Source organism: Antechinus flavipes, chromosome 2, assembly GCF_016432865.1.
Source record: "Antechinus flavipes isolate AdamAnt ecotype Samford, QLD, Australia chromosome 2, AdamAnt_v2, whole genome shotgun sequence".
Classification (NCBI taxonomy): domain Eukaryota; kingdom Metazoa; phylum Chordata; class Mammalia; order Dasyuromorphia; family Dasyuridae; genus Antechinus; species Antechinus flavipes.
Window position 1 is genome coordinate 642,473,667 of NC_067399.1, and position 144,179 is coordinate 642,617,845.

The 144,179-nt window shown below is 40.5% G+C and overlaps 1 protein-coding gene and 1 long non-coding RNA gene across 2 annotated transcripts; one reads left to right on the forward strand and one right to left on the reverse strand.

The window, feature by feature from the left end:
- Window positions 1-34,802: 34,802 nt before the first annotated feature.
- On the reverse strand, window positions 34,803-54,796 carry TBC1D21 (TBC1 domain family member 21). Its single transcript, XM_051973992.1, has 11 exons — window positions 54,599-54,796; window positions 51,654-51,761; window positions 51,271-51,374; window positions 49,011-49,105; window positions 47,988-48,098; window positions 47,725-47,825; window positions 39,519-39,615; window positions 38,977-39,077; window positions 37,174-37,290; window positions 35,926-36,009; window positions 34,803-34,941 (listed from the first exon to the last, which is right to left on the reverse strand). The coding sequence occupies exons 1-11, from the start codon at window positions 54,656-54,658 to the stop codon at window positions 34,909-34,911; spliced, it is 1,011 nt and encodes a 336-aa protein (XP_051829952.1). The 5' UTR covers window positions 54,659-54,796; the 3' UTR covers window positions 34,803-34,908.
- A 67-nt stretch (window positions 54,797-54,863) lies between these two features.
- On the forward strand, window positions 54,864-94,582 carry LOC127547176 (uncharacterized). Its single transcript, XR_007950085.1, has 2 exons — window positions 54,864-54,959; window positions 94,409-94,582. It is a non-coding gene; the product is annotated as an uncharacterized LOC127547176 (long non-coding RNA).
- Window positions 94,583-144,179: the final 49,597 nt, after the last annotated feature.

Consider the following 144,179-nt stretch of genomic DNA (forward strand, 5'->3'; position numbering starts at 1 on the left):
TCTTAGTCCAGTTTTACGTTTTCTTAGTTTCTAAGTATTAAAATTGCACTAAGACATTTGAGGTGACCTATATAAATACTCACACACATATTTAGTATATTATGCAATTATTTTATGTATGTATATGTATTTTGCATATATTTATATATACATATATGTATATATGTGTGTATGTGTGTATAATCTCCCCTAAAGAGCATAATTATTTAATGGCAGAGACTGTTTCATTATTTTTTTTAATGTATCCAGCACTTGATACACAGTAGGTACTGAATAAGTGCTTCTTGATTGGTTTTAAAACCACTAATGACAGCGTCATCATCATCATCACAAACACCATTTATATAGCTCTTAGTATGTGTTGGGCAGTGTACTGGGTGCCAAGTTATACAAAGAAAGCTCCCTAAAGAGCTCACCTTCTGTAGCTCCAGATACAGTGCTTTTTTCACCTGGCGAGGCCGTACAGTTACCTTACCTGGTACCCTATTTCCAAGGCTACAAGCTTTGCCACAGAGTACCACAGAGATGTGGGAACAAAGAGACAGGATCGCTCCTGGCCAGCCGAGAAGAGAAACACTAAGGATCCTACTAAAATCAGGGATATCCAAAGAGACTAAGTGCATCCATTTAAATAAGCACAAGGAGAGCCTGGGACACAGGAAAATAACAGGCAGGTGCCAGGTAAAATAGAGACAAAAGGAACCCAGACCACTACCAGTCTTTTTTCATGGTTCCAAGACCACAGTGATTTTCATTTTTTTTTTACACTTTAATTCAGCTCTTAAACTTAAGCTTCTAAACTCTTTTTTAGGCATAACATATTTATACACTTGCTGCACAAGAAAAATCAGATTTAAAAAATGAGAAATAAAATGCAAGCAAACAACAACAAAAGAAATGAAAATGCTATGTTGTGATCCACACTCAGTTCCCACAATCCTCTCTCTGGGTATAGATGGTTCTCTCATCACAAGATCATTGGACAGGCCTGAATCATCTCGATGTTGGAAAGAGTCACATTCATTGAATTGATCATCGTATAATCTTGTTGCCATGTACAATGATCTTCTGGTCCTGCTCATTTCACTCAGCATTAGTTCATGTAAGTCTCTCCAGGCCTCTCTGAAATCATCTTGCTGGTCATTTCTTATAGAACAATAATATTCCTTAACATTCATATACCAGAACTTAGTCATTCTCCAACTGCACTATGAGTCTTCAAACCCCAATGGTGACTTCAATAAAGCAAGGCCAGACTCAGGCAAAGATCCATTAAAGATTCAGTTTGAGAAGATCCTTCTCCCTACAAACAGCTCAGCCCAAGATCTAGTGCATCTTGGGAGAGAGAGGATCTCTTTAATTCGGTTATGGAAAAGAGACTGTTCAGATCCTTTTGTCTTGTTAATAAATCTGTCTTTTGAAATATTTAAGGCAGCATGCTTGAAGGTGGCAATTGATCAGCCTTTTTTGGGTTTGCTGGAAAGAGATTTTCTCAGGTTTCTAGATGGACACTTGAGAGAAGGAAAATGTCTTCCCAAGCCATCTTTAGATACACATGCAAGGTGGGTTATATTGTCTTAAATTGGAATGAATTTGTGAGGGTACTTATGAGGCTAAACCATCCCTCTCTTGTAACTACTTCTTCTCCAGGGCCATTTTCCTGAGGCCTCAGGTCCTATCTCTTTCTGAATCAAGCACTGATGGTTTTTGCTACCAAGATACTTAGTCTCTTTTCCTGTGCCCTGAGATGCCAGGGAAGTTGACTATATAGAGTTGTTTGTAGGCTGTCTCCCCTGTTAGAATGGAGGTTCCTTCAAGGCAGGGTCTTGCTTGATGTCCTCAGCAATTAGCACAGCACCTGGTACCTAGTAAACACTTAATAAACGCTTATTTATTGACTGACCTCAGATTCCATCCTATGGAATCTACTGAGTTTCCACGGACTCACTAGATATCAGATCCTTGGGCTGAAGAAGTAGCTTTCCCAAGCCTTAGCTTCTCCCTCTAGGTTAGATTCACAGAAATGGCTTCTTAGAAAAATGATAGGACATTTTTTTCCCAAGACATGATTTTCTTTTTTTAATTAAAACTTTTTATTTTGAAACATATGCATGGATAATTTTTCCCCATTAACCCTTGTAAAACTTTGTGTTCCAATTTCCCCCTTCCCCCACCCTCTTCCCTAGATGGCTAGTAATATATTAAACATGGTAGAAATATAAAAATCTGATTTTCTCATCAATCAATCAGTCAAAAAGCATGTGAGTGCCTGTGATGTGCCAGATACTGCATTTAGCCCTGGAAGTGCAAATACAAGGAATGAAACAATCTCTCCCCTCAGAGAGTGTATATCCTATCAAGCACAATAAAAAGAATCCAGAATAAATCCAAGGAAGTTGGGCAGGGAACTGAGGAGAAGAACAAAGCCTTCGTGTACAAGTTGCTACTTGAAGAGTGTCTATGAGGAGGAAGTGAGGAGGGTGGGGAACAGCTGACACTAATCACAGCATAATCACAATTTATAATCATTGTTCCCTGGTCATGGAGGGGATGGCCGACTGGATTTTCCCCTTATTACCAATAGACCAGAGACCAACTCAATTTCATAGAATAAGCGAGTGGTGTTAAGTTGGCTAGAATTAGGACCAAACACGACCCCAGTGACAAAAGGGAGGGATGACTATGACAAATTTCCTCAATCCCAGCATGTCTAGACTGAAAATTCTGATCCCTGTCCCAGCCACTCCCTCCTCCTCAGTTGAAGTCACCATTCCCATGTAATGCAGAGTGAATCATCTTACTTATTTGGGCACCCATTCATCATATGTTGTCCAATTGTCTGCATATTCATTATGTGTCCAGCCCTATCAGCCTCATCTCCTACCGGGAGCTCTCAGCAGGAAGGGACCACGGCTGGGTTATTCTTTACAGAAGGCAGCCCCAGCCGAGCACTTAGAGAAGACTTTTTATTGATAATAGGGATGTCGGTGTCAGCGGTGACCATGATAACCACGATGATAATGGCAATGATGAAAGCTAATGCTATCTTGGGCTGCATTAAGAGGCCCCAGCTCCCACAAAAGGAGGTGTTAATCCTTATGTACTTTGCTCTCCACTGGACAAATACAGGGGATGGTGTTCAGCCTTGGATAATGTAGTTTAGGAAGGACCCCGATGGACCAGAGAGCATTCAGAGGAAGAAAGGATGAGGATAGCCCTAGAGCCTGTGCCTTATGAGGATCATTTGAAGGAACTGGGGTTGTTTAGTCTTGAGAAGAGAAGACTCAGAGAAGAAGGTCTTCCAAGGTCTGCAGGGCTGTCAGTCTTGTTCTATTTGGAGCTAGAAGTCAAAATCAGGAGCCACAGGTGAAAGGTACAGATGCAACTGAGGGCTCGGGCTCAGGGTGGGATGGGCTCCCTGGGGAGGTGGTGACTGATCCTACAATGAAGTCTTCAGACAGAGACTGGAAGGTCAGCTGCCAAGCATGTCATAGCTGAGATTCCTCTCACCAATCTACGTGTGAGAACTATGGCCCTCGAGGTCCCTGGGACTCAAATTTTGTGATATTTTTGACAATGATGTATGAATGCATAGTATGACTCCTACTGCTTGCCGGTCTATAACATTCCTTGGAGCTCCACCCAAGTCCTCAGAAACTGGCATTTCTCCCTCATGTTGGTGCAAATAAGGTGGACGTAGAAGATGGAGTCTTGGGAATAAATATTTTTTTATATATAGCTTTTTATTTACAAATATATGCATAGATAATTTTTCAGCATTAACAGTTGCAAATCCTTTTGTTCCAACTTTTTCCCTCCTTTCCCCCACCCTCTCCCCCTGATGGCAGGTTGACCAATACATGTTAAATATGTTAAAGTATAAGTTAAATGCAATATATGTATACATGTCCAGTTATTTTGCTGTATAAAAAAAGTCGAACTCTGAAATAGTAAACAATTAATCTGTGAAGGAAATCAAAAATGCAGGTGGGCAAAAATATAGGGAAGGGGAATTCTATGTAATGGTTCTTAGTCACTCCCAGAGTTCTTTTTGGGAATAGATTAATCAATTAACCTGTATTTATTAAGCACCTACTATATGCCAAATCCTGGGCTTCCTGCTGAGGAATTATAGACAAAAATGAAACATTCCTTGCCCTCACGATGCTTATACTCTACTGGGGGAAACAGCACATATAAACATAAGTAGAAACTGAATTATAAAAAATATAAGGAGATACCGAGCTATGCAAAATAAATATAGGGTAATTTGGGAAACTGGCAGTTGGCAATAGCGGGCAGTTCTTACATAAACAGTGATGCATGAGCTTTTCTTTGAATAAATGAGCAAAGCATTTGTTGAAAGTTTACTATGTGCAAGGCACTGTGCTAACTGTTGGGAACAAAGGTAGAAATACAAGACAGTCCCGGCTGCCAAGGAGCTCACAGTGTCACGGGGGAGACAACACATAGAGAAGGCTGCAGTTGCAATTCAGATGGAGGGGTCCTGTGGTCATTTGGGTGCAGAAACAAAGCAGATGGCGATGTCTTTTCTCTAGTGCCATTTCCACTGATAAAATCTGATCAGTTCTGATGTCAAACCATTGAAGAGCATCAAAGACTTTGGTAGAAAGAACTTTCCTCTCTGGGCCTTCAGTGGTTGTGGGTATAATGCCTATAGGAGCCACAGTCAGGTGCATCTCCATGGGGCTTGTTTCCTAGGATGATAACTCAGGGTACCAGGCTGCAAGCACGACTATTCCTAAGGTTCTTGGGTTCAGAGAGTCTCCATCAGGGACTTAAGGAAGATGGCTGTCAAGATGGTGGTTAGACATGGCTGACACTTCTTGAACTTGAACTTGGACTTGCCTTCTGTTTCTGCCAAGGAATGCCTTCCTGCTTCAGCTAGGCTGGCTTGTCTCTCATGTGGATGCCAGTTGGCTACTGTTTGCTGGGAACGGCTGCCGTTTTCTCCACAAGAGTTGTTTCACAGTGAATGGACTTGAAGGAGAATTGGGCTGGAGGTAGAAATGGCGGTGGTGGCAAAACTCCCAGGGCTCCTGGGCCCATCTCCCTGTTGGCGACAATTGGACAGCAATTATTGCACATGGGAACGAGGAAGGTAAGCCCGGTTAGGAGTAGTATTAAAGAGGCAAATATAAGATACAAAGAAGTCATTGCAAGAAGAAATTGTGTGCCAGGACTGAGAAATAGCCTGTGTGAAAAATGGGAAGTGAAACAGTGTGTGTGGGAATATTCTGAATGGTGTCCAGATGTTGCCATTATTGTAATTATCTATGGTCCGGAAGGGTCAGGGAACCATGATTTCTGACTGCCAAAGCCTTGGGATCCTTAACTAGTGGTTTCAGAATGTGGGTGGGCCTAGTATTCCCCCTGAGCATGTCTAGTGCGTGATCTATGTACTTCTATGCCCTCAACAGTTATGGCCAAGAGAATAAGGAAAGGATCAATAAGTTCTCTGTGTCCAAGTTTTGGGGTGCTTTCCAGAACAGTTTGCTATACAATCAGGAAATTCAAACACAGACACATAGGAAATTTCTCACTTTAGATACCTCCTTGTGTCAATCTCCAAGCAGGAGCACTATGAAAAAGTTTTCTCCAGCTCTCTCCCTCTCTCCCTCCTTTCTTCCTTGCTTCCCTCCCTCCTTCCTCCATTCCTCCCTTTCTCTCCCTCCTTATCCCTCTCCATCCATCTGTCCTTTTCTCCCTTAATCTCTCTGTCTCTCTTCCCTCCTCTCTCTCCCTCTTTTCCCTCTCTGGGTCTCTCTCGGTCTTTGTTTCTTCGTCTCTGTGTCTCTGTGTCTCTGTCTGTCTCTGTTTATCTCTTTCTGTCTTTGTCTCTATCTCTGTCTCTTTTTGTCTCTGTGTCTCTGTGTCTTTCTCTGTCTCTCCATCTCTTTGTCTCTATCTTTTTCTGTCTTTGTTTCTCTCTGTATATCTATCTATGTGTTTCTTTCTATTTCTCTATCTCTATTTCTGTCTCTCTCTGTGTCTCTCTCTATCTTTGTTTCTCTGTATGTCTCTGTCTCTCCCTCCCTCCCTTCCCTTCTCTTTCTCTTTCTAATGGACAGAAAATTTCTTCAAGACTCAGGTCTAGCATACCAGCTATTCTGCCTCTTTCTGTTTGTACACTATCTCAGAAAAGGAAAGAGATCGCTCCAGTCTTCAGGATTATTTCCAGGAACTGCTGCTTGCTGACTTCAAACTCACTTGCCCTGGCACACAAATATAATTGTAGAATCTCCCTTCTAAAGCATCCCTATTTTGGAAAGAAGTTGGGAGGAGTGACCCTGATTTTTTGCATTGCCCTGATGTGGAGGGGATGGAGGGCAGGAGATGCTTTCCACCCTGGGCTGTCAATGCTCAGCTGCCTTCTCCTGGACCAGGAGACAGAAAATCCATATAAGTGAAAGTCTTTCCGTTACCTCTCAAGACGTCCCTGTGTTGCATTCTGAACCTGCTCTTGGCAGCTCTCCCTTTTCCCCCAAATGGCTGGCTGTGTTAAAGGTCACTCCCTTCACCTTCCTTGTATCTTTGAGAGCAATAGATCCGAAGACTTCTTAAAAGTCTTCTTAGTATCTCTCTCATAGGATTATTATAAGCATAAATGAGCTACAGTACAGGAAATATTTGGTGAGCTTTATTATACATATCAGCAAGAAGCTGGAGACTTCCAAGGCTGGAGCACTGTCTGAAACTTCAACCTGGGTGAGAATCCTGTTGGCCTGTACTATTGGACCAAGCGATCCGGGCCCCCCACTCTGAAAATAAGGGTCATGGAAGGATGGATCCCTGAGCCCTTAGTTCTATGCTTGACCTCTATTGACCGAGCTCCCCTCTTGCCTTCCAAAAAGAGCTCTTTTGTTCTTTCAATGACCCTCCAACTACAAGAGTTCAGAATTTGGGTTTTTTAGTTTTCCACCTATAATTTTTGGATCCAAGTGCTTTTCTTCTTCTAGATTTCTAGATTATTATTCAACTGAATGAATATGTTCATCAGAACCTCCACAATGATGCTACATCAAGACTAGAAGACTTGGTCATTCCCTAATTGATAAGTGGTCAAAGAATATAAACAGAATTTTCAGAAGGTCATCTATAGTCATAGGAAAAATATTCTGAATCACTATTAATTAGAGAAATGCATATTAGAACAACTCTGAGGTATCAATTCACATCTATCAGATTGACTAAGATGACAGGAAAAGTTAATGATAAATGTTGAAAGGGGTCACTAATGCATTGTTAGTAAAATTATGAACTGACCCAGCCATTCTGAAGAGTAATTTGGAACTCTGCTATAAAACTCTGTGTGTCCTTTGATCTAGCAGTGTCTCTACTGAGTCTGTATTCCAGCTTCATTTACTCATCTATAAACTAAGATGTTTGGATCATGAGAAAGTTTTTAATTTGCTTGGGGTCCAGCTTCCTCATCTATAAAATGAGATGGGTGAGACTTGCTGAGATCTAAGGATCATTCCACTCTACATGCCATGTTCTTATCATCCTATATAGTTATGGGGATCAAGAAAACTGCCACCTCTCCTCTCATCCCTAGGAGAACAAGAGAGGAGGGACCATCATTGGGAAGGATTAAAGGATGGGCCATCCCCCAGGGGAAGTCACATTTTATATCTAGAGATAGAACTTATGTAGAATCAAGAAACTGAATATAAAAGGGCACTTTTTAACAATAGACTGATGCTCCAAAGGGCACAGTAGATCAAGCCTAGAGACGGATACAGTGAGATATGGTTGAGAATGGGATCAATTTTAAAATCATGGATTTAGCATTGGGAAAGACCTTCATCAGTAAGATGAAAAAACTAAGGTCAAAGGAGGTTGAGGGCCTTGTCATGGTCACATAGACAGCAATTAGCAGAGCTGGAGTTTGATCTCAAGTTCTCTGGAGACCAGTATAATTTCTAGTGCAGCATGAAGGTCGTTTCTCCCGAGGGCAGCGGTTATGAATGACAGAAATGAAAGATACAGGCTGAGTGGCAAGCAGGAGGGAAGGAAGGAGTACTGAGAAACCAGAGTCACTCAGTGGAGAAACTTGTAGAATTCATCAATCTAAGCATTCATTTATAACAGGTCTGATGATTCCTCTACGAAGCATGGGTCCCAAAGGAATGACTTCAAGATTAAGATGAGCCCCACTGAGTCTTCCTCTGTCACAGAGTCAGCATTTTCTTGGAAAAAAAAAAGATGGGGGTCAGATCCCTGAAATTGCAAGACCAGGTGGTTGCCATGGTCAAGAAAATTTTCATTTTCTTTCTTTCTTTTTTATATTTTTGGGTGTCAAGCTTGAGAAGGACTCTCCCTGTCCTCTAGGGAAGGCTTTAGTTTGAGGGTAAGGACAGAGAAGAAGCAGGGAATCTGAGGAAGAGAAAACTTAGACAGCCTCTGAGGTCCCTTATTTCAAACGATGATCCTGTTATATCATTGCTGTCATCCCATATTTTAAGGATTAACATGAGGAAGGGAGATTGGCTGTGTTCTGCTTTGCTCCTAAGGATGGAATTGAAAGTACAGGGATTCCCTCAGGTATATCTTATGTGTTTGAGTCATCTGTGACTAAGCACTTCAATATCTGGAGCATGGAGAGCACTCAAAGAGAATTGAATTGGGTGGTAATTACTACCACCCAACAATAATAACTAGCACATATCGTGCTTTAAGATTTGCAAATTTACTTTATATATGTACACATATATGTATGCATATTTTAAACTACATATGTATATATACACATATACCTAGCTGTGTCTATAGGTATGTGTATTTATATATTCTAACAATTCTGTGAACTAGGGGCTATTATTATCCCCATTTTACAGATTAGAAAAATGCTATGTGTTTTTCCCTGGTTCTTACACTTAATGTCTGTCGCAGTTTTAAAACTCACAATTTCCTGACTCCAAGTCCAACATGCTAGCCTCCAGGCCACTTAATTGCTAAACTGAGGAATCAATGAAAGGTTGGCAAAAGCCTAATTTTCTGGAGTCGGCTCTGAGTAATTCTCCATTCATCCATTCAGGTGTGTGAGAAGGAGCCTGTCATGCCATAGTTTAGTAGAATCTGAGAGGTTGAAGAGACTGGAGAGAAGGCTATACCTGACTGGGCTGCTTGGTGGTACAGTTAACAGAGCTGTGGCTAGAACTTGTCTTTCCAGGTTCAAATCCAGCCTCACTCACTTAGTAGCTGCATGACTCTGGGCAAGTCACTTCACCCTGTTTACCTCAATTTCCTCATCTGTAAAAGGAGTAGGAATAGGAAATGGTGAATCCCTCTGGTATCTTTGTCAAGAAAAACCCCAAATGGGATCATGAAGACTTGGACATGAATGATAACAATTGAATACAACAGTCATTAAACAACAAATACCTGACTGAGAATCCCTAACAAGTAGGGGAGAGAGTACAAAAGTAGCATAGACTCACCATATTTTGAGAGTCAAGAGGCCCCTCCAGGGCCATCCAAGTCATCTCTTCCAAAACCATTCCTAGTAGACCTAACGAGGAACATTCTGCTGCTGCTGCTGTCAGTCACTAATGCTCGGGAGCCCACTAATTCTTGAGGCAGCCCATTCCTCACTAATTGTTAGAGTTTTTCCTCATATCCAGCAAAAATCTGCCTCTCTTGCGCTTTCATCCATTCATTGCTCTTTGCTCTATACTCCGGGATGGAGCTGAGCACAGCTCATTATCTTCCATTTGTCAGTGCAAGACAAGCACATTGCCAGGTGCCAAAAGACAGCTGTAATGACATAGGATCAATGACTCCTAGTGGCAAAGGAGCTCAGAGGTATTCTCAGAGTCCTTTCTTCTCTGGGCTCAGCATTCCCATTTTGTGACTGATCTTTTGTGTGGCATCAGCTTTAGTCCTTTTGGCATCCTCACACTGCCCTTTTCTGGATCTGATTCAATTTGCCCGTGACTTTCCTAAAACAGGACATCTATACCTGAATCTTATCCCTGGACGTGATACCCTTGGGATGGAGACCGGCTGAATTGGGAGCAGGCTATCAGTTTGCTTGTTTCTCTGAAAAATCAAGAAAGGGAAGGAGAAGGTTTACCTGACATGGGGAACCCTCAAGGCAAATGTGGAATTCTGAGTGTCAAGGAAGGAAATGATGTGGACCTAGCTTTGAGGAAGATCAGTCTTTCCTGGAGGTAGTCTGGTTCTTGGAGTACCCAGATGACTAGAAAGGCCTTCCCCAACTATCTGTCCTGAGTAGATGAAATGATATGTTTAAAGACTTCAACCCCCTTCCCCCCCAAAGGACTTCAACCCTTTAGGGTCTTAGGAAATATTAACTGGATAGGCTTCCAGACAACCTTTGTAGCCATCATATAGGGAAGCAACTCCTGTGGAGAAGAGGAATAACTCCCATTGGCCAGCCATTCCCACCAACTCTAGACCAATAGGCTCAAACTACCATTACTGCCACTATTATCTTAACCACACTTTTCCTCTGACCCTTATGGAAGTAACTAAGGATACTGACCTTAAGAGCCCTAGAAACTATAGCATCCCCTCCCAGACCTCTCAGCTTCCAAAGTTATTATCCTGGAAGAAGCAACCTCTGTGGAGATTGGGGGTGCAACCAGACCACTGTATGGTCCCCATTTCCTCAGCAACTGCAGCTGCTAAAGAAAAGAATATCGTCACCACTAAAGTCCTTAGAACAGTCAATGGTTCAACATAGAAACTAATATGATCTTATGAGTGAAAATGACACTAAAGAAGACATATTATCATTTCCTTTGCCATGACCCCCCAAGGACTATGGGAACTTTTCCATCTGATTTGGCAGCTGAAACCCCATTAGAATGTGAATATTTTGAAAGCTGGGACTACCTAATTTTGTTATTTGTGTTTGTATTATTCAGTGGTTCACAGTAAGAGCTTACTCAATGCTTTATTTCTTTCACTCTTTGATGCTCTATCCTGAAGACCTGCCCAGAATCAACTCTAAGCTCCTCACCTATATAGTCAATCATCAGTTTGCTAATTTTCATTTGTTTGTTTGATTGAGACTGGATCTCCCTATCTCACCCGGGCTGGAAATGCGATCACCACCCATTGTCCTTATCCCAGTATTGATCAGTCAGGAAAATTTAACCTGTTCTGTTTTCCTGACATGGACTGGTTTTCCCCTTCTTAGGCATTCTGGTGGCCAGACTTTTTATAGACCCATTGTATGCTCTAGTTCTATTACAATTCAGAACTCCTGAGCTCAAGAGATGTACCTACTCAGGGTCTCCAGCAGCAAAGATTACAAGCGTGTACCATCTGCCATTGAGTGCTAATGGATAGATTGCTAAGTAGATCCATCAACTCATTAATCAATCCATTGATGATCCTCCTTGTGGGGAAGTCTAGGGAAAGAGAAGGCCTGGTTAGTGCTCTCAGACAGTTGTCTCGACTCCCTGGCGAGCCAGCACTCACATAATGGACGGATAAGAACAAAATGAAAACTGATGATGAAATTCTGGACTATGTAATGCAGCTGTGAAAGGGGGATGGGAGCTCTGAGAAAGGATATCAGTGCTGGTCAGAATAGTTAGCAAATACAAGGCTGAAAACAGGTTTTAAAACTGGTAGGTTTGGGTAAGTGGAGGAAACTCAAGAAACTCTTCCTCTCCTTAAAGGACATGATTATGCCTCCTTTGAGACTGTCCCTACTTCTGGAAGTATCCTGTGGGATACTTCTTCTGGTCTGCTTTTAGCCTTTCAGAGATAGGAACAGAGAAGGACTTGTGATTTCCTTGGCAATAAGGAATCTGCTACCAATGCAGACTGGGGACTTTTCTGCAACTTTGTCTTAGAGAATCACATATAGCACTTCAAGGTTAAGTGATTTGCTTTGGAGTACTTAGCCAGGATAACCTGATTTGAACCCAGATTTTCCTGGTTTTGAGACTGTGTTTCTCTTCTGTGTTGGTTTGCATAATATGGTTCGACTCTCTTTCCAGGATGATTTGTGCATTCCTCCCATTCTTACAGTCTCTGTTCTAGTCTCAGTGGCCTGCCCCCTCTCCTCCAAACATGGTTCTCCATCCATCCCCTGCCTCTTTGACTTTGCACAAGCTATTTCCCATGCAGGGACTGGACTCCTTTTCCCCTCCTCTCCCAGAATCCCTCATTTCCTTCAAATTATAGCTCAGTCAACACCTCCCTCCCTGGTGTCTCTTGATTTTCTTTATTAGCACTCTCTCTCTCTTTAAATTACTTTGTATTTACTTATCTATTGACATTTCATTTCTAACCAGTCAAATGTAAGGTCCCTGAGGCCAAGAACTGTTTTTCATTTTTATGTTTGGATCCATGAATAGTTTGTATTTTGTGGTTGTAGCACGGTGGCTAACAAATGGTGGGCACTTAATAACAAATATGGAATTAAATTGCGACTTGGAGAGCCATAGGGAAGAAAATACCGCTAATGGTTCCCTCCTCATCCTGACATCTAGCCTCTACCTGCCTTGCTTGCCTAGGGTGCGCGTAATCATGTAGTCATGTTGGTCTTAGCTGTGCAGACTCTTGCTCATGTTATTGTACTGAGACTGACACACAACCCAAGGGTGCCTCAGACAGCCCCTAAGCCATCAGTGCAAACTAGTTTCTAGCTCTAGCCCAGACTTATCCCTAATTCAGGGCACAGATTGACTTTTGACTCAGGAAGCTATTACACAAATACCACAGAATGTAGAGGGAATCTCAGTGAAAATGAGCCTGGTTCAGAGCAGCCCCTCCCCACTGCTGCTGCTGGGTCAGAAGTGGTATATGTTTTACCAGAAGTAGTTGACAATGATAGGAAACTGTTTAGTTTCCAAAGAGGAGACTCTATGTTATACAATGGGGTTTTAACTCTTTCAAGTGTGGGATAAATAAAAGCCCCAAGGGAGCTGTTATTGATCTGGATCTGTCTTCCAATTCTATGTCTGCAAGCATCAATATCTTTACCAAAAAGGAGCCTTTCCCCTGACCCAGTCAAACGTGACTATCTCTATAACATATCCTCCCCCAGTTCAGTAAGGGAGGGAGAAGGGAAAGCAGGAGAGAGCCTGCCGAGAGGCAGAAACCAAGTGATATCCATCCACAGAAGCAGAAAGACAAAAAGAAGGAGAGATACAAAGATGGAGAGAGAGAGAGAGCTGAAGTAATGTGTGCACAGTAACTGCATAAGACACAGAGAGAGAGATATTGAGATAGAAACAGAGGGAAGCAGTGATGGGGAGATAGAGGGTGTGTGTGTGTGCGTGTGTGTGTGTGTGTGTGTGTGCGTGCGTGTAAAGAAAGAGAGGCTCTAGTGATGGATAGAGCCCTGCGAGGAGATGCAGACAAATGACTAGGATACAGACACATGGGTGACAGACACTGAGAAAGTGATCAATGGAGCTGATGTGAAAATAAGACCGAGGGGGATGGGGGTGGGGAGTGATACGGGGCTGGGCTGTTCTGAGGACTGTGATCATGAGGGGCTGAGGTGCCATTCTTTCCCTGCAAAGAGGTTTCAAACAATTCATGTCCGAGAAAGCCAACCATCTGAGCACAGAGCTGGGACTCATTTCGGGAAAATAGCAGGGCGGTGAATAGTGCCGGGAATTGGGAAGGCGTGGGTTTGAGAATCAACCCATGTTGGACTGTTTCTCCAACACCAGAGAAGGCTGTCTCTCTGACCCCAGCAGTAGGCGGAAATTGTCCCTCCCAATCATTAGAAATATCTTAAGCCAAATCAAGTGGTCTTTTCTCAGTCTTCATCTTTCTTGATATTTCTGCTTCCATTGATGCTTGTCTAGCTTCTCAAGCTCTGGATGCTCTCTCCTCTCTGGATTTTCCTGACATTGCTCCCTCCTGGTTCTTCTCTCACCTGTCTTACTGCTTTTTTTTTTTATTCCCTTTTGCTGTTCTTCATCAAGATCATGTTCTCTAACAATGGCAATTCTTCCCAGCTTTTTCCCAGGTCCCCTCCACTTTCACTTTTGGTGATCTCATCAACTGTCATGGATTTAATGATCATCCCTATGCAGAGATTTGTATCTGCAGCCTCTAAGCTTTGGCTTATTTGACAACCATTAATTGTCATCAAGAAATGTCCTAGTGGTAGAAACAGCATTATTAGACAAGTGGCAAATCTATGGTTACAAATCTGGGAAGTGGCAGAACAGTGTTGCTTTTAAAAGAAATGGGAGTTAGGAAGAGGAATGAGTTTGTAGAAAAGATGAGTTCAGTTGTAGATGTATTGCATTTAAGATCTCTCTAGGAAGTCCATTTTTGGTGGTATTCTGTTGTGTGAGACTGAAGCTCAGGGGAGATACTTTGTATTTATTTTCCTGCTGTTTACTCTGTATATGTTTCTTATATATGTGATTATTTTCTCTCTCTCTCTTAGAATGTAAACTTATTACATGTAACAATTGTTTCATTGTTTGGCTCTGCAATGCCTGGCACAGTTGTACCTGGCACATTGTAGTTTCTTTTCTTTCTTTCTCTGCAAAGAATTACAATTCTTTCTTTCTCTGCAAAGAATTACAATTTTTTCTTTCTTTCTTTCTCTGCAAAGAATTACAATTCTTTCTTTCTCTGTAAAGAATTACAATTCTTTCTTTCCCTTCCTTCTTCCTCCTCCTCCCCCTCCCTTCCTCCTTCTCTCTCTCTCTCTCTCTCTCTCTCTCTCTCTCTCTCTCTCTCTCTCTCTCACACACACACACACACACACACAACACTTCTTTCTTTCTCTTTCTCTCTTTCTTTTTTATTTGCCCAGGATCACACAACTGGGAAGTGTTAAGTGTCTGACACCATATTTGAACTCATGTCCTCCTGACTTCAGGGCTGGTGCTCTATCCACTGAGCCCCCTAGCTGCTCCTCATTGTAGGTTTTCTATAATGTTTATTCTTCCTTGCTTGATTGATGTTTAATCAATTGCTCAATCAATCAAGTGCTTGCTTAATTGATTGCCAAATCATTCCCCTCAGAGGAAGACGCTGATACTATTCAGCACAGAACAACGGGAGTCTAGAAAATCTCACTAAATCATGAGAACTATAGTTTCTAAGGTGGTTGGTTTTAAGGTTTTCAAAGCAGTGTTCCTTTGTTACACTTTTTCGAGCCTCATGATAATCCTGTATTGTTATCCCCATTTTATAGATGAAGAAACTGAGGTTCATACAAGTTCAGGAGCGTGTCCACGGTTACATTAGTAAGTATCAGAGGCAAATTTCAAACCTGGGTCCTCCAGTTGCAGGTGCAACACTATATTTAGGCTCTATTCCATATGGCTACCAAGCATGGCCAGCGCAGTTCTGGTTGGAGGAGAGTGCGCTTTGCAGGGATTCAGAACAAGGATGCCAGGTCCAAACCGGGTCAGAATTTCAATCATTCAACAAATATTTGAGATTCTCTTCCTCGTGAGTGCTTGGCTACCACTTTGGGCCAGGTTTTTATTATCTCCTGTTGGGATTATTACAATTCTCTCTGCTTCTGTGTGACCAGATTAATCTTTGTAAGAAAAGTGTCAGATCAACCTCACAGTACTCTATAAATGTGAGTTTTTAAAGCCACTTTCATCAGATCACTCCTTTGCTCAGGAATCCATAATGGTTCCCCACTGGCTACAAGATGAAGTTCAAACCTCTCAGCCTAGGAGTCAATGTTTTAAAATAATAGGTCATATATTATAATGTTCTATGGAAAACCCTCCTACCTCTGGAGTAGTTTTTTCTTATGGGGGTGTGTGTATTGATATGTATTATTGGAGGTGAAGAAAGATTCCAAGCTTTATATTCAAGGCTTTGTCACTGAATACCAGCTCCACAATAAATACACATAGTGAATAGCAAAGAATATTCACCAAAATTGGAGAAATGGAAATTTGAGAAGGTGTACATAGGAGAATATATACCAGACTATACAGACTGAAGGTGTCCTCCCAGTGGGAATGAGGTAACCAAGAGAGAAGAACCTAGATCTTCCCTAAGGAGAAACTCCCCAAAGTCTGTGGAATAATAATCAATCTCTCTCTATCTCTTTCTCTCTCTCCCTCCCTCCTTCTTTCCCTCTCTCTCTCTCTCTCCCTCTTTCTTTCTCTCTCTCCCTCCCTCCTTCTTTCCCTCTCTCTCTCTCTCTCCCTCTTTCTTTCTCTCTCTTCCTCCCTCCCTCCTCTCTCTCTCTTCTCTTTTTTTCCTGTTTTTCTCTCTGTCTCTCCCTCCTTCCCTTCCTCCCTCTCTTTCCCTCTCAATATTTTTATTTCTCTTCCTCTCCCTCTCTCTCTTCCTCTCCCTCTCTCCTCCCTTCCTCCTCCTTCTCTCTCTCTCTCTCTCTCTCTCTCTCTCTCTCTCTCTCTCTCTCTCTCTCTCACACACACACACACACACACACACACACACACACACACTGTCTCTGTCTCTGTCTCTCTCTCTCTGTCTCTCTCTGTTTTTTTTCCAGGCCTTCACATAGAAATGAAACATTAATATCCATCAATAAGGGGAGAGGATCATGTTAATGAGCTTCAGGACTGAAGTTACATTTTCTCTATTTAATGCCTCTTGTCTTTAGATCCTGGACTGGATCAGACTTTGGGTCCAACTTCTCGGCCTAGACTTCTTCCTAGGATCTACATAGAGCACTTTAGAGTTTGCAAAACCCTTAATGTGTGATTATTTCATTTGATTTTCACAACAACTGTGGGAGGTTGAAGCTATGATTATCCCCATTTTACAGATGAGGGGAAACTAAGGATGAAAGATATTAAATGACTCATAGAGGACACACAGTAGTTACTAAGTGTTTGAAGGAAAATTTGAACTCTAGTCTTTCTGATTCCCAATCCAGAACACTAATATACTTCTTAGCTACCCCATGGGAGAAGTTCACAAGGTGAGTCCTAACTCAGTTTTCCTGATTTTTGATCATATATCTCATTCTAAAAGGCAGTTGGTTTAACGTAGTGGGATTTGATTCCAGGAAACTCCTGGGTTTAAATCCTATGTCTAGCAATTACTTGCTGTGTGACCATAAGCAAGTCTCTGAATTTTTCTAATTTTTTTTGTAGGATCTTTGTAGGGTTCTTGTGAAGACCAAATGGAATGATCCTCGGAAAGTCCTTGGGGCAGTCTTCAAACTCCAGATCAGCATCAGCTGTTGTTATTTTGGGTGCATTTGAGTTTTCTTTGCACTGTGCTGGTACATAGAAAATACTTAGTGTCTGTTGACTTGACTCGTCCATTAAATAAGAGAATAGTGAGGTGATAAAGAAGGTTTTGGGGATCTGACCTGGGGACCCTTTCCCAGAGGAAGGGAGTAGAAGGGCCTCTATACTAGGGCCCATTGCCTTGTCCTCTTGGGTATGGAACCAAATGATTGAGAAAGAGAATATTCTTCTGCCTTTGAGTGTCTATATCTGCATTAGGAAAAGAGGTAGGTGAAGAATAGATTTTTGCATTTAAATTTTCCATCTATGATACTAGTGCACAAGCAGTGAGCTGATCCCCAGGAAGGATGAGACCAAAGAGATTTAACTAGATCCTCTATGTTCAGGCAGGAGCTTCATTCTGGGAGAATGAAATGTCTATTCAATGGTCCCACCAAGTGCCTTTACTTTAGGGAAGAATATGAGAATGATAAAAATTATAGTTTTATATTATTTACTTCTTTGAATTTATTAGTCTTTTGTGTTTTAAGTATTTTTTGTAATGAAAGAAATGACAATACTAGCTCTCATTTGCATGGTACTTGGAAGTGTGTATAACAAATATTATCTCCTTTTATTCTCACAACAACCCTGGGAAATAGACGTTATTCTTTTTCCTCATTTAACACATAAGGAAACTGAGGCAGTCAGGGATGAAGTGGTCTGTCCAGAGCCACATAATACTAGCCATGCCTGAGCAAAACAGAGGTTTTTCTGACTCTAGATCCAGAGCTCTACCCAGAGTGCCAATTAATTCCCATATTGTACCTGATACCTGTTTTAGATATTGTCTTTTCGATAAAGGAAGCTCTAGAAGTTCTCCACGTGAGACATAAATTTTGTTTCAGAGATTTTACCAGGAACTCTATGGGGGTTGAGACACAAGTCAGGAAAATGAGAAAAACCTGTCCCTCTCCCTTGCCATCTAGAGTCCTGTTCCCTCTGGAGCTGAGCCTTATCTATGTGAGTCCAAAGCCCATTGTGGGAAGGGGAGCTCCTTCCATCAAAAGCGATTTACATAGATATGTGTTACCCATGCCTAGGAGAATGTAAACCCCTTGAGGTCAGGAAGTGTTCCATTTCTGAATTTGTATCATAGGCATCAAGGACTGTTATAGGCACATAGTTGGCGCTTAATAAATACTTGCTTATTGTGCCTCTGGCACTTTTATTTGTTTTGGAGCATGATAATCAAGTTGATTATAGACATATATGTGTATGCGAGACACACACACACACAGATGCAGAGACAGAGACAGAGAGAGAAACAGAGGAAGAGACAGAGACAGAGACAGAGACAGAAACAGAGACAGAGAGATAGAGACAGAGACAGAGAGAGACAGAGACAGAGAGACACACAGAGAGACAGACAGAGACACAGAGACAGACAGACAGACGGACAGACAGAGAGAAGTGACCTGAGGTGGCCAATACTTCCTCCAGCCTACCCATTTGCATCTGCCTCTTGCCATAACACTTGTTGATTCCAGTCCAGGTTGGCGTCAACAGAAAAACCCAATTCCCTCCTCCCACTGATTTAGTATTTAAAAAAACACACCCAAGATAACGTGTCTGGAAATTAAAGTGTGGCCCGCAACCAGCAACACACGGAAGAAGTCATCTTGTTAAGAATCTCAGCAGGGATGTAGGTAATTAATACTAACGCGTCTTCTCCAAGCGATCCCTCCATCACCTCTGCGTGCTCCAGCAGCTGTCACACATCTCATTCCATCATCACAGGCCTGAATTCCCTGAAAAGGAGACAGCGAAGGAAAAATGATGCTCAATTATGTCTCCCGTCATATTTACCGTGTACAATGCATAATTGTCGGAGAAGTCGACTAAGCATAATGGAATGTGCTATTGGTCCCTCGGCCTCCAGCTACTAATGTGCTAGGCTGCCTGGGGGAAATGGCAAGTTGGTGCTGGTGGCCGGCAGACTATGGGGTGCTGGGAGCAGAGTTGTGAGACGAATGGGTTGAGTTTTAACAGACACCTCAGAAAGCTGAAATTAGTGCCTACATGGCTCTGAGAGCCTTTTCCCTCCTTGAATGAGTTTAGAAGAGCTTTCCCCCGCAGGCTGGCCCATTTAACTAGGTAGTAAGGTAGAGACAAGCCCTGGAAGAATTTTATGAGCTTGGACAAGTCACCCTCAGCCTCAGTTTCCTTATCTATAAAACGGTGATACTACTTACTTCAGAGTGTGGTTGTGAAGATTATATAAGAGCACATTAAGACACTTTGCAAACCTTGAAGCTCTCTATACGTATTAGCTAGTATATTGTTATTCCTGATTCACAGCTTACTGGCTCTTTAAAAGGCAAGAGAGTCTATGATCATGGCATATTTTGGTTTTATGTGAAATTTTTTAACTTATTTTTTCAAATTACTATAAAAACAATATCTAACTTGGACTTTTAAAAATTTTGACCTCCAAAATTTTCTCTCTCCTAGATATTGATTATAAATGTGCAGCCATACAAAACTATTTCCATATTAGCCATGTTGCAATAGAAAAGAGACCAAAAATACTCTAAATAAAGAGATTTTTTAAAAAAAAAATGCTTCAGTCTGCATTCATCTATATCCCATCAGTTCTTTCTCTGGAGGTGGATAGCATGTTTCATCACGAGTCCTTTGAAATTGTCTTGGATCATTGTATTGCTGAAAATAGCTAGATCATTTCCTGTTGACCACCATACACTATTGCTATCACTGTGTACAATATTATTGATTTTATTTCCCCATGCTCTCTCAAACCTTGGGCGTAGCTGATCTCTTCTTCTGGTCCCAGGTTTTGTTTTGGTCATTGATTCTTTGGCTTGTTTCATCAATAACATTATTCTTGGCTTCCCTTCTCTGCCCTCTGGCTGGGATTGGTCTTCTCAGTACTGTGTTCTTGGTTACTCCATCAGCTTTGGCATTCTCCACACGTTTCCTTTCATATTTTAAATAATCAAATATTTTGACCTAATCATGGTTCTTGAGTCATCAGTTTCCTTCCTTTGTATCACCAAGTCTTGCCCTATCCAGTTTTTTAGTCTAGATGCTGAAATTTTTCCTTAACTTTTGACTTTCATTCATCTATCACTTCTCATAGGGACTCAGATATAGTGAAAGGAACAAAGATAAAGGAAGGAGACTCCATCCAACCATGAACAATGAAGTCAAGGAATGGCTAAGACATTTTCCAAAGAATGGAAAGTCTTTGGAGAATGACTTACAAATTGGCCAAAATAATCTTAAGGAAAGTAACATTGTAAGACTTAAGAATTCTCTTCAATACACTGATCCACTGTGATTAAAGGAAAGATCCTCCTCACTCCACCACCTCACATCAAGAGAGTACATGGATCATAATTTGTCAGACATGGCCAATCCATGAAGTGCTTTGTTGTAGTATGTATTTTTTGTTCTTTTAAGAGGAAGATTAAGAAGTTACTGATAAGTAATAGATAAATGAGATATGATAAGTAGGTGATAGATAATTGATAAATGATAGAAAGAATAAGCATATATATACACATACATACAATTTTTTAAAAAAAAGCATTAGTAAAACTTTTAAAAGCCCCCAAAAGGATTCATTTCTGGTATTATTTCTACACTGGGTTTGCCCTCTCCATCACTCTCTTCCCCCTTTACTTGCAGTTGCCCTGTTTCTTATTCTCATTGAGCTGTGAGGATAATGGGTGGTGTGGTATACTGGACAGAATGTTGGAGCCCTAGGTTCATGTCCAGTTCTATTATGAGTGTGTCACTTATTCTTGCTAAGGCTCAATTTCCTCATTAGTATAAAGAGGGAGGCCATTGAATGATCTTTAGTTTCCCTTATAGCCCTAAACCCAATAGGCAATTTGAGATGGTCTCTCCATAATACTCCCCAGCATCATGTGTATTTTTGTGAGGACAAGTTCTTAAAACAAAATAATATGGATTTAACTGTAGAATTTCAAGCATCATCATAGGCCTGTGAAGAAAATGGTTTTAGGCAGATGATTTTCACTCTGATCCCTTTATATCGTATGTCTCAGAGTAGCTTTAAGATTAACCTTCTGAACGGTTTATCTTCATGCTAGCTCAGAAAAAAAATATTGTTTTATCACAGTATCATAGAACTGAAGCGTTCTGGGATAGGAGGGGGCAAAAGACATCAGGTATCGCTGAGAACATTCTCCTGCCTCCATGCAGAGGGAACCTTCATTTCACGAGGTTAAGCTTTGGAAGATCTCTGTTGACAAGAAGATGACCGTGGGGTGGAGAGTTATTGAATTTGTTGAATTAAGCTGCTTTATCATCTTTGTATTCCCGGAACAGTTCTTGGAACATAGTCAGCATGTAAGAAATGCTGGTTGGATGAATGAATGAGTTGTTCCCACCTCTACGTGAGTTTGTTAGCTCCTTCCTAGAGGGATGCTAAGTTGAGAGCAGATTTCAAAGGAATGGAATTGGGAAAGAAAATGTGAAAATACCAAAGGCCACAGGGTAGGGAAAGGACAAGAAAGGATAAATGAAAGGCTATTGAATCGACCTGATTCCCCCTTATGTTTTTGCCTCCCTACTGTTCTAGATCTAGAGATGTTCCAGTAAATATTTAATAACCAGGTTTCCAGGAAACAAACACATGCATGACACACTTTTAAGTCTAATCTGTATTAGCAACATTTTCTGGAACCCTTTTTTATTTAAACAATCAACAAAACAATTCATCAAATCTTGATTTGTAGTATTTAAAAAATTCCAAGGTGTAAAAGGCTCATACTGGAAATTTAACAATGGACTCTACCAAGACTGGCGGAGCTGACTCTGGTACACCCCTGCCTGAGTTCCAGCAATTTCTGGGTCTTGCTGTTCATTCTGTAGCTTGGAGTTCTCCTTTCATTCTTTCTTATCCTTTCATTATATCCGAGCACCTGTCAAAAGGAAGATGTATGATTGAGTAGCTCCCCTGTTATTTTAATTTGCAAAACCTGTCATCCGTCTTCAGAGCCCCTGGCTGGGGTGGGGGCAGCACTAGGATCCATGTTATTGTTCCAGGCACAGGGAATGAATTCATCTTTCCCTTGCTTTGATTATATTGCTTGATGGATCCCAAGTTTCACGTATTGGCTGTCCTGCCAAGAGAAGAATATAATACAAATTGGGTAGAGATGGGGAGGGGGGAGCGGGGAAGGAAAAGACGCTTCTTCTCCTTTATCATCACTCAAAAAGAGATGATGGGATTTTTGTCAAACTTTCAAAAATAAGAAGAAAAAAATCCCTGGAAAGAATGAAAAGATTTATTGGCTGAGATCTGTCCTGAAGAGTACCAACTGAAAAGGAGGCTATTGTCAAGGTCTCGAAAGGGAAGATTTAGCTACAGTGAAGGTGCCTGAGGATCTCTGCTTATGGTCCGAACAGGTGACAGTGGGAGCCCAGAAGCCATCACTGGGGGCCTTGGGGGCCCTTCTGCCATTGAATTTCACTCCATCTTCTCTGCTTCTGCTTTTCCTTCTTTTCTTTTTCTTCCTCCTCTATATTTGGCTTCTTTTATTCCTTCTTCTTGCTCCTTATTTCCCTCCCTTTTTCTTCCTTCCTTATTTCCTCCTCTTTATTTGCTTTCTTCTGCTTCTGCCAAGTCCTTATTTTGAGGGGAAGAATTTGAGGTTTTGTCCCAAATCACACATTTAGTAAACTGGAAAAGGATGGAAAACTAATTCTTGGGACTTCAAATGCAGCCCCTTTTCCCAGTGTATCTCTCTCTCTCCTTTTCTCTGTTTCTCTCTCTGTGTCTCTGTCTCTGTCTCTCTGTCTCTCTCTCTGTCTCTCTCTCTCTGTCTCTCTCTCTCTCTGTCTCTCTCTCTCTGTCTCTGTCTCTCTCTGTCTCTCTCTGTCTTTTTGTTTCTGTCTCTTGTCCCCCTGTCTCTATCTCTGTCTTTCTTTTTTCTCTCTTCTCTTTGTCTCTTTCTGTCTCTCTCTGTTTCTCTCTGTCTCTGTCTTTCTCTCTGTGTCGCTCTCATTTTCCCCCCAGAATTCTTCATTGACTGTCAAATAAAGTTCAAATTTTCCACTTGGACGCTTATGCTTTCTATAAGTGCCCCCTCCCCTCCACCCTTCTCTCCCACTCTTCTCTACATGTGTCCTCTCCCAGTCTTCCTTCAGTCCCCCAACACCTCCAGCTCCACCCAAGGCTCATTTCTATGCCTGATTCTTTGCTCATGCAGTTCCTCATGAATCCCATTCCTCTCCTCTTCAGCATCCCTCCAGAGCCAGCCTTTAAATCTCAGGTTAAGTTACAGCTCCTTCCCAAACCCCTCCCAGAGAATCCTGGGCTTGGGCTTCTCTCGCTCCTCAGCCTGCCTTCAGCCCACATCCTGTCCCACTCTGCTGGTGTGACTCATGGCTCCCAGATACAGGAGCCTTCAGAGACCCCTGACCCTTTTTAAAGCAGGAACAGAATCTGGAGCTACCATGATGTCCACCCAGAGATGTCCCAGCAGCCTTCAACCCAACTTGTTTCCGCTATGAATCCTCCTTATAATACGGGTGGCTAACAGGACTGGTCTGGCTTCAGAGCTGCAGGGATAGGGATGGGGTCATTTCCGCGGCCCCCCGTGTCACTCTATTCACCCCACAGTGGGATTGAACAAGGGCAAGGACTGAAAAAACTGATGGAAGAAAGTAATGAGCGGAATTAAAAAACAAACAGAGTCCTGGGCAGGCCCGGAGGAAGCGCCTTACGGCTCCTGAGGTCCAGAGTTTCCAAAGCTGTTCTTTCATGCTGGGAAGCCTAACGGCCCCCGGCTCCTGCCACTCTTTAAAGGGCTCTCTTCTTGCCAGCGACCTGAGAGGGCAGGACATACAGAGCCGGCGAAGGGGCAGCTGCCCCAGACATCACCTCTGCTGTAATGAGCTTATTTAACCAGACGGAGGACAGGACAGCAGCTCCGGCAAGCTGTTAATGAGCTGTGTGGGTTGACCTGAGGTGAGAAGGGGCTAGAAGGCTTGGACCTGAATTATTCAAGAAGGTAAAAGGCTGCTCACAGAGCTCCCTGGCCTTTCCACTCCTCTGCCCTTTCAGGGCTGCTCCAGACTGCTGCAGACATTTGTTTGCTAACCTCCATCCCTTCCTCTTTTTTGGGGGGTGATGAAGACTGAGACCATCCATTGAGATCTGCCGTGCTCCCGCCACCCCTGCCATGGGGGATTCTATTCATGCTCAGGGAAATCATGGTGGGAGGGTACCAAGAAAGCCCCTCTAACCCCAAGGTGTCTTCTCCAGTCCTGCCATGTGCCTGAAACTCCCCCATTAGTGCTCTCTCCCTTTGGGTTTCTGTGATTCTAAAACATAAATCCTTCTTGGGAGGGGAAACTTATACCACAGCTTTGCCTCAGTGGGTCTAAGTCTATAAAGGTTTCTGCTGGGGTAGATGTGTGTGTGGAGAGGGGGACAGCGAGAAAAGGGGAAGGGGAGAGTGTATGAGAGGAAGAAGAGTGCCGATTCTGCGGGGTGGAAGTGGGGATTGTCTGGAGAAAGATTCAGAAGCTTCTCCAAATGCTCCCAGAGGGGAGTCCCAGGTCCTGGATCTCCCCTCTCTAGGACAGCCCCTTTCCCCTCACCCTCCTGTTCCTCCGTCCGTGGCTCCCCAGGTCAGCTTCCAAACCGTCTAGTCCAACTTCTAGGAGACTCACTTCCTGGAATAGTGAGAATCCTTCAACCCAACATGTCATTGGATCATAAGTAGACTGGTTGCTAGAAGGACCCTCAGAGGCCCCTCGTCAAAGCTTCTTAAACTATAGGTCACGATCCCATATGGGACCTCATGGGTGAATTATGATTTATTACGAGTAAATGCTCGATTTGTGTAACTATTTTATGTGACCATATACCTGGGGCTACATAAAAGTTTCTTGTTGAAAAGGAGGCTCAAATAGAAAAAGTTTAAGAAGCCCCGATCTCGTCCAGCCCTCTCATTTTCCCGACGAGGAAACCGAGGACTGGAGAGATGAAGGCCTTGTCTAAATGACAGAGACAGGTATCCACCTGGTCTTGCACTGAGTAAAGATAGAGCTGAGCACCTTCTTTAGGAAGCACAAACCACTAACACATTTTATCCAGGGTGGTCGGACCCTTTCCTCCAGAGATAATGGGTTTTCTTTTGAACACTTCCAGTGACAGGACACTCACTACCTCCAAGGGAGCTTGTTTTGTTGTCAGACTTTTTAAACAACGGCCTATGAGTGAATCTGATTTTAACGAGACGCGGTTATTAGCTGAGGTCCCAACGTGTCTCTCTGCCAGCTTCCATCAGCTCAGTAGTAACCCGTAGGCCACAATGGCATGAAGGTCGGCAATTTTGCATCTCACAAGTGCTAATCCTGCCAAATTCCCTTCAAACCACAGAGATGGACTTTTCCTATTCCCACGTTGAAGAAAACGGGGCAGAATCCTCCAATGTAGTTAAGCCATAACTGGGAGCAAAAGGGGTTCGGGTGGGGATGGGAATGATGAGGAAAGCAAAGGAAGAATAAAGTATTTTGATTTTCTTTGAAGGATAAACAAACCAATCAGATGAGAGGAGAGGAGCTCATGTTTTTATGCTAGATAGATCGATAGAGCAATAGATAGTGTTATATGCATACATATATATGAATAAATGTGCATATGTATATATACACACTCATATACATGTAAATGTACATAATATATACTGTGAATCCACACATTTATACACACATGCTTTAATACATGCATGCACTCACAAAACAGCCATGTGCATATACATGCATTATTTTTGAATTAATATATGCACAAACACATGCACCCATACCTATACATACACATATATACATGTATGCATATGAGCACATATGTATAAACACACGGGATGTGTAGAATACAACCACATGTACACATGTGTGTATATGAGCACATATGTAGAAACATACGGGATGTGTAGCCATACAAACACACGTACACATGTGTATTCGTGTGTGTGTGTGTGTGTGTATGTGCGCGCATGCCTTGGAGACTGCGTGATTAATTTCTGCCAAATATTAAGCAGCAAATTTGACATAATAATGGTCCTTCAATTAAAAGAAAAAAAATTCTTCCTTCCCCTGGCTTTACGTCTCTCTCCCTCCTCCTTAATTCCTCAATTCAGTTCAGTGAAAACAGATAGTAAGTACCTCCTGTGAGCATCATACGGTGCTGGTGACCGGGAGAGATACTCAGTTTAAATGAATTCCAGCGTCTGATCTGGGAGATTTTACAATCTGGATTTTATGGACACATACACAGATAGCTATAATATCTAATAACACACGACAAGCACATAATGGAGAATCGAAGGGATATATGAGGTCAGAGAGGGAAGGTCATTACCAGCAGAACAGATTCAGAGAGAAGAGGGCAAGAAGGCTGGCTTGCAAAGGACAGGTGGGCTCCGGGAGGTAGGGAAGGGTAAGGAGGAAGACATTTCAACCTTAGAACAAACAACTATGAGATAGGATGCAGGACGATTTGGGGGAGGTGGAGGTCTAGACTTGTAATTTTACAGGTTTGGGGACCTCTCCCAAAGGACCTCTCTACCAAGGTAAGTCAGCACTTTCTCGGCTGATTTTCTGTGGCACTTAGTGAATGGAGCACGGACTCTAGAGTTAGGAGGACCCAAGTTCAGATCCAGCCTCAGTTACTTCCGTGGTGTGTGACCCTGGACAAGTCACTTAATCCTGATTTCTTCCAAAATGTTTCTGAGGACATCATATAACTTTCCTACACAGCATCACAAGAGGAACTTGAAACTAACCCTTTAAGCATCATATCAACCTGCGTCACGCAGAGTATATTAGAGAGCTATAAAAGAATAATGAAGGAAAGTATATGAGAAAAAGCAGGAAAAGTAAGGAGGGCATGAGGGCTATGCTGACACACACTGAATAACTGGCTCTCCCCAAAAAAGTCTATGACATTCTTTTAAATTTAAATCACCTTATTCACATTTTATCTATCACCTTCTTACATTTAAATAATCAGCAAAACAATAAATCAAGCCCTGCAGGATTTGTAACATTTACTTATATAAATGTTCAGACAGAAAACTTAACAATTGTCTATCTTAAGCCAGTTTGAGCTGGTTCCAGTCTACTCTGGATAGAATCCAATTGTGTAAGGTCTTAAATGCCAGGTAGCGAAATTTGAGCTTTTTTTCTGGAAGGTATTAAGAGGGCCCTGAAGTGTTTTAGTCAGGGCCAGATCTATTCACATGGAACTTTAATCTGACTGGCAATTGTGTAGAAGGTAAATTGGAGAGGGCAGAGGGTAGAGCCGGGAAGAATTGGTCAAAAGCCCCATGTCTTAATTTAGGAAGATGTCAAGGAAATCGCCTAGCACATTATTGGGGATATAAGAAGAGAATATTGATGTGATGGAAAGAATTATTAACCATGATTAATCAATTAAGTATTATATAAAGGCTATCTATTAATAGTCTTTATATAGTACTTAACAAATCTTTATAAAATGTTTTAAGATCTGCAAAGCACGTTATAAATATAATCTCATTTGATGCTTTTAGTAACCCTGAGGGAGGGGGGTTCTATTATTGCCATTTTACAGATAAGGAAACTAAGGCAGAGGTCACACAGCTAGTAAGTGAAATCCAAGGATAATGCTCCATCTGCTGTACCACACAACCAGAGTGAGAATCTATAGAATATTGGTCACTGGATGAAGAAGGAAAGAGTCAAAGGTTACACTGAGGCTATGGAAATGGTATAATGGCTGAACTGGGATGTCATCAAAAGAAATAGAAAAATCGGCAAATCAATTAACGAACAATATTTATTAATCACCTACTTTTTCCTTGACATAGGAGGAACAGACTTAATACATATCAAGTTTAGGTGATAATAGGATATCTAGGTGGATTGCTCTGTAGGCAGTTGGGAATATACATTTTGGGAGTTTGAGTTGAGAGTTTGGGACAGAGGTTAAGATTAGAGAGATAACTTCTTCCCTCCTCTCAGTAATACACTTCTGACTCATCCCCTGATGCTCTCCCTAGATTTTGTGATGAAGGGAAAACCTCCTTCACACTTCAGTCTACAAGATGATCTATCTAAATAAGCCCATGAGATCTTGAGGGAAATAGGGAGCCAGGAAGAAAATACAAATGTTGGGGAGGGGAAGTGGTGAAGGGGGAGGAGAATTGGCAATGACAAGGAAGAGCAAGGCAAAATCAAGTAGCTGAAGTGGATTCTAATCAGGGAGGACTCCTCCTCAGCCTTGATCTGACAGTCTATTAAGAGCTTTTGTAGCCAAACTCAATGCTGGTTCACTGATCCAGCTATTTATCTCCATTTTAGGATAAGTATTATACTGTAACATACCTCTTGAATGCTATACGAAGCAGGAATATCTGTGCTTCTCTATTAGTATCATTCTGTTTGTGTTACTTCTGCAGAGCTTGTTCATTTGGTTCCAGGTTCCAGGAATTGGATGTTTTAAAATAGTATTTTATTTTTCCAAATATATGCAAAGATAGTTTTTAACATTTAACCTTTGCAAAACCTTGTGTTCCGAGTTTTTCTCCCTCTCTCCTTTTCTCCCTCCCTAAAGACAGCAGGCTAAATGTGTATATGCTTCTAAATATTCATCCATGCTACACAAGAAAAATCAGATTATAGAGGGAAAACATAAAAAACAAGCAAAGAAAATAAAGATCAAAATATTCTTTAATCCACATTAAGATTCCATAGTTCTTTCTCTAGAAGCGGATGACATTTTACATCCAAACTTTGTTGGATTTCCCTTGGATCACTGAATTGCTGAGGTGTGCCAAATGTATAGATGATCACCACACAATCTTGTTATTGCTGTGTACAATGTTTTCCTGGTTCTGCTCACTTCACTTAGGATCAGTTCATGTAAGTCTTTCCAGGCTTTTCTGAAATCCTCCTGCTGCTCATTTCTTACAGAACACTAATATTCCATAACGTTCATATACCACAATTTATTCAGCTGTTCTGGGCATCCATTCTGTTTCCTGTTTCTTGCCACTACAAAAAGGGCTGCTACATTTTTGCACATGTGGGTCCTTTCCCCTTTTTAATGATCTGTTAGGGATACAGACCCAGGAAAGACACTGCTGGGTCAAAGGGAGTGCACACTTTGATAGCCCATTGGGCAGAGTTCCAAATTGCTCCAGGAGGGAGATTTTACCTCTATATTCTCTAAAAGAGGAAAGATTTTCAACCAAGACCTCATGTGTCTTTGTGGTTAGGCAGGGAACGTGGTGCACCTAGGAAGAATAGGGAGAATAGAGCACTGGGTCTGAAGTCAGAAAGACCATCTTTTTGAGTTCAAATCTGGCCTCAAATACTTTCCAGCTGTGCTAGCCTGGGTAAGTCACATAACATTGCTTGCCTCAGTTTCTCTATCTGTAAAATATCAAATCATTCCAGTATCTTTGTCCAGAAAATCCCAAGGTGAAAACAACTGAACAACAACAAAAGAGGGATTTGGGAACGAGGCTTTTTAAGTTAGATTGTAGTGTAATGGACAGAGGCCCAGCTGGCTTCTGATTTGAAATGGCTGTGAAATCTCGGGAAAATCCCTTAATCTCTTAATGTTGGGGCAGTTCTCTAAGACTTAAGTGTCAAGATGGCGTTAATGTGCCTGGGTAGCAGGAGTTTTCTTCCAGGAGAGTTCCCAACACTGACATGCTGTCCATGACATTCCCAAATGCTCCCAAACCAGATTTTGATGAAATTCCTGATTTTGAATATGTTCATGTGTTAAAAAAAATAAACACATGTGGATTTCTAAGTCCACAGGGATCCTTATGGTTTAGTGACCCTCTTTTTTATAATTTGAATTTGACCTCCCCGTCCTGATCCTCTCATTTCAACTGGTCTCTCTCCTTCCTTTTCATTCCTCCTTTTCTTCCCACCTGAGTCCTACCCTTTACCCATAACCCTCGTTTCCTCTTTCCCTTCCTCCTTGAGTGCTTCTTTATAGGGTTTCAAGCACATCCATTCTGCCCTTGGTGCCATGCGGGGATCGGATTCTCTGTCCACAATTCGCCATGTATCAGCAGAAGGGCTTGAGTTGCCATGAGGAGGCAATAGCTGGCAGGTCAGGGAAGGTGAGTCTCCACATTAATATCTGTGGGATAGCTCCCTCTTCTCACGGAGATCAGAGCTTTGGACTAGGACATCATCTAGTTATCATCTTTGGTTTAGCCTGAGCAAGGATCGCTGATGGTAAAGCCCTCATTGTCCCTGTCGCCATTGTTCTTGGAGCTTGGAAACTGGTTTCTGTCCCCACAAAAGAGCTAATTCTGTCTTTTATCTCTTTCTTGGACTGTTAAACCAACCTCAGTTTCCTCATCTGTAAAATGGGAGCAATAATGGCACCTACTTCACAAGAAATGTATGAGGAGCAAATGAGATAATTGCAAAAGCAGTTATTTTTAACCTATTTAGAGTAACGATCTGGGAGTGACTTAATTGGGTTTTGCCTCTCTTCATATCCCGGCCACTTAGCACAATAAATGACATGTAATAAAAGTTTAATAAATGCTTGTGACTGGTTGACATTTTATACTTCCACACATTTTAGGAGGAAGGATTGTTTCACTCTTTACCCTGTCAACAATATCGTGGGGACCCAAAGCAGGAAAACAACTTGAGCTGCCAACTCCCACTCAAATCTAAAGGAGACTTTTAACATCCCCATATGATTATTTTGAGACAATTTAAACACCTGGGAGGCAGATCTATTGCCCACACACCGAATACATGCTCATTCCGTAACATGGTTTATAGTCCCCCTTCTCCCCATATCTGCAGCCAAATGGAGTATGTGCTGAGTGCCTAATTACAGAGCTTGATTGGGAATCTCTCCTCTGCCACTTCCTAGCCAGTAGAGCAAGTCATTCAATCATTGTGGGTCCTCAGCTTCCTGATCTGTAAAATGGGCTTGACCTCTAAAGGTCCTGCCCAGCTCTAAAGCTCTGCTCCTGTGATCTGCCCACATTTAGACTTCTGTGCACTGAGTCTCTCTGTGGAATAGCCCCTAAAAATGTCTGAGCTTCTACCCCCTCAGAGGCTCAGGCTTTGTTTTTAAACCATTCAAAGCTTAAAGTTCTAATGTCAGAACCATTCTTCATCACAATTACTTGTGACTAAATCTAGACTTACAATATATTTTGGAGACTGGGCTTCCCTATTTCATCCAGACTGAAAGTGCTACTGTTAGTTATAACTTCTGGAAGCTTTAACCTGTTTTGTGAACCAGGCCAGTTCACCCATCATGAAGCAGTCTGATGGCCTCTTCCTGGTCCACAGGCTTCACCATATTGGAGAGAGACTTAAGTATGGACACTCATTTGGGCCTAGCCAGCTTAAGTGACTCATCAGCCTCAACTTCCTTAGCAGGAGGAACTCAAGACCCCTGTGTTCAGACCAACTAATTGTTCTTCAAGGCTTGAGTGTTCTTCCTTTCCCCCTCCTTTAATAGTTTTTATTTTTCCAAATACTTCAAAGATAGTTTTCAACATTCACCTTTGCAAAATCTTATGTTCCAAATTTTTTCTCCCTTCCCCACCCAATGGCAAGCAATCTGTATAGGTTAAACATACTCAATTCTTCTAAACATATTTCCATATTCATTATGCTGTGCAAGAAAAATCAGGTCCAGAGGAGGAAAAAACATAAAAAACAAAACTATATTATGCTTTGATCCATATTCAGTATCCATAGTTTTCTCTAGATGCAGGTGGCTCTTTCCATCCTAAGTGTATTGGAATTGCCATGAATCACCTCATTCTGAAAAGAACCAAGTCCATCACAGTTGATCATCACATCTTGTTAGTGTGTACAATGTTCTCTTAGTTCTGCTCCTTTCACTTAGCATCCAGTTCGTGTCAGTCTTTCTGATCAGTCAGGCTTTTCTGATATCAGCCTGCTGATAGAATAATATTCCATAATGTTCATATACCATAACTTATTCAGCCATTCCCCAACATATTAGCATCCACTCAATTTCTAGTTCCTTGCCAGTACAAAAAGGGCTGTTACATTTTTGTACGTGGGTCCTTTCTCCCTTTTTATGATCTTTTTGGGATACAATAGACACACTCTAGATCAAATCGTGTGCAGTGTTTTATAACTCTTTGGGAATAGTACAGATAGCTCTCCAGAATGTTGGATCATTTCACAACTCCATCAAGAAGGCTTGAGTTTTCCCAAAGAAATTCCTCCTGGAGTATCCAGCTGAAAAGCCAGAGACTTCTTTAATGACTCCATTCTGATCATCATAAACATCCAATAAGTGAGTCCACTTCCTCCCTTCTCCTAGATGAAATTGTTTACCCAGAGACTCCAGCTCTTTCACCTGCTGCCTTCAGGAAGTCTCCAAGAAGAAGAGATGCTATTGCAGCATCTGCTGCGGCAGCAACTTCTGCCTTCCTGTCCCCTTAGTTCACAGCCCTGTCTCCCTGTGAGAGGTAACACTCTGATGTGGATGAGAATAAGACGTAGCAAAATCAAATATAACTTACTGACCTAATCCAGACCCTTACAAGGATCAAAAACCAGGAGGGAATTTTCCAAGACAATAGAGGAAGAATAAGCTGTAAACTCACCCAGTCAAACCAACATAACCGGGAAGGGACAATGGTCATAACCAGAGCCTTTCTTCAAGGAAACAATTTGCTTTGGCAATAAAAGGTTAAACAAAAGCATAGTATGTGTTCTTCCTTCACTGTGGCTACCAGGGGAAGTAAGATCCTTCATTTACTTCCATATTTAATTTTTATCTCCTTGTTCAAATAAATAATTTGCCCTGGGAATAAATGGTTAAACCGAGGCATAGTATATTTGCCAAGAGTTCTTCCTTCATTGGTTATCAGGTAAAGTAAGATATTTAATTTACTTCCACATTTAGCCTTGGTCTTCTTAGAAGCAATGTTTCCAAAGCACCTTAGATTGTTACCGGGAGAAACTGTTCATCCCGAGCCACTTGCAGCCTCCAAACTCATTTCTATCCATCCCTCTTCCTTGTGGATGGGAGTAGTTCATTTCAGAAGACGATTTGCAAAGACAATGGGGAGCCATGGGTCAGGTGGAAGGACCTGGGGGTGTTTTATAGATCATATATGGACCCTAGGTTGCCCCCTACATGGAGCAGCTTATACCCCCCCAGGCTGTCACATGGAGAGACTGGGGCTAAGACTCAGGACCCCATTTCCCTCTCTCATTCTGCATATATACAGAGGGAGGGGCTCAGCGTGGCCCCAGGCACTGAGGTGGGAAATGATCAGTGACCTGGGGTGGAAGGGAGTCTCGGAGAGTGACAGAAGTGGCCCAGAGGATAAGTGCCCTCGAAAGCTGCTGGCCAATAGATCCTGCAGCCTGCCTCACGGTGGGTCCAGGGTGGAGCCCCTCGGCCGCCTCCCGGGATATGAGGATTGAGATTATCTAAAAAGCTAATATATATTAATCTCCTCTGATGAGGTTGAGATCAATGCTCTCTGCAGCTGTATGAAATCCTGGGCAAGGAAACAGCCCAGACCTTTGCATTATGAAATTCTGGCAGCTTCAGGTTAGGTCTGGGAGAGGTTTTGCAGCCTTAGAAGAGATCAGAGTCCAGGCTCACTCTGAGGCGAGATCTCCGTGCTCTGTTGGGGAAATAGTGGCAGACATGATCCAGGATCCGGACCATGGAATTCAGTCCCCTGTGTCTCTGACAGCCAGAGGAAACAGAGCTCCGAGATTGTAATTCCAGCCCAGGGAGGAATTCTGTGCTGGTTGGAACAGGCAGTGGCCCTCCCTCAGCTTGGGGTTCCCATCACTTGGGGTGACCCCTAAGATTGGAGGAGGGGCTGATCCTGGAGACCCAGCTGCTGGTCCTGTGCCTAGCCCATTCAGAGTGGGGCTTATTCTGGCAGCTTGATAAAAATCTTTGTGAAACTTAGTTGAACCTACTTTTAGCAGTGATTTTTTTTTTTTAACACAGAATACACAGCTGCCTTTTAAATAGTTACTAACCTGCATAATTTCTTCCCAGAATTGTGCAATCTCTCTTCAACCCACACAATCTCGTTCCATCCCTCACGTCTTTTCTCAGCCCTTGCAGCCCCTTTCCTGCCTGCAAATGCTCTTCCCAGCCCAAGGCAGTAGAAATATTATTTGACTTGGAATGAGAAGACTTGACCTCTGACACTATTAACTGTGTTGCCCCAGGAAAATCACAGAGTTTCCATTTTCCTTATTGATGAAATGGAATGATGCTATTTTCACCACTGGCCTCACTGGGATATTGTGAGGAAAGTGCTTTAGAAATGGTAACATGCTATATAAATTCAAGTCATCATCATCATCATTATTATTATTCCCAGTGCACATCATCTCTTCTTGACCCTGAGGCCCTTTTCCCAGCTTTCCCATCACTTACCGTTTTTATTAAACCCTCACCAATCTCTTCCCAGGTGGCCATTCTCTCCTAGCCCACCCAACGCTAAGAGGCAGCCCAGTAACGGTTGGCGCTGCTGCTCTATTCTCCTGGCCCTAGAAATGGTCACTCTCCCAACGCAATGGTTATTTCCAGTGGTGCTGTATTATTCCCTCATCCTAATTCCTTGTTCTTGACATTACTGCCCAGGTAACTATGTCTGTCCAACTTGAGCATGGTATGCTTGTCTCCTTACTGGAAAAATTGTTTTAAAGGTTCTGGAGGCTAAGGAGACAAAAGGAGAGAGCCCTAAGGTCAGTAGGGGTCCAAAATCGTTCACTTATTCTTTCAGTTACTGAATTTATTCCTTCCTTCCTTCATTCATTGATTTACTCATTCACTCATTTGTTCCCCTATTTATTTATTCATTTAATTTACTCATTTCTTGACTCATTCACTGATTCATCTCTTGGCTCTTTCATTCCTTCCTTCCTTTACTCATCCCTTCACTTATTATTTTACACATGTATTCATTTATTTTTCACTCACTCATTCCATAGTTAATTCATTCACTTATTCATTCATTTACTCATTCACTAATGTACTTTTGGACTCATTTATTCACATTCATTCATTCATTCACTCTTTTTAATTCACTCATTCATTTGTTCTTTCATTATTCAGTTATTATTCACTCATTCTTTCCTTGAGATTTTATTTATTCACTGGCATGCCTTCATTTCTTCACTTTTTTGTACTTTTATGTATATTCATTCACTCACTGATTCATTCACTCATTTATTTTCTCACTCATTACTTCAGTTATTCATTCATTTATTTCTTCACTCATTCAACCCATTTAGTCATTCATTCACTTATTCCTGAATTTGATCATTATTCACTCATTTACTTCTTCACCCATTCATTCACTCCATTCTGCCATTCATTCACTTTTTCCTGAACTTACTCATGAGTTATTCAATCATTTACTTCTTCATTCATCCACTCCATTCTGTCATTCATTCATTTATTCCTGCATTAGCTTGTGCTTTCATTCATTTAGAGCCGATATTTATCTATATACTCAGTCCCATGTTGGTTATGTTGTGGGGAAAGGCAGAGGAAAAAGTTCATCCTTTGGGTTCACATTCTGGTTGAGAATCAGTGTAATAATTTGGCACCAAGTGTTCTCTCAAGCACAGAGAGAATGCAAAGGAATGCCAGTGAAGGAAGGCTGTTCTAAAGGACCTGGAAGTTCTGAATACTCACATCTCTTTGCATTAGTTCAGCATAGACCAAGCAGGCAGAAGAGATAAGCTCATCAGCATCAAGGTCAATAAGATTATTGCAGGCCTGTGGAGGAGAAGGAGGAATTGTGATTGATCTGGACCTGTGGGGGGAATGTATCCCCTGAGAACCAGGCTCGACCAGAGGGAGGCGAACACCTAGGGAATGTGAGGTGAGCAGCTCTGGGAAGGCTGGGAGCCTTCGATGTCCCCTCCTCTTACCTCAGTCCCTGAAATTCTACCCACCTAAAGCTTTTTCCCCAGATAAAAGCCAGTATTAGTTATTAACACTTAAGAATGGATAAATCCATCAGATCTTTTCTTTGGGGATAGTTTCCTGAGAGCAAGTTTTGTTAAGGGGAAATGAAGGGAAAAAATAAATTCAGGAGGGACCAATGATGGGATAAACATATTAAGAGCTGATGCCTCTATGATGCTTTTACACTCATCATAAAAGATGCTTTAGCCTAAGAGCATCATAGAAATATTACCACTTATTATTTTATCCCAGCAGTGGTCCCCCCCTTTAAAAAATACATGGGAGGTGTTATACATTGCACAAGATTCTGGTCTTTTCCCATTGTAGTAATTGGTTGTGTTGACACTGATTCCGTGAATCTCTGTTTCTGTCACTGTTTCTCTCTATCTCTCTGTCCCTGTCTGTCTCTGTCATCATTGGTCCCTCCCTTAAAAAGTACCTGGGAAATATTATACATCACACATGATTCTGGTCTTTTCCCCATGTTTTGATTATTTGTGTCGATTTTTTGATTTTTTTCCTCTATCTTTTTTTTTTTTTGTCTTTAAAAATTACCATTTGTATTTTGTATTGGGAGGAAGAAAGAAATATTGGGAATAACTGTGATGTAAAATATAAAAGAGCAATATTTTAGAAAATAAAAATAAATCAAAAGTACTTGAGAGGGGACTTATTTTGGCCAATAAGAGATCTCAGGCTAAACATCATTGATCATTGTTTGTGGGCCCTGAGTAACTCAGAGTGAATGCAAATAGCAACTGTTTCTGTTTTGTCCGGAAACCTTGAGGGTCTTCCTCTTTCAGTTATATATATATATATATATATATATATATATATATATATGCATACATATATATGTATATTTGACTTGGGGGTGGAGCAGGAAGCAGGTTGAAGGAGGGAGGAGAAAAAGAAAAATTGTGCCCACTTCTCTCAAAGATTCTAAGCCAGAGCAGCCTGTGGGTCCCTCACCATGACGATATTTTCACCATTCATACTCTCCAGAAGGATTTGCTCTTTCACCATCTGCAGCATGCTGTAGGCCACCATCACCTGGAAATTCCTGCAGGGTTTCCCCGTTAGCAAGACCTGTGGAAGAGACGGACCAGAGTCGGGTTGTACTGAGGGTGGGATAACTTGTGCGTTCAGGATGACCTTCACAATCGCACATCTGGTCCTGTGCTAAACCGCATTTGCATTTGTTTTGAATATGTCTTGTGTTTATTTACCTGTGATTGTGTGCTGTATCCTTGCCTTCTCCCTCTGTTCTTTAAAGACAGGGATTGTCTCATTTTTGTATTTCCAGTTTGTATAATATTTCTCTAACAAATAGTGGTTTAATTAATGCTTATTTGATTGAGTAGGGGAGATAAGAGGAAGGGAAGCCATGGTCCCTGCCCTCAGAGAGGGTTATGGTTTCCATATCTATAGGAACTATGAGAGGAACAAGACTAAGAAGAAAAGAGAGGGCCATAGACTGTCCTTGGTGATACAGGGTGGTTCATGATAAGCTAGCCCAGAGAATGGGTGGGTACCACGTGGTTGGATGGGCAGGATCTCTGGACTTCAGGGATGATTTTTGAGGGACTCTGTCTTTCAAGAGGCCTTAAGAGATCCTCTAGCCCATCTAATCTTGCCTTAATTTATTTTTCCAATCTTATTTCTTACGGCTCTGCTCTAAGCATCCCGTATTCTCGCCAAACTGAACTAATCTAGTTTTATCCTCCTCTCTCTTCCCTTCATTCATTTATATCCTCAATTTTCTACTTGTTGAAATTCTTTCCTTTCAAAGTCCAGCTTAAGTGTCACCGCGTCCTGACCTCCCCAGAACAACACAATCTTTCGCTTAGATTTCTTAGAGCATCTTTTCTCCAGGTCTGCTATATCTCGTCATGTTCTATCTGGGATCATGCTCCTTCAGGTCTATGTCATGTTCTACCCTGTTGAACCGAAGGCTTCTTGAGAGCAGAAACTGTGTACATTTCCATCTTTGTAACCCTAGCAGTGAATTCAGTACCATGCACATAGTAGGTGCTTTAACAATGTTAAAATAAATGAAATCTCTCTGCTTTAATTCTGAGATTGTACCCAGATTCCTTTTTTTCTAGGTTTTCTTTCCCAGGAGAGAGACTATATGAGGACTGCTTTGGGGGAGAAGAGCAAATTCTGACCAGAAGAGATCAGAAACTAGATGATTATTGCAACGGGCTTATCTGGGGTTCCCAGGTCACTTGGGACATAGCCAGACATCCTGTAGAATCTTAATCATTTGTCAAATATCCAGGTCACTGGCTACCATCAATGTGTAAGTTGCAAACTAAGGGGAAAATCCAGATCTCTTCCTGCCATCTAAAAGAAAGATTTCCAGAGTGATTTGATGTGTCACTGATGCTGCAATGAAAAAAAAATCTGGATTTTCCTCTGCAGAGGAGAGCACCCTACCTCCTCAAGGGACAACTTGAACAACTAAGATTTTAGTAAAAGATCTCTGGAGATCCAACCAAGCAGAGGCAAGGGAAGTTCCTGCCCTGCACCTAAATGCTAGATTCCATTAGCCTGGTTTTCAGGTACACTGATGTAGACAGATTTAGGTAAGTCAGAGGCCCACAAAGGAGCTGACTCAGGTGGATTTGGTTCCTGTCCTGAGTCTTCTGGGAAAATGAACCTGGATGTTTCAAGCATCATAAAATAAATAAGTGGATGAGGAAGGAAATACTATGGGGTGAAGGGTGCGAACTTGTCCAGATTCATCTACCAACCCCCCAAGTTCCTCACCTCCCAGAGTCTCCAGACATCATCGAATGACTTGAATGCCCTTTGGAAGAGGAGGCAGAACCAGGGGAAGAGGGCTTGTATAGCTCCTGCGCCTTTCCCTTCTGTGGGGGAAGAAAAAGAAACCCAACCAGTGACCCAGCCATCATCCTTCTTTGTCCCCAGTTCTCTAACCATCCCCACAGACCCTCCTGCCCAGTCTCCAGAATGGGCTCTCCTCCTAGGGGCAGAATGACAGGTCGTGAAATGACAGGTGAATCCTAAAAGCCAGGACTATCTCGACAATCAGGGAGCATCTTTGACTAGGTGCCTAAAACCCAGGATCCCATTAGAAGTTGTCCCATCCAGCTTCCTCAGTTTGCAGAAGAGGAAACTGAGACTGGAGTGACTAAGGGACTTGTCCAAAATCACAGAAGGGCTGGTAGCAGAGTGGAATCGGAGCTCGAGTTCTTTCCCTTGGACCATGCAATTGAATTCTTTGCTGACCAGGGTCCCTGGCAGGGATGGAGCAGCTGAAGGAGGGAGATAGATAAAGGTCAACTCACTCAAATGCTCGGCAAAGGTGGGATCCAGGAAAGAAATCAGGGAGCTGAGAATTTCCAGGTTCTTCGCCACCCCGATATTAATAACACAGCTATGTTCCTGGGGAGATGGAAGATGACAAGTGGGAGAAAAAGGGGAAGGGGAGGAGAGAGAAAGGAAAGGGGGAGCAGGAAGGAAGTGGAACAAGTGGAGAGCAAGTCACTTGTGGTTCTCAAGAATGCCCTTCCAACCCCAGGGAGACTTCTGGGGCTAGGGTCCTCCTCATGTAGTCACACATAGCAGCTGACTCATTTAGGGCCAGGTCTCAGGGTTTTCAGGGTTTTCAGGGTTCGAAGAAGTTTGATGTATCCCATGACCTAGGCAGGATGCCTCTCATCAGACTCTCCGGAGAGCTAAGAGCAGAAAATCACGGGAACGGAGCCCTTTCTTATTTGGCTCTGCAAGTTGTATCAGCTCAAAGAATGGCCAGCTTGGTCTGAGGACAGACATCTCAAATGTGGATCCAGGGATCAGGGAAGAAGTGAGTTGCTAGGAAGCTGGATAGCTGGAGGATTGACTCCTAGTATAATTGTGGCTGGGGGAAGGAAACTGCTACCCCAGTCCTGCTTTGCTGCTTGGAGGTGGGCTCAATGACAACAAGAACATAGATTTAGACCTAGAAAGGATCTTATTGGTCGCAGGGTCAAAATCTCTCATTTTATAGATGAGGAAGCCGAGTCCTAGAAAGATAAAGCATTCAAAGTGGCAGCGACTATAACCATGATGTCCAGATCTATAAATTAACTTTAGAATAATTTTCTGGCAACAGCCCAATTTGCTATCTGAATAACAGCTGACCTAGAAACTAAGAAACTCATGTTTAAATAGGTTGACCACTAGCAATTACTCCTTCAACTATAGCAGCCCATGCTTCTAAGAAAAACACAAAATGGGACTGTATGAGCCCCTTGCACTTAGATTTAAAATTTTAAATTAATATCTTTTTATATCATTTTCATTTCCAAACATCTCTTTTCTTCATGAGAGAATCATTTTTACAGCAAAAAATAAATAGAATAAAAAGTAGTCAGAGGAAGCTGAATCCTAGAGAGATGAAATATTCAAAGTGGCAGTAACTATGACCATAATGTCCAGATCCATAAATTAATTTTAGAATAATTTTCTAGCAACAGCCTAATTTACTACCTGAAGACCAGCTGACCTAAAAGCTAAGAAACTCCTGTTTAAATAGATACCACTAGCAATTACTCCTTCGGCTATAATGGTCTTTGGTTCTAAGAAAAATACAAAATGGCACTGTGTGAGCCCCTTGCACTTAGATTTAAAATTTTAAATTAATATCTTTTTATATCAATTTCATTTCCTAACTTCTCCTTTTTTCTTCATGAGAGAATCATCTCTTATTGCAAAAAATAAATAGATAAAAAGTAGTTCAATGAAACCAACCAACATTTTTGATAGTCTGATATTATATTCAATATTCCACACTGATAAGCTCTCAAGGAAGTGTTTCTTCTTCTCTCTGATTTAGCCATATATAGACCTTTCACTTTCAAAATGGCAGTGGCAAAGTGCTCTTGTCTGTGACTTTTTGATGATCTAACATTGATTTAAACTGTTGGTGATCTTCACATGATTTTTGTCCAATAACCAATTGATTGCCATATTTTTTGAATATTGGAATCACATCAAAACTGATCATATTTTGAGAAAGCCAGAAGACATAAAAAGTTGTAGTTTTATGAAAAGATGGCTCTTGGGCACTTTTTGGAGGAACAAATCAAGGAGCTTGTGAAGATTATTTCATTATGTGTCCGAAGGCAATAAAAAATAATTCATCAGTTCAGTTATTTCACTTTCAGTGCTCAATGGGCAAAACAAAAACAAAGCTCTAAACAAAACCAAAACCAAACAAAAACCCAACACACTGTGATTTGAATTGCATCTTATGTATCTACGCCTCTTTGTAATGTTAGAGCAATTCTACAAAGAGCTTGACAAGATCCTCCAAAATCAACACAGATTTTAATCTTTTGATTGTTGCCAAGGTTGTCACAGGTGAGTATAAAAATATGTTGGAAAAATATGCTTAAGGATTAAGAAAGAAGTCAATGGCTGTTGTACTACTCAGAAGCTCCATGTTTGTAAAACATAAATATCTCCATTCAGAAGTGTCTGAACAAAGTAAGAACCAAATATCATTCTCCAAAATGAAATCAATTATATCTTAACACTTAGGAAATGAGTAGGTTCAGATTGTGTGAATCAATTCAGAAATAGTTATCTATGTTCAGTAAGAAAATTAATTAGTTAGAATAATGGTCACAGTTAAAAGCAAATTAGAAGAAAAAGAAGAGAAGATATTTTGTGAAACTATAACCATTGTAATCTAACCTGTTAGAATAAATTATGGATGTTGGAAAAATAAATATGAATAAGGGAAAAGACAACTACTCTTCGATCACCAACTTCTACTATTTTACTAATGTAAAACAATCACTGTACAAGGAGACCAAAACAGCCCAGAAAATTCTTCAGCCAATACATTGGATCTCCAGAGGACCTGAATTTTGAAAGTTAATATAACTACTTACTGCTTCCATGATCTTGAGCAAGTCACTTAAGTTTTCTGGGCTAGAATTATTTTGTGATTATGGAATAAACATGCTTTATTTAGTAATAATTTAGTGATAGATGATGAAAATTTGATTACTAATCTGAAAACTAAGTGAGCTCTATATCAGAGAGAATTCAATTGATAATTATATATAAGTAGAGGTAAGAAAATATTGAAGCAAAATAATAGATTTCAGAGCTGGGCCAGAGAAGCCATGACTTCCTCTCTGAACTGTCACTTCTTTTGCCAGGCAAATTTATTTAACTCAAAAAAGATTTAGGTTTTCTTTCTACTACTGCTACCTGTGGCTGAAATAGAGAAGCTATTTTTGTTCTTTACTATAATCCACTGCCAAGGAGGAAGAGGAAAAGAAGGAGGAGAACAAAAAGAGAAGGAAAATTAAGGACAAGGAGAAAAAGAATGAGAAATTTATTTGTATCATCATCTGTTTTTTTGTTGGGAGGTGGAGAAGAAGAATCCTTCAAAGATCCTGAATTGTAGAGACGTTTGCCAAATTTAGGATAAGGGTTACTGCCTTTTCCTAAGAGAACACAACATTAATTCATTTGAAAGCATCACCTAAGCCTGAAACTGGAAGTGACAGATACTACAGTTGCTGTCAGGGAGCAAGCTCACTTGAGGAGAAAAGCAGCTTAGGAACAGACCACAAGAGAAGCAGTACAAATAAACTAAGTCATCCAGCTGAGACACCATGCCCAATGAAGTGTCATCCACCACAGTGTGGATCAGCACAGCTTAGCAGTGGAAGTATTTGTTCAACACAGAAACTAGACTCATCGAGGAATATTTATGGGCAATTCCTGAGACAGAGTAGACACCAAAGTCTGCAGTTCTAGTGTTATGAGTTGCTCCAGCCATATATATTCTCCAAGTATGCCTTAGTATCCTGGGACTATCCTGTAAATCCCTTCTTTGTACAGACTCTATGTGAATTAGTGGGAGAGTGCAATTCAAATTTACAGGTCTCATATTCTGAAAATGTTACGTATTTGATTTACATTTTCATTAAATGCTTTTGGCTAAGGTTAATTGAGTGACTGACTTCCAAATAGACTTTTCTAGGCTAGGTGAGTACTCATGAGCGCCAGTGTTAGTAGAAAGAGTCATTCACAAGCATCACCCCTAGAGCCAGGAGAGTAGTAAATGGTGGAAGTCATCTTTCTTCTGGGGAAACTCCAACTTGCCACCGTGGAAGCAAATGGCGTGAAGTATAAAAGGAGAAATCTTTCTAACAATCAGAGCTATCCTAAAGTGGAATAGGCGGTTTAGACAATAGCAGCCTTTGCTACAGGTCTTCAAGGAAAGGATGGGTAATTTTATTCATATATATATATATAGTTTATATATATATATATATATATCCTTATAATTTATATATATATCCTTGTTCCAGGCATTCACAACTGTGTCCAATGAAGTAGGAAGGGCAGGAGTGTCTAAAGAGTCCACAAGGAACACAAAAAGCTTTTTAAAGGGTTCAGATAAGAGACGGAATAGATCACAGATAACTAAGGATGAATATAAAAGAATTACACATCCCTTCATATCCAGTGTCAGGAGAGTGAAAGCTCAGACTGAGCAGAGACAAATGATAAAAACTAAGGACAATAAAAAAAGAAAAACAAAACAAAACTCTTTTAGCTATGTGGGAGGAGGAAGTTCACCCTGCTGTGGGTGAATGGAAAGGTTGACCAACTCAACTGCCATTTTGCTCTTATGTTTTCTGCCATGGAGAAGGACCTTTGGTTTGAGAAGGATAGAACAAAAATGATTAAGAGGGAATTGGAACCCAAGAGAAACGAGAAGATGAAAGAGCCTTTAGCTGTCCTTGAGAGGTGTTTCTAGATGAATTCTGACCCAGAGAATGGAAATAGCTTTTGGATGCCACTGTTAAGCTTTCATTGTTGATTATGAGAATTATAAAAGGGGTCGGGAGTGGCAATAGGTAGATGTTTTCCTAATTTTTCAAAAGGAAAGGATAGAGTCTTTGAACTATATAAGAGTGAGTTACTACCAATATGAGGAGGAATATTAATGGGGAGATCTGTAAGCAGTGAGAACCAGCATTGATTCATAAAGACACATTCATAGACACATCAGACTAACTTCATTTCTTGTTGTTGAGGGTATTTGAATAGTAAGTCAAGTGAATATTAGAACATAAGATAATTGGATTCTGGCAAAGAATTTGACAATGTCTCTTGTGAAAAAGAAAAGAGATATGAATGGGGTGACTAACTCAAACCAAATGCAGTAAGAGTTAGATGTCAATCTGTCAGGAAATCTCTAGTAGGAGCCCCATCTTTTGTCTCATTCTCCTCAAAATTTTCATGAATGATATGAATAAAGGCACAGATAGTAAATGTGTCAAATTTTCAAATGACAGCTGGGAGGGGTACCCAGCACAGTGAGAAATGGGATTCAAAAAGATCTTAAAGTACATAAAAGTACCTGAAACTAACATCATAAACTCATTAATGATGTAAGCAAAGTGTTATAGTTGGATTCCTTGCACATGTATAGGATATAGAATGAAGTTCATATAAAAAAAGACCTGAGAGTCCAGGGAACTAAAATCTTGATATGACCCAACAGTATAATATAGCAGCTAATGGGACCTTTGTTTTTCCATCAAGAATAGCTGTAAGATTTGTCAGAATGAGGACTGAATTAATTTGCCCAGCCAAGGAGTGCCAGTCAGAGGTAAGATTTGAAACCAGGTCTTTCCCTGTCTCCAAAGTCACTTCTCCATCAATCTGGACAAAACACTTTCTCTCTCATGATCTCTAATGTGATCTTAATCATATTAGTGATACTATGTGATCCAGAAGGAAGGGAATGGTGATCCTGCTATATTCTGTCCTGATTAGAGCACATCTGGGTTATAGGATCCAATTCTGAGAGCCATGTTTTAGAAAAAATCTTAACAAGTTGGAGTGTGTTCTGAGGAAGAAACAGGATGCTGAAGGAATTAAAAGCTATTCTGCAAGACAAGGTAAACTCAAGGCATTTAGCCTACAGAAGGGAAGACAGAGAAAACATGAGAGTGGTTTGGTTATGGTTAAAAGGTTGTCATGGGGAGCTAGTTCTATTTGACCCCAGAGGTGGACTATCCAAGGGATAGATGGCAGATGTCATCCCAACTTAAGGAAAACAGGGGATATCAAAAGGTGGAGTGGGCTTCCTTCCCGTCACTCAAGTTTTTAGGGGCATGCTGGATGGCCGCTTGGAGGTGGGAGTTGTTCTTTGGGTAGGGGTGAGATTTTTTTCAGTTTTGCATTTCTGATTCTCTGAATGAGAAGCACAGTGATATGGCAGATATCCTAGATATCTACATAGACATCTACATCTAAGTAGATATCCCTAGATAACTCTCTAGGATTATATAAATTATAAGGCAGTTGTTGAATCTCATCAAGGAAGGGATTTTTCACATCGATATTGTGAAGAAAGTTTGCTTCAAGATACAAGGTCAATATCTCTCAAAAAGCATAAAAATGCAAATGGAAAGATAGCCCAATCTAACTTAGGCTAACATAATTTAATAATAATACCTCTAATAACTCACATTTATATTGTTCATTACCACTTACAAAATAATATCACAACAACTTTTTGGGGAAAGTTGTGTAGGGCTCCCCTTTTACAAATTGGCCTAGAATTCTTTGACCAGCATCATTCAGCTAGAATGAGAACCCATGTCTCCTGACTCCAAATCTTGATACTCTTCATTAAGAGAGGCAACATGGCCCAGTGGTTAAAACACTAATGTTGGAGTTGGGAAAATGGGTTCAAACATTGTTCTGTTGTTTAAGTGACTCTGTGCGTGGCATCCAACTTCAGTTTATGTCTTTATGCAAACCCTCCAGAACTTTCTAAGAACCAGTTATTATTATTGTTATTATTGTTATAATACCTCATTCTCATGTCTTTTTTTTTTTTTAGATTTCATTTAGACTAGGGCCAATTGTTATCCACACAGTCAACAAACATTTATATTAAGTGCTACTATTTTCCAGGCATTCTGCTAAGCCCTGAGAATATAAAGGAAGTGATCGTGGTAAAAGTAAGTGATCATGGTAGTAGTGGTACTAATAATAGTAGAAGTAGTAGTAATGGTAGTAATATTGCAGTAGTAGTAGTAATGGTAGTAGTAATGTAGTAGTAGTAGTTATAGTAGTAGTAATGGTAGTGATAATGTAGTAGTAGTAGTAGTAATGGTAGTGATATTGTAGTAGTAGTAGTAGTATGGTAGTGATAATGTAGTAGTAGTAGTAGTAGTAGTAGTAGTAGTAGTAGTAATGGTCATGATATTGTAGTAGTAGTAGTAGTAGTAGTAGTAGTAGTGATAATGTTGTAGTAATAGTAATAGTAGTAGTAGTAATGGTAGTGATAATGTAGTAGTAGTAATGGTAGTGATATTGTAGTAGTAATAGTAATAGTAGTGATAATGTAGTAGTAGTAGTAATGGTCATGATATTGTAGTAGTAGTAGTAGTAGTAGTAGTAGTAGTAGTAGTAGTAGTAGTAATAGTGATAACATTGTAGTAATAGTAGTAGTAATGGTAGTGATAATGTAGTAGTAGTAGTAGTAATAGTAATGGTAGTGATAATGTAGTAATAGTAGTAGTAATAATGGTAGTGATATCATAGTAGTAGTAGTAGTGGTGGTGGTGGTGGTGATGGTGGTGGTGTAATAGTAATGGTAGTAGTTGTCATTGTTGTAATGATAGTAGAGTTAGTAATGTGGTACTAGTAGTGGTGATGGTAATAATAATGTTATTGTAGTAATAGTACTACTAGTAGTAGTGGTGGTGTAGTGATCATGGTGGTAGTAGTAGCAGTTGTAGTGGTACTAATAGTGATGATGGTGTAGTAGTGATCATAATAGTAGTGGTAATAGTAATGATACTGGTAGTAGTGGTAGTGGTGATGGTTGTAGTAGTAACAGTAGTAGTTACACAGTTGCAGTAGTAGTAATAATAGTAGTGACAATGGTAGTAATAATAATAGTAGTACTAGTAGTGATAGTGGTAGTAGTTAGTAGTAGTAGTGGTGGAGTAATATTAGTAGTGATGGTAGTGGTAATTGTGTAATAGTTATAGCAGCAGGAGAAGTGGCAGCAGTCATAGTAATATTTAAGATACCACTGTAACTTTCTCTGACACGGGGCAGCTGGTAGCTCAGTGGGTAGAGGGCTGGGTCTGTAGTAGAAGACCTAAGTTCGAATCCAACCTCAGACCCATAATATCTGCATGACCTTGGGTGAGTCACTTAACCCTGTCTGCTGGAGAAGGAAAGGGCAAACTGCTCCTGGTCTCTCTGATCTGACCCCATAAACAACAGAATCCATTTAAAATGTGCACCATCTCTGACCCAGCCCCCCTGACCCTGGGGGTCTCTCCCTCATTCCCTCACACAATACAAGAAGAATGCTCATTCTTTGGTGGGGCTGGAGCTGGGAGCTGAGTGGGGCAGACCCTGGCCCTCTGTCCGGCATGTGGGGTGGGGAGGATGGGGAGGGGAGACCCCCTTTTGATTGGGGTGGTAGGGTTTGCTTGGGCCACTCACGATCTTCTGCAGAAAGAACTGGAAAAGCCAAAAGGTCTCATGGTCATTTTCTACCATCAGCTGGAAGAGCATCATCATCTCATGGAAGCCCTGCTGGTATTCTGGCAGAGATATAGCAGAGCTGGGGTGGGGAGGGGTGGAAGAGAAGGCAGGGGGAGGGGAGGGGCTGAGGGGAGTCGAGGGTCAGGGGCCGGAGGAGGGGAAAGCCAGGGCTCGGGAGGCGGCTTGGGCGGTCCAGAGCAGGTTCCCCTGGGGCAGCTCACCCGTGTCTGTGTTGCACACATAACTCAGCAGCAAGATCTTCTCCAGGCGTTTCTTGTCTATGACCACGTTGCCCATTGGATCCTTGTCATAGAGCCTCTGGATGTCATAGGCTTCAGGAAATTAGGGAGACAAGCACAGAACCCACCCCCAGGGCCTGTGAGAACCCCCTGAGCCAGCAGACAAAGCTGTGGGAGTGCCCATGGCTGGATATTCAGGGCTCTGAGTTGTCGCCCCTTGAGGGTCTGGGAGCACATTTCCCTTGGGTTGTGCCTTTCTCTCAGGGACATTTTTGCAGAGTCTGGGACAACTTGCCTTAGAACTTGGGCTTGGAGAACATAAATAGGAATAGGTAATGTGGAAGGAAGAGCTGTGTCCTTGATAGAACCTTCCGATCTAGCACCCCATTTTTTAAATACAGGTTAGTGTCCAGACTCTTGCAGCATCAGGGAGGAAGACAGGAGTTTATCCCTGACCCAAGATGGAGCAGCAGGGGTAGGTGGGATTGGGACTTGAGAATTTTTTAATCTTCAATAGGTCCCTTCCAGGCTAATCAAGCTGATCTCAGTTTGCCCACAGATCTATTCATCCCTCCTTGATCAAGGCGTTCCCCCTTCTTTCTATCCGCCACTATTTCTTCTCCCTTCTCCCTCCCACCAGCACAACCAACTTTGTCCCGTTGGAGGCCCATCTCCATCCTATTTCTTTCAGGAAATTTCCTGCGTCTGTTCCAGTCAACACTGACAGTCCCAGTCTATGGCCTAGATTAATTACCTTGTATTATCTAGGTCTCTTCAGCCATAAAATCTACCTTTAACCCTATCACAGTATGCACCAGGGCAGGTACTTTCCCAGCACCTAGCCCGAGAGGCTCAGCAAAGACTTAATTGTTGATTCATTGGCCAGCAAGTGGCTACAAAAAGCTTGAAAGCATCCAAAGCCAATTGTATAAAGCCTAGGGGGTTCCCTTCCTTGGAAGGGTTTGAGGGAGGGGCTCCTGGGGGGGTCTGTTCAGTTCTGCTCACAGATGTTGTTTCGTGTCTCGATGAAATTCCGGTGCAGATTTTCCAGGAGTGGTTGGATTTTTTCATACATTTCACATAAAGCTTCATAGTTTTTCCTGCAAGGACACAAAGGGGATGTCTTTAGGGGCCCAGCGATGAAAACTTCTGTGACTCAGAGCTAAGGGCCAGTGAAAACAAGAAATCCCTGATCTGCCTGGGGCTATCAAGCATAAATGAAACACACTGTCTCTGGTTGGTGGGTAAGAGCTAATACCGTTCTATTTTCATACCAACCTTAGACAAACTGAACAGGAAGAACAATGGACTTCAGATCTCTTCCAGATATATTCCCAAGGCAGAGAGGGATTCACAGCAGATCTCTGGGGATTCTCTGCTTTCTAACCTTCTTTCTCTATGCCCCTACCATCATAACAAGGCCTGAAGAAGGGTCTCATCTATGTCAGGACACAAGATCCTGTTTGGGGGAAAATGCCCCCCATGGAAGGAAAATGGGGTTCCTAAGAAGGCCTCGGTGAGGATCAGCTGGACGATACCATCACTTGGGAGGCAACTGGGAGAAGGAACAAGACAGGGCTGAGCGGGAAAAGCTCCCTGAATGTGTGAGAAAAGCTCAGGATCCTACTGGCCCCATTTGCCTCTATCTCCTGCTTCATCTTCTATAAAAGATACAAAAAGGGTTTCTCAGCTCAGTGACACCGGACATCCAGTTATTCTGAGAGAAGGTGTGACTTGTCCCCCAAGAAGTCCAGCTTAGGCCATAAATGCATGGCTGTGGTCTCACTACCCCAATACCTGGGAGCCGGGAGCAGGGCAAGAGGATGCAGTGAAGTCCATCCTGGCCACTCTAGCCCACACTGAACTCTATGCTCTCACCCTCAGAGCCCTTTGAATCAAAATCATTCCTTTTAGAACCAGATTTTATACTAATTGTCTCACATAGGGGAGTAATTATGGGAATAGGATGGAGTCTTCCCACCTGGGAACTTGCCCCAAACAATAAACATTTTTATTCCTCTCCCCCTAAAGTTGAACTGAATGTATGGTTGAGCACATAGGAAGGACTAGAAAATAAAACAAAAAATTAAAATTAAAACAATGGAATTGAAAGGAAAGGTTGTGAAGGCTTTAGACTCCGAAAACCACATATTAACATTATCTTTGTTCTATTGTATTTTCGTTTGCTTTGCTAAATTTTCCCCAGTTTCAATTGGATTCAGGCTGTACTCTGGAGAGTTGTGGCAGAAATGCCCTGGGTGTTTGACATCTCTGGCTTAGACCACTATGATGATACTTCTAATAAGGCAAAAAGCAAAGCCCTGGATTTGGAGAGAGAAGAGTGAGTTCCAAACTGAGCTCTATTCTATCTTTTGCAGGATGCTTTCCTGATCCTCCCATTCCTCTTCTGTTTAATTAAGGTGGATGCTATTAATAAAAATTATGATAATTATGGTGGTGGTGATGATGATGATGGGAATGGGATGGGGATGATGATAATGAAGATAATGTTCATGATAATGCTGCTGATAATGATGATGATGATGTTGAAAACAAAGTGCCTTCCCTCTGAAATGGACTTCCATTGTCTTAATACGAATTGGCCATATGACAAGTGAATTTCATCTTGATCTCTTCAAATTGAAGCTCCTTGAGGGCAGGGAACATTTTGCTTTTTTTCTTTATCTCTCCATCACTTAATATATTGTCTGGTACAGAGCAAACAGCAAGGTTTGTTGACTAATAAAACACAACTTCCATGAGCCTCATTTTGCTGGTTTGTAAAATGAAAACTTATGGGTTTATGATATCTAAGGTCACTTCCACATTAAAATGATAGAATTTCAATCCCAATAATAAATCATGGGATTTATGATCCTACTAATAGCCTCATTTATACAGAGGTGTAATATCTCATTTGATTCTTACAAGGTGAGGAAAAGATGGTTCTCAGGAAATTTAGTTTGAGCAAAGAGGAGAGATGCTTCTTCCTTTGAGACCAGAAGAGTTGATGATAAGAGTAACTCTATTTACACAACACTCCAAGCTTTACTAAGATCTTTCCTTACAATTGCCACTTGATCTGGGGTTTCCCAGTCTGGAAAAAGGTTTCAGAGAAGTAATAAATACAAGTGTTAAGGTTTCCATTGGATAAATGAGAGAACAAGCCTGAGAAACTCATGATTCAGATCTCTGTTCTAGTCTAACCCATATTTTCCTCCATCCTATTCCCATACTATTACAGATCTATAGCGACCCAACATACTTCCGGGTGCTGTCCACCATCAGACGCTCGTCCTTGGAGCTCCTCCATGAGTAGTAGCCTGTGAGGAACTTCCATGCCTCTGTCCTTACAAAGGGGTGCAGACCCTGTGAGAAGAGTGGGCAAGGGGCCAAAGCCCAAGGTTACATGAAAGCAGAGCAACAAAAGAATTCTGAGTCTCGCTGAGTTTTTCTTCTCCAAACCATTCCCTCCTCCCCCTCTCCTGCCCTCTCCTCCTCAGGCCTCCCGGTCCCCCAAGTCTATAAGGATACAGGTGAGATCATGGTGTAATCATTTTTCTCCTTCCCCCAATTCTCCAGGGGTATTAATGGGACCCTGACGGTAACCACTTTTTTCCTTTTCCCCAAATAAGTGAGAGAACTTACCCTCTCCAGGATATTGAGGCAAATAAAGTCTCGGGATTTGGCTAAGTGACCATTCTCATCAAAGTAGCTATCCCATTCTGTCTTGTCAATTGGTGGTTTCCTCTTCACCTGGTGTGGGTGAACCAATTTAGCACTGTTTTAAAATCTTGTTCAATTTTCTGTTCAAATATTGTCTTAAAATGATGTGTCCTAGAACAGACACTGGTCATTTTAGAAAATAGTTTCTGTAAGAGCTGAGATATTTTTGTAAATCTAAACTGTAGCACTGGCAAATTGTAAAATGGTGGTTGGATGAATATTGCTAGTGAACACCACAGGTAGCAAATAGGCTGTTAGAAAAAGTAATGGTTCCTTCTTACCTCTGAGAAGGGAATACTAATCTGTCTGGTTTGATTGGGGGAAAAGAGTCTTAAGTTTTCTTACTACTTGTTTAGGGATGTACTACATGATTCTGTAACTTCTTTTTCTGCTATAGGAAAAAAGGAAGCAAATGGGAAATAGGAATGATGGAAAAGCAAATTAAAGTCTTTTTTATAATTAGAAGATGTAGTATGTTCATTGCAAGAACTGTTGCTAGATATAAAAAGTGTTCCGAGTGGGCTTTTGATGGGAAGTTGACTTGAAGTTCTAAAGCAACAGAACTACAGTATAATAAAAACTTTTGACAGTAGAATGAGCTAAGGACAGAAATTTCTATAAGTGAAGTCTGGGCTACACCTAGGATTGGAATGAACCACAGTGGCTAAAGCTCAGGAGAAAAGGAATGATAATGTACCTGGATTATCAACAAGTGTAATGATGGGCATTTACCTTATTTTTAAAGGTTTATTCAAACATGTAAAGTAAGTACTTTAAGTAAAATTGAATTTTCTGTTATGGAACCTTACTGTCTCCTGACTATTGCTCCCGTGCTCTTTTGCTAGTCTTATGACATCTGACTTTTTCTTATTCTTATGATTGTTCTGCATTGCTAATCAGAGGATAGCCCTTGTTCAGACCAGGTACAACATAAGAGATAACACTGTCACATACTTCAATACTGTACAGTCCCTAAAGGGGAAAAAGAGTTTGAATCTCTAAAATCCTAAGCTCAGAAAATGATTTCTAAAATACTTCTAGGAAAAAAAGGTTCACGAGAGATAAGAGACTAGGGTGAAAAGGGAACATGGAGCTTGTCGTCTTCTTGGTGGGGCCTTAGAAGGTAAGAAAGAAGGGGAGGGATCAACCTACCCTCCAGCTTCATTTAGCTTATTTTCAAGAGGAAAAAATGCATCCAGCTCAAAATTAAGGTGGATGCTATTAATAAAAATGATGATAATTATAGTGGCGGTGATGATGATGATGATGATGGGAATGGGGATGGGACTGGTGATGATGATAATGAAGATAATGCTCATGATAATGCTGTTGATAATGATGATGATGATGATGATGATGATGAAAACAAAAATAACCAACTCCTGGGGGCAGCTAGGTGGTGCAGTGGATACAGCACCAGCTCTGAAGTCAGGAGAACCTGAGTTCAAATCTGCCCTCAGACACTTAACACTTCCTAGCTGTGTGACCCTGGGCAAGTCACATAGCCCCAAATGTCTTAGCAAAAAAAAATAATAATAACCAATTCCTGTAGGATGAAATCATCTCCATCTTGTGGACAGATTTTTTCTTTGAAAGCTTTCATTGATGTACCCCTCTCTAAACCTCACCTCCTGGTGTATAGTATTCTTCTGCTGACCTCATTCAAACCTATCCTCCCTAGCAGCATACTATGTTCTAAGTCTATATTTCTCCTCTTCTCATTTCATGTAGTATACTGGATGTCATTCTGGACTTGAAATCAAGAAAAGGGTATGTTATTTAAGTTATATTAAATGATATTAAGTTATTTAAGTTATATTAAGAGTTTCTCTTTTTTCATCTACAATGTAGGGATGATAATAATAGCACTTTTATATTGCTTTAAGATGCTCCAAGTGCTTTATAAATATCTCAGTTGATCATCACAACAACTCAGTAAGGTAAGTGTCTTGATTATCCCCATTTTATAGAGGAAGAAACTGAGGAAGACAGAGGTTAAATGATGTGCACACAACTAAGAGCTATAAGAGACTGTATTTAAACTCAGGTCTTCCTGAGCTCATATTCAGCACTTGATCCACTGCATGTCCCTTAGTTGCCTAATGATGAGATTTGTGAGATTTACCTCATGAGATTGTTGTTAGGATCAAGTAAAAGGCATGTAAAATGCTTTGTAAATTTTACTATGCTATAGTAATGTTTGTTATTATTTCCATCCAAGTATCTCCTTGGAGACAATCTAGCTAATTCACATTGAGGTTGATGACTTTTGATTGTCTTCCCTCCAGGAGACTTGTATTTTAAGAAGGGATCATGTCAAAACCCAAGGGAACATGGGGTTTCACTTCAGTCAACTTGGCAGATCAGTGGAGGGGCTCTCCTATTGCATCAAGCTGGTAACTGTCTGCTCCATCTCCATTCAGAGATGGCTCTGGATGGGATAGAGAAAGCTGGTTTCACTGATGAGAAAGAAACGCTCTTTCCCACTTGGAGCTCTCCTGCCCTCAGCCCTGAATGTTACACCTTTGCCTTCCCATCCTTCATCTCACCACAGACCTGACTCTTGTCTGAAATGGAGTGAACAGTACCACACACCAAGAAAGTTGAGACTCAGGGATCATAAAATACGAACAGAGGAAGAATCATAAGTAAGTGAGAAGGTGGAAGAGTCCTTCTGTGCAGTACTTAAGGCTTTTGCAGGAATAAGAATTAGTGACTTGCTGAGCCAACTAAGACTTTATGATCACCATGGTGAATGAAGCAAAAATCTCCAAGTAAAATATATTTGCAGGAGGCAGAAGGCTTCTCTGAGGGAAGGGGAGAGATGGAGATCGGAGAAGCCAGTCCAGACCATAGCAACCACTCACCAGGATAAAAGAAGCTGACTTCATGGCAGAGAAGCTGTTTTCTGGAGAGAGGGTGGTCATAGTCTCCTGTTAGCTATCTTCAAAGCAACCTTTGAGTTAGAAATTTCCCAGAGTCTTGAGGTTTCCAAATAAGTAAAGAAAGTCTAGGGCCTCTACTATGATTCCTTGATGAAAAGACTCTGGGTTGCTTACTTACTAACAAGATAAACTATGAAGGGGAGATGTCCCTCTCTCTGGTTTCTTCCACGAGACTGAATAGGATATGATGACATCACAAACACTCTAGGAGAGCCATCACAATGACGTAAGAACTTTGTGAAGCCTCGAGACCTTCTAATACAAGATGTGAACACCCTCAAAGGTAAGTGATAACTGGCATGTGGTTAGTGCACAGGTAGGAGCTGCTATAGGGCAGAGGAAGGGGCATTCACCCAGGAACGCTTCCTGGAGAAGGTGGTGTATTAGGCTAGTCTTGAAGAACAAGTAAGAGGCTCATGAGTAATAAGAATGAAGGAGAAGGCATTCTGGTCCTCATCTCACCTATTCCCTTCTTCAGAAGGTTTCTCTTCTGGCCAAACCATGGAACAAAAGCACTTCTCTCTTCTTTGCCCATTAATAAGAGATGGAGCTATTTAAGGTTCATCCTCCTCCCTGACACAACAGCAGCAAGAAATCAAACAAACTCACACAAATATTGCAATTTGTGATTTACTGAGTTTTTTCTTCCCAGTAATCTTGGGAAATAGTGTACATATAATCACACCCATTTTGCAGATGAGGAAAACTGAAAAATGGAGAAATTAAATGGCTCACCAAAGATCACATAGCCAATAAATGGCTTGAACACAGGCCTGGTGCTTTTTTTTTTTTACTATGCTAGGCTGAAGTGAGACTAGACTGCTCACTTCTAAACCTTTCAGTGAGGGTAGCTGTCACAGGAAATATGACTAGCACCCAGTATCTCTGTTCATCACCTCTAAACAAGTTTCTAAATGTGGTTTTATATTGTAAATGCCATTTGGCTCCCAAGCTTCTTTAACCATTAGGAGGCAAGTATGAGAAAAGGTGATTTGGAAGCAAGAGTTTAAACAACCTCTCCATTGCGGATGGTGCTTTCTTCTCTGAGCCAAGATTTCTTTAACCATGAAACAACAACATAAAATACAGCTCCCCGCCTCTTGCTTTCAATTTCTTATTAACATAATTAAGCAGAGTCCCTAATAACACTATTCATTATCTCTTCAGCTGCAAGCAGCCGAGCCCCTTTAAATCAAAACACGTTACCTCTTCCCCATCCCTGCAGTCCCAACCTTGGGCAGAACTCACTCAGTTCAGCTTAGGTTGGTGTGTCAGCTCAGTCTTAGAGATGATACCTTCAGGAGCTTTGTCTAGAGGCAGCCTTCTTGGAGCAGAGAACATGGGTCAAGGGATGCTGAGGGAACTGGGCAACCCATCCTAAATCAGGGAAATTGCATTTTATTTGAGGCAAGACTTCCAAAGCCATTATTCTCTCTATCCTTCTTCTTTATGCCTAAGAATCATAGGGATATAATCAGAGTTTCCTATATAGTGAGATGAAAGGGACTTTTAGAGTCACTTCAAAGTCACACATTCATTTTGAAGATAAGGAACACTGGACCCAGAGATATTATAATGACCAAAGTCAGCAAATGGTGAGTGTCAGAGCTCAGATTCAAAGTCAGGTCTTCTGACTGACACAGGGTCTTTTCTACTCTGTCACCCATCAGGTAAGAGAAAAATTAAATTCACAATAAGAAAATGTAATTTTTTAGGTTTACTCTTCTTTTGAAACAACTCCGAGGGGCAATTTCCCATCATTAAGATATTTTGGATTGAATTTTAACCCGAGGTACAAAGCGGGATAGCAGAGATATCCAATCAGAAACAAAATATTGCATGAAATTTCATGGCTTCTGTGAGTTTAGCAATGAGAAAGTACCTTACTCTAATTACCTGCTGACAGAAAACTGATGGAGTCACAGAAGTGTCCATTCTATTACAGCCAATCAGAAGGAAGGAGTACATCAAAACACTTTCTACCCCAACCATGCTCTAATACCTTAAGATTTTTTAACATCCTAGAGACAGTGTTTCATCTCCCTAATAGGGGTTAGCAGGTAAAGTCTTGGTGAGACAAGACAGCTGTAAGATCTCTTTCAGCTCTCGGATTCAGTTACATACCTGTTTTAGTAGAACCTTGCCTCTCAGTCTTACATTTGTATGCATTCGTATATTCATCTGTTCAGCCTTCTCAGGATATTGCTGCAGGATTTGGGGGGCCCTTTAGAATAATGTAAAATAAAGATCTCAGATGATTTCAAAGTAAGTTAGTAGAAAGACAATAGAGTGATCCATGAGTCTAAATTAACATCAGCTTATCAACAGAGACTTGGATGCAGCAAATGGAGTAAAAGATATATAGAAGAGACTTAAAAGAAACTTATAACCTGAATTTGCTAGTTGAATTCAACTCAACTAAATAGACATTTGTTAAATATCTATGAGGGGCCATAAAAGGCATCATGGGAGAGTAGATAGAAAGCTGTCCTTGGAGCTGGAAGACCTGCAATTGAGTTCTGCTTCTGCCCTACACTGGTTATATGACCAACTGGTCCTATATCAACAACTGGTTGTATGAACAAATAAATCCCTTAATGCCTCAGGAAAGTCTCTTAAGTTGCAGAGTAGGGACTGATCTGCATCTGGAGAAGAAGTTCTTCACCAGGGGTTCCCTCTACATATGGAATCACAAGGGGGGAGGGGAGGAGGGAGATAGGCGGCATTAACCTGACAAGATAAAACCATCCCAGCTCTCAGGGAGCTTCCATTCCACCAAAGGAGCGTCACTCCCCAAATACTCCAGGGAGCATTTGCCAACAAGCTGACTTCCTCGGAGTCTTTTAATGCTTCTTGGATACCAGGGCAACCTTCATCCAACTCAATATAAAAATGTTAACTAGCACAGGGTCGAGCAGTACCTGGAGCATTCCAAGAGACCCTCTTCTTGTTGGTATTCTTTTCACACTTCCATCTAGTCATTTAGAACTACTCTTTGCTGTATTCATTCATTCAATCATTAACTATAGAATTGGCTAGCTCAAAGATATCAAATTCACCATATCTGCCAGAATCAGATTAAAATATAATTGGGAAATGTTTTATAAAATAAATAAAAAACTAACAAATATTGGATTACATGCCATCTAGGGAAGGGGGTGGAGGAAGGGGCGGGGGGAAATTGGAACACAAGGTTTTGCAAGGACTAATGTCGAATTATCTATGCATATGTTTTGAAAAATAAAAAGCTTTAATAAAAATGAAAACAACATGGATTATATTAACTTGTGGTTTTTTAAAGTCAATATGCAGACATCAGGGATCTATTTTTATTTGACACCATTGATCTAGTCCACTTTTCTTCATATTGCCCAAAGAAAAGTGTTGAAAGACTGTCAAATTCTTTGCTAAATTATATCTACAGCATTGATTTGAACAGCTACTCCTCTAAGTAGCTCTATTAGAAAAGAAAATTGGACTAATCTGCCATTGTCTAAATGACATCATACTGGCCCTTAGCGATAACCACTTCCTTTTTTCTAAATGTTCACTATGAATGCCTTTAAAATGTTCAAGAATTTTGCCAGAAATTGAGTCACTGGCTTATAGTTTTCAGATTGCTGTGTTTTCTTTTGTTTTTAGAAACGGGATATTTGCCCTTCTCCAATCTTAAAGCACTTCTTTCCCACTTTCCATATCTCTCAAAGACCATTTATCATGACTCACCAAGCACATCTGCTAGTCTTTTCAGTATTTTGGAACATCATTCATCTGGGGCCTGGTAACTTGAACTCAACAAAGATAACTATTCACTCCCTATCTATACCCTTTTATCTTAGGTTTCATTTTTTTCTTCTCTAATCTGAATGTGGCTATCACGGGGAGATAAAACAAGCAATGTTGTGCATTATCTTCATTCTCTCCACCCTAAGCAAGAGTTCTGTTTTTTCTTTTACCCTACTCTTTCCCCAACATAACTAACAGTCCTTTGAATCATTAGCATTCATCACCACTTTCAGCTCATTTTGAGCTTTGACATTCAACTCTCTTGTAGGAGTAGGCCATCCAGTTGCATTCAACCTACATTACCTGCTCTTGTTTACCATCTTCTGTGCATATCTTTTGTTTATTTAAATTGGTTAATAAGTTTTCTGCATTTCCACATCATTCTCTTCAGACAGCATCCATATTTTTCTCCTCACTGGAATTGTTTCTGTTTGCATGATCATTCCTCAAAACTTCCCATTTTGGAGGGGTTTATTTTCCCCAGAGAATTTTATACCATGGGATCCTATCTACCCTTTGTTTGAATACTTTGAAATTTGTTATGTCAAAATGTAGAGAGCATACCAACCATTCCCAGTTTTCCTCTCCTCTATAACAAATTCTAACAAGAAATAGTCACTTTTCTCTAAGATTAGCATCATTTCCACTTCAGAAACCAAGCCTTCTTTATTGATAAGAATAATGTGTAGAGAGTCACTTCCCTTCATCATTTTTATATATTTTGAAGGATGAAATAATCATTAAGGCCATTTCAGAATGAATTAGATGTTCTGCTTTTGGCAGACAGAGAGAACTCCAGCTAAATGATCTTCCATCACCATTATATCATGACTTCATTGCTAGACTTCTGATGCTTCCAAGCCTGTTTGTCTATTTCCCAAATCTATGTTTTCTTTCTGTCTGAGGTGGTTTGTAGCCAATTCAAGCAACAGTATTCTTTCTGTTTCTTTCTCTGTTGATACTGAAGTGCTTTCTATCATGCTTCATTTCTCTGGTTCCTCAATTTCTTCACATGAGCATCTTTACTAAATATTAGATTCAAAAGTGAATAGCAAAAAAAATTATAAAAAAAAAACAAGAAAATGCATCGGGGATTAATTACTACCTTGTATTATCTGAATCTCTATCCTCCAAATATATTCTTCCATCACCCCTCATTTATTCTATTCCTTTCAAATAAGGTATAATTCTTCCATATCCATGTTTCAGCCTTTCCTTCAGGCTAGTGATAAACGCAAGGTTAAATTTGTCTATTTTTGCCCAATTCACTTTGCTGATAACCTATACTTTGTGCAAATCTGAGGCTATTGGTTTTATTGCTGGCTCCTTTTAATTTTTGTCTCGTACAAATTAGTGGGCATCTCAAAGACTATTTTTATCCCTTTGTTGAAACTGTTACTCTCCAAGGTATCAAATATATAGGAAGTTCTCCTCCAATTCTCTTTTCATTTTAAAGCTTTTGATGAGATGTACAAGGCTGTAAGCAAACACAAACACATAGCATGCTATATATGCTTTTCACTATTGTGTGTGTGTGTGTGTGTGTGTGTGTGTGTGTGTGTGTTGGTATACACAGACTATTAGTGGCTGTTACAAGATATTCCATCTCAGGTCAAGAGTCCCTGTTTAAGCTATGATTCATAAATCCAAATCTAAGTAGCTCTCTGAGATTGTTGGTATTCCCCACAGTGGAAATAGCTGAGTTTGCATGGCATCAAACACTGAAAAGCCTCCTCTTCCTGTCAAGATGAAATCCTTAAAGTAGTCAGACCACATAACTTCCAAGCACATACTCTAGTCAAGTAATACAATGGAGAGAGCACTTTGGATGCAGAATAAGCTGATTTTAAATCTGTCCGCCTCATTAGGTGAACCTGTGAGATATGAACCTTATCTCTATTTGCCTCCATTTCCTCATCAGAGTAGATGCTTAATGAATGTATTTTTCCTTCCCCCATATTTCCACACTTCCTCCTCCTCCTCTCTTTCCTTCCTTCTTTCCAAAATTTTAATTCATGTCAGACCAAATAATAATCAAGAAATGCACTGATAAAATACAGAGATTTCTATCCTAAAATAGAAAAGGGGGTCACCAACAAAGTAAGATCCAGTACAGGCAGACAAGCCAACAGTCTTCAAGTGGGACCAGAAATTAGCTCTATTTATGTGACACCCATATGGCTCTGAATCCAGAGGCAATAACAGGTGACTGCTTATCTCCTGAGAAATTCCCAAAGAGATCAGAAAATCTTGAGCCTGGTGGCTGTCTTGAAATGTCCAAGGAGAAGCAGACTATCTAAGCAGCACTTAACAGGTTAGGTGTTCAGAAGATGCAAGATCACTAGAACTCTTGTTTTAAGATATCATAGATGGCCCTAAAGATCCAGGAGGTTTAATCCCAAGATTGGGAGGTCACTGCAAAAACTCAGGACACCCAAGACATAACCAAAAAGAGCTTCCCGCCTCATATAAAGTTCAGTAGTGATCAGAAACCAGTCCTGGCACAAAATCCCAATTCAGGAACTAAAACTGGAAAGATAAACAAATCTTATAAAAACTCCATGCAGCATAAGAATGATCATATCTTCAAAAGGAAAGAATTATTCCATAAAAAAAAGCAAAGGAGATGAGTGTAAATGTAAAAATGTAAAGGATATGAAGAGGCAGTTTTTGGATGAAAAAGGTAAAGCTCCTTAGTTATATGGAAAAATGCTCTAAAGCACTATTGAGCAAATTAAAATAACTCTACCTCACACCTATCAGACTAATATGACAGAAAAGGAATATGATAAATGTTAGAGAAGATAAGGGAAAATGGAAACATTAATGTATTGTTGATGGAGTTGTGAATGAGCCAACCATGCTGGAGAGCAGTTTGGAACCTGCCCAAAGGGCTATAAAACTCTGTATACCCTGTGATCCAGCAACATCACTACTAAGTCTGTATCCCAAAGATACCACAAAAAGGGAAAGGGACCCACATTTTATAGCACATCTTTTTGATATGGCAAAGAATTAGAAATCGAGGGGATCCCCATCAGTCGGGGATGGCTAAACAAGTTATGGTATATGAAAGAAATGGAATACTATTGTGCTATAAGAAATAATGAACAGACAGATTTCAGAAAAGGCTTTTTAAGTTTTTAAGTCTTTCAGAGTAATTTGCCTTTATAGTGTTGTTGTCCCAATAATAAGGAAAGACATTATAAACTGATTCTGAGTGAAGTGAGCAGAACTGGAAAAAACATTGTGCATTGTAACAGATGATCAAGATTGATTTAGATCTTCTCAGCAATGCAAAGATCCAAAACAATTCCAAGGGCTCATGATGGAAGATGCTGGCCACACCTGACAAAGAACTATGAGTCTGAATGCAAGATCAAAGCATACTATTTTCACTTTTTAAAATGTTTTTTGGCTTTTTTTCTCATGGTTTTTCCCCTTTTGTTCTGAGTCTTAGTTTTGAATATTGTGGATAAGTTCACTTACTTTGGCAGTATACTTTCCAGAGATGTCTACATCGATAATGAGATTGACACACATAGTGCCAGAGCTAGCTCAATGTTTGGGAGGGTCTGAAGGAAAGTGTGGAAGAGGAGAGGGATTAGACTATCAATCTGAAGGTCTACAGAGCCATTGGGCTGACCTCAGTGTTGTGTGCCTGTGAAACATGGATAGTGTACATGTTCTGTGCCAGGAAACAGAATCGTTTCCTTTTGAATTCTCTTAGGAAGATTCTTGAAGATCACCTGACAGAAAAATATACCAGACACTGAAGTCCTTTCTTGAACTAAATGCCAAGAATTCAGACCCTATTGCAGAGAGCACAACTCTGATGGGCTGGCCACATTGTCGGAAGCCCAAATACATGGTTGCCAAAAAGATTATTTTATGGAGAACTCACACAAAGCAAGCGCTCACAAGATGGTCAGAAAAAGCGATACAAGAACACTCTCAAGATCTCAAGACCTTTAGAATTGATTGTATGACATGAAAGACATTTGCAGGACTGTGCAGCATGGTGTGCCCTCATCAGAGTAGGTGCAGTGCTCTCTGAGCAAAGCAGAATTGAATTAGTTCAGAAGAAACGAGAGATGCACTAAATTAGCAATTCTGCCCCAAATGTTCATAGGGACTATTTCGTCCAATCTGTGGCAGAGTGTTCTGAGCTTGAATTGGTCTGATCAGCCACAGTCGGGCACACTGTAACATAGTGATGTCATTTTGATCCTCTTTGAGAATGAAGGACATCAACCAATGTGGAAATATGCTTAATGTGATTGTACTTGTATAATACCAGATTACTTGATGTCTTGGGAAGGGAGACAGAAAAGGAGAGAGAGAGAAAATTTTGAAGCTCAAAATCTAACAAAAATGAATATTGAAAATGTTCTTTACATGTAATTGGAAAAATAAAATATTATTAAATAAAAAAAAAGCAATGACTTAAAATGGAAAAAAATTCTACAAGGACTGTATGAAGCTTAGAAAAAATGAAACAAAAGATAAAAATGAAATAAAAGCTCTGGAGGAAAGAATATGAAAGAGAATAAGTCACTTAGAAGAGAAAATAGTAAAGCTTACTCAAAAAGCAGACTTCCTAAAAACTAGAATTAACCAAACAATAATTAATAATTATATGAGATAGCAAAAAATAGTAAAATAACAAATGACTGAAAAGAACAGAAGAAAATGAAATATCTGATATTATACGTAATTAATGTAGAAAACAAGGAAAGATCATTTCAAAATGATCATATTCTCTGAAAACCATGAGTTTTGTTTAAAGGTCTGAACATTGTATTTGAATAAGCATAAATGATCTATTAGAACCAAAAGGTAAAGTAAAATGGAAAGAAAAAGTCCCAGGAATATAATAGTTAAAATCCAGAAAATATATATCATTTGTATAATGATATGTATGTATATATGTATTATGTATAATAAGCATACAGAAAGAAGCAATTCAAGGACTAAGAAAATATAATTAGGATTACTTGAGACTTAGTATCTTCTATATAAATGCTAAGAGACACTAGAATACAATATTTCAAAAGGCAAAAGGCATATGCTTACAAATAAGAATATTTTATTCTTAAAAAACTGAACATTCATATTAATAGTTTTAGATGCATGTTTAAAATTTGCATAAATGTATATATATGCATGTAAATGTATTTATGTGTATATAGATATATGTATTGTGTGGGTGTGAATATATACGCATATGTATGTGTGTGTGTATATATATATATAGATATATATATATATATATATATATATATCCATGCTTAACTATAGCCTGCTTTGGGGAAGTAGAGAGATGAAAGGAGGAAAATAAAGTAAAAAGTGCACAGCAGAGAACAAAAAATAACCTACAAAGAAGCAAAGAAAATTTGGGCAGTCATGAATAAAATCTATTCTATTATTACATGTTTTCTTGAAATGGAAATTTATTGTTACATATTTTAAATCCTCCCTGATGTTCTGAACATATGACAGTGTTTTGGTTTGGTTTGGTTTGGTTTTAGTTTCCTCTTCTCATTTTCTTTCTCTATTTTGTTTTTAGTTTTAAATAAACAAACAAATATTAAATAAAATTAAAAACTTAGCTTTTCTAAAAAAAAACATGACTATTATCCTACAAAGGGAAAATTAGATCTTTAATGGAATAGAAAACTTTCAAGCATTTCCAATGAAAAGACTAGAGGTGAGTAGGACCTATTAGAAACAGACAAATTTATTTGTACAGTTGACAATATGATGACGTAGTGTTAACATTCTAATTAAAAAAAAAAACTGAGGCTCTGTATGACTTTACTATTTTCAAAGGGTACAAAGGGAGTGAAATAAGATAAACAGACATCCTAGAATGGATTGATTGTGTTCTGAGGATCTTAAAAGGGGGAAGAAAGAGAAGGGAGAGCAAAAGGAATACACTAGGTGGAAATGAAGAAGGGAGAGGAATTTACTATTACCCATAATTAGAGTATGGGAGAAGAATAATTTTTAAGTCTTCCAGAGTAATTTGCCTTTATAGTGTTGTTGTCCCAATAATAAATTGTTTCCCTGTTCTGCTCATCCTGCTCTTATACTAAATGCTCTGAAATCCCTCTCTTGTCATTTCTTACAACACACTATTTCCTCATATTAATATACCAAAGTTTGTTCAGGCATTCTCCAGCTGATAGGCACCTCCTTAGGACAGGACAGTTGATCTTCCTGAATTCAAAATAGGCTTCAGATATGTACTAGTTTGTGTGACCCTGGGCAAGTCACTTAAACCTGTTTGCCTCAGTTTCCTCACCTGTAAAAATGAGGTAGAGAAGGAAATGCTCCAGTATCTTTGCCAAGAAAACCCAAAATGGCATCCCAGAGAGCTGGACGTTACTGAAAATGATTGAACAACAACTACAAACACAGCTAATAAAATTTCTATGCAATTAAACAAGTTGCATATTTTTTGATAAGCCTATGTTTTGACTAAGCCTTAACCCATTTTCATCCCTTTTCCATCACATATTCATCTCATTTCTCCATAGAGAGGTACACAATCTGGATCTGAGATGGGGCAGCCCAGCTGACAATGGACCTAGCAGGAGGACTCCAATCTGTCCATCTGTGAGGCAGCCCATCTAACAGGTGGGGTCCTTTTGTTGGATCACTGTCAGCTACACCTATGCGATATACCTCAAACGTTGTCGAAAGATCATAGCTATAAGGTCTAGGGAGAATTAGGTTGCTATGGATTTCTCCAATTAAAGTATCGCCTGGAGAGGCAGCTAGGTGATGGACAGGTAATACCTTGGCATCTAGGACAAAAGCATTAGCTCACTGATCTGGCATCTAGATCAGTATATTATGAAACAATTAGATAATTTCAAAATTGACCAATTTATCAGACTCCTGTTTAATTTCCAAATACATTACAGGTATTTCAATTTCTTGTGATCACAGTGGGGATGAAGGTCCCCTCTAGTGGGGAGACCGAACTTCAAACACCACTTTGATGTCTCTTAACTAATCCTACCAAATGAATTCAACTCAGGAGAGCCGCTGTAAGACATGTGGCTCAAAGAGCTAGAGTATGTTGGATAGGTATGGTGACAATTCAGTGGATTCATAAATTACTGATCTTGGATCAATCTCGCGAGCCCTAGTGTTGTAATTCTCCAATGAGATGATGGATGCAAAACTCTTTGCAAACCTTAAGTGCTATAAAAGTGATCGTTATTGTTGTTCATCTATAGTTACCAAGCCTCCAGTCTGGTGATGACTTTGTCATTGCAAAGCTCAACTCATGTTTATGGAGCAATGTGGACATGTACTGGTAAATGGCACCCTGATTTGGAGCGATTGCCAATTTCTGAAATATAAACGATCACATTGAAAATTTAAATCAGCTCCAACACACCCTTTAATACAAGTGACAATGATATTAAAATTGCCCAGGTTATGAGATGAAGACTAAGAGGGTCTCTGGCTTCCCTACACAGGCTACTTCTCCTTTCAACAGGTCCAAAAGATCATCCACAAACTAGTTCTTTAGCAGTAAGTGTAAGTCTTAACTAAAGAATCAGTGACTATGGCTAAGATTGGGGCCCATTAATATGACTGAACAAAGTTTAGATACATTACTTTTTTCCTAAAATCACAAAAAATGACTTTTTAGATTCCCATGATAACCTTAAATAACTTTTTTTTGATCAAATAGAAAAAGAATCTAATTAACTTACAGGAAAAGTTACTGCTAAGTTTGTTGTGTTGGCCAGTATCCGGATTTCAAATTAATTATTCAGTTCAAAAGTAGGAGAGGAGGGGAGGCAGGAAGAGAGCATGAAATGTTTTTTAAAAAGGTTGAAAAGAATGAAATGAGGAGGAAAGGAGAAAGAGATCCCAGAAAACTCTAGGGACTGCTAATGGAGAAACATAACGTGGCTAATTACATCTCTGAAAGCTATCTGTTCCAAAATGATTTTTTAATGAAAAAATAATGCATTTTCTTTGCCACTTAAATCAAGGAGGGAAGGAAGCCAGTGAGGCCTGCTGAAATAATCCCTCTGCACCTGCCTGGACATGTGTCAGCATGTCTCACCTGAAGTTTTTGTTCCAAAGCCCTGAAACCCACTCTTACCTTCCCCAAAATCATTTAGATCCTTGAAAAAGTCATGTTATGGAAAAGAGGGGTCTTACAATGGCCATGACTCCATAAAAGCTGGGGAGACAAATTCTAGAATATCAAGGCTATAATGAGCCTTCAGATTTCATAGGGTCCAATCCCCTTGTTTGACAGATAAAACCAAGGGTCAAAAAGGTCCACCAATGTAATTAACACCATGGTAAAAGCCAGAACTCAGCTCCCCTGAGTTTTAGAAATCTTTGTAGATTATGCATAAGTGAAAGTGGGATTTTTTAAAAGTATATAGGTGGAATTTGAATTTTGAATTGAAAATATCTTATGATTAGATGCTTTCTCTCCATTTAAAATAGACCTTCGTGAGGGCCTGAGGGGTGCCTAACACATTAGCTTCAGGTTTTGGGGCTCCATCCTACCAGAGAGAAGTAGATCTATAAATATATATTCTAATAAACTAGGAGAATTGCAATGTAAAGTTTCTATGTAAAGGAATCATTTCTACAAGTAAATTGAAGAATGCTTAGAATATCATCGCCTAATTGATCAGGTTTTCAACTCAGAGTTTTAGAAAGTCAAGGTCTTAGCTTCCAATCTGGCATATGAACTACAAGAGAATAGACAAGGAAGATCCAGCTGCTTTCCAACTCATGGAAGTCATTTTTTTTCCCATTCTCATGTGGCAAGTTCGCAGTTGGGAACATGGTGATAAATGTTTAAAAACCAGCTCTCAGAAAAGAAAGCAACTTTAATCTCTATTCAATTCCAATAAACACTTATTAAACACCTACTATGTGCCAGAAACTGATACAATTAATTTAAAAAATAAAATACAGTCACTGCCCTAAACTAACAGGGAAGGGACAACATACAAAAAAGGAAATCAGGGGGTACCAAGGACATCTTGTCCTGTGGAGTTGAAACCAGGCAGAGAAGCAAATGCAGAGTTGGATGTATAAGTATAATTTTCTCCATCAGTTGGTTACATCTAGACAATCAGTGTAATAAATTAAGGTGAGATTTATTAAATTTGGCTCTGAGTTCAAGCTGGCTCCGATACCCCTTGCATGAAACTGGTCATCAGATGAGCCAAACTCCCTTCCTGGGCCCGGTTCCAACAGGAGTATCTATGGCCTTGGGTTATAGCACCCACCAGTACCACCAGTGCCAATCATATATTCTAGCTCTCTAGGCATAAATGTGCCATAATTCAGTTTAATTCAGAAGACATTTTTAAGTGCTTTCTATGATTGAACTCTGGATTTGGAGCCAGAAAACCTGGTTCAAATCCTGACTCTTTTACTCATGTGATTTTAGGCATATCAGATAAACTTCCTGGCTTTCAACATCTTTACCTGTAAAATTTTGATGCTAGATTAGATGTTCTCTAAAAATCCCTTCCAGTTATAAAGTGATGATCCTATGTGACAGGAAATCTGCCCAACACTGGAGATTGCTGTTATTTAGTTGTCTCACTTGTATCTTACTCTTTGTGACCTCATTTGGGGTTTTCTTGCAAAAGATACTGGGATAGTTTGCCATTTTATAGGGGAGGAAACTAAGGCTTCTCCAGGGTCACACGACTAATAAAAGTCTCAGGCTGGATTTGAACTCCAGACTTGGAGTTCCACTAAGTCACCTATTTAAGGCAACACTGGAGATTCAAAGACAAAAATGAACATCCAAGGCCTTCGAGGTACTAACATTCTATTGGTGAGAGCAACAGGTATATAGATTAGTAAATATAATCTTGTTTGTATGCTTGTATACACAAACATACATACACATACACATGTATATATAACCATATACACATACGTATATGTGTATATACATTCTATACACACATATAACATTTATGTTATGTAAAAAATATGTACTATACAAATATACAGAGAAAAAGAAAGAGGGAGAGACTCAGAGACAGACAGAGAGACAGACAGAAAGAGAGTGAGAGAATAAGCTTTGTTTGGAGCCCTAATACTTTTATCAGGTGAGAATGTCTTTTTGATTGAGTTTCAGAATCAATCAGGCAAAGGTGTGAATGTCTAAATGAAGTGTGAACAATTCCTAGGCACCTGTATTGAATCAATCAATCAAATGTGTGAACCAGGTATGAATTGAATGAAAACAGATTATATCACATAGGACATGCCTTGTGGTTGTTTGAGGAGAATCAGTCATGTTTTGTGGGGCTGGGATAAAACAGCAAGTCAGTTTAGAATCCAGCATCCTAACAGCAGGCCAGAAAAAATGGTGGAGACTGTCCAGCCCAGCCCCTGAGAGGGTCTCTCTTGGCTGCAGTGGTGAGGGAGGGAGAGGCTCTGTGTCCTTGCCCAAAGAATGACCTTGTGAGCATTTAAAAGGTAATAGACTTCACATTGGAGCCAGTCGCAGTTTCCCAGGAGTAGCAACAGCTGAAAAATGAACAAGAAATACTAGACAAAAGGTGGATTCTGAATTCCACAAGGGCATTGACCCTTGGAGACCAGCAGAGAGCTACATATATCAACGGGAATTTCATGAGAACTCCATGAAGAAAAAGTTTAATAATAGGGACCTGTGAGTTATTCCTCTGATATATACATTGCTTCCTTTTCTACCAATTGTTCTTTATCTATTTGGTAAATACCCCTAACTGAAAGATAATTATGTATGAGAGACTAATTGATATTGAGAAGATTTTAATTAGTTAATCAGTATTGGGGAGCATATCAGACTGGGACCATGAACAATGGTGCTGGAAAATCACTTTCAACCCACTCAAAGGTTACCTTCTCTAACTCTTAGGGGCTAAGTAGTCAACTGTCTTCTGGATAGTTTAATCCAGTTCAAATGTGGCTTATTCTGTATGCATTTTCTGCAAAAAGATATACTCGACGTGTACAAATGTACTCTTTCAAAAAAACACACATAATCTGAGAGCTCCCTGTCCAACTCAGTACTCATGAATATTGGGTCCCCAGAAGACAGCTATTCCCTTTATATTCACAGCAATTCTTTGGATTAGCCTCAACTGCTGAACTTACCCATAAATCAGACAGAAGCCACTAGTTTCTCTCCTTCATCCACACTTCAACACAAAGGGATTTCCTAAAAGCATTTTCTCTTTGTAGCTCTACTCTTGACTGCCAGGGCTAGTTCTCCCTCAAATGTATAGTAAGCTCTCTTCTCTGCTGTCTTGGGTCTTGCTCCCTGAAGCTGTTTCTTGCCTTGAATGTGCTTTCTATGTATATCTTACCTGAAAGAGTATCTTTTTCCTCAGTCATAATTTCTCCTACTAGGCAAGTAACTTTGTTGCAAGGTACCATGGTTGATGAAAGGGGAAGGAGAGAAAAATCTTCTCCTCACCCTCAAGAGGTAAATAATTCCTTCTGAGAAAATGGGTCCTTCCTTAACTGATGGCTCTAACCCGGACTGCTGCAAAGTTGGCAAGCTCATTTTAAAGAATCCTTAGGATGGTGGTCAATTTTCATACAACCAATGGAAGTTGACTCTTCCAACTCCATTAAAGGCACTTTTCTATCCCTTATGAAAGTGAAGAGCGAACACACTTTCTAAAACTTAATTTGACAATTCCTTAAATGCTTTTAATTTTCAATGAGAATTCAGAAGAGACCCATTTCTTCATATACAGATATCTATATAATCCAACACACACACATTCGAACATCTATGTTCACCTATAATCTTGCAACCCTAATATATCTCTTAATCCAACACCCTCCTGGGAGCCTACCACTCTATCCCCTCTCACATAATACATATCAATGCAAACACCAACAAGACAACATGTGTCCCACTACAAATACACACACACAAACACAAACTCACACACATACTCTTTCAGGACACACACACATTAAAGTGCACACAGATACACAACAGAATTAAGATTAAAATCAAGATTAAAGTTGCAACTTCTGTCTCTAAATTAGGTCAATCTGATTACCATGAATAGAGTCTAGTTCTAAATATTTTCTTTGAGGAGGTAAGCCCCATCTTCCCTTAACTTTAGCCATAGATTGACCTTAACAACTGATTTGTCCAAGGGTAACAATGGTAGGTTCATTCTGTAAGCAACACTAGATATTGCAGTGGATACAGTATCAAACCTATACTCAAAAAACCTGAGTTCAAATCCAGTCTTAGACACTGTCTGTGTGGTCCTGGGTAAGTCACTTAAATTTCTTTGCCTCAGCTTCCTTATTTTTTTTTAAATTAAAGCTTTTTCCTTTTCAGAACATATGTGTAGACAATTCTTCAACATCAGCCCTTGTAAAAACCTGTATAATAATCACCTGGTTCTGCTCATTCCACTTAGCATCAGTTCCTGTAAGTCTCTCCAGGCTTCTCTGAAATCCTCCTGTTGGTCATTTCTTATAGAACAATGATATTTCATAGCATTCATATACCACAAGTTATTCAGCCTTTCTCCAACTGATGGTCATCCACTTAGTCAGTTTCCTTAGCTGTAAGAATTAATTGGAGAAGAAAATGACAGACTATTCCAGCATCCTTCTCAAGAAAACCCCGAATGGGGTCATGAATAGTTTGAGTGAAATGATTCAACAACAAAAATAATGTGTAAATTGTATTGTAAGGGAGCAGCTCTTAATTTTCCTAATTCTACCAGCATCAGACTGGTCCAGGCAGTCAATCCTGGAGAGAAGGAGACAGGAAGCAGCCTTGCTATTTATTCAGAATCCATAAATTATTGAAAACCTTACTGCTAACATGCTCAAAAAGTAGGTACATAGTCTTTCCCTTGGGCAAGGGAATAAAGAGAAGTTGTTAAGAGAGAATACTCCCTGGACTTTTTGTTCATTAGAAAAGGAAGGGAAATGAACATATTGCCAAGCTGCTCATTCTTTTCCAGTCTCTCCTCTCAATCTCTTCATACCCTTTTCCTGTTCCTTTTTTGTTTCTTTTCCTTACCAGGCTCTCACTTTTCTTCTTTCCTATTTCTCCTCCCACTCCTTTGTTTTTTTCCCCCTAAGGGAAAGAACCTTTACTCTTTCTTGTTTCTCTCTTCCCTGTCTTCCTTCTTATTCTCTCTATTTCACTGTTTTGTTTTCCCAGAATTTCCCTTCTCTAGCTTTTCCCTTTCTATTTTTCTCTAATTTTTTTCAATTTTATTCAATTTAACAAACATTGAATAAACCACCTACTATGTGCTAGATTCTGGAGGAGGAGACCAAAGACAAAAAATTAAGTCTCCTTCCTCTATACTTCTTCCCTATTTCTTTTCCTTCTCTATTTTCCTCTTGTCTTTCTTCTCTCTCTCTTACCTGACTTACTAATAGCCCAATTTTCCTCTTATCTAGAAAAGATTGTCTTTTATCTGAGAATTCCAATGAAAAGTAGAAGAAACCAATAAAAACTGTCCAACACTATTAATCCTGGAAACAACCATGGGACTCTTCAACAGCAACTATGTGAGGCTAGAGAACAAACTCAGGAGAGGCTTTACACCTGGTAGTGACTATAGACCAGCAAAAGACCAGTAGACCAGTAGAAATTAGTGGCATTGCAGTGTCAGCTCCGGAAGGCAGCAGTCACTCTGCGGTATCAGAGATGTGACCCTTCTCCACATGTATCCTAACCACACATTTACTATATGTATTTTCAAAATGGGTCTACCTTTTCTTCAGACTGCATGTGTATTTGTGAGGGAATGTGCCCTTGTTTATAGAGACTATGTTCTATTGTGATTTTTCTTACTATATATTATTTAACTAAATGGATTTGCTTTGGACTAATTGTGTTCTCCAGCTATTCTCTTGCTATTAAAAATAAACATATTAGTGGAGGGTTGTGATCTGTGATTTTGAGACGATGCGGCCCCACAGAGTGTTATGGTCTTGGAGCACCTTGTCTAGGGGCAGCCCCATGCAAATAAAGGATGCTTTTAGCTTCTTCGTGAGGGGAAAATAAAACCTTTTCCAACAATGATGGAGCTCTCACATTGGACTACCGCCTTGAAGCAGGTCATTAATCTCATAGAGGCCTTTTAAAATAGAATTAGACTTTCACTGAGCCAGGATAATTAAAATGTTGGGCTACCAACCCTAGAATATGTGCATAATCCAGGGTTCAGTTCTAAGTTTTTAAACAACCCTCTCTTCATTGGTGGTCAGAATGATTACTTGATCATCTATACCTGCATGAAGGGCATAATCATTGAGAACTTGGGAGAGTAGGATTCTTCAAGCTTCTGGCTTTGAGAGTTCAGGTTCTCATGGAGAGATTCTAGGAGGGAGAGAATGGAGCTGACACCTTTAACATGTCTATATTTCCAACTCAGCCCCTTAATGCAGGTAGAGAAAGACAAATAATCATGGTTTCTATCAATGAGTTAAATCTTATACCAATGCCTTATTCCAGGTTACATTTGATTCCAGGGCTTCTGAGACAGCTCCCACTCTTAAACTCAGCTCAAATCTGCTCATCGTCTGGCTAAGGCCTGAAATCTCTCTCCTAGGGAAAAAAGCCTTTCAATCTCCAAGGGAGAATTGGGTTCTCAGACTTAGAATTGACATGATTTGGGGGGAGGGAGATCAGGGATTAACTCTGACTAAGAGATGGGGAGCTGACCTCCGAGTCTGTCCTAGGGGTGAATTTAATAGAAAAGGGGGCAGAAAGCAGGACTTTGGTTCCTACAAGAGCAGGAAAGAAAGGCCCAGAAAATGGAAGCTGGAAGCACAATACACAAGCTTTTCTTGCTTTCCAGTGCTGTTAGACTGTCCCTGGAGGTCATTGATTCCAATCTCTAAAGCTGGTATTGGAAAACTGGGTCATTTTTCAGGAGCTGGCTGGTTTACTCTGTTTGTTTTCTTTTCCTGAAACAGTTCCATTGCTTAGATCTATGAGAGTCTCCAGTCTTGGCTGACAAACCATTCATTTATAGGTGGGGTCCAAGGGAGGAGTCAGGAAAGCTTATTAATGGGTGCTGGAAAGAAGAGGCAGACTAGAGGGCTTCCCTGGGGCCTCAGTACAAACAGGCTCCATCAAAGTTTAATGTTCCCAGCTTAATGAAACATGATGTTCCTTTCCACCTCTTCCATCTCCGACACAAACGCTGGGAGGGATAGACAGAGGCTGGGGCTGGGAGATGGAGGAAGAATGGAGAGATCAGCAAGGGCTGCAAGTGGTAGACCAGGAAGCTGCTTCGATGGCTGATTTTTCTACTTAAATATCAGAGGATCTCCTAACTTAAGGGTGCTGGGTTCAGGTAAGAGGCACACACAAGTGCCTCTAAGAGCCCCACACAGAGAGCATGACCCGTCTATCATTGGAGAGGGAAGACACACAGCCATTATCATGACACTGAGTAAAGCATCTATTGATATTTGTTCATGACCTGGTTCTTTTTCTTGCCTTTTGATCCTCGGAAATGGCAACTGTTCTGACCATTGTTTATTCTGGGAATATCATTTATTACCAGTCTCAGCCCAGCCTTCTAAGCATTTCTAAATCCAGGTGACTACTCAGACTCCCCAACCCTCCCATCCTACTACTGCTTCAGTAAGCTGCTACAGACTCTAACTTTCATCATCTGGTCCCCAATTAGAATGAATTGTTTTGTGAACTTGGAGAAAAGGTAGAAGAACTTGGAGAAAAAAATTGTAAGATTTTTATGTTGCTGAAAAGACCAACCATAGCTAGGGAAAGAGGGCAGAACCAAGGTTTGGCTACTATTTAAGCTATACCTCTTCTTTGTACTAGGGTAGTGAGGGAAGAAAGTCAGAACAAGGAACTGGAGACGGTACTGTATTCTCAGACCCTGGGGAGAGGAAGCACACCCTGGGTCAAGGCTGTTTCTGGAGGCAGGGCAAGTGCAAACGAAGGAACGGGGTAAAGTGGGCTCTTGGATAGTGTCTGTCTAAATTTCCCCACTCCACTAATTTTTGAATACCCTGATCTACACTTCAGACTTTGATATATAGAAGCCATTTCTAGGTGGCAACCATTCAGAGCCCCATGAAAGCAGGATGCCTTCCAATTTCTCCACCAAAGTGGCAAGTGTGCCTTCCAGATCATATTTAAATTAACTGGAGACTTTCCAGATATCTCCCAATTGCTCTCACGAATAATCAGAGCACATTACTACGAGTTGGTTCAACAGCAATGGATGGAAAGGAGTTTGAGTGGAGACAAAGAGTGCTTGGAACACCAAGCAAACTTCTGAAACTGTCTTTGGGAGCAACATTTTTATTGACATCTTTTGTCTTGAGGTCACTTACATTCTCAAAATGTCCCTTCTATCCCCTCTCAAAGGGTCATCCTTTATAATAAAGAATTTTAGATTCTTTATTTAAAAGAATGAACAAAAGTTCAGTAAAACCAACCAACATATTGGAAAAAATCTAACTCATATGTAGCAATTGTACATCCAGGTCCATCTAACATCTCTAAAAAGATCCACTTTAAGTTGTATGGATAGGTAGTTGTCATTGCTAGGTCAGAGTGCCACTTAAATTATATACCTCTTGAAAATCTGTTATTGTTATTTTTGAGTCATTTCAGATGGATCTGACTCTTTGTGACCTTATTTGTTTTTGGTTTTGGCAAATAAACTGGAGTAGCCTGACATTTCATTTTCTAGCCAATTGTACAGATGAGGAAACTAAGGCAAGCAGGGTTAAGTGACCTGACCAGGATCACTCAACTGGTAAAGTATTTGAGTCGGATTTGAACTCAGGAAGAGGAGTTTTCTGGACTTCAGGTCCAGCACTCTCTGCACTATAGCACCCTCATTGCCACCTGTTGTAGTTGATTATTCTTTAATTTAGTTCAATGAACATGCAGCTGGCTGGGTGACCCATAACCCTTTCCGTTAATATCAGATGTGTAGAGGAGCCAACTGATTGTTAAATTTTCAGCCTGAGTATTTATACCTTAGATATTGGCAAATGCTTCAAAATAGGGCTTGATGGATTGTTTTGTTGATTATCTTGACTTAAGAAAGTGATGGAGAAAATGTCAATGATGCAGATTACATTCAAATGTATGTCATGTGTACATTTACTTTTTGGAGAGCTAATTAACTTCAAACATTGACCAGCATGCCTCTGATTAGTGTGTCCGTCTGGGATGGAGGGTGCAGATGAACAAAATGGGCCAAGAATGACGCAACAGAGCAGAAGGACGGCCTTTACTTTTTTAGAAAATTGCAAAGACCCCTTCCTACACTGAAGCTTCTTCCAATCTTTTGAAAAGCAATTATTCTATAACTATTATTCTATAATTATTCTATTATTGTTAATTATTATTATTATATGATTGGAACTCAGAATGCCAGTCTATAAGGAACTGAAAATGAACATCACCGGAAGACTATGTATGAGCACTTGGTAGGAGTGGACAGGCTACAGCATCTAAGCAATGAAAACATCAGAGCAGGAAGGAAAGATGTGTGACAGGAAGAGAAGATGAATCTGTCACAGAAGCAGGTTTGGGAAGGATGGATGGACAACCTACAAGCATCTCTGTATCCTCAGCCCGTCAGGAGAAAAGGAGGAAGGTCTCCAAGGAGATGCCCTTTGGTGGGTAACTGGGTAGGGATGCTTGCCTCTTCCTCCGGTCTGGGCCTTCCACCCTAGGCTGTCGCCCTGGACATCTGTTAGTGTTGTGGCCTTGCAGTGTATTTTCTCCTTTGGTCACCAGGTCCCTGACTTTGGCTTTGTGGTGGCTGCCCTCTCCGCTGCAGGCCGGCTGACTCATTTGAACCCCAGCTGAGGCACAAGCTGCTTAATCACTGGATTACCTGCTGATAAGCTCCCCCATGCTCCCCCAGCCTGGCAGTTGGAGGACAGACTTTGCTACCTGTCCGCCTTCCCTCTCCTCCCCAAATACCCGGACACTCACCTTTTGCCCTGGCAGTGGGGAGGACCCTTTGCCGAGCTGTGTGAGTTCCAGCAGGAGGCTTGTGGATCTGTGGGATTAACTGCCCACTCCCTGGGGAAGCTGCTGAGCCCCGTCAGATACAAAGGATTGGCTCTGGAAGCAGATGGCATCAGGCTCTCTGCCCGTGAGCAAGAAATGCAGCGAGGCTCCCAGGTTAATGTGCAGAGTGGGCAGAGAAAACACAAGCTTTCTTGTTGGCAAATCCCGGGTAGCAGCACGGCTTGGAGGATGAGATTTGGATCCAGAGAATGCAGGTCAACTCCCAGTTGTATCACTCAGAGCCTTAACTAAAAAGGCCCGAGTCAGTGGTGCAGTAGTTAGAATGCTGGACCTGGCCTTAGGAGGACCTTAAAATGAGCCACCATACTGTGTGACCAACACAGGGCAATTCACTCTCTCCAACTCAGGTTCCTCAACTATAAAATGAGAATAATAGCTCCTCCCTCTCAAGGTTATTTTGAGGAATAAATATATATAAAGTGCTTTACAAGTCCCTAAAGGTTGTATAAACATTCCTTTTGTTATGAGGGTCAAAGAAAGGTTTAGGCTACATGTTTGGGGAGTTAGCTTCTTCCCTGGTAGGTCCAGCTTGACCCCCAACCTGTCCTCATCTTGCTGAATTGTCCATCATCTGATGAGCCTGTGCCAGCCCCACCCCAGGAAATGTTGAGGTGGCAATCCTGGTCCAAGCCCATGTTGTCCCTTAACCCCCTTCCCTCTATTCATCCCCTGGGAACATAAGGCACAAAACTCAAGGTCAGAAGACCTGGATTTCAAATCCTGGCCATACCACTTACTACCTGTGTGATCTTGAGCAAATGACTTTGGTTCTCTGAGACTCAATTTCCTATAAAAAGAAAGTGGGCTTAGTGACTTCCTTTTAAATTCTATAATTCTATGTCTAGTCATAGCTGGGTAGTGTAGTAGATGGAGTTCAATTCTGCTTCAGACACTCACTAGCTGAGTGACTCTTGGCAAGTCACTTTAACTCTGCTTGCCTCAGTTTCCTCATTTGTAAAATGTGAATAATAATAGCACCTACGTCCCAGTACTGTTGTAAAGATCAAATATGGTTACATATATATATATATATCACTTATCATAATACCTAACTCATAGTAGGTGTTTTTGTAAATGTTAGTTCCTCCTCCTCCTCCTCCTCCTCCTCCTCCTCCTCCTCCTCCTCCTCCTCCTCCTCCTCTCCTCCTCCTCCTCCTCCTCCTCCTCCTCCTCCTCCTCCTCTTCCTTCTTCTTCTTCTTCTTCTTCTAGCTCTATTGTTGATTTTTATCTGTATGACCTGATCTTTTTCTTCAGGGCTTGTCCTATTCAGTCTCTAACGTCATTTTAAGTCATTTGATCAGGGTAAGTTTCTTGCTTGTTCACATAGGTGGGTGCTTTTTAAACAATATTGAAGTAGTTCATGTAAATTCACAGGATTAGTAGCTTGAAAGGAACCCTAGAGACCAATTGGGCATATGTCAGAGACAGCTCAAACAGGCTCAAGATAGCCTATTATTAAATTTCCAATGTCAAACTTTAGACTTTGGAAATCAGCAAACTTAACAAATATAAGCTTGATGAATCATTTTGTGGATTGTCTAAATTGAAGAAAATATTAATAATGCAGATAAAGTTTAAGAGTGTGTCCAGTTCAGAAAGCTGGTTGTTAAATGTTACCAGCACACTCCTGAGTCACTTGACAAGGAGGAATCTGAGATAAGCTAAATACCTCACCCCAAATCATAGTGAACAAATAGCTGAACTGAGATTTAAACCCATGTCCTCTGATTATCTCCATGAAGTCCCAGAAGAGAACCTTCTGATAAGCTCTTTTAACTTGCTCAGAGACATGAGGGCTAACAAAATCTCCATTCTCCTTCCAGAGTCTGGCAGAATGTACTTGGGAACACACAGATGAGCTGTACTTCTGCTTTTACTCTGGACCACTACGGTCCATCAGCATTCTCCATACACATCTACCATTTGCTCTGTTCTTGACCTTGAAGTGTCCATGCAGATTGGGGGCACCCCCTATCAGCCCTCCCTGCAAAGACCTAGAACATAATAGCAAGATAATGCTAGGGATGCAGATAAGGAAGGTATTAGTCAACAAATTGTTCCTACATTAGCAGACCTGGGAGTCTTAGGACATCAGGAAAGTAGTTTCCACCTGAATCTTTTTCCTCAAGCTTCCTTGGTCTTATAGTTCAGCTTCAGCTTGACCCTTAACTTGATCCTTGAAGTTTATTCCCAACTTCCAAAGATTTGGGTGTTTTAGCCTTCAAAAATGCTAGCAGCTATATGGGTTTGTTTCTCACTGTGAGAGTGTATCACAAGGTAAGAAGAAACTAGTATTCTTTCAATCCAACATATGAGTGATAGATGAAAAAAAATGGAGAGTGATCTCTTCTATAAAAAGCATACACATAGGTGCATAAACAATGGAAAAGGCCCCTATTTTCTCAGGAAATGTATCTGGCATGTAAAGGAAGAAGTCTCACAAATTCTCAAATCTGGAAGCATTTTTCTGCATCTATTGATAAGATAATAATTTTATTATTAATAATATCTACTATATCATTTTCCTGATTTTGAAATATCCTTATGTAGCTGATTTTTAAAAAACCTTATATAAGATCTGAATGAATATTTTGTGATGTATGGTTCTTTTCTATTTTTTTAATATTTTATTTATTACTTTTAGCAAACAATGAAATTTACCAAGAATTTTCTTTTTTTTTACTTTTGTCTTTACCAGTTTTGGGGATCAAAACCCTATTTGTCCTATGAAAATAAATTGGTAGTCTGTCAAATTTGCTGACATTTAGATATGCTCCATGTAATAGTGATTAAGGGTAGCTGCGTGGCTCAGTGAATACAGTACCTGGGCCTGGAGTCAGGAAGACTCATTTTCCACTTAACTTCGTTTGTCTCAGTTTCCTCATCTCCAAAATGAGCTGGTAAAGGCAATGGTAAATTACTCCATTATCTTTTCCAAAAAAAACTCAAATGGGATCATGAAGAATCAGATATTACTGAACAACAATAATATAATGATTATTAATTCTACAAAGGTTTTGAAAAAATTCACTGGTGAATCCATTTGATCTGAGTGACTTTTTATGAGATAATTAATTTAGGTTCTGGCTAATTTCTTAGTTAATTTAGGTTCTGGCTAATTTCTTCTCTAGCACACTAGAAAAAAAAGAGAGAAGCATTAGGAAAGTGTTGCCAAAAATAAAAAGCAGATATAATAATAAAGTCCACAAAAAAAAAAAAACTCATTTTTGTTTCAGAAACTCAAGATCATTAGAAGTTCTGCGCTTTTCCCAAATACAATCTGGCCTCTACCTTTCCTTCTATTCAGTTCTAGACAGTATTTACTGTTCACACACAGTGTTTTCCAACATATAACTTTATATCATATTCCACTTTATAGGTATTTTTCATCCACTTGATTTTCTCAAGTGAATAATTAGGCCAAACTCTTTTGAATGATTATGGATCTTCTTTAGGAGGGTCTTCAGTGTGCCAGGGCTTTATACTCTCAATGCAATTTCATTGGCAAGCAGCATCTTCTGGAACACGTTACCATTTCTTTCATTTGGATACTTTCCATGATAGTGGTAAACATATTGGATAAACGTATGTCTCCCTATTTCATGCTTCACTTGAGATAAATAAGGCTTACTGAATTTATCTCTGAAATTGTAGTGTTATATAATTTCAAAGAAGATTTCAAATCTGCATAGACAAAAATAAAGCAAAAACTGAACAACTGGAGAAATATTCCTTGCACGTAGGTGAATAGTCCTACTTTAATTAAAAAAAAAAAAAACAAATAAACAACAACGAAATAAAGTCTCAGTATTTCCCCAAATAATTTAGTTAACATCATATCAGTTAAAATACCAGTGAGGTATTTTCTAGAACATCAGGAAACAATGCAAAATTTATATTAAAAAGTCAAGGAGATTTGTGGGGAAAATGATGAAGAGGAGCTTGCCCTGAGAGACTTTAAAAATAATATAAATTTGTAATTGTCAAAAACGATCTCATATGAGGCAAAAAAGAAAAAAAAAAGAAAAATAGATAAACAGAACAGAATGGGGAATCCAGAAATAGAACCAAACACATCCAAAAGATTAGTGTTTGATAAGTTCAAGGGAAATAAATCATTCTTCCATAAAAGTAGTTGGGAAAATTGCACAGCAGTGTGGTAAAAATGAATTTAAATCGATATTTCATACCATATCCTGTAACGTTAATTTCTAGTTGGATCAATGTGTTAAACATTTTCAAAATATAAAATGTTATAAGAAGAATATTCCTCTCCCTTCTAAAAAGAAGATATGTTTGTCTCTATCAGATGGAAGAAATAAATGGGGATAAATTGGATGGATTAATTATACACAGTAAAATTTTCTATATCACAGAAGAATGAAAAGAAAAGTAAAAATTTGGATACTATTTCTATGGTAAATATGTCTCATAAAATTTTCTGACCTTAGACTCTGAAAAGAAGTAATACAACTTGACTAGGATGATACTTAATTCCCCCAGTGGATAAGTGGCCAAAGGCTATGAACAGATAATTTACAAAAGAAGAAGTGCAAATTGTGAATAATCACTTGAAAACGTGTTCAGTTTCTCTAATAATTAAAGAAATGCAAATTAAAATAACTCTTAGGTAGCATCTTATGTTCATCAAACTGAAAAAAAGAATTCATTTAAAATGAATTTTTAACGTTACTGCAGGAAATAGAAATACTAAGTAGGAGAGAAAAAAAATATAGGTTATAAGGAGTTGATGCCTAATGTAATTAAGAAGATAGTAAGATATCACCACCTGCCCTTGATTAATTCAAGTCATTTTGCTGAGCTCTTCATCCCAGCATTCCCATATTGAGAAAACTATCAGTATGATTGTGCCTCTCTCTAGCAGAGATATTTGAAAGAACAAGGAGAATGGGAGACAGGCTACAGGATTGGAAAAAGAAATATGTCTTTCTGATTTTTCCAAGAAAAAATGAAAATAAACCTTATGAACCTTACAAACATAACCCTTATGAGTTTGGCTTTGATTACTGGCAAAATTTGAGAACATTATCAAAGGGATTGAATACCAGTATCCAGAAAAGGAAACAGTGAGCCAAAGACCTATCATATCTTCATCAAGCAATTCATGCCAGATTAAGTTGATTTCTTTTTTTTCTTTGAAGTCTCTAAACTAATAAATAAGAAGAATCCTGGAAGCTAGATCACTAGCTGACCTTCAGTTCCCCCAAACAGGAGTTCCTGATGGGATGGTCACATGGGAAGAAGAATATTTAAATATAGACTTCAAATGACTTGTGTGTGATAGAAGAAGAAATGAAGAGAATTGTTTTTGTACAATCTGCTATAGGTGAAAACTCTTGGTGGCAGATGAGTATGTAACTTCTAAGTCACTTCAGTAGATAGAACAATATAAGGTGAAAATATGATTTTTTTTCCTTCTGGGCACTGGAGAGTAAGAGGGAGATGGTTCTTTTTTCTTCCACTTACTATCAGCCTGCCAATAAGGCCATCTCTCCATTCATCCAAGCAATATTAAGCCATTGCAATCTATCATTCCATCTCATTTTGACTGTGGTCCTCAGTTCATAGGATTACAATTTTAGAACTAGAGGAATTTTGCGATCATCTAACCCCTCCTTTTAGATATGTGTAATAATCTTGGGCACAGTTCTTCATTTATTTCTTCATTTATCAAATAAAGAAGTTGGGCTAGATAATCTCAAAGGAATCTCGAAAATTCCTCCATATCTATATCTATATCTATATCTATATCTATATCTATATCTATATCTATATCTATCTATCTATCTATCTATCTATCTATCTATCTAAGAGAGGGGGGAGTATGATCTTATGAAGTGAGAAAGTCCCCATGGCCCGTGGTAAGAAGCAATGGAACATTGAGATTCAATATTTTTACTACTGTTGTCCATGGGACCATGGAGAGATCATAGGTTTATAGATCATAGGAGAATAAGAAAGAGTATAAAAGAGAAAGTGTTTAATAGTATCAAAAGCTCCAGGAAAGTCAAGAAGAAAGAAAATGAAGAAAAGACCATTAGATTTGACAATTAAGAGATCATCGGTGATTTTGCAGAGGGTAGTTTCAATTGAGGTAAGGATTTGAGATTGTAAAGAGTTGAAAAGTTAATGAAAGAAATGGAGGCAACAAAAGATGTCATCCAAGTGACTGCAAAGTCCAGTGCCTCAGAAAATCTGGTTTATAAATAACTGGAACAACATGGGAACATCTTCTTTATTTTCTCTTTTACTCCATGATTTTTCTACCCCATGGTTTAAATGAAGGGTGTTTAACTTGAAGAAAACTAGTTGGGGGAGGAGCATAGGTGATGGATGTTTTCAAGCATTCAAAATATAGAAGAGGAACTGGGTTTGTTCTTCTGATCCCCTAAGAACAGAGCTTAGAGCAATGGGTGAAAGTTATAAAGAGGTGATATTAGACTGATTGTCAGGGAAAATGTCAGGTAAATCTTTAGAGGAATAGGCTGCTTTAGGAGGCAGTGGATGTACAACGTCACCCCCCACCCCCAGTGGGGGATATGAGGTCTGAGTAAACTTCTATTGCTACATTAAGAATGTAAAGAACAATAAAGACTGTTCCAAGGACAGGAAGTGATAAGTTGGAGAAGCAACAATGGGACACATTGCTTAGGGAAGCATGTTTCTTCTGGAAAAAGGCACAGTATTAGCCAATCAGTGAGAATTCTTACACATCAGACACTGCTCTGTTTATAAGTTTGAATAACACTAACCCTACAAGATAGGGAGACTATGGCTATGCTCTCCCAACTCCCACTATCTTGTGTTCAGGGTAGCCGAGTTGTTGTGGAGCACAGGTTTTTATAAGAGAAAATAGGACAGGTCATGGGATGAACTGGACTTCAATCTAAAAGCACTGCTACATAAATGCAGGAAAAACATCTGTTATTTAGGTGCCAGACAGGGCATCTCAATTTTCAATGACCAGTTCCTTTAAGAACTAGAATGGATATTTCCAGGAGAGATTGATAAAACCATTGACCCGGAGTTAAGATTTAGACTTAAGGCTAAGCCTCTCATTTTGCAGATTAAGAAATGGCAAGCCCAGGGAAGATGCATCTTTTGTAAAATCACAAGCTAGCGTCTGAGGCAGGATTTGAACCGAGGCCTTCTTGAATCTAGCCCTGGCTTGTAAAATGCCAGAGCCAGTTGCCATGCTATGTTGTTACCAAGTGTTTGTCAACTTGTTGCTGGAATTGTCACAATAAATTACTTATCATGACCTACTGGTGATGTCCTCTAAAAAGGTCCAGTGTTAGTGAGCAATGGGTTATGCCATCCAGGAGATCACAGAAACCATTTTAGTCCTCTCTGCTAAAAACAATTCACAGGATATAAACATAAATAAACTTGGTTTAGAAATGAAAGGATTATCTAATGAAAAATATTCAGATAAGGATGTATGCTTCTTGAGGATGGGGATTTCATCTTTGTATCTTCAGTACCATGAACAGCGCCTGACTTATAGTAGTTATAGCAATAAAATTGCTATGTAGATGAAAGGAGACCAAGTATAAGCATTCACGAGGTCCTTGAGCTATTCTTCATCCCCAAAGGAAGTGATTAGGCCCTAATAACTAGCAGCGGGTAGGAGCTGGGTCAGAGGAAACAATAAGTGAAGCTCAGGACCTAAGCCCAGAGACTAAAACCAGAGACAAAGCATTTTGAGCTGGGCAAAGTCTGAGTCTTGGAAGCTCATCCAATAAGCTGAGCGCCTAACCTGTGAAAGCAACCACAATAGCCAATCAGCACATAGGTGGCCTCACGCTTTGGCTGCCAGGATACACAATTATACCAGAGGAGATGTACTGGCCACATCCCCTGGACCTATTTCCTAATGGAAATTGGCTGATCTGCCAATGGCTCCAAAAACAACTTGGTACATGTGGTCTCTATGCCAATATATCAGTGAAAGAGAGTGGAAGAACAAAGAGTTCCAAGATTTTCAGCTGGGGTCTCTTGGCCACTAGTTTGTCCCTCAGGCATGGAATCTATATGTCAAATGTGAAGTCAGATAAAAGCAAAGATTCTTGCCAGTCTTTGTCTAGAAAATCATTTGGCTTCACTCCAGGAATATATTTTCTCCATGTGTTGCAATAAGATTTCAATTCACCAAAGTTTTATTAAAGCATCCACTATGTTCCAGGCAGGATGCTTGCTGCTAAATCTACAGACAAAAGAGAAAACAGGACCTGTGCTCAGACAGCTCATCATTCTCACATATAATTAAATTCACAATATAAAAAAGAGAAACAAAAAGTTATGGAGTGATAGGTAATAACTGGAGAAAATCGGGAGGGGAGGGAGGCAATAAGCATTTATTTAGAACCTATTTATGTCCTGATCATTGTAGTAAGTCCTTTGCAAATATTACCCCATTTGATCAGGAAAGGTCTTGTGGAGTAGAACCTTAACTGAGCCTTTATCAAGGTAGAGATTCCAGAAGATGTGTAAGGATCAAGAGGACTCTAGGCAAGTAGGAAGCACTTCCCTGGGATTTGAAATAGGCTAATGTGGCTGAAATGCAAATTATATGAAAGAGCTGTAATGAGTAAATCAGTCTGAAAAAAATCTGCTGACTCCAGCCTACTTTGAAGTCCTTTAAATACCATATATTTTATTCTAGAGGAAATAGGCAAGTTACTGATTCTTCTGGAACAGGTGATGCTACTATTGACAGAGAAAATCAAATCGAGACATTCGAAATGTTTGTGGGCATAAATAACAAGCTGGAAGAATTCCTCCTAGCCCAGCACCTTCTGCTACCTCTAATGGAGAGGAAGTCCGGCAGAGCTCAGCTGCATCCAAGTCAGAAATTGCTTTTTAATTCTTCAGACATTCATGACTTCATCAGTGTAGGCAGTCCCTCAGTGAGCAGATCATTGCCCCCTTGATGCCACAATCTTTGAGGGTTGTCATGGCCAGAAATCTCACTGCTCTCTGGCGATAGCCTGTTCAAACTCAAACAAATCTTGTCCTTGTTTCTAATCCTGACTCTAATCATATTTTCATTTCTAATTCTGACCTTTGTTGTTCAGTCATTTCAGCCATGTCCAATTTTTGATGATCTCTTTTAGGGTTTTCTTGGCAGACACTGGAGTGGTTTGTCATTTCTTTCTCTAGTTCACTTTACTGATGAAGAAACTGAATCAAACAGGAGTAAATGACTTACCCAGAGGAACACAGCAAGTGTCTAAGGTTCAAACTGAGGTCTTTCTGACTTCAGTCCTGATGCCCTACCTAGATGCCCCATTCTCACTTTAACTCTAGACCATACTGGAAGCCTTTTCCAACTAAAATATGATGGAGCTTGTATTCTCTGGCTTCAGTTTTAAGACCCAGAGGTCACCTCCACAGCACAGTGAGTAAAAGAACTTTATTTGGTGCAGGGAATTTAAAATTAATTTTTAAAAATAGGAGCCTTCATCATTAACCTTGCAAGACATCTAGAGGGATATGCTTGGTGCCAGTTTCTATCTCTTGGGAACATCAGATAGCCAGGAAAGTTTTCTCACAGCTCTTAAGGTTATAACTTTCACTCATTTCCTTAGCCAGGCTTGATTCAAGTGGGAGAAGTGTTCTAAGCTTTTCTGAGACCCCAGGTGTGGACCCTGCTGTTCTAGAAGATTTAAACCAATAATGCATGAATTGAGAAACTTGGTGTGTCCAGCCAGTGCTGATGCCAGGGGAAGATTAGGGGAAGTAAAGGGAGAGAGCTATAACATCTACATTCTGGAGACCCTGGCCTTGAGGCACTTAGTCTGGTGAAGGAGGGATAGATTTTTGCCCTCAGAAAACCTCTGGTCTGATTGCGAAGAGACAAACTCTGACTGGAGTTAGGGGGAGATGCCGATTATGAGTATTATAAGAGAGAAAAAATCCTGACCCTCTGCAGTACCCAAAGTATGGGAAGAGACATGATCCCTTCCTCCAGCAGTCCCTAGGGCAGGCTCTTAGCTTATTTCATATCACAAACCTCTTTATCAGTCTGGTGAAGTATTTAGGAGAATTCTCAGAAAAAATAATTTTAATTTACATTTTAAAAGTTTCCCAATGTATAAAGTAAAAATACATGGGATAACCAAAGAAGCCAACTGACAAACAATTATCCAATTTTTTTTAAATTCACAGACTCCAGATTAAAAACTCTGAATGTAGAATGAGAGAAGAGGCAATAATACCCCAAAAATACATATATACACACACTATCTATATGTAAAATATATATTATGTATAATATATATTTTATATATAGTGTGTGTATAGACAAACTAGAGATATTGTGTTCCAAGTCTTGTGCAGTTTTCAGTTTTAACTGCTTTACATCATTATATACATATGTATATGGAACACTATGCTATAATGTATGTCTTTAGATATGGCATACACACATGCATACTTTTGAATATATACACACTTTTGCAACTGTATCCATACATGTATATCTGTGGATCCTCCGTGCATGTATCTGTGCATAATGTCTAGTTTGTGTGTAGCTATATATATGTGAGATATATACACATACACACTTTGGGAACACTCTCTATATAAGTACATAGGTCTGTGTACATATAATTGTCCTGGGCTTGTGAGGTCACCAGTCCCTGCGATGCTCGCTGTAGCATCCCTCTGCATCTTCTAGTCTTAGGGAATCGCCAAGAGATTAAGTTATTTGCCCGTGATCAAAGTTGGCGAGGGTCTCAGCACAAGACTGGAGCCCTCTCTGCAGCTGCAACATTTCTAACTCTCATAAAAAGAACTCTAGAAACAATGTTGCACTAAAGAGTTAGCAAAGATTCGCTAACTGCATGATCATAGATGAATTCCTTGAGTCTCAGTTTCCAAATCTGTAAAATGAATTTTAATGATACCCCTCCCATAACTAAACAATCCCACAAATGTCGATAGTTAACATCATTATTATAATAACCCCCACCTGTCGCTGATACATTTCTATACTGCGTTAGAATATAAACATCAGGAGGAGAGGAATTGTTGTTTGTGTCCCAGCATTCATCACGGTGTCTGGTACTTAGTATGTTCTTAATAAATGTTAATCGATTGACTACTGCTATGAGGGTAATAATGGGAAACAGGATGAGTTTTAGAGCCGTAAGACCAGGTGACTCTCCTCCCATGCAGGTGTCTGTCTTCCTCCTGGATGATTCCTCCCCCTCCCCATCACCATGGAGAGATTTCTTCAGCTCCAGGACCAGCCCTCCTTCTCTCTCTGCCTTTGTCTCTCTTTAATGAGCATGTCTGTCAGTGAGCCCAGTGTGGGAAAGGCTTAGATAAGTAGGAAGATTGATCTTTCAGCTCTCAAAGAGAACAAGAGCTAGCCCTGTCAATCAATAGTCTCTGCATTTCCAGGGACTGCAGCGTCCAGAGAATTTTCTGAGAGAACCTTTCCTCTCCCCCCCACCTTGTTGAAATAGGACCAATCCCTATTGATCTGAGGCCTGCCTTGGGGCTCTTGGGCATCCACTTTCCTTCACTTCAAACCAAAGAGACCCAGAAAAATGATGGGACGTGTCCTGAGTTGCACAGCAGCTATTTAACAGAGCCAGGCTAGTGGCTCAGAATCACTCTAAGTTTTATTTAGGCGTGATCAGATCTCCTGGTACCTGGTGAGCCTCAGGATCAGGGAAATCTCCCCGAGGGCCTGGGTGACCTTGGCAAAAGCTGCTAATTTACTGGGCCTTACTTCCTTTCTCTGTAAAATTAGGATTTGGAACTAAATGATCCTAGGGGACCCTTCCACTTCTTAACCTGTTATCCTACAAGTGGGAAAGAATTTAAGAAACTGTGTTATTGACTCTTTGCCAGAAGAGAGGGTAGATAGACATACTCTGAGTCCTTAGACATTTATCTCTTTACTTGACCTTATAGTGATCAGCGTGGCCAGTTCTGGGGATTTCAGATCAGCTCAAATGATTCTTTAGTTTACCTTTGAATCCCAGCCCTGGGAATCCTTAGAGTTAGGGGTGGGGAATGGACTTTGGTGGAGATCACAGGGAATGGGGCAAAGTCTGTATCCCATACTCTGCTCTCCATTTGTATTGAAGAACTTATCAGAGAGTATAAATGCCTCACAATGTGTTGAATTCATTCCAGACACTCAATACACATTTATTAGGTGCCTACTGTGTGTTAAACATTATATTAAGCACTAGAGAAACAAAGAAGGGCAAAGATTGTGTTTGCTCTCAAGGAGCTTACAATCTAATGAAGAGATAACATGCAGGCAGTCATTGATAAACAAGCTTTATACAGGATAAATTGAACATGATCAACAGAGGGAAGATGTTGAGATTAAAGGAATTTAAAAAGGCTTCCTATAGAAGGTGAGATTTTAGGTGGGATTTGAAGGACTTGAAGGAAAGTCTGCAGCTGTGCCCCAAAACTGTCTCATCCAAATCGAGTCAATATTACCATTCCTTCTGAAAAGGATATGTCAACAAACCTGTATAGCGTCCCACTCTCCAACTTAATGACTTTCCTGATCAAAACCTGCTCCCCTGTTCACCAATTCCCTATAGGAATATAAGATCTTTTACCTGCCCTCTATTAGAATGTAAGCTCCTTGAGGGCAGGAATCATGAGTTACTTTTACATTTGTATATATTTCAATGCCCAGCATAATGCCTGGTACATAGTAAGTGCTGAATAAATGCTTTTCTTTTAGTTAGTCATTCATGTATTCTTCCTTTGAGGGGGTGGTCACTGAGATGGAGGTGAGTTGTCTGCCCAGGCCCAGTACTCTCCTTCCATCCTTGGCCAAGGTCACTGAAACAGCCTGACTTCTCTACACTAGCACTAGTTCCCTTTTCAATAATAATCATACCCCTGAACATCTGCCCAGCCCTTTATTCCTTTCAGAACACTTTCCCCATCCATTATATCATTAGATCCTACAACAGCCCAGGGAGCTGGAGCCTGGAATATTCTCCCCATTTGACAGATGGACTCCACTAACATATTACTCTGATGCTCCATTGAGGCATGCAGAGGACCTGGGGTTCTCAAAGACTAAGCCAGTAAATTGGAAACTCTGGCAAGTACTACCAGGTTGGCAAGCCTTGAATGCAGGCTTGGCGGGGAATCCTGTCTCCATTCCAGGCACCAGCCCGGCTAAGTGATGAGGCACTTCTCACCAGAAGGTGGCCACCGGGGCAGGAACATCGGGGCCAAAGCAGTTCAAGGAACTATGAGACTAAAACGGGGAGGAGCCCGAGCCCCAGTGATGTCCCAGATCTTTGGGCCTGTGACATAAAGAAGAGTAAAATAATTTGCCAGAGGTCACACAATGAGTTGAGACTCAGGCATTGAAAAGCTCTGCAATTGCCAGCCCAGCATTCTTTCTGCCCTACCTGTGGTATGATGGCTAGAAGGCCAGCCTCGGAGCCAGAAAAACTTGGGTTCCAGTCCTGACTCTATCCTTACTCCCTAAATGATTATGAATTGCCTAATCACCTCTGAGCCCCAATTTCTACATCCATAAAATGGGGATAATTACATTCATAATAACTACCTCACAGGGGTGCCGCAAGGCTCGTATGAGGACATCTCTGTAAAGCAATTCTAACATCCTCTCAACTGGGCAGTACCCACTTTGTTGTGAAGATAAAATGAGATGCTCTGTATGAAGCTCTTTGCAAACTTAAAAGTGCCATATGTGTGTGTGTATTTATATATCTAAGTGTGTGGGTGTATGTGTATATTTATATATGCATGTAAATGTGTGCATATATTATTTGTGTATCTGTATGTGTGTATATGTATGCATAGATACACGTGTATATCTGTACTCTTTGTGTATATATATGTATGTAAAAATATACATAGAGAGACACAAAGAAGATCAAAGGGAGGAAGAGAGGGAGAGAGAGAGAAATGGGGGAGAGGGAGGGAGGGAGGAGAGGAGAAAGGGAGAGAGAGATAGAGAGACACAAAGAGGAAGAGAGAGAGACAGACAGACAGACAAACAGACACAGAGAGAAGAGAGAGAGAAGAGAGAAAGAGAGAGAGAAAGAGAGAGAGAAAGAGAGAGAGAGAGAGAGAGAAAGAGAGAGAGAAGGAGGGAGAAAGGGGGAAGAAGAAGGAAGAAGAAGGGGAGCAAGGGGGGAAGGAATGGAGAGAAAGAAACAGAAAGAGAGAGAGAGAGACAGAGACAGAAACAGACAGAAAGACACACACACACACACACACACACACAGAGAGAGAGAGAGAGAGAGAGAGAGAGAGAGAGAGAGAGAGAGAGAGAGAGAGAGAGCTATTGTCATGATTAATTGACCATAATGTTGGTTTGTGGAAATGACTCATGGGGAAAAGTAAGCCACGACTACATGTATTGGGGATAAATATTTGAGTGTGATGGTAATAAAATAACCAAAGTTTCAAAGAAGGGAGAAGGGAGGAGAAGAAAGAAGAGAAGTGTTTGGTAGAATAGAGAAAGAAACCTGTAGCTTCATAGATCTGTGACCAGGGTTGATAAAAGGTGGTATTCACCACCAGGGGCAGACCTGAGAAAAAAAAATATTCATCAACAAAAAATGGAACCTCTTTTTCAATTCTCCCCCAACAAAATTCTCTCAATGGGCGGGAGAAGAAAACACACCTTTTCTGGAACAAAGAGAGGGGAAGGAAGAGAAAGGAGGCAGCAAGACAGGAAGGGCAGAACAAGGGGGTGGAGGGTATATCCTGAAGATAAGATGGGAAGTGTTAATCAAGGCCCTATTTGAGTCAAGAAACTTGAGTTATTTAGTTGGGAAGATGGGGATAATAAGAGCTGACATTTATAAAGTCTTTCACTTATGGGAAGGTACTTTCCCTCCTTCAATGAAATTTGAACCCCACAATAGCCCTCCAAAGCAGAGTCTAACTTTTTTTTTTCATTTTTGACCATATCTGTGGGAATTCTCGATCAGAGAATTCTCTCCAATCATGCAGACTGGCCTTCCTCTGCAAAGTATAGTCTTAGAGAAATGCTTGGGGAGTAGAGAAGTTAAGTGACCCACAGTCAGTACATGGTAGAAATAGGGTTTGAACCTAGATCTCCCCTATTCAGAGACTGGTTCTCTCTAACTTTTAAGCCAAACTGCCTCTCAGAACAACTTTTTTTTTATATAATAATAGCTTTGCATTTTTCAAAATATATGCAAAGATAGTTTTCCACATTTACCTTTGCAAAACCTTGTGTTCCAAATTTTTCTCCCTCCCTCTTCCCATAGATAGCCATTCTTTTAGGTTAAGCATGTGTAATTCTTCTAAACATATTTACACATTTATCATTCTGCAAAACTATTATTACCATCATTTTACAAATGAGGAAATTGAGACCCAAAGAGCTTTAATTAGTTGAAAGAGTCACTTCAATACTGATTGGTGCAATGCTTTATGCCATCTTCCCAAGTCTCCTCATCCTGGGCAGTTAGGATGATCCCATATTCAAAGCCAGAAGAGAATTTTGAGATCCAATAGCTTCATGTTACAGAGGACTAACTGAGGCCCTGAACAGTAAGTGATCTGCCCCAAATCCCACAGTTTAGAAGTGTTAGAATGGACACTTGAATCCAAGGGAAAGCTCAGGTTGTCTTTAAAGCTGTCTCCTTTTGTCTATTTCCTTCCATAAATTCCCCCTAGGGGGGGTCCACCTAATCTCTAGTCTGTATTTTTACTTTTGATACTACATGGGTGCCAAGGGAATATTTGGGCTGTCCATCTGTTATCTCACACTCTCAACATGAACTCTCCAAAATCACATAGCTAATAAATGGCAAAAATGGTGTTGGAAGATTCAGTCCTCTCTACTACCCTCATTCCCTCCAGAAAAGGGAAAAGCATACTTTTATGGGGAAGCAGAGAAAATTCCAGTTCAAGAAAATTGCCCTCCACCCCTCACATGGCCAGTCCTACTCTGGACTTGTTTATTTAAAAAAATATTGATTAAGCACCTTTCTTTCAAGGCACTGTGCTAGATTCTGAGAATTCAAACATGAAAAAGAAATAGTCCCTGACTTCAAGGAGTTTCCATTTTGCTATATAGGAAGCAAGCAAAGAATACACAGTCTCTGACTACAGGATGGAACAATCCATCATGTTTCCTGATAAATCTTTGACAGTGGAAGAAGAATCTAGGATAATTCATTAGATGATGATTTACACCACTGGCTAGTATCTTATCCCAGTTATTGAGAAAGAACTCTCTCCTAAAACTGGGTCTAGAATCAGATGACCTGGCTTCAAATCCCAGTTTTGTCATTTATTTATTATGTAACTTTGGGAAGACCATGTATTGAAGGAGTGACCAGATTAAAATTAAATAATTTAGGGTTTTTACCATTTAACAAACAGCAAGAGGTCAAGAGATATCTAGCTGTGAAATGACCCAATATCTCTGGGAAGGCTGAAGTTACTCTTTGGGGGAAATAGGAGGATAATCACACATGTGGGAATCACTCCTTTATTCTCCCATCTTCAACAAGTATATTGGGTTGACATTCTATTTATTTCACACCATTTTATATTGAAGTCTAGGAGTGCAATTCTCTCTCTCTTTTTTTTTTTTTTTTTTTGGAGTTCAGGATAAATTCATCTTCCCTGGTCACTTTGAAGTAATTCTGCCTCACACTTAAATGGTAACAGCTAATCTCAGCTGACTTAACTTCCCCTCTTCGCCATACATTATTACACCAAAGACAATCACTGATAGTGAACAAGCATTTATCAAAGTAAGCAAGTAAAAAGTAATCAGAGAAGGTATAGAGATCTCTTTAAGTGATAGAACACTCAAGAGTGAGGAGATCCTGTGATGCAGTAAGGAAATGAAATTTCAACTCAACCAGGAAAGAATGGTTGTACCCAGCAAATTCACTCTAAACAGTCTTTGAGGGTCAAAGGGATCAAAGAACAAGTTATGGCATCGGCTTTTCCATATGCTCCTGTCACTCCAGGAGGGAAGGAAGACAAATCCCATTTACCATTCCAAGGCCACACCTTGCTCCTTTTGTCCACCTCTCTCTCTCTCTCTCTCTCTCTCTCTCTCTCTCTCTCTCTCTCTCTCTCTCTCTCTCTCTTCTCTCTCTTATCTCTCGTCTCTCTCTGTGTCTCTCTCTGTCTCTCTCTCTCGTCTCTGTCTTTCTGTCTGTCTCTCTCTCTGTCTCTGTCTGTCTGTCTCTCTCTGTGTCTCTCTCTGTCTCTCTCTCTTGTCTCTCTCTCTCTCTCGTCTCTCGTCTCTCATCTCTCTCTGTCTCTCTGTCTCTCTCTGTGTCTCTCTGTCTCTTGTCTCTGTCTCTCTGTCTCTTTCTCTGTCTCTGTCTCTGTGTCTCTCTCTGTCTCTCTGTCTCTGTCTCTCTCTTTACTAAGGCAATTGGGGTTAAGTGACTTGCCCAGGGTCACACAGCCAGGAAGTGTTAAGTGTCTGAAGTCAGATTTGAACTCAGGTCCGGTGCCCTAACCACTGGACCACCTTGCTGCCTTCTGCTTCTCTTTCACAGACGTCTCAGTCAGCAGGCATGACATCACTCTACAAGTATGTAAAAGGACCACTACCAAGCCAATCCTAGGGAGAGATTACATCATTAATCTGAAAATCAGTCCCATTTATGAAGTGCTGACTGTGTGCCAGGTGCTGTGCTAAAGTTACTAGACAATCTTTGTCCTCAAGGAACTTACAGTCCATTGGGCATTGATGAGGGAGCACCACGTACTGTTGGGGTTAGAGGTGGGGGAGCTCCTTACTGATGTGTCACCTTGTGATCAATGTTTTTTTTTTAATTTTCAGGTTTAATTTTGCCAACTCAACAGGCAAGAGAGAGGGCTACGGCTGCCCTTGACTCTCTCTATCCAGTATTTTCATCACTTTTCACCCTGCCCTTTTCTGTGCCTGCCTTGAGGGGAAAGCAGCTTTATAAATATTCCAGCAAACTGCTAATGAATAACGTCCACAATTAAGCTGCTTTTGTGTCCATTGGTGCCCTTTCCTTCTATTAAGCACCTGCTGTGTGCGAGGCACCGGGGAGTATATAAACAGATAGCAGATGAGTCTCTAGTAGACAATAGTAGCCATCATTTATACCGCACCTATTACATGCTAGAGACCCCACTAAGCACGTTACCTTCTCTTCTCTGATTCTCACGATAGCTCTGGGGGAGAGGAGCTATTATTAGCACCATTTTATACTTGGACCAAATAAGCTCTAATTCTCCTTTTGGCTGTCAGTCCTGTGATCTAAGCGGGGGAAGGAAAATGCATAGATGGGCAGGCTACAAAATGATATGGCCAGTCTCTCAATCCTGACCAAAGTCTAGAAAATCCCTTTTTCCTTTGGTTCAGTAGAGACAAAGTTCGAATATTTTCCAAAGGATTTTTTTCTAGGTAACAAGGGAAAACAAAACTTTTAAAAAGACTTTTAAAAGTCTGGAAATGGAGTTTTTAAAGACAATTTCTTATCCTAATGCAATCCAAGTCTAGCCATGGATGGGCTTGCCTGAGGCATCTTGCCACTTTATTCCTTTTTCTCCCCCATCCTTTTTTTGCTCCCCTTCCCTAGGGAAGGGCTAGAAGTCGAGATTCAGTCATACACCTCTCTCCACTCCCCCCACTCCTCAAATGCAGTGATTTCATTCTCTAATACGGAGCCCTTCGGCACTTTCCAGGCCCACATGCGGGCAGTAAAACGCGGCCCAGGTATGTGGCTCCGACTCCACGAGGGTTTACTCCCTTTCTGGGGCTGTTTCCCACATTCCTCCTAGATCGGGCTGGAATTGACAAGAAATGGGATTATGGGTGGGGGATTATAAGGAATGAAAGTGAGGGTGAGCAGACAGGTGAAGAACTGGCAGGAGCAGGAGACAAACAAGGAAAGAGATTGAGGGGAGGGTGCAGGGAGGTAAGTAGGGTTTGGGGGAAGGAGATGAACAAAGAGGCAAGAAAGTGAGGAGACAGAGAAGGGAAGTTTAAGGCAAGGAGATTGGGAGGGGCAGGCGAAGGAAGGGGCAAGTAAGGAGATGGGAGGTGTCGGGCGGTGATGAACAAAATCCTGGCAAGGGCCAGGACACTGCAGTGGACAGCAGTCTAAGGGAACTGAAGATTGGAGACTCAAAGCGGGCAAGAGAGAGGGAAGGAGGCTGGAGAGAGCAGGAGACAGTAAGGAGACAAGAAGCAGAGTGGGACCTAGCAACCGGAGCCTGGCACAAGGCAGGAAAGGGATGAGAAAGCCAAAGATACTGATGGGGAGGGGCAGCAAGGGGACCAGGCGGGCAGAGGCAAGAGAAGAGAGGATCAAGGAGAGGAGAGCGGACTCAGGAGGAAAGCTGTTATTGAGGCAGCTTGTTTATCCACTGGAGATAAATCCTGCTGGCTCCCAGGGAAGACTAGCTGGGCAGAATTCCAGCCCCATCTCTCTATTTATCTTGTCCCCTTGTTGGGGGTTGGGGAATCGAGTGCCAAGGCCAATCTGGCTCTTGACTGCGCTCCAGAGGCCTCGTGGTCTCCCCCTCACGGAACCATTACTGTCTCCGAGCTTTCTGGCACCGTGGACATCTGGCAGTTATCCCCCCACTGCCAGCCGCTGCAGGTCCCAAGGCCTCTGCCCAGGATTCAAGGCGCCGCCGTTTCGTCCTGACCTACCTTCCCAGCCTCCCGTTTTCCAGAGTTCTCTGCCGTGGAGAGAGGGCTGGGTTTAGAGTCAGAGGGGCTGCTTCTGTACCTGAGTCACCTTGGCAAAGATTACTTCTTCGGGGGTTTGGTTTCCTCACCTGGAAAATAAAGGGGTGAGATTCAGTGATTTCTTAGGTTCCTTCCAATTAGTGGTCTGGTGGAAGCCAGAGTGTAGCTACCATTAGGCAAACCATTCAAACTCTCTGGGCTTCTGTTTCTCCATCTATAAAATGGACAAGAAGCCTCAGAAAACCCTCCCAGATAGAGATGGACTAAATTCTCCTTCTGACCGGCCTTCTCTCCCCCCAGAACAAGCCTTGTACTCTCCTTGACAACCACAATCTTGTGTCTCTTCATTCTCGGCGCAGCGTGGCTCTCCTTCGCCACTGGCTCCTGAAAACTATCCACACTCACAGGAAGCTTCTCTGCCGCTGAGGGCACCGCCAATGGCACGTTTTTTTAAAATGGTCTTATATTGTTTGTGTTAATAGTTACCTATGTGAAGTGAGCAGCACCAGGAGAACATTGCACACACAACAAGATTATACGATGATCATTTCTGATGGATGTGGCTCTTTTCAACAGGAAGGGATTCAGGCCAGTTTCAATAGACTTGTGATGGAGAGAACCCAGAGAGAGGGCTGTGGGGACTGAAAGTGAATTTCAGCATCTAATTTAAACTTTTTATTGCTGTTATTTGCTTTTTTTTTTCCTTTCAATTTTTTTTTCCTTTTTGATTTGTTTTTTTTTTTTGTGTGTGCAGCATGATTATTGTGGAAATATGTATAGAAAAATTGCACACATTTAACATATATTGGATTGAGGGGATGGGGAAGGGAAGGAAAATTTGGAACAAAAGATTTTGCAATTTTGAAATCTATATATATGTTTTTGAAATTAAAAGCTTTGTAAAAAGGGAAAAAAAGCTCAAAAATTTTTAAAATTACTAATAAAAAAAGAAACACAAAAAGTAATTATAATTTTCTTGCTTTTTTTCTCTCTTTAGTTGTGAATTAGACTGGAAGCTCCCTGAGAGAAGGGCCTGTTTTCTCTTCTAGTAGTAGTAGAAAGACAGCTTGAACTGAAGCCAGTTTTGGCAAGTCAGAGCCCTGGTTCTTTTTCTTTCTAGTTATGGCTCTGGGCTTTGATTCCTTTCCTGTAAGATGGGGATTATCATATGTATTTTACTTCCATCACAGGGCTGGTCTCAAGACACTCTCCTGTTGAGGGAAAGAACCTTTTTCCAGTCGTTTAGGTTTGCTTTCTTGATGTCATTCTCGACTCCTCTCTCACATATCCCACCTATCCAATCCGATACCACGGTGATCTCTGGTGCGCCCTTCCTTATTTCTGTGCACATAACCACCAGCCCAGTTCCAACCATAATCACCTACCTGGCTCATTGCAACACCTTTCTAATTGATCTCTTTGCTTCAAGTCACCCCTTTCTCCTATATGTCCTCCATTTAGCCACCAAAGGGATTTTCCCAAAGTACATCTGAACACATCACCCTCCCTCAACTCCAATCAATAAACTTCAGTGGTTTCCTACTAAAAGTAGGATCATATATAACACATGTACAGGATCAAGTATAATCTTCTCTGCTTCACATTTAAAACTCATCACAACCTTTCTCTTCATATTTTCTAGTATTCTTATACATTGGCCTACCTTTAACCATTCTACAATTCAATCATATGTAATAATAATAATTATAATAGCATTTAGGTAGTGCTTAAGCACTTTATAAATGTCTCTTTTGATCTCACAACAATCCAGGGAGATAGGAGATATTATTATCCCCATTTTTCAGTTGGGGAAACTGAGGTAGATAAAGTGACTTTCCCAGAGTACATACCTGAGGCTAGAGTTGCCCTTCCTGACTTCAGGCCCCTCTTGACTGCACCACCTGATTGTCTACAGCCATGCTTGTGACTTTGGGACATTCTTTGTGCACAGCACCCCATCTTCCATCTCTCTGCTTCCTTACTACCTCTTTTCCATCTTCACTTTTACCTCCTGGTTTCTTTCGAGAATCATTTCAAGAGCCAACTTCTGCAGGAGGCCATGCCTCATCCTCATCCTCCCAGATACTTGTTCCTTTCCTTCCAAAGTGATCTTATTTCTGTTTTATATGTTTGCAGAAAATCAGGATTAAGTGACTTACACACAGTCTCATGGGTAGTAAGTGTCTGAGGATGAATTTGAACTCAGGTTCTCTGATTCCAGGGGCAGTGAACTTTTTGTGTGTTTTGAGCATGCATACATTTGCATGTGTTTTCTTCTTTAGAATGGAAATTTCTTGTGAGCTGGGACTGTTTTGCTATTGTCTTTGTATCTCAGATGGCTAGTGCAATGTCTGGAATATATTAATTATTTAATAAATTAAAGACTTAAATATATTTAAAGATTAAGAGTAGTTTTCAAATTTTGAGGTGCTATAGAAATGCATGATTTTTTTCATGTCTTAACCCAGTCAACAGGAAATCTTCCATATCTATTTACCGATTTTGTGGAGTAATTTGACTAGATGTTCCCAGTGGCGGTATGAGATTATGGTCCACAAAAGAAAAATTGGCCATGGAGGGGAGAGTGGGAGGCAGGAAGGTGGGAGCTTTGTTGAATGCAAATGACACACATAAAGGTCTGCTGGATGCATTGCCTCTGCCCCCATCCCTACGTATGAGAAAGCAAGAACTGAGACAAGGAAATATCCCCCCCAAGTAATCATGAAAGATGATTTCTGGAGATTTAATTATGGTCTGGTCTAAGGGCTTTTCTCCAGACCTCTAAATTTAGAGATAAGCAACAGCATCTCAAGGCTTGCTTCTCTGTCTCTAACAAGCCATAACTGGCCCCTACCCATCTCCTTGTTTCCCCAGCAGCCGCCAGCCCTTTAGCAGGGAAGAAAATCTAATGATGTCTCATCAATCACTTCTTCCCCTTGGCAACCGCATCCCAGGTGAGTCTCTGCTCGCCCCTGCCCAGAACTATTCTTCACATCTTTCTCCAGGTACAAAGATCCCTCGTAACGTCTCTGATCATTTCCCTAGCCTACACACACATGTATGTATTCATTGAGCCCACCTTTCTCAAGAGCCCATTTGATTTAAAACTACTAGGTGATTTGCTATTGCTTTTAAACATCACCTGCCTTTTCAGCATTCTCCGTCCAACTAATGCATAGAAAGCTGGGTCTGGAGTTAGAAGACCCAAATTCAAATCCAGACTCAGAGATTTTCTCAAAAATGTGACCCCAAGTAAATTACTCTACTTCTGCCTGCCTCATTCTTCTCATCTGTAAAATATGAATAATAAAGTCATCTACCTCCCAAAGGGGTTGTAAGGACTTAATAGTACAATATTTTCAAAGTATGTTGCAGATAGCTTAGTATATAGTAGGTGCTTAATAAATGCTTGTTTTCTCTTCCCTTCCTTCTCCATCTCTGTCTTGAGGGCCAAGTCAAACCTTGCCTAAAACAGCCTTGTTCTTTTTAGAGCCATGGAAATTATGCCCTGAATTGGGATGTCTAGAATACACATCCTAGCTCTAGTGGGAGGGGATTGGGATGCTCAGATGCAGGTTTCTCATCATAAGATAATTGGTAGGAATAGGGAAGATCTTGCCTCAGACTCTTACCAGCTATGTGGCAAATCACTTAGCCCCTCTAAGCCTCCAGCTTTTTGGTTTGTAAAATGAAGTGATTGGATTCAAAAGTCCCCTTGATCCTATGGTTTTGAATAGTGGGAAGAACATGAGCTAAGTCAAAAGAGTGAGGTCCTCATCCCAGCCTCCAAATTCAAGACCCATCAGGGTTTATTAAAGCCAAATGAGATGATGGCTTTGAAAATCCAGAGTGGTACATAAACTTGAGGGTTTTACTTTCTTATAATTCTTATAATTATTCTTCTTGTTCTTATCATTCTTATTATAATTATTCTTATAGTTATTATTATGGTATGAATCTTAATTTGTCCTGGTCGTGACCCTTTGAGCCCTGCTGATTTTTCCAATTCTCCCCAAGAGCTACCATTTACCCACTTTTCCCATGTTTCAGGCTCTGCCAAATATCCCTTACTTAGGGATTTTCTTTTTTCCTTGTCTTAAATAGCAGTAACTTCTAGTTGGTCTTCCATACACCAGCATCTCCTTTTCCTCCCAGCTTTGTGAGTGCCCCTCCTATCTCATCCCAAGCCACATCCTAGGATGATTTGTGGATATATTTCCATATCATAATACCCACACATTGACTTTGCCTTTCATCAGTGGGGAAGAAACCTCTGCCAGTAGCCATTAAAAGTCTCTACTCATTAATAGAAGAGTTGTGAACTTACTCATGGAAAAGCAGGAACCAGACCTGGAAGGAAGAGCTAGCAGGGGGTTCTAGAACAAGGAGCCTTTGGGGAACCATTTTCTTCATCATTTCCCAATTCTCAAACACAAAGTTGCCCATTTACCAGAATTATTTCTGGCCCAGTTCTCTATCCATGAAGAAGAGTGGGATGAGTAGGAAGACTCAAGAAGAAGATTTATGAAGATCCCCATCTGATGGGAAAATCCTGGTCTTCATTCTTGGTTCTTCTCTGTGGAGGTCAGCTTTGTAGACTTCACTAAGGTAAATATGGAAAGGATTTTTACAAAGGATGGAAGCTCCCTTTTCTAGGTTTCCTTTCAGATTGCTATTCAATTTATTGAATATCTATCATGTGCCAAATATATATTAAGCCCACTCTAGATTTTGGAATTATAAAAGTAGACTCCTCAAGGACTTTATACCCTAATGGGAAAGAAGAACAGTATATCAATATTCATAACACAAAAGATAGTGAGGAAAGTAAAGAAGAGAGAAATATAGCAATATGTTTGGCAGCCAGAATGCCCCAGAACTTTTCTGGGTTCATAGAACATTGGACTTAAAGCCATTAAAACTTTATTTGAATCCTGCCTCAGATACTTACTATATGAGTCTAAACAAGTATCTTACCTGCTTTCAGCCTCAGTTCCATTATCTATAAAATGGAGATAATAATAGAATCCATCTCATAGGGTTTTTGCAAAGATCAAATGAGATAACTTATGTAAAGATTTTTTAATACTTTAAAGCAATATGCTATGTAAATGCATGATATTATGTTAGGAGAAATTTAAGAAGAAAAAAAATACTATATTAACCAGATAATATTATCAATCAATCAACCTATATTGATTAAGCACTTACTATATGTCAGGCACTGTACTAGAGCTAGGAATAGAAAGAAAAAAATGAAATTATGCTTGTTGGGAGCTATAAGTATTATATATACAATATATACATGGAGAATTAATACATGTATTTAAAATAAATGAATGAATGAACAATTAGATAAAAGGATTGAGTGAATAAATAAACAGATAAATACATTCATAAATAGATACTTGCATTCATGCCTGCATATATTTATGCATCCATCCATCCATCCAGGTAACTGGTAGAGGGAGCCTCTGTCATAAGGGAGATCCAGAAAGACTTCAAGCCAAAGGCAGCATTTGTACTAAGTCTTGACAGAAACTAGATATTATAACTATGTCAATTAGGATTAAGGCAATGTGGTAAAGTGTCTAGACAGGCAGCCTTGGAATCAGGAAGACTTGTGTCCAAGTCATCTAACTTCTCAGGCCTCCAGGAAAATCTCCAAAATGATATTCTACCAATCGATGACTTGCTAGTCTGCTTTGGTGTTTTAGCCACTGGGAATTACTGCACTAGGAACTCTCCACAGAGATTATCTTACAAGTCTTAACCGCAAACTAAAAGCCAAACAGGCAATAAGATTATGACTCTGACATATTAATAAGTTCCTCCGGCACATGTAAGAGACCCACAGAGCCAAAAACATCATTAATCCCTATTTTGTTCCTTCAAAGCTAATAAATCTTTATAAACACAGCTCTGGCTAGGAAGGGTCTTGGGAATTCGTCTTCTGCTTTTCCCCTTCTGCTACCACATCTAAAAAACAAACTTTTGTCTATTTCCATTTATACCGAAAGTTGCTAGTTATTCTTCACTAACCAGCAAAAATTCTGGGAATATGAGGAAAATTTTCAATTGAAAGGATAAAGCCATCTCTTTGGCGTCTCTTCCCTTTGTTCCTCATCCTCCTCGAGACTTGAGAAACATGAAACAAATAGCAACGAGTCGTGGGTTCCTGGAACTCCACAGAAAGCATGGGGCAGAGTAATAGAAAGAACAATCAACCTGGGTGATTGGTCACCTGTTAAAGATGATGAGGGACTTCTCTGTTCAGGGATGTCTGGGCTTGACAGCCCCTGACCCCCCAGCTCTGGGATTCTAGGAAGGTCTTACCAAGTACTCTCTGCTTATTGGCTTCACTTTACACATGAGAAAATGGCGGCTCAAGGAGTCAATTGGCAAGGCTCAGAGTCAAGTTTCAGAATTGGAATTCAAATGCAGTTTTTGTGGCTATTTTGTTTTTCTTTTTGTGATGCTAGGAGGACCAGTGTCATCCCTGTTGTAATGCATCCCAATCTGTAGTGGGGATTAGGGAAAGCTGGTGATCAAGTGGGAAGAGTATAGGATGGAAGGCCTGGATTCCATTTCCTTGGGCATTGCCTTTCCCCTTTCTGAGCCTCAGTTTCCTCATCTGACAAATAGAGGTGTTAAATCAAGATGGTTTTTTAAACGTCCTTCCTGCTCTCTGTCTGTCTTCCTGTTTCTGTCTCTCTGTGTCTCTGTTTCTGTGCCTCTCTCCTTTCATTGTCTCTGTCTGTCTGTCTTCCATCTCCTTCTCTCCCTCTCCTTTCCCATCCTCTTCTTCCCTCCTTCCCTCCCTCCCTCATTCTTTCTCTTCCTCCTTCCCTCCCTTTCTCTCTCCTTTCCTCTCCTTCTCCCTCTCCTTTCTCTCTCTCCCTCTCTTTTCTCTCCCTTCTTTCCCTTCCTCTCCCTCTTTCCCTCCTCTTCATTTCCCATGAATCTCTATGAGGGCCAGGTCCTTTTAGCTTTGGGATGGAGCCATAAATACATGTGGATACTGAAAAACCTTTCCAAGCTTTCCCTTAATATCAACTTGGCTCAAGACTATGCTGGAAAACAGTTTTCAGTACAGCTACAAAACCCCTCAAGGAGCCAACATTGCCCCATTATGGGGCTTTAAGGCTGCTTCAGTTGTGTCCTTTTTCCTTTGTCCAAATCCTGCCTCTGAAAGCAATCACAAGGTCCAGTCCAGCCCTAAATCTGCAATCCTATGATCCTGATAATTAAATCCACAAGCAGGTATTGCCAGGCACTGTACTGGATATTGGGGAAGCATCCTCCAAAATGAAAAAGTCTCTGATTTCAAAGATCATTGAGGAACAGACAAATATACAGCACACACATATGTAGTATACACATGGGGAGTATACATTTGTAAATGTACTGCTATACATATTTGTATTCTATGCACATATAAATATACATGTATACACATGAATACAAATTACATATATAATTGTATTGTGAAATTATATGCATACATATACATACTATTTATAGATTGGTATCGATTTCTCTCTTCTCTAAGATATATAAATATATAATATAATAGCATATAGATAAGATAAAGATATATCTATAGATATAATGGGAATAGTTATAGAAATAAATAGATATAGATATGAGTAGATATAGATAGATGTGGAAATAGCAGGCTCCCTGCTAAATATACTAATATTTCCTCATGTCCCTTCAGCTGATGATGGAAGGATTCATTTCACCAGTCACAACATTTCCACATTTCTCGGCCTATAGCAGAATAATCACCCTCTCTCTCAAAGACCATACTTACAGAAAGTGTTCCTTCTACAATCTGCCTTTTTCCACTCAGAACTTTCCACCAGTAAGACATAATTTCTGAGTTATTGCCGGCAGAGGAAATGACCTACATTGATTCAAGTCAACTCTATCAACCAGGGTTCCATTTTGGTACCAATTGGACATTCTGGTGATATAAGTGATATTCTTGGAGGGTCAGTCTGAGGCTGGGGTTAAGGGTCAGTCTATGCCGAAAGCTGGAGTTCATTTTAAGTATATTTCTGTGTATATGCATGTTTGTGTGTTTTTCTGTTTATGTGATGAGTATATGTATCTATATGGAGTCACTGGAGGATGGAAAAATAGCATAAAATAATGAATATAATGTTGGACCTGAATTCAGGAAAACTTGAGCTCAAATTGAACTTCAGACACTCACTAGCTGTATAACCCTAAGCAAATCACCGCCCCCCTGGTTTGGGAAATGAGAGAGTTGGATTCAACGACCTCTCAAGACCCTTCCAGTTTCAAATCTACAATTCCATCAGTTAATGATTTATGGGCAAAATGATGAGATCATCTTTCATGGCACTGAAATGGTCTGAAAAGTGTATTGAGATAAACTTGGGGCTGGCCCAGAGTATTCCCTTGTGAATAAAGGCTTAGGGGCTCCCCAATGTGGCCTGGACACTTGGATCACACACATCTCTCATCATTTTTCCCAGGAATCCTTCCAGATGCTTGGATGAGCCCCTCCATATCAAAAGGGGTCATTTTGGTGGCCTATGGGTCATGACCTACATTTCTCCACCAACAATAGACCTAGGGCAGTGTCAAGCTCTTTGGGAAGCATTATACTCAAGTAAAACTGGAATGAGAGTGGTAGCACTTCTTTCACTTGAATCCTACCTATCTCACCAAGACAAAGTCTTAAAAAGGCATTTTGGTTGTGCCTTTAAACTCCTTTCCTGAACCAGCCCTATATTTTACATTTAATTATGTTTTTAATTTAATTTAATTTTTCAATTTAATTAATTTTTAAATTTTATTTTAATATTTTATTTTACTTAAAATATTTAACATAATTAAATATGTATATTATTACAATTTGCTATTTGTTAACAGATTGTTAACAAATTAGACAAATTAAAATTGGTTGTGCCTTTAAACTCTCTTCCTGAACCAGCCCCGTAAACCAAGCCTGAATGTTCTGAATAATAGAAATTACTAAGTGGAGTATTTGGAGGAAAGTTATCTAGGTAGTTTATCTATACTGGTCAGACTGGAAGTCAAGAGATGTTCCAGTCACAGGAATACCACCTACTTATTTCTTTGGGCAAGTCCCTTAATGGCTATGTGCCTCAGTTTACCCATTTGTAACTCTTCATCCATTCTCTTCCCATCTAACAGGACTGTAATGAGAATGAGATGAGATTAAATACAGAAAAAGTTTCGGACACTAAACAGATGGAACCAATTGGACACTTTAAAATTCTACTTCATATTTTCTCTTTTGACTGAGGGTCAAACTTCTTTGGTTTCTGAGGGTTGATATTTGTCCATCTGCTTTGGCCAGGACCCTTCCCAGATGGGGTGGTAAACCGAAGGAAAGAGACTTCCTGTCTCCTTGGCAGAGCCAGGATGGAAATTTATAAGCTCTGAGCTTCTAAATAGCCTATACTTTAGCAAAATGGGTAATCCATGTTCCTGAATTCCCAGAATCCTAGAAATATGGGACTCCTGCATAAGAATCAAAGAAATCAAGAACAGAATTGGAACAGACCCCACCCCCCCAATAATCAAACCCACCATCATCATTCCATTCTAAGCAAGAGCAGATTGAAATAAACTCCTAAATACATGGTAACCGCGCTTCAGGTTCCTTAGGGAATGGAATGTCATAGTCCCTCCAAGTCAACCGTTCTGGTATCTCCTGTCTTAGACAGGAAATTCTTTCCTGTGGTTAACCCAAATCCCAGTTATTTCCTTTGTAAGTTTGCCCCTCGCCTTCCCTCCTCCCTTGGTGTTCAATGACCGTTCTTCCTCTGGCAGTGTTTCTAAGTTTTAAGGGTGAACATTTTATCTCCTCATCCTCCCTCCCCATAGCTCACAGAATGGTACTCCTCTTGATCCTTTTTTGGCCCAGATTCACGCCTTTGTTCAGATAGGAAACTTTTAGTGTGGAAACTTATTTTGCCAAAACAGATCAGACAACTCCCCTGTAAGACAATCTGAGGGGGTTTTCTGGGGGCAATTAAAAATTCAGTAGCTTGGCTGTGGTCCCACAACTAGTATGTCAAAAAGGTAAATCCCAAATTTTATCAACACCAAGGTTAATCTTCTCTTACTCAAAGCTGCCTCTCACCTTGCCTGTACACTTAATACCTCATGACAACAGCCTTTAAAATTTATCCCATACTTTTTCTCCTTAAAACACTCTGAAGTAGTGCTAGAATTATCATTACCTTTTTACAAGGAGGAAACCAAATTTCTGAGGAATGATGTGATTCTTTGATCCATAGCCAAGATGATAATTTTTATTAAATGAATGAATAACTGGAATCAACTTTCTCAACTCTGGGTTAAGTCATAACCAGAATGCATTTCTCCTTCCAAAGATCTTTCATACATAATTATCATTTGAACCCTGTTATATATACTCCTATGAGAGCTATATTGTTGTCCCATTTAGCAGCTGAGAAAACTGAGCTTCAAAAAGTTCAGATGATTTGCCCAAATTGAGAGCAAATGCTGCCAGTAGAGTTTTACTCTCCCCACAAATCAAGTTCTTTCCTTCTTTTCTACTGAATCTCTAGTTCTGATTCTTTCTTCATTAACCTGCTTTCCAAATTCCCAGATCACCTGAGATGTATGACCTCCTGGTAACTCCCAGCCTGTGAAGAAGCTGCCCTTCCTATCCTTCCCATTTGCTTGAGATCCTGGGGCCTGGGACTAAATGTCCTGTTTCTCAGATAGCTGACTTAGGCAAGGACATTGGCATTTCCCTTCCCATCACCCCTGGGAACAAGTTGCATTTAGAGTTGGCAGCTCTGAAGTCCCTGGCAGACTTGCCAAAAAATAGCATTTCAGATCAGAGCCCAGCTGTGAGTGTCCAAGGATCAGCCAACGACTGGGGGCTTTCATAGGGCCTAGAAAACACCCCCAACTTTATATAGTGAACAGAGAGGCATTTCAGGTGAGAATGGAAAAGAATTGGGGGAAAAAAGAACAATCAGTCATGAGACTAAGGTTCTACCTCCGACCCCTGTAGCCCTGTAGTCCCAGATCATGGTGATGCTCCCAAACTCACAAATCTGACCCTATTATACTAATAAACTCCAGAATTTCTCTATTACTTCCTGGACCAAATATAAAATCATCTACTTGGCTCTGAACGCCCTTCCGACCTTGCCAATCTTCTCAGACGACTTCCCTCCAGACACCCCATGGTCCCCTTCCTATCCCTCACAACACTCCATCTCCATTCTCTGGGCATTTTCTGTGGCCTCCCCCATGCCCGGAGCATGGCTCAAAAGGGAGCCGATGAAAATCCAGGGAGGCAACTTCATCACATTAGATTGTTCGGTTGAATTCAGGAATTTCCATCAAGCAAATCAGACTGATTCAGGCGCTTCCCCAATCAGTCTGGGACCGCAGCAGGAACAATTACAGAACTTGCCAGGTTCACCTCCGCTTCCTCCCTGAAGCCTCCTCTGATAAGCCCGTCCCACACAGATCTCCCCGTGCTTCGACCGAGTCTAAACCATATAATCCAGCTCTGATTGCATCCTGTCCCTTTCTGCTCTCTCTTGCTCATGTGTTTCCCTGACAGAGTCTGAGTTTCCCAAGACCAGGGACTTCTTCTTTGCCTCCCTCCCACAGGGACTAACTGCTAAGGATAGAATCTGAGCATCGGAGGGAGTTTCGGGGACTATCCAGACCTCGCCTGGGCTCCGGGTGGGCGGGAGGTATAGACTGGAGGAGCAAGTGAGTAATTGACTGTTTGAGAATTCAGGTTGCAAGTGAACAGTTCTTTGCTTCAAACTCCCACAAACACGGCCTATAATAACTAGCATTATTACACTTGGTGGAGATGTATAAGAGCCTTGGGATGGAGGTAATGCGAGTATTGTCATTCTTATTTTCTGTCTAAGAAAACAAGGTTTGGAGAATTTTTTCAGTTCACACAGCTGCCACATGATAGGATGTGGAACCGGGATCATCAGACTCCGGTGTCCCTTCCCCTGAGCCAGGCTGCCTCCCAGCGGGCCACGAAAGGCAGGTCCCGCAGTTGGGCTGGTCTCTCCCAGCGAGAAGTCCCTGGGGAGTCCCAAATGGGGGCACCCTGTGGAGAGGGGCAGCAGAGGCCCAGAGCCACAGCCCACAAGGTCTATTCAGGATGCTTTTGCCAATTAACTAGAGGACGCATCGGTTCAAAGGAAAGTCACTTAATTAAACAGCATGGTAAGAAAAATTACAAGGAAGATTTCTGCCCTGCACTTAAATGCAAGAATTGTTGTGAAGATCAAATGAGATGATATTTATAAAGCAATCAGCACAATGTCTAGCATAGAATAAGGACAATATAAATATTAGCTATTATTATTATTACTAATATATATTCTGTATACATATCCAGATATATAGATATATGCATATTACATAAGGAACATGTACGGTATATACACATATGTGTATGTGCATATATGTACCTACCTACATATATCTGTATGGATACATATAGGAAGGTATGGATATGGGAAGTATATATATATATATATATACATATATGCATAAGTAAATATCTAGATATATATTATACATATATAATCATATGTAAATATATGAATATACACATACTCAATTTGAATTATATATTTTATACATACATGACATCAGTTTGCCTCTGTCTGAGAAGGAAATGGCAAATCATTCAATATCTTTGCCAAGAAAACCTCATGGACAGTATTAATGTGTATGCACACATTTATGTCGGTACCTAAATATGGGACACAGATGTATATAAAACATATAGATATGTATATATAGACATATACACCTGATATATTCAGATATGTGCACTATATATGTATATCTCATGTATACATATATGAATATGTATATCCTTATATTTCCAACTATTGATAAGGATCAATCAGTATTGCTATATCAATTGATAAGGCATAGGGACACAGGATAAATTGTGTCTCAGATGCTGTGGAGTTCCTGATGTTCTCTGGTGATGTGATCCGGTGAGTTGCTCTCTCCCACGTTGGGTCCTCTGCTGCTGCTCTTCTCCTGGGTTTACCATGATCTTCTGGGCACCTGAAAAGCAGGTGTAGTTTTTGCTTCTCTCTGCCCCCTTCCATTGTTATTTCCCAATGATATAGGAGAGGGGAGGGTCTGACAGCTCTCTAGGCCCCTAGCCCCAGGGACCATCGGTAGCTCTTTTGAGACACAATTCCAGCCCCTTGTAACTGGGAGAAAGACAGAGAGAAGCATCTTGAAGTCTGTCTTTTGATGCTTTTTGGAGCATCTCCTGCCAGCAACCAAAGCCAGTTTCCTTGTGTAAGTGAGAGGCCTCTCGAAACTCAAGCATACAATGCCCTTTGGATCAATTTTCTTGGACATGGAGATAGAAGGGTTTGGATTTTGTACTAAATTGGCAGAGACTTTGACTTAAAGCTACCTCTCTGTGCCCCTTGTCCCAGATACATAGCCAGAAAAAAAGAATATCAAATAGTGAATATCCATTCAGAAGTATGGAGATCTCCCTCTCCTTACATCATCTTACCCTCCCTCGGACTCAGTTTCCTCATCTGTAAAATGAGGCATTTGAATCTGGTGGTCTCTGAGTCTATGATCCTATGCCTTTGTCCTGGTCAGTTCAACAGTATTTCTTGACATATGGCATCTCTATTGGCATCCGAGCCCTGCCAGAAAGAGTAATGGGGAAAGGAATAGACAGCATCCCAATATAGCTCAAATGCCTCCCCCTCCCTGGGCAGAGATGCCCCGCTTTAATGTGAACACCAGCAGCGCCATCCTCAACGGGTTTACAAAGGCTGGCCCTCCGGGACACAGGCCGGGAAAATGGACTCCTGGGGCTCATCCTAACGAAGGGGAAGGAAGGGAAAGGGATTCGTCTGTGAGCTAATTTTGTGGCAGCCCATCCCCCGTGCCTCTTCTAGGGAATAAAATGAACTGTCAGCAATCCTCACATCTCCAGCAGTAATTGTTAGGAGAGGAAAAGTGGGAGAAAAGAGAAGATCAGTGATTACGTGTAAATTTTACACAGGCAAGAACCACATCTCCCTTAGCAGTTCAGGAAAACACTGGGGGTTTCCAGAAGACAGTTATTGTATCTTCCCTCATATTATGAAGAGTCCCTTGACAATAAGGACATATTCCCCATCAAAGGAGGATAAGGGGGAGACATTTCTGTACTATCTCATGTGTTTTTAAACTTAACAATGTGTTGACTTATTTAGCTATTATTTGTTATAACGAGGGTTATCCTTGGGTAAGGGAAGTCACTGCAAACTGACAGTGATTTTTTTTTTAAATTTTTTTAAAGGAAAAGATTATGTCTAATCCTTCCTCTTTTTCACTGCCCCCCCTCTCCCGGGTGCCTAGTATAGGATTATGAACAAAGGAGATATTCAATAAATACTCACCATTTTTGTTTTTCAATAAATACTCACCATTTTTGTTCTTCAATAAATACTCACCATTTTTGTTTTTCAATAAATACTCACCATTTTTGTTTTTCAATAAATGCTCACTATTTTTGTTCTTCAATACTCACTATTTTTGTTCTTCGTAAATACTCACCATTTTTGTTCTTCAATACTTCCATCATTTTGCCTCAATAGCAAAACCAGCCTGCTGCTGGGAATCTCAGGGACCAACAGGAATCAATATTCCTGATGACTGATGAGGAGAGCTTCACATTTTATTTGCACCTAAAGCATTGTCCCAACAAAGAAGAGATAATCTCCTTTTCCTCTGCTATGAGGCTGACCAGGGAGAAGAGATGGCTAAGGATTCTCTTATTGCAGTTTTGAAGACAGCTCTCTCCTGGTGATGCTCTTCTGTCCCTATCAGTTTTTTTTCCTAGATAAGTTAGTGTCTAAGATTTTGCCACAGCCGGCTTTCTTTGGGTACTCCATCGGGAGGTTTCTGAGGGCTTAGAAGTTGATAAAGGAACTCATTTACCAGTTATTTTTGATTCCTGAGGAGACCAATGGCTCTTCCTATTTTAAATTGGAACAGACTGGAGTGCAAAGGATAGGACATGGGATAAAGAAGAAGTTGGAGTGAAATCCAGTCTAATGACCTGGATCAGGTCTGTTGCTTCTTCTAGAATAATATAAACTTCTTGAAATTAGCACTTTGTTTCTTTTTTTTAATCATTGTGTCCTCAGTGCTTTAGATATATTAGATATCTAATAAATGTTTGTAAAACTTAATTATTCTGTGCTGAATATAAATTGTTTGAGGGCAGAGATTATGTCTTCTTTCTCCCCATCCCCACCACAGGATATGTCAGAGGGCCAGCTACAATGAGACCCAGTAAATATTTGCTGGATGATTGAATGAATGAAGAATAATTTCAAAATATTCAGAATTTCAAAGCTCAAAACCAGGGGATGGATTCTATGGCCTCATATTCCAGTTCATGCTGATCATTGCCACTAGATTGACTTTCCTAAAACATACCTATTCCTGTATCGCACATTGCCACTGTAGTCTCATTCAAAATCATCAAGAGTTCTCATTATTGCCTACAAGATATTAGCTAAGCTCCTTAACTGGCATTCTAGACCCTTCACAATCTGGACACCCCAGACCTTTCCAACCTCATTTCTATTGCTGTCCAGTTCAGATACCTTCCTCCAAATTGGCCAGTCTCATTTCTGTCCCTGACATCTATTGTGCCCATTCCCAGCTGCTTACCTTTGCTCATTCCGCAGTCCCTCAGCCAGAAACTTTGGCTCTGACATGTCACTGGGGAGGATCTTTGGAGTCCAAGCACCATTTCCATCCCCTCCCAGGAACTAAGAGAAGCATTTTTATGATAGAGCAACATAATTCTGGGAATCTGGTGTCCATCATGAATGGCCATTGTGTCCAGGAAGCCTCCAAGCTTCCTTGGCCATTGCAAACTACAGCACTTTGGATGCAAATGCTAACATCAGGAGATGCTTTAGGTACAGATAGTTGTTCCTTTCTCTTATTATATACTGCCTTCCATTGACTGTCTTTCTATGTATGAGTCTTTTCTCCTCAACTAAATTAGGATAATAAGAGCCAACATTTATAATTATATAAAGTATATTATAAATTACATATTTTATTATATTATGTTATATAAGTATAATTATCCTATATAGCATATAATTATAGCACTATACAATTTATACATATATTGCATGCAGTTTCATCTATATTGTATCATTTGATATTTTAATTTTTTTACATTAGTAAGTCTTTATTTTCCCACTTCCCCACAAATACTAAAGAAAAAAGAAAAACAATCATACATGTTAATCAAGATGTGTAATCTCGAAAAATAAACAAAACAAATTCCTTCCTTGTCCATGTCTAAAAATCTATGTCTCGTTCTAAATCTTGATTCCAACAAGCTTCCATAAAAAGATGAATAATCTGCTTCCTCATCGCTCCTCTGGAATCACGGATGGTCTTTCAAGGGTGTTGATCTTTACAATGTTGTTGCTATTGTTAAATTATTCTCCTGGTTCAACTCAGTTTACTCCGCTTAAGTCCACACAAGTTTTTCCAGGTTTTTTAAACATTGCCCTTCATTTTTAATCTCATTTAATATTCATGGGGGTCCTGTGAGGTAGGTATAATAGTGTCCTTTTTAAGGATAAAGAAATTGATGCTTTAAGAGTTTAAGTGAGGCAGCTAGATGGTGCAGTGGATAGCGCCTGAAGGCAGGAGGATCCAAGTTCAAATCTGATCTCAGACACTTAACACTTCCTGGCTGTGTGACTCTGGGCAAGTCACTTAACCCCAATTGTCTCCTCAAAAAAAAAAAAACAAAGAGTTTAAGTGGCTTGTTCATCAACACAAAGCTAGTAAGTATGGGAGTAGGCAAGAAATCCAGGTCCTCCTGTCTCCACATCTTTTCCTTTATGTCAGAGTGGCTTGTCAAAGTCAAGAGGGATTATGTATCATTCACGCATTCTCTTCTCCAACCTGGAATTCCAGCTGCTGTCCTGGAGTCCTGAGCTTCTGATTAATGTCAATTCACTATTTCTAGTCCCACAACAATTAATTCACTGTCCTTCTTTGTCCCAGTAAATTCCCAGCCAAAATATCCCTTCCTGGTCACCATTCCCCGGTATACACTGTTGGTCAGTCATTTCAGTTGTGTATGATTCTTTATGACCCCATTCAGAGTTTTATTGGTAAAGAGTGGGGTGATTTATCATTTTCTTTTCCAGCTCATTTTTTTACAGATGAGGAAACTGAGGCAACAGGATTAATTGACTTGTTCAGGGTCACACAGTTAGTGTCTAAAACCAAATTTGGAATCAGGTCTTCAATGCTTTATCCACAGCAGCAGCTCACTGCTCTTCCCACCTGTCTGCCTCTCGTATATACATTGCTTCACTTATTAGAATGTAAGTTCCTTGAGGGCAACTTGTTTGTCATATCTGTATTCCTAGTGCTTAGCAAGGAGCTAGGCCCATAGTAAGTGCTTAATAAAGGTTTCTTTTTCTCTCATTCAATCATTCTTGTTTCTAGACGAGATGTGGCCCCTATGAACTTGAACTTAGTTGGTGCTCAGTTAATATCTATTGATGGATTGAATTTTTATCTAGCTCACCGATGTTATTGCAGTCACAAAGACAGGGCGGTTGTTTTATGTTGATGTATCAGCTGCTGGTTTTAATGGAAGTACGAGTATCTCTGATCACTGTGAGGCTGCCCAAAGGTGGAGTACAAAAGAAAGAACATCCAGAGCTTCGGAAATGGGTTTGGGTCAGCTCATTCTATGTGCTCTTGCTACAAAGTTGTGCTAGTTGGCAGAAGGAGAGCAAGAAAGCCAGAGGAGACCTTTTTAGAACCAAACAGGTACAGCTTTAAGGGGATCTAGTGTTTCTAGATGGGTTTCCTGCCTGTGTTTATGTCCCTTTGTGCTGCATACACAGCAGAGAAATCTAACGTGCTGGATGGTACTGTGAGCTGCCTGAGGTGTTGGGGACAAAGACATTGAAATGCGGTACTTCTGTCATGAGGTCGGGGAATAGGTCCATTGAAAAGGTCATTGGACCTTTGCAGTCAGGTTATGAGACCCCATAAATTATTGCTTTCATGGATTTTGGATTTTAAAACCAAAGCTATCGTCTAGACCAAACCCGCATTTGCAAGAGGAATGCTCTTTCCCTAACGTTCTTGAGAGAATGCCTGTGATGACATGTTCCCCATCTTCTCCATTAGCCTAACTTAGAACATATAACTTAGAAATCACTAATCTGATCTCCTTGTGCCTCTTTTTGTTGTTGTTATTCTCCCTTCATTCAAAGACATTAGAGAGTGATGTCTTGGCTTGTGCATGAATTGTGATCTGGTCAAGCAGACCTAATTATGAGATTTTTTTCCTCCTTTGTTTGATTTAAGAATCAGTCAGGAGTCAACAGACATCAATCTGTCTCCTTAAATCCCACCCATTAGTCTTCATCCTGCCCTTGGTCTGAGCCGGAGGAACAAACCTGCAGCTTCCTTCTTGGGCTCCTCGTAATCACGAGTGAGGTTCCCAGAGGTTTGGCCGTGTTTCTATCAAGAACGTGGTCCAGCCTCGCAGGGTTCTCACAAAGAGATGATTCACAGCATCCCTGCTCAATACATGTCCCAATCAATTGCATTGGCTGCTGTTCAGGTCCAGCCAGCTCAGGAAGTGGAGAACATCGACACAGAAATGAAAACAGGCCAATTCATTAAGTACCCATTATCTGATGGGACAGCTCAGCCCTTTACACTGAAAAATCATTGACACAAAACTTGGTGGCTCAGTGGAAAGGGAAGAAGAGGTGCTGGACGGGGCCAGACTTGTCGGCCAAAAAATGGAAGGTCTGAGCAAAACTCATTAGAAAGTTTGAATGGGAAAGATAGTCCGAATCATTTGCTTAAAAGAGAAGAAAAATGAGGGATGCAGTGACTCCCCAAGGTCATCCGTGTAGGTAGTAGCACAAACAAGCCTAGAGGTCTCCTGATTTTCTATTCTCACTCAGGCTCTCTCTTCTACCTTATGTACAGACTGGACTAAAGAATGCCTTAGAAAGGGACCCACACGTACAAAAATGTTTGTAGCAGCTCTTGGAAAAGAATTAGAAAATGACTGTCCATTTGGGAATGGCTGATTAAGTTGTGGTATATGAAAGTGATGAAATATTATTGTTCCATGAAAAGTAATCAAAAACTGATTTTAGAAAGGCCTGGAAAGATTTACACCAATTAAGTAAAACAAATAGAATCAGGAATATATTGTACATAGCAAAAGCAAAATTAGGCAATGATCAATTATGAAAGACTTGGTTCTTCTCAACAGTTCAGTGATCCAAAGCAATCCCAAAAACTTTGGATAGAAAATGCCATCTGCATCCAGAGAGAGAACTATGGAGACTGAAAGTTAATCAACACATGCTATGTTCACTTTTTTCCTATTTATTCTGTTTTTTTTCCTCTTGCGATTTTTCCCTTTTATCCTGATTTTTCTCTCCCAACATGATTCATAAAGAAATGTATTTCTTAAAAATTAATGTGCATGTATAACCAGAAAAAGAAAGCAATAAAAAGGATAAAATTAAAAATCCCTGACTCTGAAACCTTCATGGAGCACTGAAATGAGCTCCTGTCATTTAGGGGGACAGATTTCTCCTTTCATCCCTCATCATATGATGCTCTCTTGGCTTAAGGGACCCTCCTCTAGTCCATCCCTATCAATCAAAAACTGCCTTGTTCTTTAAGCCTAGATCAAATAAAATCTCATCTCTGAAGTCCTTCAGATCTCCCCCAAATAGATTGAGCTCTCCTTCTTCTGGAGCATACTCTCCAGAGCACCTAATAACATTTTTTTCTGATATTATAGACTGATAGTATCATAGATTTCAGCTGAAAGAACAACTTAGAAATCACCTCGTCTGATCTCCTTGCCCTTCTTTCTGTTGTTGTTGCTATTCACCCTTCATTCAGAGGAACAGATGACATTATGAGGGTGATGTCTTGACTTGTGCATGAACTGGATATGAGTGGGACAGATTCCAAGGTCATTAAAGTCTAGTGTCAACACAAAGGTCAACGTGACTGGTGATGGCCAACGATGCATAGAAAATATGCTATGAATGGTCCTAAGGGATTTAAGTGTAATTTATCTTCTAGTAAAATACCTTTTAGCATCTCATTCTTATCCTATGCAGTTCTAATTGATAGCATTTGTAAAATCGTCCAAATGGGAACATACTCAAAGCAATGGAAGTCTTCCTTTGGTTCTTTTAATAGTTCGTGAAAACCATTATGTCCATCCTTCAATCCCTCAAATTCTCTGCCAGATCATCACCCTTGCAGTAGTACATTCTCCACCTTTCCCCATATTGATCCTTCTTTGGGGTTCATCTGTACATCATCCTCTTCTCTTGAGTCCCCATCCTCCTTAAGGTCTAGGTCAACTGTCACTTCATCTCTGAAGTCCTTCATGATATCCCCTAAACAAACTGAGCTTGCCCTATACTGCAGTATATTCTCCAGAGCATTGATATTACAGGATCTAGATTTGAGCTGATCAAAAAAAAACATTTAGGAATCAACTAATCTAGTTGGCCATGGGCCAGTCTTTAGTCTTGGATCATTCTCACCATCCATAGCCTTTGCTGAACAAAGATAGTGACAAGATTCACTATAAATTTGTATTATACAGTCTTAAATGGGTTCTTACTGCTGTTAGGTAATCCTTGTACACTTCCTAAGTAATTCACTTTCACTCATTTTCACCTTTTCGTCACTCCTCAAACCTCCCATGATTCTTTCAATTCCCTCCCTCACAGCTAAGAACCAGCCACAGATTTAACTGAAAATATTGAGACCATTCTTCAATAGTTTCTTCTCCCCTTCCATCCACTAATTCATCTATTCCCCAATCTATCTGGTGATCCATCCACCCATCCATTCGTCTGTCCATCCATCCATCCATCCATCCATACCTGCCAACTATGTCTCACATCTCTCTTCATTTCTGGCTAAGCTCTTGGAAAACGAGACCCTTCACTTTCCTTCTCACTCTCTTATGTAGTTTAGCTCCCAACATCATGATTCAACTACAACTGCCCTCTCTAAGGTCTTTAATTGCCTTAATTGCTTTAACTCTAAATGGCTCTTCCCTCCTTATCCTTCTTAATCTCTCTGCATCCTTTGACACTTTGACTCTTTACCTTGAACCTCTGTATTTGCCATGTTTTCATGACACTATTCTCTCCTGTCTCTACATTTAGTCTTGGATCATTCTCACCATTCACAGCCTTTGCTGTGTATATAATGAATACAGAACTTTTTATAAACAAGGAAACTGGGGCCCTGAGATGTATTGTGATTTGATTAAGATCATACAGGTAATAAATAATAGAGTCAAAATTTGAACCCAAGTCATGTGCCTCCAAGGTTTTCCTACTACTATATTTTAAGCTCTTCATATAAAGGATCTGTGTTTATTCATTTCATATTCCTTCCCCATCTGCTTTCCTGACATTTCTACTGCACTGGTGACACTGTGAATGGAGTGCTTAGCCTGGAGTCAGGGAGTCTCATCTTTATGAGTTCAAATTTAGCTCCAGACACTTACTAGCTGTATGACCCTGAGCAGTCATTTAACCCTGTTTACCTCAGTTTCTTCATCTGTAAAATGAGCTGGAGAAGGAAAAGGCAAACCACTCCAGTATCTTTGCCAAGAACATTTTTACAAGAAGACAAGCTTTCTCTGCCTGCTCTCCCTCTCTTCTCCAATAATCTATATATGCCTTTATTTATGCAGTATGTATTTATTAGGCATACTGTATCAATGCTGCATGCACATGTGTATGAGTATTAGGTGCTGGTGAAAAAGGAATTTAAAATAAGAATTTGTCTTTGCCTTCATGGTGCTTATGATCTAGGTGTAAGATAAGACACAAATATTTAACTCTAACAGTGACAAATACAGAAGAGACATACAGAACAAAGTACCCAATGGGGGAAGGTTGTTCCTGACTGGAGGGATGAGTCAGTATTTATTAGCTCTGACATATTTATGTAACATTTATTCAGTGCTTAATGTATACCATGATTGCTGACTGTCGAACAATGGATTATTTTTTCTATTACTCCTTAACCTGAATCATGTTATCAGGAATCTTTGTTTCAAATGCATATATGTCTTCAACAACTGAACTGTAAGTTCTTGAAAGTCAGGAACCCTGTTTTTTCCTTCTCTTGTCTCCCTTCCCTTTCCGCCATCCAAACATAAGAGACATGTTGAGGGTTTGGGAAAGAGGGCTTACCATAGGTTTGAACCAAAGAATGAAACAGAGGTAGTCTAGTCCTAGACTGGGAGAAAGAAGAAGAGGTCAAGGACCAAGAGCAGGGACAGTAGTTCTCTGAAGACAGTGGCAAACCTGCAGCAAGTCTCTCACTAGATGCACCTCTCCCTTCCCAAACTAGAGATACTGACTACATTCATGATTTCACCTGCATTAGATGGCAAACAGTTGGTACAATGAATAGAGAATCAGAAAACTGATTTCAAATTCACCTCAGACTCTTACCAACTGTGTTGTTCTAGACCATCCACTTAACTTCTGCTGCCTCAGTTTCCTTATCTATAAAATAAGCATAAGCTTGTGTGGTTGTGAAGGACAAATGAGATGATATTTGTCAGGTACTTGGCAAACCTTCAGGTACGATACAACTTGTTAGAGTGAAGATGTCTAAGCTCTCTCCCTTAGCCATGATTCTATGACATAGGAGCATAGATTTAGAGCTAGAGTGACCCTTAAAGGTCATCTGGCCCACTCCTCTCCTCTGAGAGATGTGGGCCCAGAGGAAAGAAGTCATGGATCAGTTATTACACCATCAGCAAAAGCAAAAAGGTTTACAAAGTGTTTTATAGACGTTTAAAAATTTGATTCTCACCCCAACACAGTATAACTGTCATTATCCCTCCTCAGGGGGCTTTCAGGAGATGCTGGAAGGTCACCTGTCAGGTAAGTTGTGGGGGTTCCTTTTTAGATGTGTATTGTACTCAGGTGACTGATGAAGTCTCTTTCAATTCTAAAATCCCGTGGCTGTGCGATTCCCCTTTTGCAATAAATTGCAGGTTCAAGGATTAGACATACAAAGTCACACTGGGGTTAAATAAACACTAGCGGACCCTTCCTGACTCCCAGCCCAGCCCTGCACACTGCTCCCCTAACCCACGCACCCCATACACAGACATCCCTTATCCTGGGGTTCGGCGGAGGCAGGGGCAGAGCCTGGCGGGCTCCTTGTCTGCCCCTGTGTTCTCTCTTTGTCTTGCTTCCCCACCTCCCTCTCCCTTCCTTTCCCCTTCCTGGCTCGGAGCCACTTCTCACCTTGCCCATTGGAGATGAAAACCTACCAGAAAGAACCCCGGAGCCTGGGGGGAATCTTAAAAGGGCTGTTAGAAGAAAGCCAGAATGAAAGCACATTCCCTCAGACTTTTTCTCTGTGGCTTTCAGCCTTCCGCCCCAGCTCCAAAGCATGACTTCAGACATGGTGTGAGCTTTCATTCTGCAGAGCGGCCCAACTAGCACTTTCCTCTGTGACAGTGCTTCAAAGGAGACCCCAATCACAGCGTCTGTCTCTCGCTCCCAGCCCTGGAAACTCCAATCTTTGTCTGGTGGCTGAGGAACCTTTTGTTGCCTTCATTCCATGTCAGCTAGACTGCAAACAAGAGCAAGGGCACTTCTTTCCTCTCCTCTCCCCTCCCAGGGGCCTTTGGGCCTTCAGCTCTCCTATTCTCCCTTTGATAGCTTCTCTTCGCTTGCTCCAAGGTCATGCACTCTGCTGGATGGCCACCTGGGTCAGACACTCATAGCCGACTGGTGTCGTGGAAAAAAAAAAAAAAACCTCTCCCACAACTTTAAGAAGTGCTGGGGGTCAGCAGGATCCTCGCAGCTGCTCCCTCGGTTTCTCTCTTCACAGTGGCCCCGGTGGCAAGAAGTCCAAGGGGATGCTCTTGCTGGCCTTTGTAATTGGAGAGGTAGGACAGCTAAAACTAATACAAGTGGGAACAGCTCACACAATGCTTTGATGTCTGGTCCAAGTACGCCCTGGAACACAAAATGTGAGCAAGTAGAATGTGCATTGTCAGACTGGCCCAAACGGCATTTCTGTGGTCATTGGTTAAAAATTTGACACCAGTTTCCCGCTGAGGGGAAATAGAGGCCCAGAAAAAGGAAACAATTTTTATAGTTAATAAATGAAGATCAGGAAGTCAGTTCTTGGTCTCCTGATTTCTAGTTCAAGATATTTCTACCAAATACTAGAGAGAAGATAATTTATTTGTCCTCAACATCCTACATCTTTGTTCATTAAATCCATGCAATAAATACATATTGATTTTCTTCTATGTGCCTAAATCTTTGGTTGGCTATGGAATAGATGAGATGGGAGAAGATCCTTACCCTACCTTTGCCCCCAAGGGGTAACAGAAATAACACTATAAAGCATCAAAGAACTTGACCTTGGATATCAGTTCTGTCACTAATTCACTGTAAGGTCCAAAGCTGCAACTTTGGACGTCACTTCTTCTCTCACCCTGAGCCTCAGTTTCCTCATCTGTAAAGTAAGGTAGTTGAACTAGATTGCCTTGAAGGTAAAACTATAGAGATATAAGTAAACAAGATAAAGGCAAGGGTGACAGATTATGAGTAAGCCACTCAAAAGCTAGTTTAAAACCAGAATAAAATCTAGGTTTAAATCTCAGACATAATTTTGGGGAGTATAATGAATATAGCACCAACCTGAATGAATAAAGTCAATAATAATGGAGTCATATGAGACCTGAATTTACATCTAGCCTTAGATAGTTCCTAACTGTGTGACTGTGAACAAGTCATTTGACTTCTCTTTGCCACGAGTTCTTCAACTGTAAGATGGGAGATAATCAGAACATCTACCTAACAGGACTGTTGCCAAGAAATGAGATTTTTACAAAGTATTTAACAAGTGTCTAGCACAGTTTGTTCTCTTCTCTTTCCTTTTATTTAGTGGGGATTCTGCTTAGAAATGGAGATCTCGTATTCTGCTTTGATGGACACTTTTGGGTGATCCTGAAAGGAAGCTGAAGATTGAAGGCCTTATCATTCTAAACCTCAACCATGTTGCAAAAGAAACTTTTAGAGAAATTGTTTCTTTCTCCAATCAACTGGATATTTAACCCATAGTTTTTACCTTTGTCCATCTCCCCCAGATATCTCCTTTTCTCCACCCGTACAAATTGTTGTGAGCATCAAATGAGATAATGTTTGTAAAGCACTTCTCATCAAGTCTGGCACATTGTGAATGCTTAATAAATGCTTGCTTCTAAAAGTAAGGCAAGGTAGTCTATAAGCTGTTAAACTAAGGGTTCTTAACTTTTATTTGAGTCTTGGACTCCTTGAACCATTAGCCTGGTAAAGGAAACCCAAAGACATCTCAGAATGAGGCTATTAAATACTTGAAGGAAATGGTCAATATTAGTTAAAGGTTATTGAAAAATAAAATACATAGTTTTCCCACCTAGGGTTTACAACCTTCTAGAATCTGTCTATGGATCCTCTGGGGATTTGGGGACCTTCAGATAAGAACCATTGTTGAATGAGTGACAGAGATGGTAATGAGCTCAGAGGAGGAACAAATCTAATGGGCTGATGTTATCTGGGGATATTTCTTGGAAGAGAAGTGACAGTCTATGCTATGAAAGATGGGAAAAAGTAGGGGAAAAGCGTGAGAACCAACTGTAAATCCCTCATAAATTTATCTCATATAAGATTTTGGGTGTGCCTGAAGGCAAGAGTTAGAAAAGTCCTCCACATGTACAACTCAACTTCCAACTAAGTAGGGTACATAAATCTATAGACTGTTTTGCTATGAGGGATTTTAGAGATATCTAATCCAAACCTCTCATTGAGAGATGAAAAAGACGCAGAGATATAAAGTGAATTTCCCCTGGCATCATTGGTCTAGAGATACTAGGATATCCTGCAGACAATGAACCATCCACTTTTTTTAAAAAATCCTCTCTGCCAAGGCAGTCATGACCAGGGGAATGTGGATTCTGACCCTCAGCTAACTGACTTGGAATAACTTCTCTGAATCTCAGTTTTCCACAGGTTGAATATTTTACCTTCTCTCCTGGCCTCACAAATAATAACAATGACGGGGAAAGAAGGAGTAGAATGGGCAAAAGACAGAAAGAGGGAGAGGGAAAAAACTAATGCATTTCATCTTCGAAGTTTCAAGCTATCATTCTAGTCTAAAACCTTTTTTGCAACTTAATTCCACTATTTCTTGTATTGGTTTTTCTTGCCAGTTTCATGCCATCTGAAATTGTGATAAGCATGTCTTTTATGCCTCCATCTAAGTGATTAATAAAAAAAAAAAAAAAAGCAGGACCAAGGACAGTGCTTGTTGCACTCCACCAGACACATGCGCAGGTTGATATTAATTACAATTCTCCAGCTCTGTTGACTCGATAGTTCCAAAACCACCTAACTGTGCTATCATCCAGTCCCAGATCTCGCCATTTCATCTGAAAGATGATGTAAAAATTCATTCTGCAACGACCATAGCGTTTCCCTGGTCAGCCTAGTAGTGCCTCTGTCGGAAAAGGAATTTAAGTCACTCTGCCATGACTTGTGCTTGCTAAACCCATGATCACTCTTCATGATTACCAGTTCCCTTTTTAAGTAGTCATCAACCATCCCTTTAATGATGAGTAACAGGACTTTGCCATAGAATATCTCTTCTGCTTTTAGAAAAATGCTCACCTGTGGTCTTTGGCATCTCTCTTGTTCCTGAGTTTTTGAAGATCACTAATAGGGGCTCAGAAGTATGTGATGCTCCCAGCTCTGTTAGAAGTATAGGAGGCTGTTTGTAGGCCTGGTGAGTTGAGTTCTTTGAGGACAAGGTGCCCTCATACAGTCTCTTCACTCATCTTATTAATCATGTGTTAGTCATGTCCCCCGGTGACCCTGAGAGTTCCCTCAGAGTGAAAACTAATCTTTCCTTTTCTGTCTCTTCAAGAGATACAACTAAAAATTCTGATATATGGGGAAGTGCTGTTGAGGTAGAGGAAGAGGAATTAGACCTGGAGAAATCCATTAATCATCTATTACTTAGTTATCATGTGGAAAGATCTAAGAACTCAGAATATATGACCCCCTGAGGGGAGATGCCCTGGGTTTTGCACTAGTACATAGTAAGGAATTAATAAATGACTGTTGATTGACTGATAATACTATGTCATGAGAAAAGAGAGACAGAGATTCCAAGATGTCCCAGAAACTCTGTTACCAAGGGCAGATGAGACGAAGGAAAGTCCTTCTGAAAGGATGAGAGAGGACAGAAGATGGGAGGGATTACGGTTATGGGGAAAAGAGGGCCTCAGGAAAGATATACCTCAGCAACAGGCCCCTGCCTGTGTTGGCCAAGCTTGGAGAGGAGGACTATGATGGGAAAGAAGTGCTCCTCCCATGTCAGTGCTCCAGGACAAAGCCCGGTGACTCTCTTAGATATGACTCTATATTGTGCATGCACACGCGCACACACACATACACACACACACACACACACACACACACACACACATATAACAAGCCAGAGCACATTAGAAGTACTCAAAAACTTGTATTGACTAGACTGTGTTTTCCAATCTCACCTTCATCCTTTGCCACTTGCCATCTCTCACCGTCTTTTCTTTCCCTGATTTTTTTCTTTCTTCTAATAGACAGCTTTTCCTATTCTCTTTCTCCTTTCTCAGTTTCTTCTTCCCATCCTTCCCACTCCCTTCCTCTTTCTCACATCAATTCAGACTTCTTCCCCTTCTCCGCTAGCACTGGATCTTGTCCAGACAATGTCAGAACCAAGGGGACAACTGCCAGTTTGTTTATATTCCTCATGTTCCTGTCTTTTCTCTGAAAATGGAGTAATGTGCAGCCTGCAGTTTGGGGAGCTGGAACAAGGAGGGGTAGGGATGGGTATGTTGGTATGCTCAAACAGATGGACGACTTGGGGCCTCAGGCCCCCTGTAAGCACTTTCTTCAGACTGTAGGATTGGTTGGGAAGGGGAGCTGGTCTCTCAGCAGAAGGCTGGTGACATGAGCTGGAGCAGTGCCTAGTTTTCAAATGATCCATTTTCTAGTGGGACCACCTTGTCTCTAAAGGATCAAAGTCTTAGTAGGAGCCAGTCCACAATCCTACCTTAGCCATCTTGTAGCAAGTTTACCTTCTGGGAGAGAACAGAGACACCTGGACTGCTAGAAATTCTTTCAGGGAGCTAAGAGGGTTCAAGGAGAGCAGAGGAGAATTTTTCATACCCCTAAGGGTTGTCCTTTCTACAACAGTTCTACTCATATCTCATAAAGACAGGCTGCCTCGAAGTCTCAGAAAGAAGACACTGGCCTACTTTTAAATTAAATAGGCAGCTACTCCTTCCTCCCCTACTGCCCTCCAATACTTCTTTGCAAAAAGTATCTCCTTCATATTTGAAGGATAGATGATGTCCCTTCTCTTTTGGCAAAATCATTCATTCCTTAGAGAGAAATTTAACTTAGAATTCACATAATCTTGGGAAAGGGACAGTGGGCGTATGTTGTTTATTGAATTTGAAATCTCTCTTGAGAGAAAATCTGATGGGAGAGGGGAAAATAAATGAGGCTATTGGGAACTCTGGCATAAAAGTATGGGGCTACCATGATACTGAGGAAATGGGAAAGGCAGGAAAAGGAAGCTAGAAGGAGGGTGGGACAAACTTCACAATATGACCCTGCACAATAAGGGGAACTAATTATATCACCTGCCCATTGGGGTGCATCTAGGAGTGCTTTGGTTTCAGATGTGAAAACTAAGACCTATCGTGTCTTTGAACACATGGTCCTTTTCTATGCATTCTCTAGACCATTTAAATGCTTCCTTTTTATTATTTACACCTGACGCTCCATCTCTCATTGTCGTGCCTTTGCACTGGCTGTCTCCCATGCCTGGAATAGTTTAAGTTCTAAATAAACGCTCACTGATTGATTAGTCTTGGTATCAGAAGAGGAAAGAAGAAACCTAATACTAAAACCTTGAAAAGATTCAATTTTGTGTTTCCCAAGTTATGCTACTGGACTTAGTCCCAAGACTCAGACTGAGAAGGGATTTGCCATTGATAGGATGGGAGAAGAGGAACTACTAAAATTTATTTTCTTTGTTCAGCTGTCACAGTGCCTGAAAATTCTACCATTTGAGCTTTATTCCTTCAGGTTTTGAAGGCTTTATCAGAAATCACAGAACCATATGGTAGAAGACACCTTAGAGTGTTATATGGCCCTACCTGTTTCTAAACAATAATCTTCTCTAAAGCATCCCCCAAATAAATGAGAATTTAGAGTTCACTTGAATGCTTGTAAAGATAGGAATCACTAACTCAAGAAACAGCCCATTCCCCTTTTGAACAGCTCAGTCTTAGGAACTTTTCCCCTCCCCCTTTGCCTTGGATCTAAACATTGTTTTCTATAGTTGTCTCCATTGCTACTAGAACCAAGGAAAACAAGTCTAGCCCCTCTTCAAGGAACCTTTCTATATTATTATAGCTGTAAGAGACCTTAGAGATCATTTAATCTTTCATTTTAGAGAGGTGAAATGATTTCCCTAAAGTCACACAACTAATTTGTGGATTGTTATTACTGTTGTTTAGTCATTTCAGTCATTTATGGCTTTTTATGATCCTTTTGGGACGTTTCCTAGGCAGAGCTACTGGAGCGATTTGCCATTTCCTTCCCCAGCTCATTTGGTGAATAAGGAAACTGAGGCAAGCAGGGTTAAGTGACTTGCCCGGGATCAAAAAGCTAGTAAGTGTCTAAGACAAGATTTGAACTAACGAAGATGAGTTTTCCTGATTCCAAGCCCAGTGCTCTTTCTCCTGTGTCTCTGTCCACAGCCACTTAGCTGCTCCTTAGTGTGGAAACACTAGAACACTCTTTTACAAGTGAGAATTTCCCACCCTTCCTTCCCCTCAAATCTTATTTTCTCTAAGCTAAACATTCCCAATTCCTTCAACTGGACCATATATTAATGGTCCTCAATTCTCTCTCTATCCAGAAGGGGGTGACTCTCCTTTGGATGTTCTCCAGTTGGTGAACATGTTTTTATTCATATGGCACCTATCACTGTTGGCAATTTTGTAAAAGGATTTCTGTTGAGGTATAAATAGGTTGCACTAGCTGAAACCCCGAAGCCCTTTCCACTCTGAGACCCCGGCATGTTAAATATAATATGCTAGATGTGATTGGGCTAAAATGGGCTCCTTGCTTCAGACTAGACGCTGTGCTTCTGAGTATTCAATCTGAGATGGAGCTAGCTTTTATTTGTGGCTAACAAGCACAAGGTTGACTCCCATTAAATTTGAACTCTGCTGAAGTCCCCTAGGTCTTTTTTGTGTGAATTGAGGTTCTCCAGAGAGGTCTCCCCCATCCTTCTCTTAGGCAACTGCTTTTCTGAACCTGAGGGATGACATTTATTCCTTTATTCCTACTTATTTCACAAGATTCTTCCCACCCTTCCAGTCTGTTCAGATTTCAGTTTTTTCTTGGAGAGATGGTTTTATATAATGGAAAATATACTGGCCCTGAAGTGAGGACATCTGAGTTCAAATATCATCACAGACATTCACTGACTGGTATTCTTGGGAAAGAGGTATAGCACTCAGACTCTTGATTCCTTTCTTTGTAGAAATATGTTACCAGGCTTACTTCTCACTTGCATTTCTCAGAATTCCTGCCTCTCTTCTAGGCTCAGCTCCAAGGCCATCTCTTTCATAAAAATTGATCTGATCCTCCCCTCCTACTTATGAGCACTTACTTCGTTCATGTTCTGCAGCCTTATTTTCTGTATATATGTTGTTTCCCCCAATAAGATAGAAGCTCCTTGAAGGTAGAGGTTAGTTTTACTTTTGTTTCTGTAATTTGGTGCCTATCTTAGCACTTGGGATAGAGAAAGCCCTTGTAAGTGCCATGTTAAATGAAATTTATCCTGTTACCTCTCCCTGTCAGTTTGTAGTAACACCCTAAGGAGACAAGAATGCCAGACTTAACATCACAGGGTCTCATCACTGGAAGGGACCTTGGGCTCTGACTGGCTCACCCTCTCTCTGGCCAGGAATCCTACTACACCCTCCTCTCCCTGACAAATGGCCATCTAGCTTCCAGGGATAGGAAGATCTCGGCTCTGGAGATTCCACCTTGGGATAGTTCTAATCAGTAAAAAGTTTTTCCTTATGCCAAGTCTACATTTATTTTCAACTTTCAAGTATAACTCCTGGTTCTCCCTTCTGAGATCAAGTGACCAAATAGAATCCTTCTTCCATATGTCATCCCTTTAAATGCTTGAAGACAGCAATCTCCAGCTGGATCAACTGAGTCTCCAATTGGATGAACTGATGTCTTTAGCTGGATCAACTGATGTCTCCAGTTGGATCAATTGATATCTCCAGCTGGATCAATTGAGTCTCCAATTGGATGAACTGATGTCTCTAGCTGAATCAACTGATGTCTCCAATTGGATCAACTGATGTCTCCAGCTGAATCAACTGATGTCTCCAATTGGATCGACTGATGTCTCCAGCTGGACCAACTGATGTTTCCAGTTGACCTTTCTCCAGGCTAAACATCTCCAGCTCTACCCAATATGAAAAGTTGGAGCTGGATGGCTCTGAATCTTTCATCTAGTCTCTGTTCCTAGCATTTCCTTCTTCTCCCCAGCCATTCCAGAGGATAGGTCCTTAGAGGAAAAGTATTCTCTTCCTGCTGATTGGAGAAACTGATGGAGAGCCCCCCTCCAACGCCTAGAAAAGCTCCTGAAAAAAAAGCTGCCCTGCAGGAGGTAACAGTGGATCATTAAATGTCATTACACCCACACAAAGACACCTGCTCCCCTCAGCTTCCCTCCCCCAGGGCTCCTTCTCTTTTGCTCTCCCAGGCAACCTCTGCTGAGAGGCTCCTGAGGCAATCGGAATAAGGGCAGAGAAATATCCAATGTGAAGAGGAGGGCCCACCAAGGCTGCCTGCCACTCTAGAGCTGAGCCACCCCTGTTACTAGTGTACAAACAAGCTCCCAGCTCAGCCACCTGGTATGTGGCATTCTCTCTGCTCGATGTATCCACCAAAAGAGGTTTTCTGCCCAGAAATGCATTCATTCTAAGAAAGGTGGGGCCTGGTCCTTTGCCATGTGTTTTCTCATTTTATCCCTCCTAAGTAATTGGGCAACAACAAACACATAGCCCCCAATTCCCAGGGCAATGTATAAGGTGGGTTCAGAGTTCTCTAAGCTCCTGCTCCATAAATACCAAGAGATGGAAAATTAAGAATATCCCATTCTGACATCCCTGATTATTGTTGTGACCAAAGTTAGAGATCAAGATTAGGACTCAATTTGCTGTCATTTTATGGTTAATATTCAAAATTAATATGTAGCTGGTTTATATGAATATATTTCCAGAGCTTGAAAAGACATTAGAAGTGATCTAATCCAACTCCCTTGCCCATCCCATTTTATGGATCCTGGGAGTGCAATGTTTTGCCTTATGACATCTAAGTAGTAAGCATCAGAGGGAGGAATATAGAGCTGATACACATTTCAGTACAATCTCTTTTAAATTAGGGGATGAGGAGATCATTTTCTAGCCAGGGGTCATTATTAGGTGAATATCAGAAGCCAGTCCACAATTGGAGAGGGCTCAGTCTGTGCCTTGATTTAGAGTTTAATTTGTGATGGAGATTATGAATGAGGCATCTGTCTGTGACAGCATACAAGTCAGTCTGTCATCAGGGATTCATGGTACAAGAAGGGAAAAACATTATAAAAGCCAAGACTGGCAAATTGAGGTTTGTATTTAGATACAGTTGGACTAAAATCAGAGGTTCTTTACCTGGGGTCCATGAAATTGGTTTTTTCCTAACATTTTGATAACTCTATTTTGATATAATTGATTTCCTTTGTGCCCCTCTATATTTTGATTTTATGAATTTAAAAATATTGCTCTGAGAATGAGTCCATCGCCTTCATTAGACCCACTGCCAAAAGGGTCTAGGATATAGACAAAAAGGCAAAGAATCCTCAGTTAAGTGTTTTTAAGGTCCCTTCCAGCTATGGATCTCTTCCCCATGTTTCATTTTGAGTGACTCTTAAATTAAGGAAAGCTTTTCCCTCTGTTTAGCTCATTTAACCCACTGGGAGCATTCAGGAGGAAAGAAGCTGCTAAATTCTGGTTTAATATTGTCCTAGTCTTAAAGGCTTCATGTCAGAATGTAGCTAGCCATCCCACAGTAAGGAAGATATAAAAGGTGCTGAAAAACTGTTCTATGTTGGGAGCCAGCCCCCTCAGAACCAAGATGGTACCCCATGAGATAATCAATGATCATCACAACACACTTGTAAAAGTAATCTTTCTTTCTTGAATTTGTTTCCTGCCTGGTTGAACCTGGTTGTTTGCCAAAGCCTTTTACCCTTTCCAAAAAAGATCATAATCATGAGATCCCAATGGCTTCCACTGACCCAGTACCTGGCAAACCTATAATAGAAGTGTATAGGGTGTTCATGGGGACTAGCACCTGAGCCTTTTTCAAGGCTGCTCCTCCACTTTTGGTATCCAACTGATTAAACCAACTTTTACCTGTGGCTCCAAGAAGCTGTGACCTGAATAGTGACCACATCCCCTAAACTGTTTCAGAAAATGGACCAAAAATGAAGGTAATCATTAAGCCTCAAACCCACAGGTAATTTAAGGGCTTGTCTGCCCCAAGCATGTAAAGACTTGCCCGATGGAATGGATGGATGAAAACAATTTGTCCCAACAGCTATGGCTGAAACAGAGTGAAATGGGAATGCTTAGGGCTTGCCCAGCCATTGAAGATACCAAGGTCATCTATACACCCCAGAATCATCCTCAGACAGCTTGACTTTTGTCTTGCTACTGGACTTGGATGACTCTAGAAGGGAGAACGAGGCTGACAAATTTGTGCAATTCTGCCCCGCTTACATCTAATTCATATGAAAGTGAAAAGACATCATCCATGATGCCCTTGGTCCTTTTCAGAAATGAAAAACATAAATAAAGGAGGGGGTAGGCTGAGGGAGGGATCCTTGGAGGGACGAGCAAGCTAGATAATAGGAGGGCAAGGGAGCAGGTAGAAGCAAAGCAGAGGAATCAGGAGAGATATGAAATAAGAGATACACACAAACAATAAAAATCAGGAGTGGAATTTATTAAGTTAAAAAAAAGCAGGGGTAGTAATCATGATTTCAAAGAAAGTTAAAGCTAAAATAGATTTAACCAAAAGAGAAAATAGAGAAACTCCACTATTTGTCAGCCATATTAATCAATATTGTTTTAGACTATTGTTGGAATGTTGTTGTGGCGCAGGAAATGAGTTGGTAGATTTTTTAAAATATGGAAAAATTTAGACTTAGGAAGATAAAATGTCATCCACTTTCAGAGAAACAGAGAATAAACAGGCATAGAACAGTCTTACACAGATATATGTGAATACAAATGCATATATGTGTATGATTAAAGATATCTATATATGTAAGTATATGTATCTATATATGGGTATGTGTGTATATGAATATATATATGTATGTGTGTATTTTACATATATATAGATACATAGATACACACATATATCCATATATACATAGATACACACACACATATATATACATAGATACACACACACACACACACATATATATATACATATATACATAGATACACACACACACACACATATATATTTATTGTAGCCTTCTGGCAGAGGGAGAAAAAAAGAATAAAGTAGAAAGTGTACAGCAGAGAACAAAAGAAAACAAAGAAACAAAGAAAAGTTGGACAGCTCTGAACACAATGTATAGTATTTATTATATAGGCTTCCTGGAAATGGAAATTTAGTGCTTTGTATTTTGAATCGCCTCATAATCTGCTGTGCACAGGGCAATGCTTTTTTTTTTCTTTTTCTATTTTGTATTAGTTTTAAATAAATAATTTTTAAATGAAGGACAAAATCCAACATATATAATATATTGTGAAATCTTGTCCTTTCCATTCTTACTACTCTTATGTGTGTCTTGCATCTCAATATATCCAACTATCTGGACTAATTGTGGTATTTTTCTTTTTTTTGCTGAGGCAATTGGGGTTAAATAACTTGCCTAGGGTCACACAGCCAGGAAGTGTTAAAGTGTCTGAGGTCACATTTGAACTCAGGTTCTCCTGACTTCAGGGCTGGTGCTCTATCCACTGTACCAACTAGCTGCCCCTTTGTGCTATTATTCTTGACTGTTTCTCCTTCCACATTAATAAATTCCTATCTATTATTTAAAGGCAGCTATGTGGAGAGAACCAAGACTGGAGACAGGAAGATCTGAGCTCAACTGTGGTTTCAGATAACTGGCTGTGTGACCCTGGGCAAGTCACTTAAAACCTGTGGGCCTCAGTTTCTTCATCTGTAAAATAATTTTGCCAAGAAAATTCCAAGTGGGTCAAGAAGAGTCAGACAAGACTGAACCTCACCACTTCCACCTATCACTTAAAGACTAAATTAGATGCCTCTCTGAAGTCCATTCTGTTTCTCTCCCATTAGCTGCAAATATTCTCTATCTCTTACTCCACGTTTGTCTTATAAATCACTTATCATGTGATGTTGTGTACTATTATAGTTGTGTCAGTGTCTCTCTTGTAGACTATAAGCTACATAAAGGCAGGGACCTTATCTCTATCTAGTATTTCCTTTAGCACCCAGGAAAGGGTTCTGCACAAAGTAGCACCTAATGTTTGTTAAATGGCTGAGTGAGTGTTGTTCTGACAAAGTCAGAATTCAGCCTCATTCTTCCTGAGGTTTCTTTAATAGAATTGCCCCATCAACTCTCCAGAGGCAGTAAGCTCTTTCTTGTAGTTTCTGCCACTTTACGCTAGTAGAAGGAATTCCTCTGCTCTCTTGACCTGGCGGTGTGAGGGAAAACATTTCTTCCTTTATTCCTCAGAACCCTATGATGAGTTTATTCATTTGGATCATTTTAATTTTCTTTTTTAAATTAGAGCTTTTTATTCTTCAGAACCCATGTGTAGACAGTTCTTCAACATTAGCTCTTGCAAAACCCTGTGTTCCAATTTTCCCCTCCTTCCACCCTTCCCTAGATGACAAGTGGTCCAATATATGTTAAACGACACGTGGCTTTTCTTTAAGACTGTGGAACCAGAGACATCTCCTGATACATCCACTAGCTTCTACACTCTGGCTCAGAGGGCAAGGCTAAGTCTTTTGGACCAAACTGGGGTTTGCTAGCAGGAGGTCTATGACCCAGACAGAAGAAAGTAACAGTGAAGTTCTCTGCCTTCTCATCAGAATGTTTCTCCTCTGGTTACCCTTCTCCCAGCCCTTGATACATGGCATGGAGATGAGGTAATACCCACAGAGAGATGACTGGATTGACTAGTAGGCAGACCAAGTGGAACGTTGGATCGTCAAAGGAAAAAGAGAAAGAGAAATCAATATATTTTAGATATGTGTTCCTCAAAATGGAGGCATGAAGGATGGTCTTTCTCTCTGAATCATTTCCAGTCTTCCTTTTCTGGGTTTCCACTGGCTGGCATCAAAGGCATGATTTCTGAGTGAAGGTCAGGGGCACCCAAAATGATGGAGAGCTCCTCCCGAGATTGTCCAATCTCCAGTAATGATGCCGGGGCTGTTTTATGCTCAGTATCTGTAACAGAGACACGTCCTGCCATGAAGGATGGCTTGGTAATGGTTCGCCCGACCTGTCTCCATTACTGCTCTCCTGACAAAGAGATATAGCAGCATAAGTCTCCCGGGCTAGAGATGATGGAGATATACACACGATCACCAGCATGCAAAGCTCACGCGTGGCCATTTCCACACCAGGAAAAGGAATATTCCTTAGCTGTGTCATTCATGCTGTGGCTTCCAAGATAGGTCTTTGGCACGTGGCCATTAGCAGTGACAACATCAAGGGCTGACTGGGATCATTTATTCCCATTTGGCTTTATTTTCCATGGCTCTAAAGGAGTAATTTTCCAGTCCAGGGCAGAACTTTAAGTGAATACCAAAACCCCATTTGCCTTGGTGATTTATCCCTCTATTTTCCCCTGATACATTCCGTCCATCATGTTTACAGCTCTCATGGAAAGAGGATGGGGACGGATGGGCTCAGAGATCAGGGCTGACATTGGAGCTACATAGAGAGAGACTATCCGCCAGTACCGCTGCCTTAGGATTCTGTCCCTTAGAGTAAGAGAGGAACAAAGTAATTTAAGACATAAACAGGTAGAAGGGGATCTCCTCAGAAAGGTAGTTGAGCGGGTTGCCAGTAAGTCATGTGCCCACATCAGTGATTTCCTGGTTTTGAAGTTGGGGCGGCATTCTGCAGACCTGAGCTTCTGATCACTCTTCCTCCATCACTCCTCCTCCACCTTTCTGGGAGAAAAGAAACCAAAGCAATAAAGTCTGCAAGAGTAAGAGTATTAGATTGCTTCAAGGAAAGAGAACAAAGGTCTTCGGGAACCCTCAAACTGAAAGATATATGATTGAATAGAAAGAGGTTGTTTCTAAGGTTTGGGGGTTCTTTCCGACTTCAGTGGCCTATCAGGTAGAAAACTCTGCAACCTAAAAATGATCTTCATCCTTTATTTTTATTTCATCAGAGCCACTGAGACTACATGTAATACTAAGGGGCATTTTATAATGGCTGGCATATGGATGACAGGATAGGAAATAGAAAGGATGAGAAGGGGAAAATAGTACCTGAAATTCCTTGCCATTCTTATTGGAGGAAAAGAAGAGACATAGAAAAAATACTCTCTGGGCTTTAGTTCTCTCCTCTACAGAAGGAAAATGTTGGTTAGAAATAGAAAGGACACTGTCTATTGAGTCAAAGGATCTGAGTTCAAAACGCCTTTCTAATATTTACAATTTATTTTCTTCTTTCTTTCCTTCTACCTTTCTTTCTCGTTTTGTTTTTTTGGAGGCATTGGGGGTAAGTGATTTGATAAGAGTCACAACAGCAAATAAGTACCTGAGGCTGGACTTGAATTCAGTTCCTGCTATTCCAGGGCTGGTGCTCTATCCTCCTAGCTGCCAATATTTGCTACTTCTATGTAGCTTTGGGCAAGTAACTTCATCTCCATAATCCTCAGTTTCTCTATTGGCAAAATAAGGGCATTGGACTAGACCTTCTTCAATTTCCTCACCTGTAAAAATGACAGGATTGGACTATATGGTCTCTGAGATCTCTTTCACTTCTAGATTTATGATCCTATGACTAAATGAGTTAGGATTTTATCCTATGGTACTAGGATTTGAATAAGAGCTTCTTCTGGAAAATATCAGGATCCACAGGGATCAGACCTCTTCCTGTTGTCTTTCCCAGTATGTTTCCCTTTTTTATAGAAGTGAGGTATGAACCACAGCATCAGGAAGAAATGAAATAAAAAATACTGTTGTATTCTCAGTCAGTGGTGCTCTGTTCTTGGCCCAGATATATCTATAGCTGTAGTTTACTTTTTAACTATATGGCTATCTGAATAATGGGCATATAGGGTATGTTGTAAGTCTATAAGAAGTGAGGGGAGATAAGTGGTGACTCATCCATTTTGGTGAACCCTTAATATTGGGGAAGATTATCAGCAGCACCGATTTCAGAAGTTGGTGAGAGAGACCAGGAAGGACACCAGTTTTGAATAAAAGGAAATAAAAATATAGGACTAATGAAGAACTGATATATCGGTTATGGTTACCAGAGCACCCAGTCCTGCAATAACAGTGTGCTGCCAACCCAGGGTCCGCTCTCACGAACATGAACGTTTTGTCCAAGATGACTCACTTCCTTCCCCTCACACTAGATTCCCTATTGCTGCCAAGAATGATTTCTTCCAGAAATAGCTTAGCTACTCACACCTACAACTGGGGCTTCTAGTTTTCTCCCCACTTGTGGCCTGTGGTGTTTACCAGCCTCAAAGTTCGAGTTGATTTCTCTAGCACCTATCATCTTCCTCCGGAGGATCAGCCCAAGTACATCAATAGAAGTACATCTATAGCTATTATCATCTTGGAAGTTGTGGTTTCTGCTCTTTGATTTTCTCCATACTCGTGCCCCATTCAACAGTCCTAGTCATTGACCAAGAGAAGTGGAAGCTGGTCAGCTGCAAAACACACTCTTGAGATCATTTTCCCTAGATAGGTCTTTTCTGTACATAGTCATCTACACATTGCCTTCCTTAAATCCTTAGCACTTGACGCAATGGCTAGAACAAGCCAAATGCTTAATACATGCTTATTGATTGACAAATGAGAATCAACAACTATAGGACCCTTCAAGGACAGGAATTAGGTCTCTGCACATCTAGAACTTCCACATCTTCTGATCATCTACGAAGTGCACTTTTTTACTTGTAAGTCCCATTATATGAAGAGATCAGTCCTGCTCATCTCTCCAGGCACAATCTATTCTCTTCAGCAACAATAATTATACTATATTCCCTTAAAAGTAGATTTGTGCTCTCCAAACCTGGATCTTTCCCCCTAGACACTGCAGAAGAAAGAGTATCAATAAAGAAATCCTAAACTCATGAGGGTTTTCATATTGTTTCCAGCCTTGATAAAATTCATGGAAATTTATGGACTGTTGTGGCCCAGAACTTGAAACAAGGTGGTAAAGTCAGTGGAATTGATACAGAAAATGGTCATTTAGCACAGTGCTTAACAGTTCTCCAGTTCAGTACATGTACTTAGTACTTACTACAGTTCTACAAGATTCACACCTTTGATAAGAGAGCATATATAAGCTGGGAGTCTCAGCCAGGATTCGGTTGGGGACATTCAGAAGCCAGAGAAGGCAGGCGGGAGCTCAAGCTCTCGGAACCAAGGCCAGACTGAAAGGCTCTCCAGAAAGCTGCCCAGCCCCAGGAAGGAGAGAATAAAGGATCTGGACTATAAGAAAGCTAACCCAGCCCCAGGAAAGGAGACAAGACTTGGAAAGAGACAATAAAGGATTTGGACTTTAATCCCTGGCTGCACTTGTGGTGATTACTGAACTGAAATGAAGGCTGCTCCCAGAAAACCCCAAGAAAACCTCAACAAGAGAACATTACATTTCAAAGAGAATATTACAATGGCCCACCACTGGCCCACCCTGGATCTGGTGAAAACATCCCACAGTTGTAGGCTCTGAAAGCCCAAGAAGCATCCTGGGAAGAGAAATTTTATTTATAAAACCCTCATTAGCACATCTGCTATGAGGCAGTTGTAGAACAGTACTATATTGTTTATTGTGCTTTAGGAGAAGAGTTCAAATCTTACCTTTGAAAGTTACCTGTGTGACTTTAGGCAGGTCACAACTTGCATGGACTTCCCCCCTCCCCCCCATCTGTAAAATGAATGGACCTGCCTAAAGTTCTAAGGTTCAGATCTCTAGAAAGAAGGGAAAGCTCAACCAGAATCTCATTCTCCAATGTAAAGTGACAATAATATTCTCTAGCTACCAAGTCTAACACATTGCCATTTTTTTATGCTCTGGGAGGGGGGACACACATTTTTAAAATATATTTTGGTAACTGTATTTCCATATAATTGATTTCCTTTGTAAGCCTACTTTTTATACACTTAGAAATATTATTCTGATAAATGAGACCATAGACTTCAGCAGAATGCAACAAAAAAAAAATCCATGATATACACATGTGCACACACATACATATCCACACACTTTAAGAACTGCTGCTATAGACCTATATTCCCTCCTCTAACTTTTATTGGTTTCTTTCCTGGTTTTCCTGATATCTCTGAATCTGCTTCAGACCAAATCCTAACAGACCCTTAATTTCTCAGTCTATGACTTATTTATTTTATTTATTTTCCATTTGTTTCTGTTTATACATTTCTCCCCAAACCTGAGATTCATTGTATCTTAGAGACCACGCTAACTTTCATTGATTTCATGAAGATTCATTGTATCCTTAGAGGACAACTCTGGTTTCTATCTGCAAGGGGCTTATCCCAAGCCCTGCCTAAATCCAGGTGAGAGAGGACAAGGATCAGTTTGTGATAGGGAGAGGATGGGGGTTAGAATGAACCCCCATGGCCAGGAAATTTGTCCTTACATCCGCTGTCCAGATCTGGTTTCCTTGTTGTCTAAGAGAATGCTTCCAGCCCTTGGCCCCTCTTTACAGGCAGCCTTGCCAGAGTTTGAGTTGGTGCTATGATCTCACTTTAAATTTTAAAAGAGAGTGCAGATTTTGCTATTGCCATTGGTTAGTTCCATCCATCTAAATTACATTTTCAATTTTGTCACTTACAATTCCATCCCATTTCCTTCTGGCAGTCATGCCCGCTTGTGAGGGCCTGGAGGCCACCCCATCCTGTCCCCTCATCATTCCCGGTCCCATCACTCAGGACTTGCAAACTGCTGGCACTAGTCCTAGGTCTCTTTGCATTGCAGGTGGAATAAATCCCAGTCCCCCTTGTGCTCCCCTCCCCAGACTAAATAGCCTTGGCAGCAGCCCAGAAGTTCTGCTCAGAGATTTCCCTATTTCCATTTTCCATCATCTCTTTTGCTTGTCTGGATGAGTGTTTCAGGGTGACCTCACAGATGGCCTCAGAGGGCTGCAAGAAATGATGTGATTCTTGGGAAAGCTTCCTAAGAGGAGTTTCAAGAAAACCAGGTTCCGGTCTCATCAGTTATTTCAGCTCACCGGCTAAATTTTGCCACTTCTCTTTGACTTGGTTTTCATTGCTATGAAATAAGACTCATGAGGGTAGTATAAAGATAAAGTAAGCCCTTAGAGAAAAGAAATGCATCTTTTTATGCTTAATTTTTTTTTAAAATGGAGGCAGCTAGGTGGTGCAGTGGATAGAGCACCAGCCCTGAAGTCAGGAAGACCTGAGTTCAAATCTGGTCTCAGACACTTAACACTTCCTAGCTGTGTGACCTTGGGCAAGTCACTTAACCGCAATTGCCTCAGCCAAAAAAAAAAAAATGGAAAATGAGATCAGGAGGGGATAGGTAACCAAAGAAGACCCTTTAAAAATTCTTAAATAAAAATATTAAATGAAAATTTTTAAAAGATTTTAAACAGTTTTAATATGATGTAAAAATTTTTATCTATGGTCAACAAACTCATTATCTTATAGGAGTGAGGCTAAGGTCATTTCTTTTAGACTAGTGGACTTAGAAAAGCTCCCTGAAGAAAAGCTGGTCTCCTAATGGTTACTCTGGATACAAATCAATCTCTAATCAGACTTTATAACATGAACTCAACTCTGATTCCTTTTCTTTATTTTTTATTAAAGCTTTTTATTTTCAAAATATATACATGGATAATTTTCACCATTAATCCTTACAAAATCTTGTGCTCAAAAGTCCCCCCCTTGCCCCATCCCCTTCCCCAGATGTCAAGTAATCCAATATATGTTAAATATGTGCAATTCTTCTATGCATATTTCCACAAATATGATGCACAAGAAAAATCAAACCAAAAAGGAAAAAAATGATAAAGACAAAATGTGAGCAGACAACAACAAAAAGAATGAAAATACTATGTTGTTCCCACAGTTCAGTTCCCACAGTCCTCTCTCTGGATGTAGAAGGCTCTCTTCATCACCGAACAATAAGAACTGGCCTGAATCATCTCATTTTTGAGGAGAGCCAAGTCCATCACAATTGATCATCATATAATTTTGTTATTGCCATGTATGATGAGCTCCTGGTTCTGCTCACTTCACTCAGCATCAATTCCTTTAAATCTCTCCAGGCCTCTCTGTATTCATCAGGCTGGTCATTTCTTACAGAACAATAATATTCCATAACACTCATATACCATAACTTATTCATATAACCATAACCATTCCCCGACTGATAGACAACCACTCAATTTCCAGTTTCTTGCCACTACAAAGAGGGCTGCCACAAACATTTTTGTACATTTGAGTCCCTTTCCCTCCTTTAAGATCTCTTTGGGATATATAAATCCAATAGAAACACTGCTGGATCAAAGGTGTGCACAGTTTGATAGCCCTTTGGGCATAGTTTCAAATCGCTCTCCAGAACAACTCCATCAACAATGTATTAGTGTCCCAGTTTTCCCACATCCCCTCTAATATTTGTCATTCTGATCCCTCTTCTGAGTGATTCTTTACCATGTCATACACTACTATTTATAAACATCCAATTGTCACACTTCTACCAATAATAAAAAAATAATTCCTATTTCTCTAGCTCTTTGAAGTTTATAAAATACTTTCCTCATAGCAATGCTGTAGTACCAATATTGCTGTGCCTATTTTGGAGATATGGAAACTGAGGTCAAGTGATTCCCACAATAGCCTGATTTGAAGTTCAGTGCTCTGATTTTGATATCACACTGTCTTTCACATAATAGGCCAAACGAATACAAGTTATCCCAAAAGTATTAGTATCTTTTTAAGCTATTAAAACTTGACACTTTAAGGTAATTTTGTAATGACAACCTGGTAAGGGAAATAATACACGATAAATTCTTTAGTCTCCATAGCAGGAGTTCCTAATTTGGGATTTATGGACCCCCGAGGTGTTAGTGAACTTGAATAGAAAAAAAATTATTTTTCTTTTTTACTTACCTTTTTTAATGTTAGTATTTTCTTTGACTATAAAAAAGGCAATAAACATGGTTCTGAGAGATTGTTCATAGGTTGCTTTCATTAGGTTCCCAAAGAGATTTAGGAAACAAAAAAGGTTCCTAGTCTCCACTCTCTACTCTCAGAGGATGATGTAGTAGAAAAAAAGCTCTGGGTCTGAAATCATTTTGGAATCCTGCCTCTAATACTTACCTATATATTTCTGAATAAGGCATTTACCTTTCTGAGTAACTCAGTGGATGCTGATCCCATTAAACCTAGGTCTGTATTATCACTGTGACCTTCTTCCACAAGAGACGAATAGTGGGTGTATCATTTCTAAAGAAATACCACCAGACAAATATCTCTTTCTGAAGGGTAAAGGTGGATGAATTTGGGGAGGGAGAGGTAGAAGCAAATGCAGGAAGATCCCAGCACTCCTATGGCTCCTGCAGTGAATCTTACCTCATCCCCTCAATAAAGGAATAATCTTCCCATCCTTACCCCATCCACACTCCCTTAACTACCCAATCTTTTATTAAATGATTGTCAAAACACAAACCAAAAAAATGCAGCCTCACCAGGAGAGAAATCCCAGAATTTCCTGAGATCTGCTCTCCCTGCTCAGTCAGAAAGTCAGTGTGACATAGTGGGTAAAGTTCTGAAGTCGGTCTGGGTACAAATTCCATCTCATATACTTACTTACTTGTGTGATTCTGGGCAAATCACAGCCTCCTGGAGCCTCAGCTTCTTTGTGTGGTCACTAGGTTGTCGTGAGGATTAACTGAATAAAGTATAGAGTTTTTGAAAAATTGAGGTATGAGTGAAGAACCAGCTTGGGCAAGTGGATAGAAGAAATTTCTCAGCATCAAGATGGCCTGATGTCCGGTCTTGACTCTGACGAATACTGGAAGCCTCCCCACGGATAACTCACTCATTACTTTAGTCACATCTCTACACTATAATTTACAGACAAGTTACTAATTTGCATTGGTTACAAGAGTTCCCACATTGGGGATTCTCTGCACTGATTAAATCACAAATGCGGACCGAATGGCATATGGAAATATACATATCTGTGAGAGGTGGCCAGGGGAAGGAGAGAAAGGGGGTTCAGAGCAGTCTCTGATGTATTGGATGAGCTTAAAAACCAGGACCCTTTGTCTGAGGAGCAGAAAAGTACCTCCCTAAGTACAACATGGATGTAAGCACTGGTGCTTAAGTAAACTGCATGGTAAGAGCATAATGGATTAATAAATCAACAAGCATAATGAGCCAAAAAAAGAATTGACCCCTTTTGAACTGGATCTGGTTCGTGTAAATCCATAGTCTTGGGGGAGCTTAGGGCATGTGCTACAAGTACATACGGGTGAGTGAGTGTGTGTGTGTGTGTGTGTGTGTGTGTGTGTTTGTATAAATTACACCAATTGTTCTCTCCCCTCCGGTTATCTGCTTCCCTTAAATACCTTGATGATAGTTGTGCAATCAGCTGCTACTTGATTCTGCAATTTCAACAGCCCTGATGATGCAGGGAGATTCGGAAACATCCCAAGGGATTCCCATGCACAGTGCAAGATGCTATTCTCTTAGGCCCCCATGCCCTGAAATGCCCCCAATCTCTTCTTCCATTCTGACAGCCGCTGTCAGAGGAGAAAAACACAGAAAGGCCACACAGAGCTTGGAAATTCTTGACCAATATTTTTCTCCAGCCTTAATCTAAGGAAGCAAATCTCATACTTATGTTCCTCACTCCCTATTGCCATTTTGACCTTGAGCATTCAGCCCCATCATGAGACTGAGTCCTGTCTCTCCATCCAGACTGCAAATTCTTTGAGGATGGAGAAGGTATTTTCCCTTTCTCCCATCTTTCTCATAAAGCTGGGTATGTTCTTAAGAAATACATGTTGAGGGCAGCTAGGTGGTACAGTGGATAGAGCACCAGCCCTGAAGTCAGGAGGACCTGAGTTTGAATCTGGTCTCAGACACTAAACACTTCCTGGCTGTGAGACCTTGGGCAAGTCACTTAACCCCAATTGCCTCAGCAAAAAAAGAGAGAAAGAAAGAAAAAGAAAGAAATACATGTTGATTTATTGAAAAGCTGAGCAAAGAAACCTTACTGCCTGTTTCCAAGAACTGAAGATGGGAAAGGGAGTCAAAATCAAGAGCCTAAAGGCTGAAATGCCTTGAATGGATTCATAGGGAAAATCAAATTAGATTTAATGAGAATAGTTAGGATTTTGGACAAAGAACAGGTTACTGGCAGCAGACTGGTAGAGGAAGCTGCTAAATAAGTTTAATTTGGCTTCTTTTGATAACTAATGAGCATTTTTATTGGAACTCCTCTCCCAATAAATTTCATCTACTGTTGGTGGAAGGAGTTTAGGTAGGAGAGAACAACAATGGCATCTAAAAATTACAACTTTGGAAGTTGATGGGAGTTATCAAGAAGGGAAACTAGAAGTGGAAAAAATCCTGGAGTTGCATTAAGATGAAGACAGTAAAAATGAATACCCAGAATCTTCTGTCTAGAAAATGTAGTGATGTCAGGGCCAAGCCCGTGAGACCCTGAAAGTATATTTTATTTTATTTTATCTTCTTTCCCATAGATGCTCCCTCTCCTCTCCTTTCTTCTTCTCTCTTCTGCTCTCCTTTTTGTCTTTTCTTCTTTTCTTCTTCCTTCTCCTCTTCTTCCTCCTCCTCTTTCTTCTTCCTTTTCTTCTCCTCCATCATATCTTCCTTTTCTTCCTCCATCTTCTCCTTTTCTTCTTCCTCTTCCTGCTCCTCCTTCTCCTCTTCCTCCTCCTTCTTCTCCTCTCTCATCTCTCCTAAAAGTAAAAGAAGATCGGTATCTCCATTTAGAATTTGGACAGAGATGAGACATGTACTGTTGGTATCACAATCCAGCTTGACCACCTCTTCTCCTAAGAAGCAGTGTGAGACAGCACCCCTAAAAGCAATGAGGAAGGTGGATGTGAGTGAAAACAAGAGCAATGTTTCTCTAAGTCGTGTCTGCCCATAACATACCAGATGTGGACTACTGTATGCACTCCTGGGTACCAGGAAAAGACATCAATGAACTGATTGGCTTCCAGAGAAAGGGATTAAGGATGGCTAATAGGCTTGAGCTCATGCTCAGGTAGAAGAAGCTGAGATGTCTACCCAGAAGAAGGCAGAAGACTTAAGGAGGACACAATAGTTGACTTTAGGTATTTAAAGACTATCATGTGAAAAAATTATTAGACTCATCTTGCTTAACCCCAGAAAACTAAATTTGGAGCAACGTCTGGGAGTTTCAGAGTCAGATTTTCAGCTTTACATAACAAAAAGCCTCATAGCAATTAGATTTCTCCAAACTAGAATAGACTGCGTCAACACACTGAGTTCACTGTCACAAATAGTCTTCAAGCAGAGTGGATGACCACTTTTCAGGTATTTTGATAAAAGGGATTCTCATCCACACACAAAGTGGGCAAGACGGCCTCTGCACTCCCTTTCCAATCTGAGATGCTGTGGAAGTCTAGAAACAAAAAGGTTTTATTCATTGCTGTTGACTGCTACAATAGTGCAAGTCAGGTCAAGAAGCATTTATGAAGCTCTTAACTATATTCCAGATGGTAGCAGGGACTAGAGCTCCAGGTCTAGAGGCAGGAAAGCCTGAGTTCAAATCCAGCCTCAGATACTTACTGGCTGTGTGACTTTGAGCAAGTCACTGAACCCGGCTTACCTCGGTTTCCTCATCTATAAAAAGAGATGGAGAAGAAAATAACTAATTACTCCAGTATCTTTGCAAAGAAAACCCCAAAGATATCATGAAGAGTTGAATATGACTGAAATGACTGAAAAATAATATTTCAGACACCTCCCTATGCACTGGAAATACAAATACAACAATAAAAGAGACAGATTCTAGCCTTCCTCTCAGAGCTTACATTCTAATGGAAGAAACCAATACATCAAGGGGAGCTGAAAAGATGAGAAGTGGGGAGAACGAGGGAGAAAGTGGAGGTTGAACTGATGACTCTACAATTGATTGGATATAGGATGTAGGATATGAGAGAGTCTTGCCCTTCCTGGCTGAGGCAACATGTACAGATTGTTAGTTTTCATTTTAAACTAAAACCTTTCTCTTACCCCCACCACACATTCTCTCTCTCTCTCTCTCTCTCTCTCTCTCTCTCTCT

Coding starts and splice junctions, on each gene's coding strand:
- TBC1D21 (XM_051973992.1), bottom strand. CDS start 54,658: ATGACCACCCTCTCTCCAGAAAACAGCTTCTCTGCCATGAAGTCAGCT. Junction 48,099..49,010: donor CGAGACACGAAACAACATCT/GTGAGCAGAACT, acceptor AATTTCCTGAAG/CCTATGACATCCAGAGGCTC. Junction 39,078..39,518: donor CACCTTTGCCGAGCATTTGA/GTGAGTTGACCT, acceptor CTTCCCCCACAG/AAGGGAAAGGCGCAGGAGCT.